Genomic DNA, 129,815 nt, shown 5'->3' on the forward strand with positions numbered 1-129,815 from the left:
ACCTTTTGAGTATTGGTCACATGGCGATGTGAACTATGGGAGTTAATCACATAAAGATGTGAACTATTGGTGTTAAATCACATGGCAATGTGAACTAGATTATTGACTCTAGTGCAAGTGGGAGACTGAAGGAAATATGCCCTAGAGGCAATAATAAAGTTGTTATTTATATTTCCTTATATCATGATAAATGTTTATTATTCATGCTAGAATTGTATTAACCAGAAACTTAGTACATGAGTGAATACATAGACAAACAGAGTGTCACTAGTATGCCTCTACTTGACTAGCTCGTTGAATCAAAGATGGTTAAGTTTCCTAGCCATAGACATGAGTTGTCATTTGATTAACGGGATCACATCATTAGAGAATGATGTGATTGACTTGACTCATTCCGTTAGCTTAGCACTTGATCGTTTAGTATATTGCTATTGCTTTCTTCATGACTTATACATGTTCCTATGACTATGAGATTATGCAACTCCCGAATACCAGAGGAACACTTTGTGTGCTACCAAACGTCACAACATAACTGGGTGATTATAAAGGTGCTCTACAGGTGTCTCCGATGGTACTTGTTGAGTTGGCATAGATCGAGATTAGGATTTGTCACTCCGATTGTCGGAGAGGTATCTCTAGGCCCTCTCGGTAATGCACATCACTATAAGCCTTGCAAGCAATGCAACTAATGAGTTAGTTGCGGGATGATGCATTACGGAACGAGTAAAGAGACTTGCCAGTAATGAGATTGAACTAGGTATCGAGATACCGACGATCGAATCTCGGCAAGTAACATACCGATGACAAAGGGAACAACGTATGTTGTTATGCGGTTTGGCCGATAAAGATCTTCGTAGAAAATGTAGGAACCAATATGAGCATCCAGGTTATGCTATTGGTTATTGACCAGAGATGAGTCTCGGTCATGTCTACATACTTCTCGAACCCGTAGGGTCCGCACCCTTAACGTTCTGTGACGATCGGTATTATGAGTTTATGTGTTTTGATGTACCGAAGGTAGTTCGGAGTCCCGGATATGAACACGGACATGACGAGGAGTCTCGAAATGGTCGAGACATAAAGATCGATATATTGGAAGCCTATATTTGGACATCGGAATAGTTCCGGGTGAAATCGGGATTTTACCGGAGTACCGGGAGGATACTGAAACCCCCCGGTAAGTGTATGGCCTTATTGGGCCATAGTGGAGAGAGAGAGAGAGGAGACCAGGGCAGGCCACGCACCCCCTCTCCCTCTGGTCCAAATTGGACTAGGAGGGGGGCGGCGCGCCCCTTTCCTTCCTCCCTCTCTCCCCTTCCTTCTCTCCTAGTCCAACTAGGGAAGGGGGGGAATCCAACTCCCGGTGGGAGTAAGACTCCTCCAGGGCGCGCCATAGAGGGCCGGCCATCCTCCCTCCTCCACTCCTTTATATACGGGGGAGGAGGGCACCCCATAGACACATAAGTTGATCATTGATCTTTTAGCCGTGTGTGGTGCCCCCCTCCACCATAATCCACCTCGGTCATATCGTAGCGGTGCTTAGGCGAAGCCCTGCGTCGGTAGCTTCATCATCACCGTCATCACGCCGTCGTGCTGACGAAGCTCTCCCTCGAAGCTCTACTGGATCGTGAGTTCGTGGGACGTCGCCGAGCTGAACGTGTGCAGATCGCGGAGGTGCCGTTCGTTCGGTACTAGGACCGGTCGATCGTGAAGACGTACGACTACATCAACCGCGTTGTCATAACGCTTCCGCTTTCGGTCTACGAGGGTACGTGGACAACACTCTCCCCTCTCGTTGCTATGCATTGATAACCCATAAGTATAGGGGATCGCAACCGTTTTTGAGGGTAGAGTATTCAACCCAAATTTATTGATTCGACACAAGGGGAGCCAAAGAATATTCTCAAGTATTCAGTTGAGTTGTCAATTCAACCACACCTGGATAACTTAATATCTGCAGCAAAGTATTTAGTAGCAAAGTAATATGGAAGTAACAGTAATGGTAGCAAAAGTAATATTTTTGGGTTTTGTAGTGATTGTAACAGTAGCAACGGAAAAGTAAATACGCAAAGAGCAATATGTGAAAAGCTCGTAGGCATTGGATCAGTGATGGAGAATTATGCCGGATGCGGTTCATCATGTAACAGTCATAACATAGGGTGGCACAGAACTACCTCCAATTCATCAATGTAATGTAGGCACGTATTCCGAATATATTCATACATGCTTGTAGATTTTATCGTTCTTGACATAGATTGCAATCCTTCATGTCCTATTATTCTTGGTAGACCTTTCCTTAGAACGATTGGTGCAATTATTGATATGAAGGAAGGGAATATTAGATTCCAATTTCCATTAAAGAAAGGCATGGAACACTTCCCTAGGAAGAAAATAAAGTTACCATATGAGTCTATCATGAGAGCCACTTATGGATTGCCTATCAAAGATGGCAATACCTAGATCTATCCTTGCTTTTATGCCTAGCTAGGGGCGTTAAACGATAGCGCTTGTTGGGAGGCGACCCAATTTTATTTTTAGTTTTTTTTTTGCTTTTTCCTTCTGCTTAGGAATAAATATTTGTTCTAGCCTCTGGTTAGATGTGTTTTTATGTTTTAATTAGTGTTTGTGCCAAGTTAAACCTATAGGATCTTCTTGGATGATAGTTATTTGATCTTGCTGTAATTTCCAGAAACTTTCTGTTCACAAAAATAATTGTTAAAAATCACCAGAACGTGATAAAATATTGATTCCAATTGCTGATGACCAATAAACAAATTGTATAGGTCTTCCTACTTTGGCTGATTTTTTGGAGTTCCAGAAGTTTGCGTTAGTTACAGATTACTACAGACTGTTCTGTTTTTGACAGATTCTGTTTTTCATGTGTTGTTTGCTTATTTTGATGAATCTATGGCTAGTAAAAGAGTTTATAAACCATATAGAAGTTGGAATACAGTAGGTTTAACACCAATATAAATAAAGAATGAGTTCATTACAGTACCTTGAAGTGGTCTTTTGTTTTCTTTCGCTAACGGAGCTCACGAGATTTTCTGCTGAGTGTTGTGTTGTGAAGTTTTCAAGTTTTGGGTGAAAGATTTGATGGATTATGGAACAAGGAGTGGCAAGAGCCTAAGCTTGGGGATGCCCATGGCACCCCCAAGATAATCTAAGGACACCTAAAATCCAAAGCTTGGGGATGCCCCGGAAGGCATCCCCTCTTTCGTCTACTTCCATCGGTAACTTTACTTGGAGCTATATTTTTATTCACCACATGATATGTGTTTTGCTTGGAGCGTCTTGTATGATTTGAGTCTTTGCTTTTAGTTTACCACAGTCATCCTTGTTGTACACATCTTTTGAGAGAGACAAACATGATTCGGAAATTATTAGAATACTCTATGTGCTTCACTTATATCTTTTGAGTTATATAGTTTTTGCTCTAGTACTTCACTTATATCTTTTAGAGCACGGTGGTGGATTTGTTTTATAGAAACTATTGATATATCATGCTTCACTTAGATTATTTTTAGATTCTTAAATAGCATGGTAATTTTCTTAAATAATCCTAATATGCTAGGTATTCAAGAATAGTAAAAACCTTCTTATGAGTGTGTTGAATACTAAGAGAAGTTTGATGCTTGATGATTGTTTTGAGACATGGAGGTAGTGCTATCAAAGTTGTGCTAGTTGAGTAGTTGTGAATTTGAGAAATACTTGTGTTGAACTTTGCAAGTCCCGTAGCATGCACGTATGGTAAACGTTGTGTAACAAATTTGAAACATAAAGTGTTCTTTGATTGTCCTCCTTATGAGTGGCGGTCGGGGACGAGCGATGGTCTTTTCCTACCAATCATCCCCCTAGGAGCATGCGCGTAGTGCTTGGTTTTTGATGACTGGTAGATTTTTGCAATAAGTATGTGAGTTCTTTATGACTAATGTTGAGTCCATGGATTATACGCACTCTCACCTTTCCATCATTGCTAGCCTCTTCGGTACTGTGCATTGCCCTTTCTCACAATGAGAGTTGGTGCAAACTTCGCCGGTGCATCCAAACCCCATGATATGATACGCTCTTTCACACATAAACCTCCTTTTATCTTCCTCAAAACAACCACCATACCTACCTATTATGGCATTTCCATAGCCATTCCGAGATATATTGCCATGCAACTTTCCACCATACCGTTTATCATGACACGTTCATCATTGTCATATTGCTTTGCATGATCATGTAGTTGACATAGTATTTGTGGCAAAACCACCGTTCATAATTCTTTCATACATGTCACTCTTGGTTCATTGCATCTCCCGGTACACCGCCGGAGGCATTCATATAGAGTCATACTTTGTTCTAGTATCGAGTTGTAATCATTGAGTTGTAAATAAATAGAAGTGTGATGATTTTCTAGAGCATTGTCCCAAGTGAGTTAAAAAAAGAGAGAAGGCCATAAAAAAAAGAGAAGGCCCAAAAAAATGAGAGAAAAAAGAGAGAAGGGACAATGTTACTACCCTTTTACCACACTTGTGCTTCAAAGTAGCACCATAATCTTCATGATAGAGAGTCTCTTGTTTTGTCACTTTCATATACTAGTGGGAATTTTTCATTATAGAACTTGGCTTGTATATTCCAACTATGGGCCTCCTCAAGTGCCCTAGGTCTTCGTGAGCAAGCAAGTTGGATGCACACCCACTTAGTTTCTTTTGTTGAGCTTTCATATATTTATAGCTCTAGTGCATCCGTTGCATGGCAATCCCTACTCCTTGCATTAACATCAATCGATGGGCATCTGCATAGCTCATTGATTAGCCTCGTTGATGTGAGACTTTCTCCTTTTTTGTCTTCTCCACATAACCCCCATCATCATATTCTATTCCACCATAGTGCTATATCCATGGCTCATGCTCATGTATTGTGTGAAGGTTGAAAAAGTTTGAGATTACTAAAGTATGAAACAATTGCTTGGCTTGTCATCGGGGTTGTGCATGATGAGAGCATTCTTGTGTGACGAAAATGGAGCATGACTAAACTATATGATTTTGTAGGGATGAACTTTCTTTGGCCATGTTATTTTGAGAGGACATAATTGCTTAGTTCGTATGCTTGAAGTATTATTATTTTTATGTCAATATTGAACTTTTATCTTGAATCTTTCGAATCTGAATATTCATACCACAATTAAGAATAATTACATTGAAATTATGCCAAGTAGCATTCCACATCAAAAATTCTGTTTTTATCATTTACCTACTCGAGGACGAGCAGGAATTAAGCTTGGGGATGCTTGATACGTCTCCAACGTATCTATAATTTTTTATTGCTCCATGCTATATTATCTTCTGTTTTGGACATTATTGGGCTTTATTATTCACTTTTATATTATTTTTGGGACTAACCTATTAACCGAAGGCCCAACCCAGAATTGCTGTTTTTTGCCTATTTCAGAGTTCGCAGAAAAAGAATATCAAACGGAGTCCAAACGGAATGAAACCTTCGGGAACGTGATTTTCGGAACGAACATGATCCATAGGACTTGGACCCTACATCAAGAAATCAAGCAGGAAGCCACGAGGTAGGGGGGCGCGCCTACGCCCCAGGTGCGCCCTCCACCCTCGTGGGCCCCATGTTGCTCCACCGACGTACTCCTTCCTCCTATATATACCTACGTACCCCCAAACGATCAGATACGGAGCCAAAAACCTAATTCCACCGCCGGAACCTTCTGTACCCACGAGATCCCATCTTGGGGCCGGTTCCGGAGCTCTGCCGGAGGGGGCATCGATCATGGAGGGCTTCTACATCAACACCATAGCCTCTCCGATGAAGTGTGAGTAGTTTACCTTAGACCTTCGGGTCCATAGTTATTAGCTAGATGGCTTCCTCTCTCTTTTTGGATCTCAATACAATGTTCTCCCCCTCTCTTGTGGAGATCTATTCGATGTAATCTTCTTTGCGGTGTGTTTGTTGAGACCGATGAATTGTGGGTTTATGATCAAGTTTATCAATGAACAATATTTGAATCTTCTAAATTCTTTTATGTATGATTGGTTATCTTTGCAAGTCTCTTCGAATTATCAGTTTGGTTTGGCCTACTAGATTGATCTTTCTTGCAATGGGAGAAGTGCTTAGCTTTGGGTTCAATCTTGCGGTGTCCTTTCCCAGTGATAGTAGGGGTAGCAAGGCACGTATTGTATTGTTGCCATTGAGGATAACAAGATGGGGTTTTTATCATATTGCATGAATTTATCCCTCTACATCATGTCATCTTGCTTAAAGCGTTACTATGTTCTTATGAACTTAATACTCTAGATGCATGCTGGATAGCGGTCGATGTGTTTAGTAATAGTAGTAGATGCAGGCAGGAGTCGGTCTACTTGTCTCGGACGTGATGCCTATTTACATGATCATACCAAGATATTCTCATAACTATGCTCAATTCTGTCAATTGCTCAACAGTAATTTGTTCACCCACCGTAAAATACTTATGCTCTTGAGAGAAGCCACTAGTGAAACCTACTGGATTGATACCTTGGTTCTCAAAAACTAAGGGAAATACTTACGCTACTTTGCTGCATCACCCTTTCCTCTTCAAGGGAAAACCAACGCAGTGCTCAAGAGGTAGCAAGAATGATTTCTGGCGGCGTTGCCGGGGAGGTCTACGCAAAAGTCAACATACCAAGTACCCATCACAAACCCTTATCTCCCGCATTACATTATTTGCCATTTGCCTCTTGTTTTCTTCTCCCCCACTTCACCCTTGTCGTTTTATTCGCCCTCTCTTTTTCGTTCGCCTCTTTTTCGCTTGTTTCTCTTTTGCTCGTGTGTTGGATTGCTTGCTTGTCACGATGGCTCAACCCATCGGGGCTTCTTAGAACATATACCATGAACTTCAGGAGTAAATAACACAAGCTCAAAAGTAGAGCATGGTTGACAAAAGTAGAGGATACAATTTACCAAAGGCATTATGTATCGGGTAAAGAACTCATAAGAATTTTGGTTGTGAAGGACACTGTCGGATAATAACCCGGCAATGGGTATGGCGGTCCACAACGGGGCTGATGTGAGTATCGGTACTCAATCAGAGGAAGAAGGAATGCCAAGGCATCAGATTATAGAAACAACTGACTAATTCAAAGCTTAATGCAAAGAATTTTATGATTTCCAAATTAAGGGATCAGAAGCAATCGTTCTGATCGAAAATGAATAAGCTCAATAGACTTAGAAGCACAACCGATCAAGGCATTGATTGGTCAAGAACCAGCTCATAACCAAATGACGTCTGAGCTGAAAGGATAATCCTAGGATTCGACTAATGATTGTGAACATTCACAACTTATTGAATCAATGGACTAAAAAATGATAGTGACAAAGGATGCCAATAAGATTATTATGCTTATGGGATTAACCATAATGCAAGCAAGCAAGAATTTCAAGAACAACAGGCTGTTGAGGATTCTCGAAAGATCAAATAGTATTTCGAAGGCTTATGTGAAACACGTGAACAACTAAGAAGGAGCGGATACTCGATAAGTGCAAGGAATTATCCGTATGGGTATTCATGTGGTAAAGAACTGCAAGGCAGTGAGCTCAAAGGATTCTCGGGACAACAAAGAGTATTTCGGGACATCTTGTAATAACAAGATCAACGGGGAATGATTGTATGAATGGCAAGTGTGTGCAGTTTTCATAGGGGTTGACGGTGGAAGGAAATCGCAAATGCGATGGCACAAAGACTCGAGAGAACATCGTAGAGTAACTTCGGAATCTTCTAGTGCAGCAGGCGATCATCTAAGTGAGGGGCTCTCCGGGAGAAAGTACTTGCAAGAACCTAAAGTTAGTTTTGTTTTTAGCAAAATCATTTAACCCAAATAGAAGAGAGCTCAGAGTCCCAGAGTAAAGATCGAGGAGTAAAAGATCCTAATACCACCCAATGGTAACGTGGGCCCGTAAGGCACGCAGCCATGTTAGTAAAAGTTTTGCAATGACTAGACTTGACTTCGGCCAAGGAGTGTGGAAGAGGGATTTCTAGAGGTAGTCGGCTCTGATACCAACTTGTGACGCCCCCGATTCAATCGTACACTAATCATACACGCAAACATGTACGATCAAGATCAGGGACTCACGGGAAGATATCACAACACAAATCTAAAAATAAAATAAGTCATACAAGCATCATAATACAAGCCATGGGCCTCGGTGGGCTCGAATACAAGTGCTCGATCATAGACGAGTCAGCGGAAGCAACAATATCTGAGTACAGACATAAGTTAAACAAGCTTGCCTTAAGAAGGCTAGCACAAACTAGGATACAGATCGAAAGAGGCCCAGGCCTCCTGCCTGGGATCCTCCTAAACTACTCCTGGTCGTCGGCGGCGGTCTGCACGTAGTAGTAGGCACCTCCAGTGTAGTAGGAGTCGTCGTCGACGGTGGCGTCTGGCTCCTGGGCTCCGGCATCTGGTTGCGACAACCAGGTAGAAGGGAAAGGGGGAAAAGAGGGAGAAAAGCAACCGTGAGTACTCATCCAAAGTACTCGCACGCAAGGATCTACACTACATATGCATGGGTATATGTGTAAAGAGGCAATATCGATGGACTGAACTGCAGAATGCCAGAATAAGAGGGGGATAGCTAGTGCTGTCGAAGACTACGCTTCTGGCCACCTCCATCTTGCAGCATGTAGAAGAGAGTAGATGGTAATTTCACCAAGTAGCATCGCATACCATAATCCTACCCGGCAATCCCCTCCTCGTTGCCCTGTTAGAGAGCGATCACCGGGTTATATCTGGCACTTGGAAGGGTGTGTTTTATTAAGTATCCAGTTCTAGTTGTCATAAGGTCAAGGTACAACTCCAAGTCGTCCTGTTACCGAAGATCACGGCTATTCGAATAGATAAACTTTCCTGCAGGGGTGCACCACATAACCCAACACGCTCGATCCCATTTGGCCGGACACACTTTCCTGGTTCATGCCCGGCCTCGGAAGATCAACACGTCGCAGCCCCACCTAGGCACAACAGAGAGGTCAGCACGCTGGTCTACATCCTATGGCGTAGGGGTCTGGGCCCATCGCCCATTGCACACCTGCACGTTGCGAACGCGGCCGGAAGCAGACCTAGCCTCCCTTATACAAGAGTAGGCGTTCCATTCCAATCCGGCGCGCGCCGCTTAGTCGCTGACGTCATGAAGGCTTCGGCTAATACCACGACGCCGAGTGCCCATAACTGTTCCCACGTAGTTGGTTAGTGCGTATAGGCCAGTGGCCAGACTCAGATCAAATACCAAGATCTCGTTAAGCGTGTTAATTGAAGTATCCGCGAACGCCGACCAGGGCCAAGCCCACCTCTCTCCTAGGTGGTCTCAACCTGCCCTGTCGCTCCGCCACAAAGTCACAGTCAGGGGCCGTCGGGAACCCATGCTCACCTCTACCGGGATGGAGCAACCTGCCCCTTCAGCCCCCATCTCTGAACAGTATCATAAGTAATGTAACAGTATAAAATATATATGATATGCCCGTGATCACCTCCCGAAGTGATCACGGCCCAGTAGTATAGCATGGCAGACGGACAAGAGTGTAGGGCCACTGATGGAACACTAGCATCCTATACTAAGCAGTAGGATAGCAAGAAAAGGTAACAACTGTAGCAACAATGACAGGCTATGCATTAGAATAGGATTAACCGAAAGCAGTAACATGCTACACTGCTCTAATGCAAGCAGTAGAGAGAAGAATAGGCGATATCTGGTGATCAAGGGGGGGGGCTTGCCTGGTTGCTCTGTCAAGAAGGAGGGGTCATCTTCGATGTAGTCGAACACACGGACATCGGCAGCGGTCTCGGAGTCTACCAGAAATAAGTAACAGAAGGGGAACACAATAAATAACAGAGCAATCAAATGTATCACACAGCAAGATGCGGCAATACGTTGTGCTAGGGTGACGTAACGCAGGGATATGTGATACCAGCGAATGGGGGGAAACATCCGGGAAAGTATCCCCGGTGTTTCGCGTTTTTGAGCAGATGAACCGAAGGGGGAAAGTTGCATGTTCGCTATGCTAGGGATCTGTGGCGAACGAACAGACTGCGTATTTGGATTCGTCTCGTCGTTCTGAGCAACTTCCATGTACAAAGTATTTTCATCCGAGTTACGGATTATTTTATATTAATTTCTAAAGTTTTAATTCATTTTCTAAATTATTTTAATTCAATTTAAGTAGTAAAAAGCTATGTGTACACAGCAGAAGCCAGCCACAGCCTATGACCTGTGGGGCCAGGGGACCCAGTTGACCAAGTCAACGGTTGACTGGCCAATGGTGTGAATAGTGCGTGTGAGACCCACATGTCATTGTCACAATTTAATTAAAATAGGCTTAAACACCTAAGCTAGTTAATTAGGTCAAATTAAGTAAGGTTAATTAATTAAACTAATTATATTAATAATTAATTAATTCACTTTACTATTTCCTTTTATTTTCCATTTTTGTTTTCCTCTACTCTTTTCCTTTTATCTGATTTACAGGGGGAGGGCCCCACCTGTAAGTGGCTCAGGACACCTCCCTCCTGTGCACGAACGCGCACACGGAAGGGGGCAGGGGCGCGGTGGCCGAACCGGGATCCGGCAAGGCCATGGTCGAGGCCGGTAGGACGGAGACGTGGGGCGGCGGGCGCGCGCCGGCAGTGGAGCGGCGCCGGGGGTGCTCGGTCGGGAGCAGCAGAGGGTGCGGCCGGGGACGCGGCAGCTACGGTCGCCGGTGGCAGCGGCACAGGAGGAGAAGCAGGGGCGGGTCCAAGCGAGAGTGCGGGGGGGCGGTCGCGGGAGTAGGGCGCGCGGCCGGCAGCGCATGCGCGCGGGTGCTTGGCCAGAGGAGTGGCGGGCCGCGCGGGGCAAGCTACGGGCGGGCGTGCGGTGCGACGCGGTAGGGCGATGGCGGCGCGAGGCAGCAGCAGTAGCAGCAGCTAGGCGCAGCGCGGGCGAGCGGTTTGTGGTGAGCGCGTGCTCAGGCGCGAGGGAGAGAGGGAGGAAACTCATGGGGGGCTGTAGGGCATGGGGCAACGTTGCGCGGGGAGTGGCTTGGGGAGGAGGACGAGGACGACGGGGCGGAGCGGAGGCAGGCCGACGAGGGGGTCCGGGCGGCGGCGTCGGCGGGTCCCTCGATCCCGATCCAATCGGGGGAGAGGGGGGAGATATTTTGGAGAGGGGGGAAGTGTCGGTGGGGTTCGGGGTACGGGAGGAGTGGGGGGTTATGGAGTGGGGGTGGGCCTTGGCCCAGTTGGGCAGGCCAGCTGGGCCGGAGCCAAGTGGGGGGGGGGTGTGCTTCCTCTTTGTTTTTTTGTTAGTTTAGTTTTTCTCTTTTGTATTTTCTTTTAGTTATTTACTTTTCTGTTTTAAATCATTTTAAATCATTTAGGCATTTTATAAAAATTTGTTTACTACACCATATTTATCTATGTAATATTTAGTACAAACCAAACATTTTAATTTTAATGTTTGAAATTTTTTATTATTTACCAAACTTTGAATTTTAATTTTGGACCGGTTTTGATCTAACGATAGATTAGCAGCAGTAACCATGGTGACATGGCACCATTAGCGTGGGATCACTGTAGCTTAATTATCCGGGCGTCACAATTTGGTGATCTTCACCTTAAAAGATTAGAAGAGATCGAAGGCAATGTCAGGAGTTTTATGGTTTTACAATTTGAGCATAATAATTTCTTCAGAAACGAGCTTAAGGAACAAAAAAGCTTTATGAGTTATATGAATAAAGAGCTAGATGATATGTCTAAAGAATTTGATGGTTTGAGATCCCAAATTGCTCATCTTGAAAAGTTAACAGGTGAAATTTCGGATAAGTAGGCTACCTTAGTTAATAAGATGGCCGCTAAGCCGGAAAATTTTGAAAATAAAGATGAAGATCTAAAAGTTATTGATGTGTCCCCTATTAAATCTTTGTTTTGCAATATGAATCTTGATAATGATGGGACTGAATATGATCCACCTTTACCTAGAAGGCGTTCCAAAAATTTGGAGTTTTTAGATCTTGACGCTAAAACTGACAAAAGTGGGATTGAAGAGAACAAAACCCTAGATATTAATAAACCCACTATTTTGGATTTCAAGGAATTTAATTGTGATAATTTCTCTTTGATAGATTGTATTTCCTTGTTGCAATCCGTGCTAAATTCTCCTCATGCTTATAGTCAAAATAAAGCTTTTGCCAAACATATCATTGATGCCTTGATGCAATCTTATGAAGAAAAGCTTGAGTTGGAAGTTTCTATCCCTAGAAAACTTTATGATGAGTGGGAACCTACTATTAAAATTAAGATTAAATATCATGAATGCTATGCTTTGTGTGATTTGGGTGCTAGTGTTTCCACGATTCCAAAAACTTTGTGCGATTTGCCAGGTTTCCGTGATTTTGATGATTGCTCTTTAAACTTGCACCTTGCGGATTCCACTATTAAGAAACCTAAGGGAAGAATTAATGATGTTCTTATTGTTGCAAATAGGAACTATGTGCCCGTAGATTTTATCGTTCTTGACATAGATTGCAATCCTTCATGTCCTATTATTCTTGGTAGACCTTTCCTTAGAACGATTGGTGCAATTATTGATATGAAGGAAGGGAATATTAGATTCCAATTTCCATTAAAGAAAGGCATGGAACACTTCCCTAGGAAGAAAATAAAGTTACCATATGAGTCTATCATGAGATCCACTTATGGATTGCCTACCAAAGATGGCAATACCTAGATCTATCCTTGCTTTTATGCCTAGCTGGGGGCGTTAAACGATAGCGCTTGTTGGGAGGCAACCCAATTTTATTTTTAGTTTTTTTTGCTTTTTGCTTCTGTTTAGGAATAAATATTTGTTCTAGCCTCTGGTTAGATGTGTTTTTATGTTTTAATTAGTGTTTGTGCCAAGTTAAACCTATAGGTTCTTCTTGGATGATAGTTATTTGATCTTGCTGTAATTTCCAGAAACTTTCTGTTCACGAAAATAATTGGTAAAAATCACCAGAACGTAATAAAATATTGATTCCAATTTATTCTGATCTATAAACAAATTGTCTAGGTCTTCCTATTTTGGCTGATTTTTTGGAGTTCCAGAAGTTTGCGTTAGTTACAGATTACTACAGACTGTTCTGTTTTTGACAGATTCTGTTTTTCGTGTGTTGTTTGCTTATTTTGATGAATCTATGGCTAGTAAAAGAGTTTATAAACCATAGAGAAGTTGTAATACAGTAGGTTTAACACCAATATAAATAAATAATGAGTTCATTACAGTACCTTGAAGTGGTCTTTTGTTTTCTTTCGCTAACGGAGCTCACGAGATTTTCTGTTGAGTGTTGTGTTGTGAAGTTTTCAAGTTTTGGGTGAGAGATTTGATGGATTATGGAACAAGGAGTGGCAAGAGCCTAAGCTTGGGGATGCCCATGGCACCCCCAAGATAATCTAAGGACACCTAAAATCCAAAGCTTGGGGATGCCCCGGAAGGCATCCCCTCTTTCGTCTACTTCCATCGGTAACTTTACTTGGAGCTATATTTTTATTCACCACATGATATGTGTTTTCCTTGGAGCGTCTTGTATGATTTGAGTCTTTGCTTTTAGTTTACCACAGTCATCCTTGTTGTACACATCTTTTGAGAGAGACAAACATGATTCAGAAATTATTAGAATACTCTATGTGCTTCACTTATATCTTTTGAGTTATATAGTTTTTGCTCTAGTACTTCACTTATATCTTTTAGAGCACGGTGGTGGATTTGTTTTATAGAAACTATTGATATATCATGCTTCACTTAGATTATTTTGAGATTCTTAAATAGCATGGTAATTTTCTTAAATAATCCTAATATGCTAGGTATTCAAGAATAGTAAAAACCTTCTTATGAGTGTGTTGAATACTAAGAGAAGTTTGATGCTTGATGATTGTTTTGAGACATGGAGGTAGTGCTATCAAAGTTGTGCTAGTTGAGTAGGTGTGAATTTGAGAAATACTTGTGTTGAACTTTGCAAGTCCCGTAGCATGCACGTATGGTAAACGTTGTGTAACAAATTTGAAACATAAAGTGTTCTTTGATTGTCCTCCTTATGAGTGGCGGTCGGGGACGAGCGATGGTCTTTTCCTACAAATCTATCCCCCTAGGAGCATGCGCGTAGTGCTTGGTTTTTGATGACTAGTAGATTTTTGCAATAAGTATGTGAGTTCTTTATGACTAATGTTGAGTCCATGGATTATATGCACTCTCACCTTTCCATCATTGCTAGCCTCTTCGGTACTGTGCATTGCCCTTTCTCACAATGAGAGTTGGTGCAAACTTCGCCGGTGCATCCAAACCCCGTGATATGATACGCTCTTTCACACATAAACCTCCTTATATCTTCCTCAAAACAGCCACCATACCTACCTATTATGGCATTTCCATAGCCATTCCGAGATATATTTCCATGCAACTTTCCACCATACCGTTTATCATGACACGTTCATCATTGTCATATTGCTTTGCATGATCATGTAGTTGACATAGTATTTGTGGCAAAACCACCGTTCATAATTCTTTCATACATGTCACTCTTGGTTCATTGCATCTCCCGGTACACCGCCGGAGGCATTCATATAGAGTCATACTTTGTTCTAGTATCGAGTTGTAATCATTGAGTTGTAAATAAATAGAAGTGTGATGATCATCATTTTTCTAGAGCATTGTACCAAGTGAGGAAAAAAAAGAGAGAAAGGCCATAAAAAAAAGAGAAGGCCCAAAAAAATGAGAGAAAAAGAGAGAAGGGACAATGTTACTACCCTTTTACCACACTTATGCTTCAAAGTAGCACCATAATCTTCATGATAGAGAGTCTCTTGTTTTGTCACTTTCATATACTAGTGGGAATTTTTCATTATAGAACTTGGCTTGTATATTCCAACTATGGGCCTCCTCAAGTGCCCTAGGTCTTCGTGAGCAAGCAAGTTGGATGCACACCCACTTAGTTTCTTTTGTTGAGCTTTCATATATTTATAGCTCTAGTGCATCCGTTGCATGGAAATCCCTACTCCTTGCATTAACATCAATCGATGGGCATCTCCATAGCTCATTGATTAGCCTCGTTGATGTGAGACTTTCTCCTTTTTTGTCTTCTCCACATAACCCCCATCATCATATTCTATTCCACCCATAGTGCTATATCCATGGCTCACGCTCATGTATTGCGTGAAGGTTGAAAAAGTTTGAGATTACTAAAGTATGAAACAATTGCTTGGCTTGTCATCGGGGTTGTGCATGATGAGAGCATTCTTGTGTGATGAAGATGGAGCATGACTAAACTATATGATTTTGTAGGGATGAACTTTCTTTGGCCATGTTATTTTGAGAGGACATAATTGCTTAGTTAGTATGCTTGAAGTATTATTATTTTTATGTCAATATTGAACTTTTATCTTGAATCTTTCGGATCTGAATATTCATACCACAATTAAGAAGAATTACATTGAAATTATGCCAAGTAGCATTCCACATCAAAAATTCTGTTTTTATCATTTACCTACTTGAGGACGAGCAGGAATTAAGCTTGGGGATGCTTGATACGTCTCCAACGTATCTATAATTTTTGATTGCTCCATGCTATATTATCTTCTGTTTTGGACATTATTGGGCTTTATTATTCACTTTTATATTATTTTTGGGACTAACCTATTAACCGGAGGCCCAGCCCAGAATTGCTGTTTTTTGCCTATTTTAGAGTTTCGCAGAAAAAGAATATCAAACGGAGTCCAAACGGAATGAAACCTTCGGGAACGTGATTTTCGGAACGAACATGATCCAGAGGACTTGGACCCTACGTCAAGAAATCAAGCAGGAAGCCACGAGGTAGGGGGCGCGCCTACCCCCCGAGGCGTGCCCTCCACCCTCGTGGGCCCCACATTGCTCCACCGACGTACTCCTTCCTCCTATATATACCTACGTACCCCCAAACGATCAGATACGGAGCCAAAAACCTAATTCCACCGCCGCAACCTTCTGTACCCACGAGATCCCATCTTGGGGCCTGTTCCGGAGCTCCGCCGGAGGGGGCATCGATCACGGAGGGCTTCTACATCAACACCATAGCCTCTCCGATGAAGTGTGAGTAGTTTACCTCAGACCTTCGGGTCCATAGTTATTAGCTAGATGGCTTCCTCTCTCTTTTTGGATCTCAATACAATGTTCTCCCCCTCTCTTGTGGAGATCTATTCGATGTAATCTTATTTGCGGTGTGTTTGTTGAGACCGATGAATTATGGGTTTATGATCAAGTTTATCTATGAACAATATTTGGATCTTCTGAATTCTTTTATGTATCATTGGTTATCTTTGCAAGTCTCTTCGAATTTTCAGTTTGGTTTGGCCTACTAGATTGATATTTCTTGCAATGGAGAAGTGCTTAGCTTTGGGTTCAATCTTGCGCTGTCCTTTCCCAGTGATAGTAGGGGCAGCAAGGCACGTATTGTATTGTTGCCATCGAGGATAACAAGATGTTTTTTTATCATATTGCATAAATTTATCCCTCTACATCATGTCATCTTGCTTAAAGCGTTACTCTGTTCTTATGAACTTAATACTCTAGATGCATGCTGGATAGCGGTCGATGTGTGGAGTAATAGTAGTAGATGCAGGCAGGAGTCGGTCTACTTGTCTCGGACGTGATGCCTATATACATGATCATACCTAGATATCCTCATAACTATGCACAATTCTGTCAATTGCTCAACAGTAATTTGTTCACCCACCGTAAAATACTTATGCTCTTGAGAGAAGCCACTAGTGAAACCTATGGCCCCCGGGTCTATCTTCCATCATATTAATCTTCCAACACTTAGTTATTTCCGTTGCTTTTATTTTACTTTGCATCTTTATCATAAAAATACCAAAAATATTATCTTATCATATCTATCAGATCTCACTTTCATAAGTGACCGTGTAGGGATTGACAACCCCTTATCGCGTTGGTTGCGAGGATTTATTTGTTTGTGTAGGTGCGAGGGACTCGCGCGTAGCCTCCTACTGGATTGATACCTTGGTTCTCAAAAGCCGAGGGAAATACTTACGCTACTTTGCTGCATCACCCTTTCCTCTTCAAGGGAAAAACAACACAGTGCTCAAGAGGTAGCAGCCTACGATGGAATTACTCACGCACGGCGGTGAGCATCATGAAATTGGTGATGGAGGATGGTTGATGGTGACGACGGCGACGGATTCCCCTCTCCGGAGCCCCGAACGGACTCCAGATCAGCCCGCCCGAGAGAGTTTAGGGCTTGGCGGCGGCTCCGTATCGTAAAACGCGATGAATCCTTCTCTCTGATTTTTTTTCTCCCTGAACACGAATATATGGAGTTGGAGTTGAGGTCGGTGGAGCTCCAGGGGCCCACGAGGCAGGGGGCGCGCCTAGGGGTGGCAGGCGCGCCCCCACCCTCGTGGAAAGGGTGTGGGCCCCCTGGCCTTGATTCTTTCGCCAGTATTTTTTATTATTTCCAAAAATAATCTCCGTGAAGTTTCAGGTCATTCCGAGAACTTTTGTTTCTGCACAAAGATAACACCATGGCAATTCTGCTGAAAACAGCATCAGTCCGGGTTAGTTCCATTCAAATCATGCAAGTTAGAGTCCAAAACAAGGGCAAAAGTGTTTGGAAAAGTAGATACGACAGAGACGTATCAACTCCCCCAAGCTTAAACCTTTGCTTGACCTCAAGCAATTCAGTTCATAAACTGAAAGTGATAAAGAAAAACGTTTACAAACTCTGTTTGCTCTTGTTGTTGTAAATATGTAAAGCCAACATTCAAGTTTTCAGCAAAGATTATGAACTAACCATATCCACAATAACACTTAGGTCTCATGTTTACTCATACCAATGGCATAATCAACTAGCGAGCAATAATAATAAATCTGGGATGACAACACTTTCTCAAAACAATCATAATATGATATAACAAGATGGTATCTCGCTAGCCCTTTCTAAGACTGCAAAACATAAATGTAGAGCACCTTTAAAGATCAAGGACTGACTAAACATTGTAATTCATGGTAAAAGAGATCCAGTCATAGTCATACCCAATATAAATAAACAGTAATGAATGCAAATGACAGCGGTGCTCTCCAGCTGGTGCTTTTTAATAAGAGGGTGATGACTCAACATAAAAGTAAATAGATAAGCCCTTCGCAGAGGGAAGCAGGGATTTGTAGAGGTGCCAGAGCTCGGTTTTGAAATAGAGATAAATAATATTTTGAGCGGTATACTTTCATTGTCAACATAACAACCAAGAGATGGCGGTATCTTCCATGCTACACACATTATAGGCGGTTCCCAAACAGAATGGTAAAGTTTATACTCCCCCTCCACCAACAAGCATCAATCCATGGCTTGCTCGAAACAACGAGTGCCTCCAACTAACAAGAGTCCCGAGGGAGTTTTGTTTGCAATTATTTTGATTTGATTTGCATAAAGCATGGGACTGGGCATCCCGGTGACCAGCCATTTTCTCGTGAGTGAGGAGCGGAGTCCACTCCTCTTGAGAATAACCTGCCTAACATGGAAGATACGGACAACCCTAGTTGATACATGAGATATTCGAGCATACAAAACAGAATTTCATTTGAAGGTTTGGAGTTTGGCACATACAAATTACTAGGAACGGCAGGTAGATACCGCATATAGGAAGGTATAGTGGACTCATATGGAATAACTTTGGGGTTTAAGGGATTGGATGCACAAGCAGTATTCCCGCTTAGTACAAGTGAAGGCTAGCAAAAGACTGGGAAGCAACCAACTACAGAGCGACAACAGTCATGAACATGCATTAAAATTAATGAACATTGAGTGCAAGCATGAGTAGGATATAATCCACCATGAACATAAATATCGTGAAGGCTATGTTGATTTGTTTCAACTACATGTGTGAACATGTGCCAAGTCAAGTCACTTGAATCATTCAAAGGAGGATACCACCCCATCATACCACATCACAACCATTTTAATAGCATGTTGGAACGCAAGGTAAACCATTATAAACTCCTAGCTAATTAAGCATGACATAAGCAACTATAATCTCTAATTGTCATTGCAAACATGTTTATTCATAATAGGCTGAATCAGGAACGATGAACTAATCATATTTACAAAAACAAGAGAGGTCGAGTTCATACCAGCTTCTCTCATCTCAATCAGTCCATCATATATCGTCATAATTTCCTTTCACTTGCACGACCGAACGATGTGAATAATAATAATAGTCCACGTGCATTGGACTAAGTTGGAATCTGCAAGCATTCAATGAACAGGAGAAGACAAGGCAATATGGGCTCTTGGTTAAATCAACAACAATGCATATAAGAGCCACTTCAACAGTTTTATTATGGTCTTCTCCTATCGACCCCCAAAGAAAAGAAACGAAATAAAACTATATACACGGAAAGCTCCCAACAAGCAAAAGAAGAACAGGAAATATTTTTGGGTTTTCTTTTAATTATTGCTACTACAGCAAGAAAGTAAACTAGCTAAAAGCTACTACTAATTTTTTTTGGTTTTCTTAAGGTTTTTCAAACACACAAGAAGAAAGCATAAAAAAGGAAAATAAACTAGCATGGATAATACAATGAAAGAGTATGAGCACCGACAACTAGCAATGAGTGTGTGAACATGAATGTAATGTCGGTGAGAAATACGTACTCCCCCAAGCTTAGGCTTTTGGCCTAAGTTGGTCTATTGCCACGGCTGGACTGGCGGATATCCAAAGTTATAGTTGGGGTCATACTTTGAAGAAGCCTCGGATTGCCACTGGTTGGCAATCACCTCCGGATCCCACTGGTAATCAGACTGTCGTGGAGGATCAAATTGTGGTTCCGGCTCTGGCTCTGTAGCTGATGTAGGGTTCCGGTAGGCGTGGATGGCCGCCAGCGGAACGAGATACTTGCCTGCAGATAAGTCAAACAGGGAAGGAGCAGGCAAGGTAATAGTCTCAGGGTGATTTTTATCAAATAAGGGTTTGTACTTAAGCGCCTTTTCCCTATTCTTAACAATAAAATCATGCGCTACCATACTCTTATAATCTAGATAAACAGGAGGCAACAACTTTTCTTCTTTCTCATAATGCCTAATAGGTATGTTATAGTATGCAGCGAGGCGCGAGGCGAAGATGCCTCCCAAGATAGGGCGCTTAGTACGGTTAAGATTTAACTGCTTTGCAACAATAGCGCCCATACTAAATGTGTCATCACGAAACAAGGCATGAAACAAAATAAAAATGTCAGGGGCACTTAGGTTGCCATAGTTTCCGTGACCAATTAAGCATCTACCAGCAAATATAGCAAAGTAACGTAGAACAGGAAAGTGTATGCTAGTAATTCGTGCGTCGGAAACCTTCCTTGTTTCCCCTACAACAATGGTATCAATAAACCCATCCACATCGTCACGATGTGGTTCCTCTATGATGCCCGAAAAGGGCAACTTGGAAACCTCACAAAATTCACGAAGGGTCATCTCCTTATACTCATCATATAAATAAAAATCCACCGTAGGTGGTGACCTCCTAGAATGGAAATGAAAATTTTGCACAAAGGTATTAGTGAGTAAGAGATACTGTTCGCGTTGGTCGCGGAGGAAGTCGGTGAGGCCTGCATTCTCAGCCAATTCATAAAAATCATCATAAATCCCAGCTGCTCTCAAGAAATCATCACAAGGCCATTCACACGGCCGAACCTCCGTGGTGCGAGGCAGATTATATTTGGGCCTCTCTTCTTCTTCACTTTGCTTATCCTTCGAGCTTCGGCTTGAAGAGCCCCTCAAAAATCTCTTCATCATTTTCTGAAAATTTCTGAGATTTTTAGTAACTTCAAATAAAAGTGAACCAAGCTCAACAAAATTGATAGCAACTACTCCCACAAGTGCTTAGAGACTATATCATGCATTAGAACCACTTGGAACCATATAAATTTGACATGCAAGCTCAAGAACATGGTCACCTAGGCAGCAAAAATTTGCAATGAATAAGGCACTAGAACAAAAACTAATTGGACCATTGTAGGAGTCACATACCAAGGAACAATCCCCCAAAGCAGTTTTGTGAGAGGTGCTTTGAGCAAGGAGATCAAAAATCGCAGTAAAATGAGCTAGAACTCATGCTTGAGCTGGTTGGTAATTTTTTTGGGAGGAAGAAGGAGTGTGTGGGAGCAGGAATAAGTGGAGGGGAGCCACCATGGGCCCACGAGGCAGGGGGCGCGCCCAAGGGGTGGGCGCGCCCTGGACCCTCGTGGCCAGGTGCTTGCCCCCCTGATGTGTTCTCAGTGCCAGATATTCTCAAATATTCTAGAAAAAATCATATTTCATTTTCGGGGCATTTGGAGAACTTTTATTTTCGGGGTATTTTTTTATTGCACGGATAAATCAGAAAACAGACAAAAAAAATACTATTTCAACTAAATAACAGAAAGTAAAAGAAGGGTACAGAAGGTTGTGCTTTCTAACTTCATACATCTCATGCTCATCAAAAGGAATCCACTAACAAGGTTGATCAGGTCTTGTTAACAAACTCATTCCGAATAACATGGAACCGCAGAAATTTCGAATAACACTATGTTACCTCAACGGGGATATGCACGTAACCAATAATAAGGATATCATATTTCTTCTTGAGAGTAGGTAGAGGAAATTCAAAACCTCCAAAAATAATCGATGGAATTTTTCCAATAGAATTTATACTATGAACTTGAGGTTGTTTCCTCGGAAAGTGTACCGTATGCTCATTGCCATTAACATGAAAAGTGACATTGCCTTTGTTGCAATCAATAACAGCCCCTGCAGTATTCAAAAAGGGTCTTCCAAGAATAATAGACATACTATCGTCCTCGGGAATATCAAGAATAACAAAGTTCGTTAAAATAGTAACATTTGCAACCACAACAGGCACATCCTCGCAAATGCCGACAGGTATAGCAGTTGATTTATCAGCCATTTGCAAAGATATTTCAGTAGGTGTCAACTTATTCAAATCAAGTCTACGATATAAAGAGAGAGGCATAACACTAACACCGGCTCCAAGATGACATAAAGCAGTTTTAACATAGTTTCTTTTAATGGAGCATGGTATAGTTGGTACTCCTGGATCTCCCAGTTTCTTAGGTATTCCACCCTTGAAAGTGTAATTAGCAAGCATGGTGGAAATTTCAGCTTCCGCTATCTTCCTTTTATTTGTAACAATTTCTTTCATGTACTTAGCATAAGGATTCATTTTAAGCATATCAGTCAAACGCATACGCAAAAAGATAGGTCTAATCATTTCAGCAAAGCGCTCAAAATCCTCATCATCCTTTTTCGTGGATGGTTTAGGAGGAAAGGGCATGGGTTTCTGAACCCATGGTTCTCTTTCTTTACCGTGCTTCCTAGCAACAAAGTCTCTCTTATCATAACGTTGATTCTTTGATTGTGGGATATCAAGATCAACAACAGGTTCAATTTCTATGTCATTATTATTGCTAGGCTGAGCATCAACATGAACATCATCATTAACATTATCACTAGGTTCATGTTCATCACCAGATTGTGTTTCAGCATCAGAAATAGAAATATCATTGGGATTCTCATGTGTGTCAATAACAGGTTCACTAGAAGCATGCAAAGTCCTACCATTTTTCTTTTTCTTCTTTTTAGAAGGACTAGGGTGACCTTCAGGATACAAAGGTTCCTGAGTCATTTTACCCCCTCTAGTCATAACTCTAACAGCATTATCATTCTTCTTATTATTCAATTCATTGAGCAAATCATTCTGAGCTTTAAGTACTTGTTCTACTTGAGTGGTAACCATAGAAGCATGTTTACTAATGAGTTTAAGTTCACCTTTAACTCTAGACATATAATCACCCAAGTGTTCAATCATATAAGCATTGTGTTTTAATTGTCTACCAACATAAGAATTGAAGTTTTCTTGCTTAACCATAAAGTTATCAAACTCATCCAAACATTGGCTAGCAAACTTAGTAGGAGGGATTTCAGCTTTATCATATCTATATAGAGAATTTACCTTTACTACCTGTGTCGGGTTATCAAGACCATGTGTTTCTTCAATAGGTGATGGATTAAAACCATGTATTTCTTCAACAGGCGGTAAATTAAGACCGTGTATTTCTTCAATAGGAGGTAAATTATTAACATCTTCAGCTTTAATACCCTTTTCTTTCATAGATTTCTTTGCCTCTTGCATATCTTCAGGACTGAGAAATAGAACACCCCTTTTCTTCGGAGTTGGCTTAGGAGTTGGCTCAGGAAGTGTCCAATTATTTTCATTGGTCAACATATTATTCAATAAAATTTCAGCTTCATCTGGTGTTCTTTCCCTGAAAACACAACCAGCACAACTATCCAGGTGGTCTCTGGAAGCATCGGTTAGTCCATTATAAAAGATATCAAGTATTTCATTTTTCTTAAGAGGATGATCAGGCAAAGCATTAAGTAATTGGAGAAGCCTCCCCCAAGCTTGTGGGAGACTCTCTTCTTCAATTTGCACAAAATTATATATTTCCCTTAAAGCAGCTTCTTTCTTACGAGTAGGGAAATATTTAGCAGAGAAGTAATAAATCATATCCTGGGGACTACGCACACAACCAGGATCAAGAGAATTAAACCATATCTTAGCATCACCCTTTAATGAGAACAGAAATATTTTAAGGATATAATAGTAGCGAGTTTTCTCATCATTAGTGAACAGGGTGGCTATATCATTTAATTTAGTAAGATGTGCCACAACAGTTTCAGATCATAGCCATAGAAAGGAGCAGATTCAACCAAAGTACTTATGTCAGGATCAACAGAGAATTCATAATCCTTATCAGTAACAAAGATAGGTGAAGTAGCATAAGCAGGATAATATTTCATTCTAGCATTCAGAGTTTTTTGTTTCAGTTTAGTTAATAATTTCTTAAGGTCACTTCTATCATTGCAAGCAAGAAAGTCTCTAGCAGTTTCTTCATCCATAACATAGCCCTCAGGCACAACAGGCAATTCATATCTAGGGGGAGAATCTTCATCATCACTTTCATCAATATTATCAGTTTTAATAATTTCATTCTCTCTAGCCCTAGCAAGTTGTTCATCAAGAAATTCACCAAGTGGCACAGTAGTATCAAGCATAGAAGTAGTTTCATCATAAGTATGATGCATAGCAGAAGTGGCATCATCAATAACATGCGACATATCAGAATTAATAGCAGAAGCAGGTTTAGGTGTCGCAAGTTTACTCAAAACAGAAGGTGAATCAAGTGCAGAGCTAGATGGCAGTTCCTTACCTCCCCTCGTAGTCGAGTGATAATTTTTGTTTTCGCGTCTTTCAAGTTCTTCATAGTGACCAGCAGATATAAATCCCAAGTGACTCAAAGAATAGAGCTATGCTCCCCGGCAACGGTGCCAGAAAATAGTCTTGATAACCCACAAGTATAGGGGATTGCAACAGTTCTCGAGGGTAGAGTATTCAACCCAAATTTATTGATTCGACACAAGGGGAGCCAAAGAATATTCTCAAGTATTAGCAGTTGAGTTGTCAATTCAACCACACCTGGATAACTTAATATCTGCAGCAAAGTATTTAGTAGCAAAGTAATATGGAAGTAACGGTAACGGTAGCAAAAGTAATATTTTTGGGTTTTGTAGTGATTGTAACAGTAGCAACGGAAAAGTAAATAAGCAAAGAGCAATATGTGAAAAGCTCGTAGGCATTGGATCGGTGATGGAGAATTATGCCGGATGCGGTTCATCATGTAACAGTCATAACATAGGGTGACACAGAACTAGCTCCAATTCATCAATGTAATGTAGGCATGTATTCCGAATATAGTATTACGTGCTTATGGAAAAGAACTTGCATGACATCTTTTGTCCTACCCTCCTGTGGTAGCGGGGTCCTAGCGGAAACGAAGGGATATTAAGGCCTCCTTTTAATAGAGTGCCGGACCAAAGCATTAACACATAGTGAATACATGAACTCCTCAAACTACGGTCATCACCGGGAGTGGTCCCGATTATTGTCACTTCGGGGTTGCCGGATCATAACACATAGTAGGTGACTATAGACTTGCAAGATAGGATCAAGAACTCACATATATTCATGAAAACATAATAGGTTCAGATCTGAAATCATGGCACTCGGGCCCTAGTGACAAGCATTAAGCATAGCAAAGTCATAGCAACATCAATCTCAGAACATAGTGGATACTAGGGATCAAACCCTAACAAAACTAACTCGATTACATGATAAGTCTCATCCAACCCATCACCGCCTAGCAAGCCTACGATGGGATTACTCACGCACGGCGGTGAGCATCATGAAATTGGTGATGGAGGATGGTTGATGATGACGACGGCGACGGATTCCCCTCTCCGGAGCCCCGAACGGACTCCAGATCAGCCCTCCCGAGAGAGTTTAGGGCTTGGCGGCGGCTCCGTATCGTAAAACGCGATGAATCCTTCTCTCTGATTTTTTTCTCCCCGAACACGAATATATGGAGTTGGAGTTGAGGTCGGTGGAGCTCCAGGGGGCCCACGAGACAGGGGGGCGCGCCCAGGGGGGCAGGCGCGCCCCCCACCCTCGTGGAAAGGGTGTGGGCCCCCTGGCCTTGATTCTTTCGCCAATATTTTTTATTATTTCCAAAAATAATCTCCGTGAAGTTTCAGGTCATTCCGAGAACTTTTGTTTCTGCACAAAGATAACACCATGGCAATTCTGCTGAAAACAGCATTAGTCCGGGTTAGTTCCATTCAAATCATGCAAGTTAGAGTCCAAAACAAGGGCAAAAGTGTTTGGAAAAGTAGATACGACGGAGATGTATCATGCATCACCATGATCTTGCGTGTGCGTAGGAATTTTTTTGAAATTACTACGTTCGCCAACAAACAGTTGATGTGTTTAATAGTGCAACTGATATTTAAAATCATGGTCCAAACTTTAGTGATGCAACTAACTTCTAAAATTATTATAGTTAACTCGTCAAAATTACAACTGGGTGCCTCAAAGAGGGCAAGTGCAAAACTGTATATATACAAGAGATAACAACGAGTAAGCACTGGATATGAGAAGTATGAAGCTTCATAAAATATCAGAAAATTAATCAAAGAAACTATAATTAACCTGATGGTGAGATAAAAATCTACTCCCTCCGTTCCATAATGTAAGACGTTTTTTGACACTATACTAGTGTCAAAAAATGTCTTACATTATGGGACGGAGGGAGTATAATATTGATCTTATATTGATTCTAACCAATAGCCATTGTTGTATAATAACATGTTGCATGGGCAGGAAGCCTCATTCTTAGGTATAGATATTCCCACACCAGCCAATAGATGGACATATACATTGAATATCACAAATTGGCATGTGAAAGTACCAAATTAAGGAGGTGTGATGAGGTGATTTACCAAAAATTTAGCGAATCTGCAATAAACAGAAGGAATGTTAGGCTTCTAGGCTACATGTGTGCAAAATATTCTCGAATACACTTTGAGAAAATAATGGAAACATGAATAAGGGGATGGAACGCACGAAGAGGCACCAACATAGTCGAGACCTTAGGCGTGATAGAGGGTGTGAAGCGGCATGCCCCTGCAATTTGTCAGAGAGTTTAGATGCACATAGAAAAAGAGAGAGGAAGGGAAGAGGACGTGGATACCAGAGAAGAGAGATGCCGGGTCGAGCTTGGTTGGCCAAGGAGCGTGAGGGGTCTTGGACGGGTGCAACCATCAGCCAGAGCAACATCATGAAGATACGAAGAATCAACAGCAAGAATCATGGAGAAGTGATTTAAGGATTAAGAAGTTGTACCATGGACATATTCAAACAGACCCAGGCGCACGTCGAGGAGAAGTGCGGAAGCCGAGGTGCGACATTGACAGTGCGCGCCGCAGGACGACACATCATCATCGGGAGAGATGGAGAGACAGGAAAGCACGGTACGGGCCAAAAGTATCCTCTTTCTGGGCTTGCCTAAACCTAAAAAAACAAGAGAAGTGCCTAGGTGGAGTAGTGGCCCCGCGAGCCGAGCGGGCCATGCGTCAGATGTAGTGAAAATTGGCAGACGCGAACCGTGACACAATGAAGAGATATGGAGCGTCGGATAGAATGATCGGATGACCGAGAACGCCAAATTGTTGTGGACTGTCGCAGGTAGTTCAACATCATTGTGTTGTGGTAGAAATGGCCCTCAACTTCAAAACAGGCAAAGCTTAGTCCCTTAGCTTCTTAAACTGGATTGCTTCAGTACCTGTACACATCAAAAATGATTTTCGTCTTGACTTGGCATGGTTTTGACCCGTCGTCGCCCAGGTGACAATCGTCTTCTTCCTTCTCATTTACAGAAAAAGGCTTTTGCCCCGCTTTATATTATAAAGCATACAACCCAAGCCAAGCATCCAACAAGGTTCAACAAAGCACACACACACGCACACGGAGGTCCACAAGAACACAGAGAAGACATAAGGGTCAATGCTGAGGGCACAGCACAACAAGCCCTAAACACAAAAACACACACTCCACATAGCCACTAGACGGCCTAGTCCGGCTCTGGGGGAGGGGGCGGCAGCGGGGGTGCCTTGCGGAGCACCATCGAGCGGAGGTTGGTGAGGAGGGTGGTGATGACGTCCCTATCCTGAGGGCGGCTAAGCGGCCGCCAAAGCTGCAAGTAACCACACATTTTGAAGATTGCGTCAGTCGCACGTCGGAGAGGCACCTTCTGGATAGCAAGCTTATTGCGAATGTTCCAAAGCGTCCAGGCGAGAACCCCAACGCACAACCATCTAATATGGCGGTAGCGGGTAGGGGAAGCGTTGAGCTCCGCAAGTAAGTCAGGGAAGTTGGTATTGCACCACCGTCCACCGACCGTTTCGCGGAAGCAAGCCCACAGGAACTAGGCAGTAGAGCACGAGAAGAAGATGTGGTTAGCATCCTCGATCGTGCCACAGATGGGACACATCCCATCACCCGGGCCGTTACGCTTGAGGACTTCAACCCCAGAGGGGAGGCGTCCACGGATCCATTGCCACAGGAAAATCCTGATCTTCAGAGGTAGGCGGATGTCCTAGCTCAGGCTAAAGGGCTCCGGGGCCGCCGAGGGCGCAATGGTGGCGTACAAGGACTTCGTGGAGAAGCGGCCAGATGGCTCAAGGCGCCAGGAAAGGGCATCCAGGTCCTCCTCGACGTTCATCAGCATAAAGGCGATGTCTTGGAGGAGGGAGTCCCAAGCAGCCACCTCGAGGGGGCCGAAGGGGCGCCGGAAAGCGGGACGCCCTAAGTCAATAAGGGCCATCTCGACAGAGACCCGAGGGTCGGCCGCAATTGCAAAGAGTTCTGGGAATCACGCAGCCAGGGGGAGTCCCCTAACCAACGGTCGAACCAGAACAGGGTCGAGGACCCAGATCCAATTGAGATGGACGTGCTGATGCGAAGGACGGGCAGAAGCTGGATCACGGACTGCCAGAACTGGGATCCACCCATACGCTGGCAAAAGGCAAGAGGCTGGCCCCGAAGATACTTATTACGGATGATGGTAAGCCAGAGGCCTCCCTCCCCATTGGCGATACGCCACAGCCAACGGGTCAGGTGTCGGTTCAATATCTGGCATATCTCGTAGTAGGGGTCCTAAGCTAGGCGTCTTGGAGCAATGGTAACATGGACACGGGGTTTTTACCCAGCTTCGGGCTCTCTCGAAGAGATAATACCCTACATGCTGCTTTTGATTGTATTCATGTGGGTGTAGTACAGAGTACATGTATCTAACACGAGATTGTAGTAATGAATATGAGATTGCCTATTGACTAGCCTGGCCTCGGTTTATATAACACACCGGAGGCCTAGGGTTTTAGGAGAGTCCTTGGCTTGGGCGCCAAGTCTTGTGGAATCCTTCTTGTATGCGGCATGGGCAGTCCGAACTGGCCCAATAGTGAACCGCCATGGGGGTCCTTGGCCCGATCCAGCTGGTCGGGGGACGACGTGGTGAGTACCCCCTAGTCCAGGACACCGTCAGTAGCCCCCTGAACCGGTCTTCAAGTTGGGGATGCTCCTCGATTCTTCCGAATTGTTCTTCATCTTCGGTCGTCGGTCTTGAAAACTGGTTCAACAAATCTTCCCATCTTTGTTCTTGAGGATCGCCGAGCTAAATCCGAAGAGTTCACACATCGGGCATCCGATGAGACCTTCAAGTTTTCGGCCTTTATCAATGCCTTGTAATTTTTTACGCCACACCTTGGGTTTGAAGTTGTTCCCGTGCGGCCGTGTCCTCTTGCATCCAAGCTCCAACGCCGGACTGCCTTTGAGGTATCTTTTGCAGCCGAGCACCAACGCTGGACTATACCCGAGGTGTCATAGATCACCTTAGTTTGAAAAAGTGTGAAGGAGGTTAAACCAAGCTTAATGCCGAAGATGCCCTCTATGGAGCCAGCCACTTGCAACCGAGCTTTATGCCGGAATGCTTCCAAGCTATCATTTGCAGCCGAGCACCAACGCCGAACTGTATCTGAGCATCACCTCGGCTATGGGCTGATTTTTATGAATTTAATTCTGATTTGTGCAATGTATTCTCTGCCGAGATGTATAGCCAATAGCCCTCAAGGTGCGTGTTGGCCTAATATCTGGGATGCAGCTGAAGGATAAAATCAAACCGCTTTTCCCAGTAGCCCCTGAGACTCTAGTCGGTTCGTGAAATCGGCGTGAGGATCAATTCCCAGCTCGGCAGCATACTTAGGAATAGAAACGCGGTGTAATATATTAGAGGAAATAGTGATCGGCGAACGGGCCCTTGGGAGAGGGTCTTGAGAAGTTGATGTAATACCTTAGCTTGATGCCGGATAGGTCTGAAGATGCGTTTGCTTGTAGTTGAGTCAAGCCGAACACTCAGCACTTTGAATTTTCTGCATTGAATAGGCAATGCCGTAGCCCCCGAGCCACTGGTCGGGTGGCAACACCAGATCAGGGGATCGATGTGCCCCTTTAATATTTATAAATAATGAGCCCGAAGCCCAGTAGCCCCCGAGCCTTAATGCGGGCACGGGTGGCCGAATTAAGGATCGATATCCATAGTAAAATCACAAATTACGTGTAATGACTCTATGTATCCAAGTACTTTACATCATTAATGCTCGGATCTGTATTGTACAAAACTTTGTTGACCAGTAGCCGAGGAGTGTTTTCCTACTTTATAAAACCGTTATAAGGGCAAAGATTTATGGAAAACAAGGCAATCCGGCCATATGGTTTTATAAACAAAGGTACACGGAGAGATATGTTATCTTACGTTTTAACGTAAGAAACATCTTCCAAACAAAATAGTCCCGCTATCAGTTCCTTTCTTTGGGTCGTCATGCTTATCATGATCATGAAACCTCACCTTCGATCAATGTGGGAGGAAAATATTGAGGATTTAGTTCGGGGAAAGTTCCCGAACTCTATGGTATTAATGAACCAAAATTTTCACTTCTGTCATTGCCGACCAATGTGATCCTTTAAGATTGATAGCTTTCGGCTTCACCCAGTCTGAGTTACTTACTCGGATGACCCGGTAGTAACAATCACAGAGGTGCTCCCTTTACCACCTAGCCGAACAAGCGGGAACGTAGGGGTAAGCACAGGAGCCAGGCAACCCAGCTTGGCCAAAATCTTAAGTCAAATTGATGCATATTTATGGCTTTATAACGATGATTACGGAAGGCAGCCATCGTATATTAAATACAAACGCTGATGATATGTTTATTTTGACTCTGTTGCGACCGTTTATCAGTTGAAAGTGGCCCATCGTCGGTTTCCACCCCTTTGTAGATGCTACGTCGGGTGTTTCCGCAATAACAAAACAACCCTTAGCCGACGTCTCGGTGCCCGAAGGCGGTTGTGTTAGCGGAAACAAGGCAATCAGATATGCGGGCTTTATAACTTTCACTTAGTCATAGGAGCTTAAAGCTGGGGAAGCTAGCTATGAGCCCCCGGTTAGTGTTCGGCGACAGCCGAGGTCAAGCCGTAAACACTTCGGCCAAAGTTATGAACGGCCCGTCATTTAACACGGGGTGACCTCTATCGATCTTATAGTTTAACACAGTCATTGGATCGCTGACCAGTTTGCACTTATTGTGACAGTCAGTTTTCGGCTTTCTCCACTGAGGTGCTTTAACCATGCTAGCTGGAAGCACAATCGCAGTGGTTCTCCCTTTGCACACCTAACCGAACAAAGCGGAACGTAGGAGGCAAGCACAGGAGCCGGGCAACCCAACTATTGACCGAAGACACAATTCGAAACCGATGCATATTAGCAATATCCGAGAATGTTTTGGCCGAATCTCTAAAGGTGTCCGGCGTTGCATTGCAAGACTTATGCTGGAAACACACAAATAGTTTAAAAGTGCCATAGGCTTGGAAGACCAAAAAAACTTCAGTAAAAACTTGACGTCCGAACTAGATCAAGTGTTCGGTGCCAATCCGAAAATTGTTCTTAGAAAGAAAAAAAAAGAAAAGAAAAAAATGTGTGCATCTGTCGTGCTTTAACACAACACATCATATCTCAAGACTTAAAGCGGGCCAGCCTATGGCTTCAACCTCCTATCCCGAAGGCGGAGTACTTCTCGTTAGGCCAGTTTAGCAAACTAAACTCTAGCGGCTTTGAGAGAGAAATTAGGCTCCCCGGCTATTAACCACACACTCGCGTCGAAAAAAGGAATGATAGAAAAAGACTTTGCAATGACTAAGAAGAGGAACACTTGTTATAAAGCAGCTCACATAAATTTAAGAGCACCCAAGTGACTTGGGTAAAAGAATTTTACGTATAATGATTGTATGTACCGAAGTACTTATATCATATTTGTGTTCACCCGAACTTTAAACGCGTCTTAACCGACCGTCGGCTTCTCCCTCTTCGGTCAAGGGCCGAAAAGTGTTATGTACTCCACCTGTCGAGAATATCAACGATGTTTCTGATAACTAGGCAATCAGGCCACAAGGCTGTAACAGACAAAGCGCGCTCAGGGAACTTATGCTATATTACTGACAAAGTGTAAGAAGCATCTTCGAAGAAAATAGTACCCCCACCGATGCCTTTCTTCGGTTGCTCATTGTTACTATGAGACTTGTGCAATAGATTTTTTGTATTCATGAGTTCCGTTGTGTGCCGACCATGATTGAAAACAATAAGAGCGCTAGCTTTCGGCTTCACCCAGTCTGAGGTCCGAGCTCGGATGACCCGATCGTGACAATCGCAGAGGTGCTCCCTTTACTCCCTAGCCGAACAACCGGGAATGTAGGGGTAAATACAGGAGCAAGGCAACCCAGCTTGCAGAACACTTAAGTCAACATGGTGCATATTGTGGTGTAATACATGAACAAGGAATGAAGCCATACAAGTATAATCATATGCAAGAGGAAAGACTTCATAAAAGAAGCCCCAAGTAAACGGGGTATTTGAATTTGTGTGTCACAAACAAAATTTTGACAAGGAAGTTTGTCACAAATAACTTTTTGCCAAGAAAGTATAATGCTTGGTCGAATCCGAACAAAATTTAAAACTGAAAGTTTTTGAGCATGAAAGCGACTTAGCTGGTTAATGTGCTCCGTGTTGATGACGCGATCCGGGCTTGTGGCGGGACGAGGATGCCCAGCGAACCTTGACAGATTCAACTGATGTGTAGTCCTCAACTTGACCGAGGTCCCAGCCCCAATCCAATCCCGAGGTGGCCGAGCGCAGAGCTCGGCACTCCAAAGTGGCGACACAACACGACCGCTGTGGAGAGGTGAAGCTCCCAGTTTAGCCAAGGTGACGGAGCAGGCCGGCGGGTGACGCCGTAGCCTCCACGTCAGCCGACGTATCGAAACAGGTCGGCGTCGGTTTACCTGTGCACATGAAATAGTGTGAACCGAGAGTAATAAAAAATAGAGATAATAATATATGTTTTTTAAATCTACTTAATTAACTTAAGCGTAGTAAGTAATTAAAAATATGGCCTGAGCGCCGAGGTCGGCTCGATGGCGTTGTGGCGCGGCGATGTCGACATAGGTCGGCCGGCCTCGGTGACGGCGAGACGCCGGCTAGACCGACGTCGTGCACAAGTATCGACAAAATATCCGTGCAAAAATAATGCGGTGCAAAAGAGCAGAAAATATTCTGTGTGCAATAATTTTAGGGGCTAACCGAATAGTTAGGAAAAATAAAACGTGTTCGATGGCGATGACCAGAACTAGTCTTTACAGAACTAGTACCAATGAGCATCAAGAATTAGGTCGCTTTTATCTTTATGCGAAGTGGTACTTGAATTACTAGAATTCGCTGACCAAATCGAGGTATCATACTGCAAAACTAGTATAATCAATTGGGTTATAGATTTATGCAATTTTCAGCAAAAAGTAGCAAAAGACCGGCCACCAACTAGGAGCTGAAAAAAAATCTCCCTGATGTGTGTTTGGAGGTCCTCATCTCCATGTGGTTGCTCAGGATGTGCGGCCGCCGCTCCATGTATGCATTGCTGCGTGTGCGCCCCTGAGAAGCCGATCAAGCCAGAGCTAACGCCCATCACGTGGTGGCAACACTGACCAAAAATGGACTATTGAATTAGTAATCCAAGATGGATTAGTACATCCAAGTAAAAAGAGGATATCTATCAATTAAATATGGAAAACGTGATCAATTTAGCACAAGTAGTACATCCCTTGCTAGTATATTCATGATTACGCTTTTACTTTGCTAGCTGGGTTATGGGATTTGTGCGGGGATCATCTCTTCATGTGACTTTATATTTGGATGGGGCCGCCACGTCAACGGACCGAATTTTAAACTGGTCGCTAAAGGTTTTGCCGGCCATTAGAGTTCGGAACCGTAGATGTGTTCCGCCTGGACCTACGTCGGCTGCCACCGATCTCTATAATTAGATCGGATTGTCCTTGGCATCATCTAATGCTGCGCACAAACGCTTTTATCCGAATTCTCCTTGAATCTGTGCACATAAAAGAGTGCAAACCAGTAATAATAATTGAAAAAAGAATTGCATAATTAATTCATGTGAATTAAGTAATTGAAGAGAGATGGCCTGGCTTCGAGATCATCTTGGCCGAGCGAATATGTCAACGCAGGTCACTGTTCGTGGAACGATTGTGTCGACGAGACGTATATCTCGGATCGCCTCGGAACGGCAGCAACAAGTAGAAAAGCTGCACGCACAAAACAATGCAAGCCAACAGAAAAATACCAGGGAGGAAATACTAGTTATTTAGTAGAACCAGTTAATGGAACAGCCGCACCTGATGGTTTGCTCGGTAGTAGTTATAGCAACCAAAGAAAACACAATTTCCAGTAGTACTAGTGCTTGGTGGCCACGTGAAGTCAAAACCGATCCGACCTTTGTACAGTTTCTACGGAAGCATACGGCTGGGAAAACGTCTTTACGTCGAGATGGTTAACCGAGGTTTGATCCCATCGGAACTTGGGGTGTGTGAGGCTATCCTTTGCACGCACCCACCTAGAGCAGCGGCCGGACTGGTGCGTGAGCCGGGCCTAGCCGATCTGCAAGAAGCGTACAAGCTGATCGCCCAATATGATGCGGCTGCCGCCGACGAACATCGTGACAATTTGTCCGTGATCTCAATCATGCCTGCATTCAAAAATTTACACAGACTCATAGCAACAACCCTAAAGGAAGCTAAAGTAAAGGCACAGATTTAGCTGAAAATATAACACCTGATTTAGCGTTCGTTGAAGATCCCATCGCCCCATGACGATCACCTAGCAGGCTCTCAATGAAAGCACCAATGACGGTTCAATATCCGACGTATCTCGTAGTAGGGGTCCTAAGCTAGGCGTCTTGGAGCCATGGTAACATGGACACGGGGTTTTTACCCAGCTTCGGGCTCTCTCGAAGAGATAATACCCTACATGTTGTTTTTGATTGTATTCATGTGGGTGTAGTACAGAGTACATGTATCTACCACGAGATTGTAGTAATGAATATGAGATTGCCTATTGACTAGCCTGTCCTCGGTTTATATAACACACCGGAGGCCTAGGGTTTTAAGAGAGTCCTTGGCTTGGGCGCCAAGTCTTGTGGAATCCTTCTTGTATGCGGCATGGGCAGTCCGAACTGGCCCAATAGTGAACCGCCATGGGGGTCCTCGGCCCGATCCAGCTGGTCGGGGGACGATGTGGTGAGTACCCCCTAGTCCAGGACACCGTCATCAGGAAAGCAATGTTCATGCGTCGAGATGACAAGATCCCAAGGCCACCCTGGTCTTTGGGTTTGCAAATGTCGGGCCAGCTCACCATATGGTACTTCTGCTTGTCGCCCTCACCAGCCCAAAAAAACCTCGACTGGTATTTGGCAACCTCCTGATGGAGGGTCTCATGGAGGCCGTAGAAGCTCATGAGAAACCAGAGAAGGCTAGCAAGCGAAGAGTTGATTAGGATTACCCTGGCTGCTTTCGACAGCCACCTCCCCCTCCGGGGTTCAACCCGGTGCTGCATCCTAGTCACCGTCGGGCGGAGATCAGCAACGGTGAGCCTAGAATCACTAAAGGGTATCCCCAAGTAAGTCGTGGGGAAGGAACCCAGGCGGCAGTTCAGCCGGTCCGCAGTGGATAAAGCCTCCTCCGGAGGATAGCCAAGGACCATCACTTTGCTCTTATCGAAGTTGATGGTGAGCCCAGACATCTGTTGGAAACACAGGAGGAGGAACTTCAGGTTGGCGATGTCGGACGCGGAGCCCTCCACCATAACTATGGTGTCGTCCGCATATTGGAGGAGGGAGACCCCTCCCCCACCCACTAGGTGGGGGACTACGCCGCGGATATGGCTCCAAGCTTTGGCCTTATCAAGGATGACCGCGAGGGCATCGACAACCATGTTGAACAGAAACGGGGAGAACGGGTCACCCTGGCGGACCCCACATAAGGTGGGGAAGTAAGTCCCGATCTCACCGTTGATGTTGACCGCCGTCCGACCGTAGGTGACCAGTTGCATAATGCGGGTCACCCAGCGGTCGTCGAAGCCCTTTCGAAGCAAAACTTCCCGAAGGAAGGGCCAATGGACAGTGTCGTAGGCTTTGTGAAAGTCGAGCTTTAGGAAGACCGCGCGGTGGTTCTTGGCTCGGACTTCCTGGAGGACTTCGTGAAAGACCAGCACCCCATCCAAAATAAACCGGCCTTGGATGAAGGCGGATTGGTTGGGGTGGGTGACAGACTCCGCTAGAAGGGTCGCCCTATTGGCGTACCCTTTAGCCAAGATCCTGAAGATCACGTTGATCACCGTGATCGGGCAGAATTGGCGAATGTCTGAGGCCCCCAAAACCTTGGGGATGAGGGTAATGATCCCGTAGTTTAGGTGCCCAAGGTCCATGGTCCCAGAGAAGAACTCGTCGAAGAGGGTCATGACTTCCGGTTTGATGGTTTGCCAGAATGCTTTTAAAAACGAGACTGGCAATCCATCCGGGCTCGGAGCCGAGGAGGGGTTCATTCCTTTGATCGCCGCTAGGACCTCCTCCTCCGAGAAAGGTGCCACCAGGGCGGCATTGGCCTCGTCGGAAACTAGCTGGGCACCCAACCAGGTGTCGGGGGCCAGCGCAGCCCCACCCCGAGGGGTAGGGGAGAAAAGGGCTTTATAGAAGCCGTCTACGTGGGCTCGGATGTCCGAGGGGCGAACAAGTTGAGTATCGTCGTCCCACAAGGAGTGAATGGAGTTCCGTCGACGCGGGCCATTGGCGATCGCCTGGAAGTAAGCCGTGTTAGCGTCACCACGGAGCACCCACCGTTGGGTGCCGCGCAGCCGCCAGTATGCCTCCTCATCCGAGTAGATGACCGAGAGCTGGTCCTCGAGATCATATCTCAGCATCCACTCGTCCGGGGAGATCCCATAAGTGTCAGCGCGGGCGTCCAGGACTTGGATGGCACTCAGAAGGGCCTTCTTGCGGTCACGAAGATCACAGCCGAGGTTCACGCCCCAACCCTTCATAAATTGGCGTGCAAGCTTGGCGCAGAACTGCCAGGAGTCGATGGCGGACATGGCGTGGTGAGGAGAATCGCGCGCGGCGGTCCACTTAGCCGCAACGGCCTCGCGGAATCCGGCCTGGTTGAGCCAGAAGAGCTCAAACCGGAACCGAGGAGGGATGGGTGGGCGTTCATCTGTGGAGGAGAGGAGGAGGGGGACATGATCGGAACCGATCCGGGTGATAGCCTGCAGCGAGGCCAGGGGACATCTGAGTTCCCACTCTGGAGAGACTAGGACGCGGTCCAGAACGGACTGCGTTGGGTTCGCCTGGCGGTTAGTCCAGATTAACCAGGCCCCCGTTCGCTCAAGCTCACGGAGGCCAAGCTCCGCGATGCACTCGTTGAACATCTGCATCCGGGGGGGAGGTTAACCCGGTCATTGTTCTTCTCATCCGGGAGCGGATGAGGTTAAAGTCCCCTCCCACGACCATTGGGAGGGAGGAAGCGGAGACCTTCCGTTGCAGCTCAGCGAGGAAGGTCGGGGAGCGGCGGTGGTCCGCCGGTCCGTATACAATGATGACCTCCCACTTAAAGTTTAGCTCCCGCTCGAAGATCTCCATACTAACGAAGAACTCGCCCCGGTCCATACCGCCCACCTCAAAGGTGGCATCCTTCACACCTAACAGGATGCCACCCGAGTGGCCATTGTTCCCACTAGAAGGGAGCCAATGCCAGGCAAACAGGTGGGAGCTAAGGCCGTCAAGTTCGGGGAGACAGAACTCCGTGCGCATGGTTTCTTGAATGGCAATGATGTCGATGTGTTCGTCGCGGATGTACTAAACTAGCTGGCGGCGGCGGTCGTCATGGCCGAAGCCGCGGATGTTCTAGAAGAGGGCGCGCATCTAAACCGCCATTGAGGGGCTGCTTGACCCCAGGACGGTGGAAGCGCTGTGGGCTCTGAGAGCGGCAGTGCGGGAGCGGGTGCGGCCACGGATTTCCTCGACTGGCATCCCTGCGGGAGGCTGGGGCGCCGGTGTGCGGAGGATACGGGCCCGGGTCTCGGCGAGTTTCCCGTCAAGGATCTCGCGAGCCTGGATAGCCGCAATCTGCTCTAAGGGGGGACCAACTTCCCCCCTGAAAACTACAGCCGAGTCTAGGGCCACCTTGGCAAGGCAGTCGAGCGGGATCGCTTCAAGCGCAGAGAACGAACAGCTGGAAGAACTGGAGGGGATGTCGGTCGCACCTGTCTCGAGGTTCCGGGCCGCAGCCCGGATCTCAACCCGCTCGGAGATGGACGGCGCCGGGAAGCCGACCGGGCGGTCCGCGTCGAGACGGGCACTGCAGCGGGAGGCAGTCACCGGAGTCGACGAAGCCCGAGCCCGACGGGCGTACGACACCGACCGAGGCGGGTGGGGGCGACGGGGGTGACCACCGTGTCGGTGGCCACGAGGAGCAGACGAGTCGGGGACGCAGGCACCGGACGTTCCAGCAGGGCACCAGACACCGCCCGGGCAGGAGAGGGCGGGTCTGGGGCCGGCGCGTCGTCCTCCAGGACGGCAGCAGGAGTCGGGGGAGAGGCGGGGATGGCGGCGCGGCCTCCCCAGGGGGGTCTGCCGGGGGAGACCCGAAGGGGGGAGGCTCCGACGTCGGCGAGGCCGTCAGTAGCGGAGACGGCACCGCCGGGGACGGAGGTGGCGGGACGGCCGCGGAGAAGGAGCAGGGCGAACGCGGCGAAGAGGCCGGGAGGACGAGGAGGCTGACGCTGGAGATGTCGCTGAGCTCGGCCGAAGAGGAGGGAGAGGATACAGGCAGCGCGGCGGGGGGCGACCTCGGCGGAGGAGGCCAACCCACGCGACCGACCTGCATCTGCACCCCCGCGCCCCGGAGGGGGGTCGGATGGGTCTCGCGAGGGGGAGCGGCTGCGGCCAGAGCGCTCATCGTCGTCCTTCGGGTCCTCGTGACGGGAGGGGCGCGGACGGCGGTAGTGGGAGTCGTCGCGATTGTCCGCGCCGCCCCCATCAAAGTGGCCATCAGCGAGGTGTCAAGGGCGGCCGATGTGGTTGGGAGGCTCGAGGTAGATCTTGAGGTCAAATCCCTGGTCGTTGAAGAAAACCCGGACGGTGGCACGGAGAGTGGAGGAGTCTAGGCACTTGACCTTGACACGGACCTCCTCCTCTTTACGGAGGGAGAGCTCATCCACCACCACCACCTTGCCCAGGATCTTGGACATACTGCAGATCACCTTCTCAGGGCGGGCGATGTCGGGGAGGCCAGCTATGAGGATCCATGCAGTGTCCAGCACGGCAACTGCCTTAGGGTCCATCAGGGGCTCAGAGATGTTGACGACGAGTTTGTTGAGGGCGAGGGTGATGTCGTCGCTACGGGTGCAGAGGCCCAGGCTTAGGGCGTCGGGGAAGACCACGGTGAAGGAGCTGTCCGAGGTCGGGGTCACCTGCCAATCCCAGACGCGACGGCAAAGGTGGTTGAGTTCCGCCTCGATCATCTCCGACGAAGCGACCCCGGCCCCCACAATGATCACGACCGCAAGGAGCGACGGAGACGGAGGGGGGACGTCCTCCACCTCGATGTGGAAGAAGCCGAGACCCTCAATGCCGTGGTCGTACATCATGAGGTCCTCCGTCACCGGGCGGTCCGGGCATAGAGCCGCGGGGTGGCCCGACTCCTTGCAGAGATAGCACATCGGCGGGTTGGGGCACTCGACCTGGTAGTGGCCGGCAAGTCCACAATTGAAGCACGGAGGCGGATCGCGGGGAACACCGGAGTTGGGCGCGGTCGAGACGCGGGGGTCTGAGCCGCGGCAGAGAGGGGTCGGGCGGGACGCCTCTTCTTCTTCTTCTTGGCGCCCGCGAGCCCCGGAGCCACCATTTCCCGGAGGCATGCTCGGTTGGTTTTTGGGGGGCTGGTACCGGCGAGTGGTGGCGGCGTCGTTGGGAAGGGGCTGAGAGGGCGACGGAGAGCGACCGCGGCGACGCGCGGGGGAGGGGGAGCGGGGGCGGTCACGGCGGCTCTCCCGAGCGGGGGAGCGCTGGCCATCAGCCCGCACCGGAGAGAGGCGGCCATCCGCGCGGGCCGGCGAGCGCCGCGAGTCCCGCGGAGGGGAGCGTCGGGAGTCGCGGGGAGGGGAGCGGCGGGAGTCGCGGGAGGGGGAGCGGCGAGCCTCACGAGCAGGAGAGCGGCGGGCGTCGCGGGAGGCCACCTGGCGGCGGAGGTCGGCCTCGCGGCGCTGGCCCTCAGGCGAGGCGCGCCCAGCCTGCCGGGGCTCATCCAAGGGCCGCTCGGGGCGCCCGGCACCATCGCCCCAGTCGCGGGCCATGGGGAGGGGCGGTGGCGTCGCAGGGGGAGAGGGTGGTGCCGGCGGCGACGGGGTTGGGAGGAGGGGAGCGAGGGAGCGGGCGACCGGGACGGGGGCGGGGTGGATTGCGGCTGGAGGGGAAACTCTCGTGAAGGCCAAATCCGCCCCCGAGCGGGAGGGGAGCTGGGCCGAGGCCGAGACGCCGCGGCCAGGGGGCTGGGCCGGCCCACACACCATAGGCCGCCCAGATGGGCCGGCCACCTGGGGGTGGGAAGCAGGCCCAGAAGTCACCCCGGGCCCGATACGGGCAGGCCCGGCCCAAAGGCGGAAACCCCGCGCCCGGCTAGGGTTCCTCTGGCCGCCGCCGACGAGGAGAGCGCGGCGGACGACCGGCTCGGAGGGCATGGCGCGTCGAGACGGCGGGGAGAGGGTGTGTAGCAGAGTCGGGACGAACCGAAAATGCAATGAAGGGGCGGAAAGGGGAGCCCTGGGAGAGCAACGGGGCACCGGCGACCCTCGACAGCGGCGGGGCAACCGGACGAGCCGGGGCGAGCCTACCGGAGGGCCTCCAGGACGCTTGGGCAGGGCCGAGCTCCGCCCGGCCGGCCACACCCCAACCGTAGGAGCGCTGGCGGCAACGGCCAACCCCCGCGCCGAAGGCGTCGCCTTTCCCCGCGGCCACCGGAGGGGAACGCGGCAACCGGCGGAGGGGCCAAGCCCGCACCCGGGCAGCCGAACTCCCACCCCCGGGAGTAAGGCCGCTAGCGGAGCGGGGCAACGGCGGGCGAGTCGGGGCGGGCGGGGGGGCGCGGTCGCGGCACTCCACCGGCCGGCCCGCGGCGTGGTCATCATCTTCCGCCAGGTCCGCCCAGACCACCCGACCAGGGGGTCCAGGGGACGGGGGGGAAGGAGCAGACGTGGGGGGCGGGGGGGCGGCGGGGTCGCCGGAGGCCTCGGCGAGGAGGGCGGACGGCGGCGAGGCAGGCGCACCGGGCGAGTCGCCATGCGGGGCGTCGCAGTCGCCCGAGTCGCCCATCCTTCGGTGCTGCGGCTTTTGCTATCGAGGAGAGAATTTATGAAAGGTTCCGTAAATCCTTCCTTCTCATTTTACCTCAGCTGGGCATTCCATCGAGCAGTTGGCGTGCGCTGCGCAACAGGAGACGGAGGCAGATGTGGAGCTTGAGTGGCTCGCGGCACCAGGAACATGCGCATACAAAACTAGCACATACGGAACCGTGCCATTTTCATACTCACTCACGCAGCTTTGCTAGAGCGAATGTTCTCGGCTTCCGTGTTTTGGGGCTTTTGGTCGATCGGCGCGGCTCTCACGCACAGCATCATCGAGTCGAGTGGGTGCGAGGTTGGTCTTGGCGTTTGCTTCAAGACGGCACTGCACCTGCACCGGTGAGGGCACCATCGAGGCGGAGTAGTGCTGGCCGCTTCGACCGGTGGACGCATGATCTGACGCCGCCGCGGCAACTGAAAACCCACATACATACGCGCGTGGTCAAGGCGGCCGGTTTATCTCAACGGCGACGTTCCACCCCAAAAGCGTAGCATACATACCGGTTTTGGTTGGTACCCCGGGTCAAGAAACCTTGTGGATCAAACAACAAGCTGTGGTGGTAGCTGTAGCTGTGGTCGATGCTCTGTTTGGTCGTACTAACGATGCGCTTTCAGTCCTTCATTGTCCTATACACGGATACGCTAAACTCCCATGTTTAGCATGACTGGAATAAGCGAACCAATATGTGGTTGGATGGTTAGAGCGATTGTGGTATCCTCAACCCATCAGGGTACAAATCCTGATGCTCGCATTTATTCCTGAATTTATTTTAAAATTTCCGACGATGCGCATTCAGTGGGAGCTGGCTCAGTCTTTCGGTGGTGCTCATAGGGGTAAGATGTGCGTGTGTACATTCATAGAGGTGAGTGTATGCGCGTGTATGTATGTTAAAAAAAGCATGACTGGAATAAAAAAACTTGGTCAATTTCCAGTACACTGTCGAGCTCGAATATTTCTTACTTAGCCTTGAACCCAAAGGATTATGAACTCCCTAGCTACGGACTCCGGTGCAATCGAGAGCCTCCTCTCCTTTTTACGTTGCGGGGCGCTTGTCATGCGCGTCCACGTCCCTCAGCTGAAAACCCATTCGCCGGCCACGGCGACGAGATCCCCCCATTTATACGCACAGCTCGCTCGCTCCTCGCCGGAGATCACATACACAAGCATCCATCGCCGATCGCATGAGCGTTGCACAAGCAACTCGACCAGATAGATCGATCCCTTGCAAGAGCTGGAGCGATGCCTTGCTTGGCGCACGAGTACCACCCCAGGCTCCCGGCCACTAACCACTGCAAGTCCCTCTCCTGCCTCATCCGGGAGACCTACGCGCACTGCCATGTCCCCTGCCTCGGGACCCCCGGCGCCCGGTGGAGCTCCGACGACGACAGCGACGACGATGACATGCTCGACACGAAACAGGTAACGGCGAGCATGCTATGGTCATGTTCTTGCTCAATTCACTTGAGGTCAGAAGTAACAGCAGAGTAAGATGCCTTGCGTTGATGCTGTAGGTGATACTCAACGAGATGAGGAGGCGGCAGCTGAAGAAGGAGTCGAGGTGCAGCGTGGGCTCGCCGACTCTGTCCAGCGCCTTCGTGTGGTCCTTCACCCCGCTCATTCTGGAGAAGGTGTCCAGCCCTGAGAAGTTCGTCGTGGTGGAAGGGGAGCAGAAGGAAGAGGCCGAGGCGGGAAGCGACGACGGCGACATCGAGAGCGAGGCGTTCTTCTCGGTGAAGAGCTTCTTCACGCGCAGCACGAGCCGGGCGGCGACCGTGGCGTCGTTGACGGACATGGGCCCGCCGGCGACGTGGGAGGGCTTCCGGGACTGCGAGGGCTGGCCGTTCGGGCTGTGCCGCCGCCCCGCCGTGCCGCCGCTGCCCAGCACGCCGGCCGACTCCTGGCAGTGGCGCAAGCAGAGCAGCGGCCGCAACCTCGCCGTGAGCCCGCGCCCTGCGTATGGTCACAAGATCACAGCGACTTAAGCGGCGCCGCCGTTGACAAACAAGAACCTTAATACCCTGTTTGGATTTGGGTATGAATTCTGCGTGCTCTCTGGTATTCAGTTCAAATTTGAACTGAATACTGGGCGCACACAGAAATCACAGTCACGTTGAGACGTTTCAGAGTGTTGCAGTGGTCTCGTTGTTTCTTCTCCTTGGAAGAATTTGCAGTTTATCTCCAAGTGTTCGACTGATCGTAATCTCAATAACTCACATGCATGTACTTTCAGTGCACTGGTTTCCTTGGTGAATTTGCTTTCCGGCTCCGTCTGCTGTACCTTCTGAAAACGGATTTCTATCCATGCAGTTCGTTGTTCCACTTGTACGGTAAACTGTAGAGGCACAAACTAAAGCGAAGCAGGAGCGCACTTGCGCACGCACGGTTGGCTAACTTCACTCGACGACTTGTCAGAGGAGATGACACGACCAAAAGGGAAAGAGAACAGGATGCCAAAGCAGTGGCATCCGGGGAGGGACCGGCCGGGCACTCGGGCGCTCCACTGCGCTCGACATTGTCGACAATGCTGCAGCCTACGGCCATCAGGCGATGATATCTGAATCCTGATCCGGCGAGACCAAATCTGGGCAAATCGATACAGTACTGTACTGTACTGCGGAGTGTGTCAGAATGCAGAGAGCCGGGTAGTGTGTGGGTCTGTGCACGAGTCAGAGAGCTGACGGCCACAGCTTGGATCGTGGGGCGAGGACTGAAGATCAAGTAGCTCTGGTCACGGTGATCCGAATACTGGACTAGGACTACTAGCCCTCGAAGTCGCACCCTCGCATGTACTAGGTCGTGATTGGCTTCCAAAGAGATAGCAAATGACAGCAATATGCGATGCTTAATTTCAAATCAAAACAAAATCTTGACTTTTTTTTTGCGGGTGAACAAAATCTTGACTTGAACGAGGGAAAGACACCAAAATCTTAATTTCAGTGTTGGGACGTGTCCGTTTTAAGCCCTTATTTGTTTGTCCATGCAGGGAATGTATCCGGTGCATCCACACTTGTGATGCTACCGGTGCACCGGATGCCATAGAATGTTTTAAAAAATCTGAAAAAATCTAGCACGTTAACGCAACATCAATGTATGATGCCACAAAATTTGGTATAAAAATTTGAAACATTTTTTTAGAATAAAAAATGCCATATTTGACATCAGTGTGATAATGGGCCAAATCTAAAGCCCAAGTTATGTTATGTACTATTTAGTGTTGAATTTTTCATATATTTTTTTTGAATTATGTTTCGAATTTTGACTTGAAATTTTGTGACAACCTACATTGATGTTGTGTGAGTGTGTTAATTTTTTCAGAATTTTTTTAACATTTTAAAAGCATAATATGAGTTCGATGCACCGGTAGCACCACGAGCTCCGGTGCACTAGATATTTTCCCTGACCATGCAACCATAATTCTCATTTTCTTCTTATATGTCCGGTCACTTGTATATGATTGATGAAGACAGAGAGAGAGAAACAACAAAGAATAAAGAAAAGAGTTAAATACACTCGAGGTCCTAAAAGCTTTTGGATAGTGTCGGTTTAGTCCTACTTCTTTCAAAGTGCACCTTTAGGTCCTAATTCTATAGTTAGTGGTTCACCCGAGGTCTTTTTTTGCATGGTCGCTCGCTGACCTGCTAGCGTGGCGTGTTGACCCACACCACGTCGACTTAGGGGCCACCAGCAAAGGAGGAACATTGCAAAAGCCCCCTCCCCATCTATTCCCCTCTCATTAGCGGCCCTTCTTCTCTTTCACACTATTCTGGAGATTGATTTAGTTCGATTTGCACTGTCTCATTAAGTTCTCGAACCGCTTGCTCTGATTTGAGTGTTTTTCTTGAACCTTAAACCGTAGAACAAGTGTTCTATGATATTTTCATTAATAAAATATTTGCATACAAGCAAAACAGAAAAAAGACAATCATCCAACACCAGTTCTTGGGAAATCCTTGACAACCAATTATCTAAATCAACTAGACTTGACTGAATCCAATGCTTGAAAGTCTCCATGTGCTTGCTTTTAGTTCTTAAAAGTACCAACTGTAGAGGCACTCCTAACCTCCTTTATTTTTTGGTTGGCACACCTTGTCCCAGGCAATAAGAGCAGTTCCCCTATCCTCCATCCCATATTTTCTCTAAAAGAAATGTCTGAGGTATTTCTTAATTTGGTCCATCACTCCCACTGGTAGAGGCAAGGTATAAATGTGGATATTGGTCCATTACTTTCTGCAGCAGCTAGGATTTGATATGGACAAATGTAATGTTTACTAGCTGCTCCCTAGTATAAATTTGGATACTGGCCTAAGAATCGTTGACATGGACATAGACACTCTAAGCATGTCAGCTGTCGTTCCTAAGTTCCAACATTTTCAGCTATATGTTTATCACAAAGAGTTGACTGGTAACATAGGATTTGATGATGTGTGCATCACTGGATCAACAAAGTCGGTCCAATCTAAACGGAAAAATGGGACAGAATGGACAAAATTGAGAAAACTTGACAATGTCAAACTTTTAATTCTTACGCGATGATTGGTGCACTTATAGAACACCCATCCAGGGTTTGCACTTGATTTTGACTAAAGCCTAATGGCGATACAGATCCAGCAGCAAGGACACACCACCATTGGCAATATACCCGGTGAAGGAGGAATGTGCAAAGGAGGCGGCGCCGACGATGATGCTGCGACACTCCTCTTCCTCACATGTTTCCCCACCAAGGAGCTTGTTGTCCTGGCCATGGCGACGGTGTGGGCATGAGAGAGAGAGAGAGGATTTTGGTAGGGACTGGGAATGTGAAGATGGGGTTTTACAAGGGGGTTTCTGTAAAAAAAATGTAGCGCCCCCTAAGTCGACATGGTGTGAGTAAACGCGCCACACGAGCAGGTCAGCAAGCGCTTGTGCAAAAAAGGACATCAGGTGAACCATTTACTTTAGAATTAGGACCTAAAGGTGCATTTTAAAAGAAGTAGGACTAAAGTGACACTACCCAGAAAACTTTAGGACCTCCCGTGTATTTAACTCTAAAGAAAAAAGGAAAGATGGGTTGTGTCCTACATGGCGAACGCTCATATCCTCCCTACATTTGGTCTTAATATGAGGGTTTGCAGACAGCCCCGGCGTATATGGATGATATGAGGGGTCCGGTTGGGTCACTTTTTTCCTTCTCTCTCCTTTTCAGTCACTTCTCGGGCGCGTCCACAGACGTTTGAGCAGGATTTGAGAAGGTCAGCTGCAGATGCTGGTAGCTATCTATTGGTCACATGTTTTTTTCTCAAACCTTTGCTCTCTTGGCCACGCGAGTGGCAATCGTGCGAGGATCTTCTATTGGCTTCTTGTCGCGGATCTCAAGGTATTCGCCTCCTTCCCTCCGAGTCTCTTCTTCCCAATGGGGTCCGGTAGTAGGTCGTTGTCGTCGGTACTGGAGCAAGTGGGGTGTTGATGGTGTTGGGTCGGCTTTGGGGGAAACCCTTGGTCGGCTTTATCTGCCATGGCAATACCCAAGGGTGCCACTTTCCTACCTGGAGGTGCTGTCGAGGTCCTCTCCTTCCACCCAATTCCCCACTCTCTGTTGATTGCTTTCCCAATTTTTGCCTCGGATTGGGAGGCGGTGGCGCCATCGTGTGCGTTGTACCCACCTTGGAGGTGCCGCCTAGGGACCATTGGGATCACAAGCGAGGGATGACGTGATTGGTGGTCGTGTGACGGCCGAGCGGGACAAGATGTGGTTCGCCGAGCCTAGTTTGGTGATCACTTCTTGTAGTGTGAGCGGCGTCCTTACAATGGGCCGGCACCCTCGACCCTAGGCCAAAGGGGACTGTTGGGGAACGTAGTAATTTCAAAAAAATTCCTACGCACACACAGGATCATGGTGATGCATAGCAACGAGAGGGGAGAGTGTTGTCTACGTACCCTCGTAGACTGAAAGCGGAAGCGTTAGCACAACGCGGTTGATGTAGTCGTACGTCTTCACGATCCGACCGATCCAAGTACCGAACGTACGGCACCTCCGAGTTCAGCACACGTTCAGCTCGATGACGTCCCGCGAACTCCGATCCAGCAGAGTTTCACGTGAGAGTTTCGTCAGCACGACGGCGTGATGACAGTGATGATGTTGCTACCGATGCAGGGATTCGCCTAAGCACCGCTACGATATGATCGAGGTGGAATATGGTGGAGGGGGGCACCGCACACGGCTAAGAGATCAAGAGATCAATTGTTGTGTCTATGGGGTGCCCCCTCCCCGTATATAAAGGAGTGGAGGAGGGGGAGGGCCGGCCCTCTCTATGGCGCGCCCTAGGGGAGTCATACTCCCACCGGGAGTAGGATTCCCCTTTTCCTAGTAGAACTAGGAGCCCTTCCAAGTAGTAGGAGTAGGAGAGAAGGAAAGGGAAAAGAGAAGAGAAGGAAGGAGGGGGCGCCGCCCCTTCCCCTAGTCCAATTTGGACTAAGCCTCGGGGGGGGGGGGGGGGGGCGCAGCTTCCCCTCTCTCTTTCTCCTAAAGCCCAATAAGGCCCATATACTCCCCGGCGAATTCCGTAACTCTCCGGTACTCCGAAAAATACCCGAATCACTCGGAACCTTTTCGATGTCCAAATATAGTCGTCCAATATATCGATCTTTACGTCTCGACCATTTCGAGACTTCTCGTCATGTTCCCAATCTCATCCGGGACTCCGAACTACCTTCGGTACATCAAAACACATAAACTCATATTACCGATCGTCACCGAACGTTAAGCGTGCGGACCCTACGGGTTCGAGAACTATGTAGACATGACCGAGACTCATCTCCGGTCAATAACCAATAGCGGAATCTGGATGCTCATATTGGCTCCTACATATTCTACGAAGATCTTTATTGGTCAAACCGCATAACAACATACGTTGTTCCCTTTGTCATCGGTATGTTACTTGCCCGAGATTTGATCGTCGGTATCTCAATACCTAGTTCAATCTCGTTGCCGGCAAGTCTCTTTACTCGTTCCGTAATACATCATCCCGCAACTAACTCATTAGTCACAATGCTTGCAAGGCTTATAGTGATGTGCATTACCGAGTGGGCCCAGAGATACCTCTCCGACAATTGGAGTGACAAATCCTAATCTCGAAATACGCCAACCCAACAAGTATCTTTGGAGACACCTGTAGAGTACCTTTATAATCATCCATTTACGTTGTGACGTTTGGTAGCACACAAAGTGTTCCTCCGGTAAACGGGAGTTGCATAATCTCGTAGTCATAGGAACATGTATAAGTCATGAAGAAAGCAATAGCAACATACTAAACGATCAAAAGCTAAGCTAACGGAATGGGTCAAGTCAATCACATCATTCTCTAATGATGTGATCCCATTAATCAAATGACAACACATGTCTATGGCTAGGAAACTTAACCATCTTTGATTCAACGAGCTAGTCAAGTAGAGGCATACTAGTGACACTCTTTTTTGTCTATGTATTCGCACATGTATCAAGTTTCCGGTTAATACAATTCTAGGATGAATAATAAACATTTATCATGTAATAAGGAAATAAATAATAACTTTATTATTGCCTCTAGGGCATATTTCCTTCAGTCTCCCACTTGCACTAGAGTCAATAATCTAGTTCACATCGCCATGTGATTTAACACCAATAGTTCACATCACCATGTGATTAACACCCATAGTTCACATCGTCATGTGACCAACACCCAAAGGGTTTACTAGAGTCAATAATCTAGTTCACATCGCTATGTGATTAACACCCAAAGAATACTAAGGTGTGATCAAGTTTTGCTTGTGAGAGAAGTTTAGTCAACGGGTCTGCCACTTTCAGATCCATATGTATTTTGCAAATATTCTATGTCTTCAATACTCTGCATGGAGCTATTCTAGCTAATAGCTCCCACTTTCAATATGTATCTAGATCGAGACTTAGAGTCATCCATATCGGTGTCAAGGCTTGCATCGACGTAACACTTTACGACGAACCTTTTGTCACCTCCATAATCGAGAAACATATCCTTATTCCGCTAAGGATAATTTTGACCAATATCCAGTGATCTACTCCTAGATCACTATTGTACTCCCTTGCCAAACTCAGGGCAGGGTATACAATAGGTCTGGTACACAGCATGGCATACTTTATAGAACCTATAGCTGAGGCATAGGGAATGACTTTCGTTCTCTCTCTATCTTCTGCCGTGGTCGGGTTTTGAGTCTTACTCAACTTCACACCTTGCAACACAGGTAAGAACTCTTTCTTTGACTGTTCCATTTTGAACTACTTCAAAAACTTGTCAAGGTATGTACTCACTGAAAAATTTTATCAAGCGTCTTGATCTATCTCTATAGATCTTGATGCTCAATATGTAAGCAGCTTCATCGAGGTCTTTCTTTGAAAAAAAACTCCTTTCAAACACTCCTTTATGCTTTACAGAAAATTCTACACCATTTCTGATCGACAATATGTCATTCACATATACTTATCAGAAAGGCTGTAGTTCTCCCACTCACTTTCTTGTAAATACAAGCTTCACCACAAGTCTGTATAAAACTATATGCTTTGATCAACTCATCAAAGCGTATATTGCAACTCCGAGATGCTTGCACCAGTCCATAGATGGATCGTTGGAGCTTGCACATTTTGTTAGCACCTTTAGGATCGACAAAACCTTCTGGTTGCATCATATACAACTCTTCTTTAAGAAATCCATTAAGGAATGTAGTTTTGACATCTATTTGCCTGATTTCATAAAATGTGGCAATTTGCTAACATGATTCGGACAGACTTAAGCATCGCTACGAGTGAGAAAATCTCATCATAGTCAACACCTTAAACTTTGTCAAAACCTTTTTCGACAAGTCTAGCTTTATGGATAATAACACTACTATCAGCGTCTGTCTTCCTCTTGAAGATCCATTTATTTTCTATGGCTTGCCAATCATCGGGCAAGTCAACCAAAGTCCACACTTTGTTCTCATACATGGATCCCATCTCAGATTTCATGGCCTCAAACCATTTCGCGGAATCTGGGCTCATCATCGCTTCCTCATAGTTCGTAGGTTCGTCATGGTCAAGTAACATGACCTCTAGAACAGGATTACCGTACCACTCTGGTGCGGATCTCACTCTGGTTGACCTACGAGGTTCGGTAGTAACTTGATCTGAAGTTACATGATCATCATCATTAGCTTCCTCACTAATTGGTGTAGGAGTCACAGGAACATATTTTTGTGATGAACTACTTTCCAATAAGGGAGCAGGTACAGTTACCTCATCAAGTTCTACTTTCCTCCCACTCACTTCTTTCGAGAGAAACTCCTTCTCTAGAAAGGATCCATTCTTAGCAACGAATGTCTTGCCTTCGGATCTGTGATAGAAGGTGTACCCAACTGTCTCCTTTGGGTATCCTATGAAGACACATTTCTCTGATTTGGGTTTGAGCTTATCAGGATGAAACTTTTTCACATAAGCATCGCAACCCCAAACTTTAAGAAACGACAACTTTGGTTTCTTGCCAAACCACATTTCATACGGTGTCGTCTCAACAGATTTAGATGGTGCCCTTTTTAACTTGAATGCAGTTGTCTCTAATGCATAACCCCAAAATGATAGTGGTAAATCGGTAAGAAACATCATAGATTGCACTATATCCAATAAAGTACGGTTATGACGTTCGGACACAACATTATGCTGTGGTGTTCCAGGTGGCATGAGTTTGTGAAACTATTCCACATTGTTTTAATTGAAGGCCAAACTCGTAACTCAAATATTTGTCTCTACGATCAGATCGTAGAAACTTTATTTTCTTGTTACGATGATTCTCTACTTCACTCTGAAATTCTTTGAACTTTTCAAATGTTCCAGACTTATGTTTCATCAAGTAGATATACCCATATCTGCTCAAATCATCTATGAAGGTTAGAAAACAATGATACCCGCTGTGAGCCTCAACACTCATTGGACCGCTTACATCGGTATTTATTATTTCCAACAAGTTAGTGGCTCGCTCCATTGTTCTGGAGAACGGAGTTTTAGTCATCTTGCCCATGAGGCATGGTTCGCAAGCATCAAGTGATTCATAATCAAGTGGTTCCAAAAGCCCATCAGCATGGAGTTTCTTCATGTGCTTTACACCAATATGACCTAAACGGCAATGCCACAAATAAGTTGCACTATCATTATTAACTTTGCGTCTTTTGACTTCAATATTATGAATATGTGTATCACTACAATCGAGATCCAACAAACCATTTTCATTGGGTGTATGACCATAGAAGGTTTTATTCATGTAAACAGAACAACAATTATTCTCTAATTTAAATGAATAACTGCATTGCAATAAACATGATCAAATCATATTCATGCTCAACGCAAACACCAAATAACATTTATTTAGGTTCAACACTAATCCCGAAAGTATAGGGAGTGTGCGATGATGATCATATCAATCTTGGAACTGCTTCCAACACACATCGTCACTTCACCCTAACTAGTTTATGTTCATTCTACAACTCCCGTTTTGAGTTACTACTCTTAGCAACTGAACTAGTATCAAATACCGTGGGGTTGCTATAAACACTAGTAAAGTACACATCAATAATATGTATATCAAATATACCTTTGTTCACTTTGCCATCCTTTTTATCCGCCAAATACTTGGGGCAGTTCCGCTTCCAGTGACTAGTCCCTTTGCAGTAGAAGCACTTAGTCTCAGGCTTAGGTCCAGACTTAGGTTTCTTCACTTGAGCAGCAACTTGCTTGCCGTTCTTCTTGAAGTTCCCCTTCTTCCCTTTGCCCTTTTCTTGAAACTAGTGGTCTTGTCAACCATCAACACTTGATGCTTTTCTTGATTTCTACCTTCGTCGATTTCAGTGTCACGAAGAGCTTGGGAATCGTTTCCGTTATCCCTTGCATATTATAGTTCATCACGAAGTTCTAGTAACTTGGTGATAGTGACTAGAGAACTCTGTCAATCACTATCTTATCTGGAAGATTAACTCCCACTTGATTCAAGTGATTGTAGTACTCCGACATTCTGAGCACATGCTCACTAGCTGAGCAATTCTCCTCCATCTTGTAGGCAAAGTGCTTGTCAAAGGTCTCATACCTTTCGACATGGGCATGAGTCTGAAATACTAATTTCAACTCTTGGAACATCTCATATGCTTCGTGGCGTTCAAAACGTCTTTGAAGCCCCGATTCTAAGTCGTAAAGTATGGTGCACTAAACTATCAAGTAGTCATCATATCGAGCTTGCCAAACATTCATAACGTCTGCATCTGCTCCTGCAATCGGTCTGTCACCTAGCGGTGCATCAAGGACTTAATTCTTCTGTGTAGCAATGAGGATAATCCTCAGATCACGGATCCAATCCGCATCATTGCTACTAACATCTTTCAACTTAGTTTTCTCTAGGAACATATCAAAAATAAAACAGGGGAGCTAAACGCGAGCTATTGATCTACAACATAGATATGCTAATACTACCAGGACTAAGTTCATGATAAATTAAAGTTCAGTTAATCAAATTATTAAAGAACTCCCACTTAGATAGATATCCCTCTAATCCTCTAAGTGATCACGTGATCCATATCAACTAAACCATGTCCGATCATCACGTGAGATGGAGCAGTTTCAATAGTTAACATCACTATGTTGATCATATCTACTATATGATTCACGCTCGACCTTTCGGTCTCAGTGTTCCGAGGCTATATCTGCATATGCTAGACTCGTCAAGTTTAACCTGAGTATTCCGCGTGTTCAACTGTTTTGCACCCCTTGTATTTGAACGTAGAGCTTATCACACCCGATTATCACGTGGTGTCTCAGCACGAAGAACTTTCGCAACGGTGCATACTCAGGGAGAACACTTATACCTTGAAATTTAGTGACAGATCATCTTATAACGCTACCGTCGTTCTAAGCAAAATAAGATGCATAAAATATAAACATCACATGCAATCAATATAAGTGATATGATATGGCCATCATCATCTTGTGCTTGTGATCTCCATCGCCGAAGCACCGTCATGATCACCATCGTCACCGGCGCAACACCTTGATCTCCATCGTAGCATCGTTGTCGTCTCGTCAACTATTGCTTCTACGACTATCGCTACCGTTTGGTGATAAAGTAAAGCAATTATAGGGCGATTGCATTGCATACAATAAAGCGACAACCATATGGCTCCTGCCAGTTGCCGATAACTCGGTTACAAAACATGATCATCTCATACAATAAATATAGCATCATGCCTTGACCATATCACATCACAACATGCCCTGCAAAAACAAGTTAGACGTCCTCTACTTTGTTGTTGCAAGTTTTACGTGGCTGCTACAGGCTGAGCAAGAACCGTTCTTACCTACGCATCAAAACCACAACGATAGTTCGTCAAGTTAGTGTTGTTTTAACCTTCTCAAGGACCGGGCGTAGCCACACTCGGTTCAACTAAAGTTGGAGAAACTGACACCCGCCAGCCACCTATGTGCAAAGCACGTCGGTAGAACCAGTCTCGCGTAAGCGTACGCGTAATGTCGGTCCGGGCCGCTTCATCCAACAATACCGCCGAACCAAGTATGACATGCTGGTAAGCAGTATGACTTGTATCGCCCACAACTCACTTGTGTTCTACTCGTGCATATAACATCTATGCATAAAACCTGGCTCGGATGCCACTGTTGGGGATCGTAGTAATTTCAAAAAAATTCCTACGCACACACAGGATCATGGTGATGCATAGCAACAAGAGGGGAGAGTGTTGTCTACGTACCCTCGTAGACCGAAAGCGGAAGCGTTAGCACAACGCGGTTGATGTAGTCGTACGTCTTCACGATCCGACTGATCCAAGTACCGAACGTACAACACCTCCGAGTTCAGCACACGTTCATCTCGATAACGTCCCGCGAACTCCGATCCAGCAGAGTTTCACAGGAGAGTTCCGTCAGCACGACGGCGTGATGACGGTGATGATGTTGCTACCGACGTAGGGCTTCGGCTAAGCACCGCTACGATATGATATAGGTGGAATATGGTGGAGGGGGGCACGCACATGGCTAAGAGATTAGAGTCATTTGTTGTGTCTATGGGGTGCCCCCTCCCTGTATATAAAGGAGTGGAGGAGGGGGAGGGCCGGCCCTCTCTATGGCGCGCCCTAGGGGAGTCCTACTCCCACCGGGAGTAGGATTCCCCTTTTCCTAGTAGAACTAGGATCCCTTCCAAGTAGTAGGAGTAGGAGAGAAGGAAAGGGAAAAGAGAAGAGAAGGAAGGAGGGGGCGCCGCCCCTCCCCCTAGTCCAATTCGGACTAAGCCATGGGGGGCGCGCAGCCTCCCCTCTCTCTTTCCCCTAAAGCCCAATAAGGCCCATATACTCCCCGCGAATTCCCGTAACTCTCCGGTTCTCCGAAAAATACCCGAATCACTCGGAATCTTTCCGATGTCCGAATATAGTCGTCCAATATATCGATCTTTACGTCTCGACCATTTTGAGACTCCTCGTCATGTTTCCAATCTCATCCGGGACTCCGAACTACCTTCGGTACATCAAAACACATAAACTCATATTACCGATCGTCACCGAACGTTAAGCGTGCGGACCCTACGGGTTCGAGAACTATGTAGACATGACCGAGACTCGTCTCCGGTCAATAACCAATAGCGGAACCTGGATGCTCATATTGGCTCCTACATATTCTACGAAGATCTTTATCGGTCAAACCGCATAACAACATACGTTGTTCCCTTTGTCATCGGTATGTTACTTGCCCGAGATTTGATCGTCGGTATCTCAATACATAGTTCAATCTCGTTGCCGGCAAGTCTCTTTACTTGTTCCGTAATACACCATCCCGTAACTAACTCATTAGTTACAATGCTTGCAAGGCTTATAGTGATGTGTATTACCGAGTGGGCCCAGAGATACATCTCCGACAATCGGAGTGACAAATCCTAATCTCGAAATACGCCAACTCAACAAGTACCTTCGGAGACACCTGTAGAGCACCTTTGTAATCACCCAGTTACGTTGTGACGTTTGGTAGCACACAAAGTGTTCCTCCGGTAAACGGGAGTTGCATAATCTCATAGTCATAGGAACATGTATAAGTCATGAAGAAAGCAATAGCAACATACTAAACGATCAAGTGCTAAGCTAACGGAATGGGTCAAGTCAATCACATCATTCTCTAATGATGTGATCCCGTTAATCAAATGACAACTCATGTATATGGCTAGGAAACTTAACCATCTTTGATTCAACGAGCTAGTCAAGTAGAGGCATACTAGTGACACTCCTTTTTGTCTATGTATTCACACATGTATCAAGTTTCCGGTTATAACAATTATAGCATGAATAATAAACATTTATCATGTAATAAGGAAATAAATAATAACTTTATTATTGCCTCTAGGGCATATTTCCTTCAGGGACATCGTTCCCTTTCGCGGTGTGGTAGAGGCGATGTGTGCCTGAGCTTGTCGGTTGTGCCCTTGCTCTCACTGTCCTATCAATTTGTCTTGGTCTCTCAACAGTTTTAATCTTCAAGTGATTGCTTTCAACGGTTTTCCTTTTCACTCGACTATCTAAGGGCTGTCGTGTTGATGTTGAGATCCACTCCAACCTAGCTCTCAAGTGAGAGCCTCTATAGTAAAAAAGGCTCTTAAAGAAACTTAAAAAGGAGTTTGGAGGCCCTTTTTCCTAGAGCTCCTTGAATGTCAATTCACCATGAAAATTTTGGAATTTTTAGAAATTGTTTTTTTAATGTACTGTTCATTGGAAGTTTCTTCTATGGGATTATCTAAGAACGTTCCTTGATATCTTGGATGCCCTGTTCAAGAATTCGGTCAATTAACCAGTTAACCTGTAGATGTATGGTCATCGAGTAGCCGGTAAACTCATAAATCGGCCGATTGGCCTATTAATCTTCTACTCGCCAGCCAACCGAGCAGCTACCAGTTAACGGTTTTCTCAACAATGCAGATGATAGCACCAAAGCGTCCAAATGAGCCCTTCCTGATATTAGGGAAAAAAGTCAATTTTACTACCTTGAACAAAGTCTATGGTTCACATAACCCCGCCAACCATTCTTTTTTCTCTCTTAACCCCTTGATCTATCAAATACTGCTCATAAACCATCTAAGGTGGGTTTGCTAACTTGGATGAGGTCAAAGCAGTATTTGAACAATGGGGCCCTCTCATCAGCCACAACCCCTCTCTCCTCATGTACGCCAAGAGCGCAGTTGGTGCTCAGTTCATGCCGAACAAGTGTGCAGGGCTTGGCTCGCTCGATGTTGTGTTGCAGAGGGCTCCCCAGGACAGATGTTCATCTTAGTAAGGTGGAGCCAAATGGCAGGGTGGCTTCGACTGGGGTGCTACTCGGCTGCGAGGACTTCGCTGTTGAAGGTTGGCGTTATAGTGGCAACTCGCGGCGAGGGCATCTGGATGCTCGTGGAAGGTTGCATGACTTTAGGAGCACGAAGGAGAGGAGGAAGACAAGGAGGGGCAGGGGACACATTGAAAAGGAAATCAATGGCATGACGAAGCTCGATTGGAAATGGGGAAGAATGTGGTCATGTTGTCTCTAGCTCGATTGTTGGGTGTTGAAACGAAAAGTGACGTAAACGACGGCATGAACGGACGCTCTGGTCATCACCGCTAGCCATTCTTCGAGCACCGCTGGGGACAAAGTTGCATTCTATCGAGCTAGAGACATCACCCCGATCCTCCCTGAGCCCTTGCCGACCCTATCGAGCTGGGAGACGCGGTGGCCATGGCGCGGGCGATGACGCTCTCCAATGTTTGAGCTTGGTTTGGTGGAGGAGATTCATGGCGGCTGTAGCGGCGACCCCGCACTCGCAAGGTTGAGTGGCCCCGAGGGCGAGCTTGGGTATGGGAGCACCGGCAAGGAGAGTGCTGGTGGGAGCGGCGCACCTATAAGGTGATGGATGGGTCACGTGACAAGAGAGCCCAATTGGTCAAATACCGCTTTGACCTCGTCCAGGTCAGCAAATCACGTGCGCAAACCCAACTAAGCTGTATTTGATAGATCGGGTGGTTAAGAGAGCAAAAAATAAATAAATAATCAGGTGGTTATATGAACCATTCAATTTGTTCAGAGTAGTAATTAGTAAAATGAACTTTTTTTAACATTATCTGTCATTGTCTCACAATCCGGAGCAACAAGGAAGCGTTGGATATAGGGTCGTTTGATAGTGCTAGAGCTTCTCCGCACGCAAGCGCCCATACACACATAGTATTGAATGTAATCCATGTAATCGATCCATAAATCACAAAAATATGGACCCGACTAGCTGGCGCCCGTTCGCTCCAGCGAGCGCCATGCTATATTAGGAAAGAAAGGACGGCGCCGAGAGGAACACGAGAAAAAAGGAAAAAGCACGCACGGACCCGACTAGCTGGCGCCCCACGCTCCTGTCGTCGGTCCCCACCCCGTCCGCGCACCCCCGCCCACGCTCCCTTGCTCACGCGACTCACGCGGCCTCACGCGCCTCACGCGACCCCCTCCTACCTTTTCCTTGAAGCACAAGCCGACACAAGGGTCCCCTTCTTCCTCCTTGCTCCTTCTTTCTTCCTCTAAACCAGATCTGCCCAATCAATGGCGTCTTGAAGAACAGAGCCGACGCAAGAACGCCTCCTTCCTCCTCCTTGCTCCAAAAATCAGATCTGGAGACAAAAAGGAGACCTACCTCCTCCCAAAAAGGTAAGCACCACCTCACCCCGACTCCTCTTTCTTCCCTACTCAACCACCCCAGTCCTTTCCTGCTTGAACATCAACTAGTTTTTAGTTTGTTCTTTTGCTCTGATGAAAAAATAAGAGCAACTTATAGATTGTTTTGAGCCAACCCTATGTATGGCATGCATCTTGAGCAACTGTTATGAGACAAAAAAGCAACACAAGTACAAAAAAAGGGCAACTCTAGTGCTCATAAAAATGCAGGACCATTGCACAGTTTTGCAGGTGCATTGCAGCAACCCTATGTATGGCATGCATCTTGAGCAACTATTGTGATACAAAAAGCAACACCAGTACAAAAAATAGGGCAACTCTAGTGTGAAACAAAATGCAGGACCATTTGCACAGTTTTGCAGGTGTTTTGCAGGTGCAACTCTATATTGTATGCATTGAAGTCTACTAGGCTTTCTTTCCTATCCTAGTATAAGGTGTTTGGGGTTCATGAGCGACCCTGGTCAGGAAACAAACTTGACAACTCGAACAGTTAACTGAAGCAACTATGTTCATTTTGAAGCAACTCTGATAAAAAAAGAGCTGTGCAAACGTAGCTGTTTCAAAAAATCTAGAGTTGCCTCTACCAGATGTAAGAACATGGCAACTCTAGTACTAAAACACATGCAACTCCCTGTGCATTAAAGCATGTACTGCCAAGAACATAAAACTCATGGAAACAAACTCATCCTAGAAGCAGGGGTAGAAGGTAGTAACTTGCATGTGTTAACACACAACTTTTGCCATATCAGTATGGTTCTCACTGAAAAGACACAAACGACAAACGCACAAAACGATGGACACGTGATAAACAGATTTGAACAATCCCACACTAAGATACTTTGCTAGCGTGCATATGGTCTCACTAAAAAAAGACATAAACTACACCAATGATATGCCTTCTGCTCCTGGTAAGCTCTCCGTCAGATGTACACATTGTTTCCCATCATCAAAAGTTGTAATCTGTTGCTGAAAAAAGGCACAAATGATAGCGCATGTCATGTAAAACAAATATTTTCTGCTATATATGTGCGTCATACTGGTAGAAACATAAAACATATAAGAAAAAAGAAGAAACAAGAAACTTTTGAGAAAAAAGAAGATAGAAATTGCCTCTGTTTAACTTTATAGTTGCCCAAACAAGTGTTTATAGTTGCTCCTTTTATTCTACAACTAGTTTGTTCGAAAAGGTCATGCATGCTTTTGTGGTGGGCTAACACACAGTTTGTTGCAGGTTGATTGTTCATGATGATTGATCTGAATGAACCACCGCTTGATGTAGAGTCCATCAACATTTCAATCGAGTTGGGTGCACCCTTCTTGCATGCAGGGGATGCGCAGGACCATCAACATTTGGATGAGGAGGTTGGTGAGTCTCCTGACCCCAACGTTGGCTCTAACACTACTCATGTCCCGGACAATCATGTTGCTGCTCCCCCACCTATGGTTGCTCCTGCTAATGCTTTAGTTCATGAGGCACATGAGTTGAAAGACGAAGAAGCTGGCTCACAGCCACAACAACCTTATGTTGGCATGCACTTCGACACATTAGAGGATGCGGGGGAACACTACAATCGCTATGCTTTGATGGAAGGCTTTTCAATCAAGTCGAATACGTCTTACAGGTCGGCCTACACAGGCGTGCTGGAAAAACATCAATTCTGCTATAACAAGTTCCGCAAACCAGTTGAGAGGGTTGGGATCCCAGAAGTTGCCTCGTCAAGCAAAAACACTACATGCCCGAGTTCACCTGAACAAGATGTTGAAGAGGATGTCGAGGAACACACTTTCAAGAAGAAGAGGAAGCGAGAAACTGTGAAGCAAACAAAATGCCGTGCTAACATGGTGGTGAAGCTTAAAGATGACAAATGGGAGGTTATCACTTTTATTGCAGATCACAACCACCCACTGATTGACAAGCCATCGCTTTCGAAATACCTTCGTTCTCACCAAGGCATCCCGCCGGAAGAGAAAAAATTTATGACTCACCTAAACGACTGCAACTTGACAACAGGTACAACTCACATTGGATTAAATCTTGTTACTACAGAACTGTTACTTATTCCTGCATCAAGTAGTTTGACCTGAGCCAACTATGTTCATTTTTTATGCAACTATGTTCATTTTTTATGCAACTCTGAATAAAAAGCATGACCCAACAGAAAACCTTGGTGTTGCCTATTCCTACCTCAACTACTTGGCTTTCTTTCCTATCCTAGTATAAGGTGCTTAGGGTTCATGGACCCTGATCAGGAAAAAACCCAGACAACTTGAACAGTAAACTGAGGCAACTATGTTCATTTTCGGTGCAACTCTGACAAAATAAAAAAGGCATCACCCAGCAGAAAAAACACTTGGTGGGAAAACAGACTTGGTCTTGTTCTACTTATGCATAATTGTCGCTTTATGTTCTCTATAAAAACAAGTTGCTCGCTGCATTGTGGTTAGTTTGTCCTGAAAACACATGTTTCTGTTTTTGTATGCCAGGGAAGATGATGATGATAATGTCATCATACTACGGCTCGGAGTTAATTGTTCCGTACACAAAGTCATCCATAACCACTGTTCGAAGGTCAATGCCCCAACTAAGGACATTGACATTGAAGAAAAACTAAACTACTTTTGCAAGGTGATGGAAAACAACCCAGGATTCTTCTTTAAATGCAATACAGATGCGTAAGGCAGGACAGAAAACTTGTTTTGGGTGGATGGTGTGGCACGGAAAGCATACGCGGAGGCTTATCATGATTGCATATCATTTGATGCAACTTATCTCACAAACATGTACAGTATGCTGTTTGCCCCCTTCATTGGCATCAACAGACATGGGCAGTCAATTATGCTTGGATGTGGATTTGTCCGACAGGAACTAGCCTCAAGTTATGACTGGTTGTTTGATGCTTTCCTAGAAGCAATGGATGGTTTGTCTCCGGACAACATCATCATGGACCAAGATGTTGCTACGGCACAATCTATCAAGAGGAAGTTCCCGGCAACGATTCACTGTTGTTGTCGTTGGCATATAATGAAGAAAGCACAAGAGAAGCTTGGCCCTGTGTTGGCTAGGAACCCGGATTTGGTAAAAGACTTCAATGAATGCATTGACTTCAGTTTCACCCCGGCTGAATTTGAAAGGAAATGGGATGCACTTCAATTGAAATATGAAGGTCTTATGCAGGGTCACTTTGAGGAACTCTATGAATACCGGGCTACATGGGTGCCGTGTTACTTCAAATTCAGGTTCTTCCCTTTCTTTCAGTCAACACAACGCAGCGAAGGGTTCAATGCTGTGTTGAAGCGCTATGTGAACCCACACAAATCAATTCTCAACTTCGTCAAGCAATATGAGAAGATTCGGGTACACATACTCGTGAGGGAGGGCGGGAACAACTACCGGACAGAGCATCTAGACACACAAAGATGGTCGCGTTTCCCCATTGAGAGGCATGCCTACAAGGCATACACTAGGGACATCTATGTGAAATTTAGAACTGAGTTTCAGATGATTGGTGTCCCCTTGGAATCAACTTCTATTACCTTGAGCCCAATACAGAAGAAGTTCTAGGGTATGGCTCAAGGAAGTACCTAGTCACAGTGAGACCAGAGCCAGCTATCTATGATTGTGAATGTTGCAAGTGGCATAGGGACGGCATACTTTGTTGCCATGTCTTGAAAATCTTCACACACCTTGGCGTTAATGAGATACATGCACACTACATCAAGCGTCGCTGGACGCAAGATGCAGTGCCAAGTGCACCACTGCCAACTAACGAGGGCCCTCCACTGGACTTGCCCGCTGAGTCAGAGAACCAAGTTCGGCAAGTGACTCTGACAATGGATTTTGCAAAGCTAGCCAAGAAGGCAATGACTAGTGATGAGGCAGCCGCTGCAGTTAGGAGGCACATGAAAGCAGCATATATTGAGGTTACTAAGCTGAATAAACTAAGGAAGAAGAGGCTAAAGGCAACCCGAGAAGCGGCTCGGGCTAGGGAAGCATCAAACCCTAATGCCCCAAGTGGTTCAAACCAACCTCCTGCCCCCCTGCCCCCTGCTCCTATGGATCCACCTCGTTCAGTCACAAAAGGGCGCAGCCATAGCAGGCGCTTCAAATCAGCCCTGGAGCTACACCCTAAGAAAAAGAACAAGTGTAACATTTGTGAATCAATCGATCACACTGTTGCGACATGCCTAGGGAAGTTGTTGTGATCGTTACCACATGAAGACAATGACCCCTGGGCTTGCAAAACTAGTTGAAGTAAAAAAAGCAACAGTGTCCTGGTAGATGAAGCAATTGTGGTCTGGTTTCTGAGCAGATGTAGAAGGGAAATCAAGCAACTGCCAGTTTCAAAAAAGCAACTATGTAATGATTTGCAAGGACTTGTTTTAATTTATGTGCTTTCCTAGCTTTAAATTCACAAATTGGAGAATGTGTGGAGTTGGATGCTTGACATTTGTGCTTATATTCCTTACTCATAAACTTGCAAAACCTATGGACGCTTATGATTTATGCAAACTTGTTATAGGTGGTTTTGGGACAAACTTTTGTGAGCTTTCTAATGGAACACATTAGCATTCGCATTGGTGTTCTCTAATGGCACACATTGATCAGGAAAAATAAAAAAGTACCTAGTTATTCGTTCACTTGTTGGCCGGTTTGAGGATCTCCTGCCATAGAATCTTGTTCAGGTCACACTTCAGCATGGAGATGGTCATTTTCTTCCTGATGTTTGGTATGTCGCTTTGTCCGTAGTTCGGCAGCCACGTCCCATTCCACAATAACGCGTTCATCAATGCGAATATGCTACAGTCACCACTGCAAAAAAAACAAATGTCAAGAAAGCGGTTGGAAAAAAAAGGCAAAACTACGTCTTATAACAACGAGAAGTATGTAGGTGGGTTAGTCCTTACGATACAGTCTGCTTTGGTGCATCGATATCCACAAGCGGGAACTTGTCCATTGTCTTTGCTTGTTTTGGATAGTATTTGTCCCACAACACACGAACTGCTGCTACAATAGCCCTTGCTACATCATCCAGCCTCTTGCTTTTCTTTAACATCCTCCATGAGTCAAACACTTCGAACCTTTTGTCCCTCAGATTGATGTTGAGTAGCCAGTAGTGGTGTGCACCATCGACATTCTCTGGATCTAAATTTTCAAGCACAGGAATCAAAAACATGTCGGCATAACAAGGACATCAACTGCTGATATGATTTTGGGCAACTCTATATGTTTTTAGGAGCAACATCTGATATGATTTTTAGGCAACTCTCTAGAATTTGGCAACTTCTGATATAGCTCTCAAAACACTAAAAAAACATCAAAAAACTTCTCACATGTGTATGAAGCTTCTGGAATGGCTTATCAGGCAACTCTGTGGTTTTTATGAGCAACTTATAATGTGATTTCAAGCAACTCCTATTGATTTCCTGATATCAGCTTCTGAAAAAAATGACCTTAGAAAAAACAGAAAAAACACCAACTTTCTGATGTGATTTTAGGCAACCCTGAGTTGGTAGGAGCAACTTTACTTGAGTCGGTGCGACGGATATGTAAAAATCAAAAAATAAAGAAAAAATCTGACTTCTGAACAACAAAGCACAGGCAATGCTTTTGGGTTTCAACCTGTGCAGAAAAAAATGTCACTATAACCATGCACTTTTTAGGCAACAATGCAATCTATAACAGGCAACTTATATGTAAAAAAAGCCAACTGACAAATACTGCTCACTCATATCTTGAGGGGGCTATTATAGTAGGTACATAGCAGGGGTGGTTTGTACATGCACATCAGGGGGTTGTACATGCACCTAAAGCCATCCCTAATTGTGTGTCACAGGTCATAGAAATTTATACAACAAACACACACACGATTGTAGACAACTGAAAAATGTTTTTAAAAGGGGAACAACTAGTAAACACATGGAGCATACCATGTCTTGCTCATCCAAACGGTTCGATTCTTTGAACCTGTCATGCAGCTCCTTCATACCGAAATCAAGTTTTTGAAGCCAAGTCTGTGAAGAAAGGTAGAATGAGATGATAAAGAAACAACTTCAGTGCCAAACAAAAGGAAAAAATTGTGGGTTTTATTTCTCTTACCGAAAACCTAACAGGCATGATTATTTTCTTGGACCCCTCCTGTCTATTGTACATGATTGCTTCAATCCTATGTGTCTTCATCCATCCCGCCTTACTCATTGATTGAGTAAGCTCCTTTATTGTGCAAAAGTAACCACAATAGTTTATGATATGCGGCCTGTAGAACAAAAGAAAGGCTCTATTGAGAAAAATAACAATAGGAAAGATCATTGCATGCAAAAAAAAAAGCAGGAAAAAAAGTGGCTACTCGAAGAAACACACACGTTGTATCATCACCCTGCGACGTCCTCCTCGTCCCTCCTCCTCCAAGCAACAGAACCAGTGCGTACACTCTGTTTGTTTCTGCATTGCATGTGAAATCCTTCCTCATCTCCACATTCACATATGGTGACCTCTGTGATGGTGGAGCTTTTAGTATCCTCCTCTCGCGCTTCTCAAGAACGGGCTCTTCCGAGCTGCTTGCTGCACCTTTGCCTGATTCCCCCTCAGCAGTAATTTTTGCAACTTTGGTTGGTGTACTGCAACCGGTAGGTGACATGTGCCCCGCACTCTGTCCTACAGCTTTTTTCACTGCCCCCTCGACAACTTCATCGAAATCCATCTTGCCCGAGTCAATTCCCCACTCAATGTCGCCGGTGGAAGGTGCGTTTGCCACACCCTTATCCTCTGCTGCCTTGCCCTCCTCACCTGTTATTCCTGCTGGCTCATCTATCCCAAGATCGAAAGGTGGAGCTGGACAGTAATCATCCCACACAACACTCCCAGACTTTGATCTTTGCAGCAATCGTGCTTCTTCACCTGAATTGCATGCTCCTTTGTTTGCTGGTAGATTGATGGCAGCTGATGTCCGTATTGCAGGTATGGTGCCAGCAGATTTACTCCTCGCGAGCGGTGGCGTCGAACTTGGGCTCACACACTTCTTGATCAACTCGTTGATGCCCCTAATATCATGGAATGATATTTCTTTCCCCTTTGCAGAGCACGCTTGCTTGTTGGGGAGTACCGGAGGCTTGTCTGTTGATCCCTCGGTTGTTGCTTTAACAGTTGCTTGCTCCTGCTCAGGGGTTGCTTCCTCCAGCAAAGCAGTTGCTTCCGTACTTTGCGTGGGAGGGGCTGCTGCCTGCATGCTCACTCTGGTTGCCTGAGTTTTTTGCTGAGTTGCTTCAAAGGTAGCACCAGTTGCTCTATTTTCAGTCTTTGCTGATTCAGTAGTTGCTTGTTTTTTCTGTTCACTTGCTTGGAGAATATGATCAGTTGCTCTGTTTTGCTTCTTTGCTGCTCTTTTCTTGTAAACCTTGCTTTTTGCTGGTGATGTGGCTTTCTGACTTGCTGCTTCATCTGTCGGCCTCTGAGCTGTCGGAGCTTGCTGGCTGGTTGTTGTAGTTACAACACTTTGACCAGCCGCATCCTCACTTCCTTTCGGAGACATAACAGAAGCCTTAACTGTCTTATGGCTCACTTTCTTGACCTTCCTCACGACAGCCGCTCCATCTCCTCCTGCAAGCTTTGTTTCCTTCACTTTTTGGCCAAAACTTGGTAGTTCCAACTCATCTACCATCGTCTCAAGGCACAAATCCACCCTGGAGAACTTTTCCTCAGTTGGCATCACGGGCATCGGGAAAAGAGGGATATCATGGGTCTCGGGGATGACTTGTTTCTGTCTGTACTGGGTATCTCCAATCCTCACCACATCTGCAGCTGAAATGACAGGCCCACTCTGAACCTCAAACGACTCCTTCCGCACGTCCATCTTAACGAAGCTGCTCTGGAAAAAACTGCCGGCGCTTTGGATGCTTCCTTGTGTGCTCTCGACGGACATCGTTTCCTCTAGCTCACTTTTTTCCTTGCCAATACGCTTGAGTTTCTCCACAATCTTACTTAGCGGCACCTCATCGTCTCAATTGCCCCCACGCCACCCCAGATTTCGTGCACCTCCCTCATCATCACCACCTCCCCCGCTGGGTTGGTCGGTGCTAGCGTTGCCGCCAGTGCCGCCATCATCCTTATCTTCATCCCCATTCTTCCCATCCCCGCCATCTTGCTCCGCCTCATCATCTTCATCCTCTCTGTCTTCCTCCTCCTTTTCCTCCTCGTCATTCTTTTCAGCATCCTGTTTCTCCTCCGATTTCCCCTCTTTCTTTTCTGGTTCATCCTCTTTCTCATTGCCCTATTTCCCATTTCTCTCCTTCTCTTTGTTCTTTTCATCGTCCCGTTCCTCTTCATCATCCTCCTCCTTGTCCTCCTCTTCCTCTTCAAGATCATCCTCGTCGTCCTCTTCCTCATCTTCACCATCGTCTTCACCAGCAAAAGACGGCTGTGAGTTGTCAACGTCCATGTGTTGTGAATCATCATCACCAGTTTTTGTGGCTACTGGCTGGCTGCTGTAGGATAGAAAATCATCATCATAGTCATCATCGTCGTCATCGTCATCATTGTTGTCCTCGTCATGATCCGAACTCTCCTCTTCAGGACTGTCCTCATCTTTCCCTTCCTCCTCCTCTTCTTCTTCTGAAAATTAAATTCTTCCGTGTCAGATTCCTCCTCCTCGTCATCGAACGCCAAAAGTGTCTCCTTGCACTGACTGCTACTGCCCCTTGTATTCTTTTTCTTTGCAACCTTCTGCTGTTTCGGACTTGCCGCTGCCCTTATCTGCCGTGCTGATTGACGTACGCTTGCGACCCTTGAAATGCTTGAAGGAAATATGCCCTAGAGGCAATAATAAAGTTATTATTTATTTCCTCATATCATGATAAATGTTTATTATTCATGCTAGAATTGTATTAACCGGAAACATAATACATGTGCGAATACATAGACAAACATAGTGTCACTAGTATGCCTCTACTTGACTAGCTCGTTGATCAAAGATGGTTGAGTTTCCTAGCCATAGACATGAGTTGTCATTTGATTAACGGGATCACATCATTAGGAGAATGATGTGATTGCCTTGACCCATTCCGTTAGCTTAGCACTTGATCGTTTAGTTTACTCCTATTGTTTTCTTCATGACTTACACATGTACCTGTGACTATGAGATTATGCAACTCCCGATTACCGGAGGAACACTTTGTGTGCTACCAAACGTCACAACGTAATTGGGTGATTATAAAGGTGCTCTACAGGTGTCTCCGATGGTACTTGTTGAGTTGGCATAGATCGAGATTAGGATTTGTCACTCCGATTGTCGGAGAGGTATCTCTGGGCCCTCTCGGTAATGCACATCACAATAAGCCTTGCAAGCAATGTGACTAATGAGTTAGTTGCGGGATGATGCATTACAGAACGAGTAAAGAGACTTGCCGGTAACGAGATTGAGCTAGGTATTGAGATACCGACGATCGAATCTCGGGCAAGTAACATACCGATGACAAAGGGAACAACGTATGTTGTTATGCGGTTTGACCGATAAAGATCTTCGTAGAATATGTAGGGACCAATATGAGCATCCAGGTTCCGCTGTTGGGTATTGACCGGTAACATGTCTCGGTCATGTCTACATAGTTCTCGAACTCGTAGGGTCCGCACGCTTAAAGTTCTGTGACGATCGGTATTATGAGTTTATATGTTTTGATGTACCGAAGGTAGTTCGGAGTCCCGGATATGATCACGGACATGACGAGGAGTCTCGAAATGGTCGAGACATAAAGATTGATATATTGGAAGCCTACATTTGGACATCGGAAGAGTTCCGGGTGAAATCGGGATTTTACCGGAGTGCCGGAGGGGTTACCGGAACCCCCCAGGGGTTAATGGGTCTTGTTGGGCCCTAGTGGAGCGAGAGGGGCCGGCCAGGGTAGGGGCCGCCCCCTCTGGTCCGAATTGGACTAGGAAGGGGGGGCGCCGCCCCCCTTTCCTTCTCCTTCTCCCCCTTCCTTTCCCCCTCCTAGTAGGAGTAGGAAAGAGGGGAGTCCTACTCCTACTAGGAGGAGGACTCCTCCTCCTTGCGCGCCCTACAGGGCCGGCCGGCCTCCCCCCTTGCTCCTTTATATACGGGGGCAGGGGCCACCCTAGAATACACAAGTTGATCATTGATCTCTCCCAGCCGTGTGCGGTGCCCCCTCCACCATAATCCACCTCGGTAATATCGTAGCGGTGCTTAGGCGAAGCCCTGCATCGGTAGCATCATCACCACCGTCACCACACCGTCGTGCTGATGAATCTCTTCCCGGAAGCTCTACTGGATCGTGACTTCGCGGGACGTCACCGAGCTGAACGTGTGCTGAACGCGGAGGTGCCGTACGTTCGGTGCTGAGGATCGGTCGATAGTGAAGACGTACGACTACATCAACCACGTTGTTATAACGCTTCCGTTTACGGTCTACGAGGGTACGTAGATGACACTCTCCCCTCTCGTTGCTATGCATCACCATGATCTTGCGTGTTCGTAGGATTTTTTTTGAAATTACTACGTTCCCCAACAGTGGCATCCAAGCCAGGTTATTGCGTGGATGTTATATGCACGAGTAGAACACAAGTGAGTTGTGGGCAATACAAGTCATACTGCTTACCAGCATGTCATACTTTGGTTCGGCGGTATTGTTGAATGAAGCGGCCCTGACCGACATTACGCGTACGCTTACGCGAGACTGGTTCTACCGACGTGCTTTGCACACAGGTGGCTGGCGGGTGTCAGTTTCTCCAACTTTAGTTGAACCGAGTGTGACTACGCCCGGTCCTTGAGAAGGTTAAAACGACACTAACTTGATAAACTATCGTTGTGGTTTTGATGCGTAGGTAAGAACGGTTCTTGCTCAGCCCGTAGCAGCCACGTAAAACTTGCAACAACAAAGTAGAGGACGTCTAACTTGTTTTTGCAGGGCATGTTGTGATGTGATATGGTCAAGACATGATGCTATATTTATTGTATGAGATGATCATGTTTTGTAACGGAGTTATCGGCAACTGGCAGGAGCCATATGGTTGTCGCTTTATTGTATGCAATGCAATCGCCCTGTAATTGCTTTACTTTATCACTAAGCGGTAGCGATAGTCGTAGAAGCAATAGTTGGCGAGACGACAACGATGCTACGATGGAGATCAAGGTGTCGCGCCGGTGACGATGGTGATCATGACGGTGCTTTGGAGATGGAGATCAAAGGCACAAGATGATGATGGCCATATCATATCACTTATATTGATTGCATGTGATGTTTATCCTTTATGCATCTTATTCTGCTTTGTTTGACGGTAGCATTATAAGATGATCTCTCACTAAATTTCAAGATAAAAGTGTTCTCCCTGAGTATGCACCGCTGCCAAAGTTCGTCGTGCCGAGACACCACGTGATGACCGGGTGTGATAAGCTCAACGTTCATCTACAACGGGTGTAAGACAGTTTTGCACACGCAGAATACTCGGGTTAAACTTGACGAGCCTAGCATATGCAGATATGGCCTCGGAACACTGAGACCGAAAGGTCGAGCGTGAATCATATAGTAGATATGATCAACATAGTGATGTTCAACATTGAAAACTACTCCATCTCACGTGATGATCGGTTATGGTTTAGTTGATATGGATCACGTGATCACTTAGATGATTAGAGGGATGTCTATCTAAGTGGGAGTTCTTAAGTAATATGATTAATTGAACTTAAATTTATTATGAACTTAGTACCTGATAGTATTTTGCTTGTCTATGTTGTTGTAGATAGATGGCCCGTGTTGTTGTTCCGTTGAATTTTAATGCGTTCCTTGAGAAAGCAAAGTTGAAAGATGATGGTAGCAATTACACGGACTGGGTCCGTAACATGAGGATTATCCTCATTGCTGCACAGAAGAATTATGTCCTGGAAGCACCGCTGGGTGCCAGGCCTGCTGCAGATGCAACTGACGACGTTAAGAACGTTTGGCAGAGCAAAGCTGATGACTGCTCGATAGTTCAGCGTGCCATGCTTTACGGCTTAGAACCGGGACTTCAACGATGTTTTGAACGTCATGGAGCATATGAGATGTTCCAGGAGTTGAAGTTAATATTTCAAGCAAATGCCCGGATTGAGAGATATGAAGTCTCCAATAAGTTCTACAGCTGCAAGATGGAGGAGAATAGTCCTGTCAGTGAACATATACTCAAAATGTCTGGGTATAACAATCACTTGATTCAACTGGGAGTTAATCTTCCGGATGATAGTGTCATTGACAGAATTCTTCAATCACTGCCACCAAGCTACAAGAGCTTCGTGATGAACTATAATATGCAAGGGATGGATAAGACAATTCCCGAGCTCTTCGCAATGCTAAAGGTTGCGGAGGTAGAAATCAAGAAGGAGCATCAAGTGTTGATGGTCAACAAGACCACCAGTTTCAAGAAAAAGGGTAAAGGGAAGAAGAAGGGGAACTTCAAGAAGAACGGCAAACAAGTTGCTGCTCAAGAGAAGAAACCCAAGTCTGGACCTAAGCCTGAGACTGAGTGCTTCTACTGCAAACAGACTGGTCACTGGAAGCGGAACTGCCCCAAGTATTTGGCGGATAAGAAGGATGGCAAGGTGAACAAAGGTATATGTGATAGACATGTTATTGATGTGTAACTTACTAGAGCTCGCAGTAGCACCTGGGTATTTGATACTGGTTCTGTTGCTAATATTTGCAACTCGAAACAGGGACTACGGATTAAGCGAAGACTAGCTAAGGACGAGGTGATGATGCGCGTGGGAAATGGTTCCAAAAGTCGATGTGATTGCCGTCGGCACGCTACCTCTACATCTACCTTCGGGATTAGTTTTAGACCTGAATAATTGTTATTTGGTGCCAGCGTTAAGCATGAACATTATATCTGTATCTTGTTTGATGCGAGACGGTTATTCATTTAAATCTGAGAATAATGGTTGTTCTATTTATATGAGTAATATCTTTTATGGTCATGCACCCTTGAAGAGTGGTCTATTTGTGTTGAATCTCGATAGTAGTGATACACATATTCATAATGTTGAAGCCAAAAGATGCAGAGTTGATAATGATAGTGCAACTTATTTGTGGCACTGCCGTTTGGGTCATATTGGTGTAAAGCGCATGAAGAAACTCCATACTGATGGACTTCTGGAATCACTTGATTATGAATCACTTGATTATGAATCACTTGGTACTTGCGAACCATGCCTCATGGGCAAGATGACTAAAACGCCGTTCTCCGGAACAATGGAGTGAGCAACGGATTTGTTGGAAATCATAGATACTGATGTATGTGGTCCGATGAATATTGAGGCTCGTGGCGGGTATCGTTATTTTCTCACCTTCACAGATGATTTGAGCAGATATGGGTATATCTACTTAATGAAACATAAGTCTGAAACATTTGAAAAGTTCAAAGAATTTCAGAGTGAAGTAGAAAATCATCGTAACAAGAAAATAAAGTTTCTATGATCTGATCGTGAAGGAGAATATTTGAGTTATGAGTTTGGTCTACATTTGAAACAATGCGGAATAGTTTCGCAACTCACGCCACCCGGAACACCACAGCGTAATGGTGTGTCCGAACGTCGTAATCGTACTTTACTAGATATGGTGCGATCTATGATGTCTCTTACTGATTTACCGCTATCGTTTTGGGGTTATGCTTTAGAGACGGCTGCATTCACATTAAATAGGGCACCATCGAAATCCGTTGAGATGACGCCTTATGAACTGTGGTTTGGCAAGAAACCAAAGTTGTCGTTCCTGAAAGTTTGGGGCTGCGATGCTTATGTGAAAAAGCTTCAACCTGATAAGCTCGAACCCAAATCGGAGAAATATGTCTTCATAGGATACCCAAAGGAAACTATTGGGTACACCTTCTATCACAGATCCGAAGGAAAGACATTCGTTGCTAAGAATGGATCCTTTCTAGAGAAGGAGTTTCTCTCGAAAGAAGTGAGTGGGAGGAAAGTAGAACTTGATGAGGTAACTGTACCTGCTCCCTTATTGGAAAGTAATTCATCACAGAAACCGGTTCCTGTGACACCTACACCAATTAGTGAGGAAGCTAATGATGTTGATCATGAAACTTCAGATCAAGTTACTACCGTAGGTCAACCAGAGTAAGATCCGCACCAGAGTGGTACGGTAATCCTATTCTGGAGGTCATGTTACTTGACCAAGGCAAACCTACGAACTATGAAGAAGCGATGGTGAGCCCAGATTCCACAAAATGGCTTGAAGCCATGAAATCTAAGATGGGATCCATGTATGAGAACAAAGTGTGGACTTTGGTTGACTTGCCAGATGATCGGCAAGCCGACTGACGCTGACGGTAATGTTACTGTCTACAAAGCTCGACTTGTTGCGAAAGTTTTTCTACAAGTTCAAGGAGTTGACTACAATGAGACTTTCTCACCCGTAGCGATGCTTAAGTCTGTCCGAATCATGTTAGCAATTGCCGCATTTTATGATTATGAAATTTGGCAAATGGATGTCAAAACTGCATTCCTGAATGGATTTCTGGAAGAAGAGTTGTATATGATGCAACCGGAAGGTTTTGTCGATCCAAAGGGAGCTAACAAAGTGTGCAAGCTCCAGTGATCCATTTATGGATTGGTGCAAGCCTCTCGGAGTTGGAATAGACGTTTTGATAGTGTGATCAAAGCATATGGATTTATACAGACTTTTGGAGAAGCCTGTATTTACAAGAAAGTGAGTGGGAGCTTTGTAGCATTTCTAATATTATATGTGGATGACATATTGCTGATTGGAAATGATATAGAATTTTTGGATAGCATAAAAGGATACTTGAATAAGAGTTTTTCAATGAAAGACCTCGGTGAAGCTGCTTATATATTGGGCATCAAGATCTATAGAGATAGATCAAGACGCTTAATTGGACTTTCACGAAGTACATACCTTGATAAAGTTTTGAAGAAGTTCAAAATGGATCAAGCAAAGAACGGGTTCTTGCCTGTGTTACAAGGTGTGAAGTTGAGTCAGACTCAATGCCCGACCACTGCAGAAGATAGAGAGAAAATGAAAAGTGTTCCCTATGCTTCGGCCATAGGCTCAATCATGTATGCAATGCTGTGTACCAGACCTGATGTGTGCCTTGCTATTAGCTTAGCAGGGAGGTACCAAAGTAATCCAAGAGTGGATCACTGGACAACGGTCAAGAACATCCTGAAATACCTGAGAAGGACTAAGGATATGTTTCTCGTTTATGGAGGTGACAAAGAGCTCGTCGTAAATGGTTATGTCGATGCAAGCTTTGACACTGATCCGGATGATTCTAAATTGCAAACCGGATACGTGTTTACATTGAACGGTGGAGCTGTCAGTTGGTGTAGTTCTAAACAAAGCGTCGTGGTGGGATCTACGTGTGAAGCAGAGTACATAGCTGCTTCGGAAGCAGGAAATGAAGGAGTCTGGATGAAGGAGTTCATATCCGATCTAGGTGTCATACCTAGTGCATCGGGTCCAATAAAAATCTTTTGTGACAATACTGGTGCAATTGCCTTGGCAAAGGAATCCAGATTTCACAAGAGGACCAAACACATCAAAAGACGCTTTAATTCCATCCGGGATCAAGTCCAGGTGGGAGACATAGAGATTTGCAAGATACATACGGATCTGAATGTTGCAGACCCGTTGACTAAGCCTCTTCCACGAGCAAAACATGATCAGCACCAAGACTCCATGGGTGTTAGAATCATTACTGTGTAATCTAGATTATTGACTCTAGTGCAGGTGGGAGACTGAAGGAAATATGCCCTAGAGGCAATAATAAAGTTATTATTTATTTCCTCATATCATGATAAATGTTTATTATTCATGCTAGAATTGTATTAACCGGAAACATAATACATGTGTGAATACATAGACAAACATAGTGTCACTAGTATGCCTCTACTTGACTAGCTCGTTGATCAAAGATGGTTGAGTTTCCTAGCCATAGACATGAGTTGTCATTTGATTAACGGGATCACATCATTAGGAGAATGATGTGATTGCCTTGACCCATTCCGTTAGCTTAGCACTTGATCGTTTAGTTTACTGCTATTGCTTTCTTCATGACTTATACATGTTCCTGTGACTATGAGATTATGCAACTCCCGATTACCGGAGGAACACTTTGTGTGCTACCAAACGCCACAACATAACTGGGTGATTATAAAGGTGCTCTACAGGTGTCTCCGATGGTACTTGTTGAGTTGGCATAGATCGAGATTAGGATTTGTCACTCCGATTGTCGGAGAGGTATCTCTGGGCCCTCTCGGTAATGCACATCACAATAAGCCTTGCAAGCAATGTGACTAATGAGTTAGTTGCGGGATGATGCATTACAGAACGAGTAAAGAGACTTGCCGGTAACGAGATTGAGCTAGGTATTGAGATACCGACGATCGAATCTCGGGCAAGTAACATACCGATGACAAAGGGAACAATGTATGTTGTTATGCGGTTTGACCGATAAAGATCTTCGTAGAATATGTATGAACCAATATGAGCATCCAGGTTCCGCTGTTGGTTATTGACCGATAACGTGTCTCGGTCATGTCTACATAGTTCTCGAACCCATAGGGTCCGCACGCTTAAAGTTCTGTGACGATCGGTATTATGAGTTTATATGTTTTGATGTACCGAAGGTAGTTCGGAGTCCCAGATATGATCACGAACATGACGAGGAGTCTCAAAATGGTCGAGACATAAATATTGATATATTGGAAGCCTACATTTGGACATCCGAAGAGTTCCGGGTGAAATCGGGATTTTATTGGAGTGCCGGAGGGGTTACCGGAACCCCTCGGGGGTTAATGGGCCTTGTTGGGCCCTAGTGGAGAGAGAGAGGGGCCGGCCAGGGCAGGCCGCGCGCCCCTCCCCCTCTGGTCCAAATTGGACTAGGAAGGGGGGCGGGCGGCGCCCCCCTTTCCTTCTCCTTCTCCCCCTTCCTTTCCCCCTCCTAGTAGGAGTAGGAAAGAGGGGAGTCCTACTCCTACTAAGAGGAGGACTCCTCCTCCTAGCGCGCCCTACAGGGCCGGCCGGCCTCCCCCCTTGCTCCTTTATATACGGGGGCAGGGGGCACCCTAGAACACACAATTTGATCATTGATCTCTCTCAGCCGTGTGCAGTGCCCCCCTCCACCATAATCCACCTCGGTAATATCGTAGCGGTGCTTAGGCGAAGCCCTGCGTCGGTAGCATCATCATCACCGTCACCACACCGTCGTGCTGACGAAGCTCTTCCCGGAAGCTCTACTGGATCGTGAGTTCGCGGGATGTCACCGAGCTGAACGTGTGCTGAACGCGGAGGTGTCGTACGTTCCGTGCTGAGGATCGGTCGATAGTGAAGACGTACGACTACATCAACCGCGTTGTTATAACGCTTCCGTTTAAGAGCACATATCATGGACCAGCATTGACAACCTCCTTTGTTTATGCAAAACACAAAAATGCAAAACTCAAGATGAACAGTCTATATAACAACAATGATGAACAAAAAAAAAGCAGTCCGTTTATTATGAAATGAACAAAACCATGGTAGCAAAAAATACATTGGTGTTGTAGTTTTGAGGAAGCCTCGCAACGACAAACTTCTGGATGTGATCCATGCTCCCAAAAATACTATCTTCTGCGCACCTCGAGAACTCGGCTTTGAGCTGTTTTTTGTAAAAAAATGTACATGATAAACTCAGTTAGCAAAAAGATCAAAAAAGTTCAAAATAGATGATGGATGAGCAACTGCCTCCCTAACTTAGGGCAACACCAGCACTATTGATGGCAACTGCAGTTATGGACATCACAAAAAAACTACAGCACCTACAGCAACCACGATAAATTGAGCAACTACAAAAATCTAAAAATTATTGGCAACTGTTGCTTAAAAAAACTCATGTAATTGGACATGTATGACTACTGTGAGACAAAATGAGGAAGATCACCATACAAATTTCCCTGCAAAAAAAACTGTCATGAAACTAGCTCAAAGCAACTAGCTCCTAAAATTAGGCAACACAATCCCTATAGTTGGGCAACTGTTGCTTAAAAAAACTCATGTAATTGGACATGTATGACTACTTGGAGACAAAATGAGGAAGATTACCATACAAATTTCCATGCAAAAAAAACTGTCATGAAACTAGCTCAAAGCAACTAGCTCCCTAAAATTAGGCAACACAATCCCTATGGATGGGCAACTGCATGAAAAAAATCATGCAACTACAAAAATTCTGTTCAGAAAGTAAAGTAACACTTACTCGCAACTTTCCATAAACACCCTTCCTAATCCTGTCCTTCTTAATTACTGCTTTGATCAGACCGTCATTCCATGCTTTGACCCTTGGAAGAACAGTTGTCGTCCTCTCGTCCACATAATCCTTATGGACTGTCCTGTAGTCCACATCAAGCGAGTCAAGGTAGAGGAGTTGTTTCAAAAAATAGACAACACATGTGAGTTGCGAAAAGACCTATCAACTTCAGCATGAAACATATAACGCAAAATGAACCGAAAAAAGAGGGGTGGAGGTCTAGATCATTTTACCACTAGGTGAAAAAGGCAGCAGCATATAGTATTCTTCTTGTCTCCAAAACCCATGAAAGCAAGCCTAAGTTGGTCGACGAAAAACTGGCAAACATTTGAATTCACAACCTCACGTGGATTCTGCGCAACTGAGTATGCGCGCGGGGACACCTTCAAGCTGGTGGTCGGTGCAAGAAAACAGCTATAAACAACAATTAGCCAGGCACTTAAGAACTTGTCGTCCGCAACAACTCCCATATCATTTATCATTTTGCACCACTCGGTCACTGTTGGCACGGGCCTTGTCGGGATGTTGAACGTCTCATTGAACAACCTAACTACGTCTGGCTCCACTTCATATGCAACCTTCCTCTGTCCCCTTGGCAAACCCCAGATTCTTTCTATGCTTGCTGCATCAACTGGAATCTTCCCCCTATCTGGGATAACAAGCTGCGACAACTCTGGATCATAACACTTCATGAGAAACTTCACAAGATCTCCTTTCATTGTTCTTGTGCCAATATCAAGCACGCCCCCAAAGCTTATATCACCGATGGCATCCTTTTGTATATCATCAAGGCCACTGTTTAGGACAAAAAGTCTTGAAGGTGATGCCCTGTTCCACAGTGGTGGCCCACTGCTACCAATATGCGTAAAAAATATAAGGGAAAACTCATATTAAAAAAAGCAGCGGCAATTATATTAAATCGAGCAACCCGCTATATTAAACTGAGCAACTCACTGTACTAAACTAAGCAAACCACACCGTAATTAAAAAAAGCAACCTGTGTTTGCTAAAAAACTAAGCAATTAGATCTATATTGAACTGCAACTGCTATGTAACACCCCGCATGTAACTTGCCATATTTGTAACTCCGACTCTTGCCATTTCCGGCTATGTGTTATGATATTCCCTCCGTGGTCGGGTTTTGTCTTTCGTTTTGTTTTTTGTCATGTCTTGCATTTTCATATCATGTCATCATGTGCATTGCATTTGCATACGTGTTCGTCTCGTGCATCCGAGCATTTTCCCCGTTGTCCGTTTTGCAATCCGGCGCTCCTATCTTCCCCGGCGCACCCCTCTTGTTTTCTTTCGTGTGCGGGTGTCAAACTTTCTCGGAATGGACCGAGGCTTGTCAAGTGGCCTTAATATACCACCCGGAGACCACCGGTCAAGTTTCGTTCCATTTGGAGGTCGTTTGGTACTCCAACGGTTATCCGGGCATCCACAAAGTTCATTTGAGTGTCCAGCAAAAACCCCTCTAAAACCAGCCCAAAACCCACCAAACTCTCTTTCATGATCTAGGTCGTTCGATCACGATCGTGTGGGCGAAAACCGCACCTTATTTGGACTCTCCTAGCTTCCTCTAGCTATAAAAGAGCATCCCCTCCCGAAACGAAATCGCAGTCTAAACCCTAGCGTCTTCCACCTCGCGCCGCCGGACAAAGTCCACCCGCGCCGGACACGTCCGCCCGCGCCGACCGACGAATCGCGCGCCGCCACCTGTCGCCGCCGGATCTCCGCCGCGCCGGCCCACCGCGGGCCCGCCGGCCCGAACCGTTGCCGCCCCGCGCCCGCGCTCCTCCGCCTTGCCGCGCCGCCGCCTGCTCGTCGCACCGCCGCCACCTCGCCCGTCGCTGGCGTCGCCGAGCGCCGCCGCCCTCCGGTCACCTCCTCCTCGCCGCGGCTCCCCGCCGGCCGGCGCCGCCCCGCCGCCGGACGTCGCCTCCCGCCGCCGCAACCGTGCCCCGCCGGCGCCCCTCTCCCTCCTACTCCGGTGAGCAACCGCCGGCCTCGCTCGAGCTCGACCTCGGGAGCCCGAGCCCCGATTGGATCTGGTACTGTAGCTCGCGTTGACTTTCTCGCCCCCCTAATTTTTCTCTAAGTCATGATTTTCCTACAGCATATGCCTCTGTTCACAGCTCCATAACTCCTTGCATGTAGCTCCGATTCGCACGTGTAATATGTCAAAATGTTCGTCTCGTGATGCTCTACATTTCGTTCAATTGCACCATGTTCATTAGAGGTCATCTTGATGCCCAAATCTCTGTTGGAAGAGGGCTAGTTGCTGTTATCTGCTGGTTCTTAGCAGAACTTGGAGATTTGTCATTTTTGTATCTTTAAATATGTGCATCTTATGGGCATGAGCTCTACATGTGTTTTGAAGTATGCCATGCCATATTTCCAGTGGTGTATGCCATGTATTTTTGTGATCTCTTTGGTGACAAGCACAAGCATGCAAAGTAGGCTCCGTAATGTTTCTGATTTCAGGGACTTAGTGATTTCTCTAAGTCTTTGTCTGCTGTTATTTTGTTGCCATGTAAACTTGATGCTACAGAGAGATCCATGCATATTTTGGAGATGTTCAGTAAGGATGTTTTGTAGCTATAGTTGTAATTGATCCATTCCTGCCCTTGTTTGCAATTATGGAGTGCCATAGCATGACTCAATCTTGCTCTACTTTTGCTATAAAATATTTCTGGCAGATTCTTAACATGATATTCATTTTTGCCAAGCTAATTGTAGTTGATCTATACATGCTATGCTTTTGTTCTTTCCATGGTTAGCTTCATAAACATGCCATATTACTGTATATATGCTTGGTTTTTCATGCATTGCTCTTTAGTGAGTGCATCAAGCTCACAAAGAGGCCTACATATTATTATTTCTGCCATGCTCTGTTTTCTGCTAAGTCTGAAACCTGATAACGAAACTTGCTATGTTTACATGCTTGCCATCATATCTTCTGGTCCTTTTTGGCTTATGGTCAGTAAGGAAATTTTGTTATATGCATTTAGTAGAACACTGCCATGCCTTGTTTTGCTATGTTAAGTTCCTGTAGCATGTTGATTTCGTGCTCTGTACATTGCTACCTGATGCTGTTTTCTGCCATGTCCGGTTTTCCACCAAGTCTGTGATCCTGTTATCTTTTGCACTTTTGCGATGCTTGTTTGAGCTTGATATGTTGTGAACTAGCCGTAGCTCAGTGTTCATCTTTTGTCAAGCATCTCCTGTAGATTACTTTCATATGCTTTGTTGCTATGTTGGAGTGCTGTAGCATTGTTGCTTGTTGCATTTTAAGTGCTATCTTGCTGTTAATCGCAGATTCGTGTCATTCTTGTTTTGCTTGCCATTTGCAAACCGTGCATCCGTTTCCGGTGATCTTTATATCGATTTCGACCGAAATCATCTCATCTTTCCAGTGGCATGCTTGGTTTGCCAAGTTACTGCCATGTTCATCATTTTTCTTCCGGAGCACGCATATGCTTCGCATATCATATCTTGCATATCATACATGTTTTGCATCATGTTGCTTGTGCATTTCTCGTTGTTGATTGTGGTTCCGTTTGTTTGTGTTCTTGTCTTGGGTAGAGCCGGGAGACGAGTTCGTGAACGAGGAACCTGTTGAGTATGCTTACGAGGATCAAGCTTTCGACAACTCTGAGAACCTTGCAGGCAAGATGACCACCCCTCGAAATCACTTCTATCTTTGCTTTGCTAGTTGTTCGCTCTATTGCCATGCTCCGCTACCTATCACTTGCTATATCATGTCTCCCATTTTGCCATGTCAGCCTCTAACCATCCTTTCCTAGCAAACCGTTGATTGGCTAAGTTACCGCTTTTGCTCAGCCCCTCTTATAGCGTTGCTAGTTGCAGGTGAAGTTGAAGTTTGTTCCATGTCGGAACATGGATATGTTGGGATATCACAATATTTCTTATTTAATTAATGCATCTATATATTTTGGTAAAGGATGGAAGGCTCGGCCTTATGCCTGGTGTTTTGTTCCACTCTTGCCGCCCTAGTTACTGATATACCGGGATTATGTTCCTTGAGTTTGCGTTCCTTACGCGGTCGGGTGATTTATGGGACCCCCCTGACAGTTCGCCTTGAATAAAACTCCTCCAGCAAGGCCCAACCTTGGTTTTACCATTTGCCACCTAAGCCTTTTTCCCCCGGGTTTTCTAGAGCTCGAGGGTCATCTTTATTTTAAACCCCGGGCCAGTGTTCCTCTGAGTGCTGGTCCAAACTAGAGCCCTTTGCAGCGCCACCTTGGGGAAACTCGAGGATTGGTTTTAGTTGTACGGACTGCTCATCCGGTGTGCCCTGAGAACGAGATATGTGTAGCTCCTATCGGGATTTGTCGGCACATTCGGGCGGCTTTGCTGGTCTTGTTTTACCATTGTCGAAATGTCTTGTAAACCGGGATTCCGAGACTGATCGGGTCTTTCCGGGAGAAGGTTTATCCTTCGTTGACCGTGAGAGCTTATGATGGGCTAAGTTGGGACACCCCTGCAGGGTATTATCTTTCAAAAGCCGTGCCCGCGGTTATGAGGCAGATGGGAATTTGTTAATGTCCGGTTGTAGAAAACTTGTCACTTGACCCAATTAAAATACATCAACTGCGTGTGTTGCCGTGATGGTCTCTTCTCGGCGGAGTCCGGGAAGTGAACACGGTCTGAGTTATGTATGACGTAAGTAGGTGTTCAGGATCACTTCTTGGTCATTGCTAGATGACGACCGTTCCGTTGCTTCTCTTCTCGCTCTCTCTTGCATATGTTAGCCACCATATATGCTTATTGCCGCTGCAGCTCCACCTCAGTACACCATCCTTTCCTATAAGCTTAAATAGTCTTGATCTCGCGGGTGTGAGATTGCTGAGTCCCCGTGACTCACAGATTCTACCAAAACAGTTGCAGGTGCCGACGATGCCAGTGCAGTTGATGGGATTGATCTCAAGTGGGAGTTCGACGAGGAACGTGGTCGTTACTATGTGTCTTTTCCTGATGATCAGTAGTGGAGCCCAGTTGGGACGATCGGGGATCTAGCATTTGGGGTTGTCTTATTTTCATCTGGATTTTGACCGTAGTCGGTCTATATGATTGTATTTTGGATGATGTATGAGATATATTTATGTATTGTGTGAAGTGGCGATTGTAAGCCAACTCTTTATCCCATTCTTGTTCATTACATGGGATTGTGTGAAGATGACCCTTCTTGCGACAAAACCACTATGCGGTTATGCCTCTAAGTCGTGCCTCGACACGTGGGAGATATAGCCGCATCGTGGGCGTTACATGCTAGTACTAAACTAGGCAACTGCTACACTGCTATTCTGCTGCTTATCAAAGATAGGAGTGCATATACCAAGAAAATGGCATGCTGATTGAGCATTACATATTTCAAAAAAAAAGATGCCTCCCTTCTTTCAAGTTTTTCATGAAAAAAATACCTCGTCCACGACTTTCTTCGCACGTTTCGGACTTCTCCCTCCTTCATCACGAGGGGCGGAATCGGTGGCCCGTTTCCCCGCCCGACCACCCTGGGCAGAATGGTGGCCCGTTTCCCTACCTGACCACCACGTACAGGATCCTGATTCGTCCGCCCGTGCTTGTGTCCAACATTACTCCTTGCTGATTGAGCTACCACTTCTTCTGCCTCATTTTCACCATCAGTTCTTGCCGCAGTCCTCTGCTTTTCGGAGCCATTCTGTAAAAGAAACGCACCAAAAAAATGCCATGTTGATGAAAAAAGATACAAAGCCCTATAACTCAACTGCTCAATGATACTACTTGCATTTGGAGGTAACGTCGTTGTCATTTGGAGATGAACGATCTCCATTTAGTCCTACCCAGAGATAACTCAACTACTGAATGCTAGTGCTTGCAGAAGCAGTTTGGTGTTGAAAACTATGCAACTACTCATTATTTTGTGGCAACTAAAAAAATGACATAAAACAAACACATAAAAAACTCCTCATCACAAAAAAGGTCACATATTCATCTTCATCACATTAGCTAAAACATCAAAAACACTCATAAAAAGTTGCCACTTATTCGTGAGAGATATCTCATCTCCTATTCATAGTTGTGATAAAAACCGCAACTCGATGGTGAATATAGGCAAAGTCATGTTTCATATAGTAATTTTAAAGAACACTAAAAAAAATGATAACAACTTGGTGCTGCAAATCTAGGCAATTGGACAATAATGAGATGGCAATAACTAAAAATCAACCAACCAAAAAAACCATCTCCCCCAAAAAGAACAGTGTGCTGCTTTAATGTTGAACACAAGGCGACTACTGCCCCTAATTAGTGCAACTGTGGATACTATGAACTTCGATCGCCCCTCCATCACAAAAAAAATGCGGGGGGAAACTAAGCAACTACAATCAAATCTCTATACAACTCAATCAGGAATTCAAGCAACATCAGAAAAAAAAACCAATCCTGTGCCCCTGTAAAATGCATCCCCTTACCCTAACCCTCCCCTCACAAAAAAAACTAAGCAACTACCATCAAAATTCTATACAACTGCCCAAGTCAGATGCATCCCCTGACCCTGCCCCCCCCCATCTCGCAAATTTGCAGGAAAAATCTAAGCAACTAGCATCAAATTTATGAACAACTGCCCAAGTCAAATGCATCCCCTTACCCTGCCCCTCCATCTCGCAAACTACAGGGAAAATCTAAGCAACTGCCATCAAATTTATGAGCAACTGCGACCTCAGAAGCAAGCAACATAAAAAACGAATCCTATGCCCAAGTCACCAGGATTCGGTCACGTGTATCCCCTTACACCTGCCTTACAGCGACTCAATTCCGCCTCCCCCCAGCACCACCCCACCCCCCTCGCCATAGCAACGCCGCGCCCTTCCCCGACATTGACGATGCGGAGCCCGAGGACGCCATGGACAACCTCGTGCCCGCCCCGTCACCGAAACCCTAAACGCCATGGACGTCATGGACCGCAACCGGGAAGCAGAGCGAGAATAGGGGGGAATACGTGCCGGGTTTACCTCCACTTGTAGCCGGCGACTCACGGCGCTTGCGGACGGCCTCCCGCACCGGCGACTCCGCGCGGGATCCACCACCGCAGCACCTCGCCTCGTCGCGTCGTTGCTAGAGGAGAGGAAGGGAGACGGGGAGGAATTCGAATGAAATCGCTGTAGGAGTGCGGGCAGACGGTTTCGAACAAGAGGAGCGGGGGTGCCTGCGGTTTCGCCTGGAATAAAGGTGCCGGGCCCATCACGCGCCGCACGCCTCGCGTAATCCCGTAAAGCCACCTGGTCAGAAGCGGATCGCGCGCGTGGGATCGCTCCACCGCATCGAACGGTTGACGTGCCTGCGCTCGACGCGACGAACGAGCGCAGCTGCGCGTTTAAGATTTCAGGCAAAAATATAGCGAGCCCGATCGGTATTGGGCTTTGGCGTGTGGTTGCCATGCTAAAAGACCTTGAGTAGTCATTCCCTTTCTTAGAAAGTATCGGTGTCTTGAGAAAGCAATTGATGAGGTCAATGAGAGGAGCGTTATCTGTACCTAAGAGCTTAGACAAATGTTCAAGTAGTAACCATGGTCTATGCTATCGAAACACTTGACCACGTCCACCTGAACCATATAATCCATAGACGGCCATTGAGTTAATGCACGGAAGAAGGGCTGAGAACCTTGCGGAAGCCATGCGCAGATGGGGAAATTCGTGGATCTAATGAGTCATTGAGTAGCTCTGCCAATGCGGTTAGTATAAGTCGATCTGCTGCCGCCGGTCGAGTGATGGGCCTACCTAAATGCTCCCGGCCTTTTCTTTGGTCTAAAGGACCTAAACTACTCACTTGCCAAACTGCCTATTCATATGCCCTTTCCTAAACCACTTTGCTAGTTCTATACACCTGCCAGGACGCTTCTATTGCTTGTTACGTATTTGATACTGCTCACTATAATGGAATAGCTTTGTACTCAGTACATGATTGGTTTATAGCACTTGTAGCTTATGCAAACAAATTCCCTAAGTGGCAGCTTTTCCATGTCTAGCTAATCCACTGCATCTTATAAATTGTATAGTTATTCAGGACCTCTTTCTTCGAGCTCCTATGGAAGACCTTGGCCGCACTCCCACGTAGAAAACCAAGAGCAGTGAGTTACAAAACCAAGAACAGTTAGAATCGCGTAGCTGCGTGCCTCTTTTTTTTGACTAGCTTCTTGTGAAAAAACCCAGAGAAGACCGGTTTTGGTTCCCGGACGGTCCGGTATACTCCGGCTCAGACATGAAGAGTGAAACCGACTCTCGCCGTTGTCGGAAAAGTTGGGGCGGCATAAATTTGCCAGCGCCGAGACAGCCGGTGTCCAGAACAACAACCAGACGACACAGGACAGGCCACGCAGGCAGGCCTCGTACGAGCCGTCCGATCCGGCCTCGCCTCCGACGCGCCCATCCGAGCCCTTCGTCCCCGAACATCGGCCCCACAAGACCTCAGTCCGGCGCCACCTCACCCCTCTCCTCCTGTCGCCTGAGTGCAGAGTCCCCTCCTGAATCCGGATCGCATCGCGCGCTCCACCGTGCCGCCTCGATCGCCTCCTCCTCCGACGCGGGCGCGGCTGGCCGGCACCAGGAGGCGACCTGCCCTCCAGTTTCTCGCTGCGCGGCAGTGTTCGCGAGTGATCCGCCGGTAAGCGCCGCCTCTGCTTGCAGCTCCTGCCTTTCCTTTTCCTGAAGGCGAGGCCGTTCTTGGAGATCTAGGGACTAGCGTTCTCCGTGTTCAGCTGCGAGAATTTTAGGTTGTGTCTGGTGGGCGGGGGCGGGAAGCAATTGCGATCTCGAATATTTTGTGGTGGTTTTGTCACACTAGAAGAACAAATCGAAATCAACCCTGGCCACTAAGATAGTTTGTGAGAATTCTGGGCTACCTGGGTGCAATTTCGTACTGCGTGTCACCACACTCGGTTATTTGTTTGACACGAATGCAAAAAGGTTCATGTGATCGTTTCGTGCGGCTATCTGGAGTTGAGTTTTTTAAGTTATGTATGTATGTAAGCTGGAGAGTTATCAGGAGTGATCGATGCTGCGATCTGCTCGAAGGGTTGGGGTATTCATGTTCGAAGTTGTATGATCAGGCTGAATCATTGGTTAAACGAGCTCACTGTCTACTGCCGGCAACTTGGTTTCGGTGAAATAGGATTGCTAGGAATGTACAACATTATAATTTTGATGTACAAGAACTATTGTAGTATCAGATATAGTATTTGAGCAGATTGGATTGACCTGTCTTTCTGTGGTAGTCTTCATTCTATTTTCGCTTGCTTATGCTCACCGACTTCTCACTTGCTATTGATCTGAAATTTGCAGGTTGGGTACCATTTCACTTGCGGAGGCCGCCTGACACTGTTAGCACATAAGACTGCTGTATACAAAATGTCTGAATTCCTTGAGCTTGAGGCTCTGGATGGGATAAGGATGCCATGGAATGTTATTCCAGGCACAAGGGAGGATGCTGTGAGCTGTGTCGTCCCTGTTTCTGCCATCTATACTCCTCTCAAGTCAATTCCTGATATGCCAGTAGTGCCATATGCTCCCCTTCGCTGCCGCATGTGTCGTTCCATCCTCAATCCCTTCTCCAGAGTCGACTATAATGCTAAGATCTGGCTCTGTACATTCTGCTTTCAGCGCAATCAGTTCCCTCAACACTATTCCTCGATCTCAGAAAACAATCTCCCTCCAGAACTCTTTCCTCAGTATACCACAATTGAGTACATATCCACTGCAGAAACAGGTCCTGTAATGCCTCCTGTTTTCATCTTTGTTGTGGATACTTGCATTATCGAGGAAGAAATTGGTTATTTGAAGTCTGCTCTGGCACAGGCTACTGAGCTATTGCCAGATAATTCCCTTATTGGATTCATTACTTTTGGGACATATGTACAGGTATAGTTCTGTGTTTACTCATAATGCTCTGTCCTTAAATGTTTTGTTCTGTATCCAATGCTTTATTTAGCAATATATTTTCAATATTGGTGCATGTAGGTGCATGAATTGGGTTTTGGTTTGTTGCCGAAGTCATATGTGTTCAAGGGAACAAAGGAGGTCAGCAAGGAACAAATATTGGAGCAAATGTGCTTCTTTGCAGGCAAACAAAAGCCCACCACAGGGGTTATAGCTGGAACTAGGGATGGTCTTTCATCAGAGAGCATCTCTAGGTTCCTTGTGCCTGCTTCAGAGTGCGAGTTTGTACTGAACTCAGTTAAGAATCGATATCATTCAGTAGAAAATCATATTGTCTATATAACAGTTCTTATCCCAAATTTTTAATGTGGCAAGTCCGTGATACGATGATTTCACTGTATGTATAGGTTATTGAAGAGCTGCAAAAGGACCCTTGGCATATTCCAGCTGATCAACGTGCATCAAGATGCACTGGAGCTGCATTAAGTGTGGCGGCCAGTCTCTTGGGGGTTTGTGTCCCTGGATCAGGTGCTAGGATCATGGCATTTGTTGGGGGTCCATCTACAGAGGGACCTGGTTCTGTAAGTCCAATTAATATTGAATGATTGCCATCTTTTGAGCTATTTGGTTGTCTATCATACTATCACAATTTTGGGTTCACGTGTTTAGATGTGAAACTGGAAAGGTTCTTACTCTTGGAGCACCATCCTTTCCTCATGTTCTAAGAAACAGTACTATTTTATATTTGAACATTAAGTCATTTTTGCATGTTCTAGCATGCACCTTTGCTTTGTGACAAAATACTATTGTTTCTTTTCTTGAAAAGGTAAACTCATGTTTATCTCACTGTTTTCATTGGTTTTAGAGCAAATCTCTGCACCAAAAGCTCCCCTATTGAAGGACAGCAATATGCACTGTTTTCTGCCAAATTGCTCTGAGTACATATATTGATTATGCTTGGAACTTATGTTATCTATGATTTTCGTATATCACAATAATTGTATAATGCATACGTATTCTTTTATATGATTCTTGTGTAGTGTGATGACCGTTGTGCAAAATTTCCAGATTGTATCCAAATCCTTAACAGAGCCAATTCGCTCACACAAAGACCTCGATAAAGACTCGGCTCCACTTTTTGATAAAGCTGTTAAGTTCTATGATCAGATTGCCAAGCAGCTTGTGCACCAAGGACATGTGCTGGATTTGTTTGCTTGTGCTGTCGATCAGGTCTGTTGCTTATTTTATTTATACTCCTTACTTCTTGTATAGATGTCGTCTTAGTGCAGTTAAACCTGTAAACTGTTTCCTAGCATATACAGCTATTTAGATTTGTCAAAATTATATTGAGTAGAATTGGCATCATAAGTACTTCTGTATCATTGCATTTATAGTTAGAAAAGGTATGATCAAAGTTGTGTACTGGAGACAACATCTATATTATTAAGTTTCATGCACCAACCAGTAGAACCAAAAGTCTGAACTAATGGAGAAAGTTTGCACAATCCACATATACTTCAACAGATGTCTATAATGACAAGCAAAAGAGAATGGAGAGGGTACTACTAAGTATGAGGCACACATACCCTTGTATGGATAGAAATCAGCTTGTCGAATGCATTCTCTAACGCTTTCACCCTTTTCTCCTTGATTTTGCAGCTATTACTATTAGAGGTGTGTAGCTAGAACCGTTGATTATTGCTTACGTGTCTAGAATTTGTAGTTATTTAGCTGTTGCTTGTGCTGAAAGTCCATATCAATATCACATATCCATGTTAGTACGTCAGATATCAGCCATATGCACAATTCTAAGACATGAACTAGATTCCTGACCAACGGCAGTATCACCATAATGCAAATTAGCAACCTTTTTTTTAGCCAAATGGGTCCATTTTATGTAAAGCAATAGCTCAGCTATTACTGTGTATTTGTGTGAGTTGTATGCTAGTGAGGGACCTCAACACAGGTACTATATCCAATGTTTGCAAGTAATAAAATGTAAGAAACACTTAGTTGCTTCCAGTGGCTGTGTAATAGGACCACAGAGTTGATAGACAGTCAGTTATGAAGGGTATGTCCACGGTCATTGTGTGGTACTGCACGTGGCATTTAGTTATTTATATCAGTAGTTGCTTATTCTAGTAAGATGTTGCTGTTGTGGATAAAAAATGCTCTCAACTAACTGCTATATCCAAAACTGATTGAAAACACGTGCTTTTGAAAAGCTACTACACTGCCTAATGAAGCCATGGAAACTCACCTTTGTGTCCACTATTTGATGCGTGACTTAGATGCATGGTTATTTTGTCTGAAGTAATATTTTCTTTATGCTTGAGTTTTCAGGTTGGTGTTGCTGAAATGAAGGTTGCAATTGAGAAGACTGGGGGAATTGTTGTGCTTGCTGAAAGTTTTGGTCACTCTGTTTTCAAAGACTCGCTTCTTCGCATCTTTCAGTCAGCAGACAACGGCCTTGGATTATCATTCAAGTAAACAATTATTTTCTCTTGCTCTTATTTTTATTTTGTTGGCAAACTGCTGCCTACCTCTTTTTCACCATAGTGTGAGGGTTCCTCATTTAAAATTTCCATACTATCCTATAAAGTCGTACATGTGCCAGTGAAGCTTTCAAGGTAGCTCAACTGCTCTGCTGCATATCAAGGCCACCTGGATCGACCCTTGTTCCGAAGATACCATAAATGAATCTAAAATTTATCAATCAATCAATATAATACACCCAATGTTTGTGTGAAGGTGACATCTTTATTTGAATTTTACATTAATATTTTTGAATTGCCTCAACAGTGGTATTCTCGAGATTAACTGCTCAAAAGATGTAAAGATTCAAGGCATTATTGGGCCTTGTTCTTCCCTGGAGAAGGTACAACCATGTTGTTAACTTTTTAGCTGTAAAGCGTATACAATGACAAGACTGCAATTGTGTGCTGTTCTAATGTTGCAGTTATCGTATGCAGAAAAGTCCTCTGTCTGCAGACACTGTTATTGGTCAGGGAAACACCAGCGCCTGGAAGATGTGTGGTCTTGACAAGAAAACATCGCTTTGCTTTGTATATGACATCTCAAGAAAAGTTGGCCCAGATACAGTCGCTCAGCAGACAGGCAAACAGCTCTACCTTCAATTTGTAACCTAGTAAGGAACATTTTTTTTTCCTTTTCAATTTTCCAAACAATCTGATTCTGCTTTAGATGTACTTACCTGGCTGACTTGAGGGTGTCACATTCAGTTATCAGCATCATGAGGGCCAGATGAGATTGCGAACTACTACGATCTCCAGACAATGGGCTTCTGGTGCTGCTACTGTGCAGGCTAGTTTCTCTTATCTTTGATCACTTTGCTAATCATGAATTATTGATGACACTTCTTCTAGTGAGCATAATTCTTTTTTCGCATTGAAATATTTGGTGTTCCTTATTAGAAGGACTCTGTACAAGGCGCAAAAGTACAATCCACAAACGGTGGCCAACGACTAAACCGAATAAAACCATAAAAAGTACAAAAACACAACAACAAAACTGAATGGAAAGCTTAACTTAGCTACCTACAATAAAATTGCAAAGGCTAAAAGAAAGAAAGAAGAGGAGGCAAGAGACATGTGCGAAGAGGTGTGTCGTTCCATCTAGTGAGCATATTAGTTGATTTTGCTGATATGAACAAGCAATCTATGTTCAGAAAACAGCCATATTGTTGCTCATGCCAGTTCCTTTCGAATCCGACGGGTTTTCTGGTGTTTGCTTGTTATTCTTTTGAACAAAATACTTATTTGTTTATTAATAAACTTTTTCCGTGTTTCAGGAGCTGATAGATGGCTTTGATCAAGAAGCCGCAGCCGCAGTTGTGGCACGCTTGGTCTCATTTAAGATGGAAACTGAGGTACATCCATGTGTTTCATAATTAAATTAAATAGTTCACAATATTACTCCATTTTTAGAATTTACAAATTGAATGCATTTCTTACTTCTGCTGATATGGATAATTTTTTTAGCAGTATTGTTCAGCACTTGAGCCTTAGGCAGTGACTTGGCTGTTGATGTCACATAGATTATCTGAAATAATTCAGGCCTTAAACGATTATAAATTCAAGTTATAGTTCCATATTTATGTAACACCACCTTATCTGGATGTTTTCAGGCTGATTTTGATCCAATAAGATGGCTTGACCGTGCTTTGATACGTTTATGTACCAAATTTGGAGATTATCAGAAGGAAACACCCTCATCTTTCAGTTTGTCTCCACGTCTATCAATATTCCCCCAGTTTATGTTTAACTTGAGGCGTTCTCAGTTTGTCCAGGTTGAGGGTTCTGGCCTTTCTTCGTTAAACAATGCTACAAAGATGGAAATTTCCATGTTTATACATACTGAATTGCTTACCTTAATGCAGGTTTTCAATAATAGCCCCGATGAAACCGCATATTTTAGGATGATGTTGGAGAGGGAAAATGTGGGCAATGCAGTTGCAATGATTCAACCTTCACTTATATCCTACTCCTTTCAATCAGGGCCAATGCCTGTTCTCTTGGATGCAACTGCAATTGCTCCTGACAAGATCCTTTTGTTGGATTCTTATTTTTCTGTCGTCATCTTCCATGGGATAACCATTGCACAATGGCGAAAGGCTGGTTACCAAGATCAAGAAGGCCACGAGGTAATTGTTTGTCAGCTATACTGCAGAATAATGTTGGTTTACTGAGATGCACACGAGTCTAGTTCATCGATCATGAAGGACTTCATCCAGTGTGCCTTCCAGTGCTTAATCTTGCGTCTTGCATGATTTTCAGGCGTTTGCCCAGTTGTTAAAAGCTCCACATGACGAATCTGATGCCATAATCAAAGAGCGGTTTCCTGTGCCCCGTTTGGTTGTTTGTGATCAATATGGATCTCAGGTAATTCTTCTGCACTTGTGATTTTATTAGAGTATTGAAGAAATAGATAATATCATTTTCGTCTGAACCTGCAGGCTCGGTTTTTACTGGCAAAGCTAAATCCATCCGTGACATATAACTCTGATAACCCTGCTCCCGGAGGAGACGTGATATTCACAGATGACGTGAGCTTCGAGGTGTTCATGGACCATCTCCAGCGGTTAGCGGTCCAATAGGGGATATATGACTGTGCAGAGAGCAATTTTGTGTAGCACCAACGCAGTCATCTCCTGTGGTGTACAGTAAAGAGGCATTGTTCGGTCGTGTTTGTCATGTCTTGTTACTTTGTATTGTGTTAGATGGGTTTATGCGCTTCGGTTATCAAAAAGTGTAAAAAGGCGCCAAGTAAACTGTCATTTCTGTTGACCAAGTAAACTGGTCTGTTTCATGCTACCTTGTCAACCATGATGTGCCATGTCAGTTTGGTATGTGTCGTAAACTTGTCCGTTTCACACACGCGCCGGCATTTTCGTTTCCTTGTGTCATGATTAACTGAAAATAGATTTTAAAACATGGCCGGCGTATCTGAACCCACGCCGAGCAAAACGTGGCATCGCTGGTGGTTGCGCGCGGCCAGCGGGCTGTTCAACCGGGGACCAGGGAAAATCGCGCGGACAGCACAGTTGCGCGGTACGGACAGACGGAGATCTTCACGTACATATGTCTCCCTCGGCGTACGCGATCTTTTGACGTAACGTTCCCGACGTGTCCTTTTTAGAACGTGACCATTAGGTTATGTTTTTTTTTGCGGGACTACACCGTTAGGTTATGTTTGTCCTGAGCACATGCGGTCGGTCAGGTCCATGCACGTACTTTTCCTGGCATGCTGCATGATGATGATCCTGGGCGGCCGGACCTTTGCCACCACACAAAATCTTATCTGTTAGCACTGTTACTGCATCCAAGCCGGCCTAAGCATTAAGCAACACCTGGCTCTTATCTGTTAGCCTGTTACTACACCAAGGCCGTCTGAGCAAACACTCGGACAAAAAAGAACACTCGGCCTCCATGGCCACCACCATCAGGAGCGGAGTCACCATCACCATCTGCACTGCTTGGGCTGCCATCCGACCTTGCCGGCGGCTACCACTTGATCGGACAAGAAGGTTACTCCAACTCCAACCACCATACTTGTCCACCGCATTCTCGCCTCAAGTAAGATGTCAAGGCGTGTGGCGATCGAGAGTCCGTTGCACCTCAGACACGAGTGGGGCTCCTCCGGTGACTGCCCCGGGGACATCTGATGCCGCCGCCGCCGACGAGGTGCTGCTGGAGACCCCGGGGAGCTTCCGCATCTACAGGAGCGGGAAGATAGACCGCCTCAACGACCCCACCATCCTGCCCGCCGGCGTCGACGAGGCCACCGGCGTCGCCTCCAAGGACGTCGTCCTCGACGCGGGCACGGGCCTCTCCGTGCGCCTCTACCTTCCCAACAAGCTCCAGGACGCCTCCGCGAAGCTCCCGGTCGTCGTCTACTTCCACGGCGGCGCCTTCCTCATCGGGTCGGCCCGCGACCCCACGTACCACAAGTACCTCAACGCCCTCGCCTCCGCGGCGGGCGTCCTCGCGGTGTCCGTCGACTACCGCCTCGCCCCGGAGCACCCGCTCCCCGCCGCGTACGACGACTCCTGGGCCGCGCTACGGTGGGTGGCGTCGGCGCAGGACGAATGGATCGCCGACCACGGCAACGCCTCCCGGCTGTTCGTCGCGGGCGACAGCGCCGGCGCCAACATCGCACACGAGATGCTCGTGAGGGACGGCGGGCCGAGGATCGAGGGCGCGGTACTGCTGCACCCGTGGTTCAGCGGGAACGCGGCGATCGAGGGGGAGCCCCCGGCCGCGGCCAGGGTCACCGGGCTCCTCTGGTCCTACGCGTGCCGGGGGTCGGCGGCAGGCGGCGCGGACGACCCGAGGATGAACCCGCTGGCGTCGCCGGCGCTGGAGAGGCTCGCGTGCGCGAGGATGCTGGTGACCACGGGGCTCGAGGACGGGCTGGCCGCGCGCAACCGCGCGTACTACGACGCCGTGGCCGCGAGCGGGTGGCGCGGGAGGGCGGCGTGGCTGGAGCTGGAGGGGGAGGGCCACGTGTTCTTCCTTGGGAAGCTCGAGTGCGACAACGCCAAGCGGCTCATGGACCGCGTCGCCGCGTTCATAGCCGACGCATGAGCTGCTTGTTGTATTGCCCGCCAAATGTGGTTCTGAGGCCCATGTCTCCAGCAGAAAAAAGCATGGATCCCACCTATCACGCCTATAAAAAACACGCTGACCATTCCCAACTGTGATCTTTCTTAACCATGGAAAAATATAGACTTGGTCAGCACCGCGACCCAAGTTGCCACCTGCCCAGGGAACTCCATGTCCAACAGCCACGGCAACGGCGAGATTGCATTATCCTCTTGAGCTCATAATCCAACAATAAAAGAGGATCCTCTCTCCATCTGTTAATGATCTTGACTTCTATAAACTGGTAAAGGGTAGACAACAGGTTTTTCAGTTTCGTTGCTATTATGAAATCCAGAAATTACAGTTCAAGCATGTTTTCTCCGAACCCGCAAGAAGCTCTTGTGTGTGGTTGTAGTATTAGAGAAGAAGAAGACAGAGATGATGGGCGGAGAATAGATGCCCCAAAAATGAAACCTGCCACGTCAATTTCGTCAGCTAAAATCAAAACTGGTGTCGTCTTCTTCTGATCAGTGTTTGTAGCAAGCCATCTTGCTTCTCGCGGGTAAAATCCTGCCTAATTCTGAATTCTGAGGCGCTTTAGCAGTCAACGTTACATCTTCGAGACAGTGTCCAGTGTTTAATAGCCTGTAGATGCCTTCATAATTTTGAGCCTGCATCTCAGATAAAACCTGTTCCGGCTTCGGAGGAATGGCTTTGGATCACGACCGCCCCCCTCCGAAGATATTCCAGCGAGATTTGCCGTTCTTCCTGCTTGCACTCGCAGTGACCTTTTTGCCTGATTCCTGGTGCTCCGCTGCTTCTAGTTCCTCGTCTTCCTGAACACCTTCTAGGATAGAGACCACCGAGTCCATGGCCGGCCTCTTCTTGGGGTCCGTGCACAGGCACTCGAGGGCAAGGGCAGCGAGTTTCTGGACCGCACTGAACGAGTACAGACCGCCTAGACTGGTATCTATGACACAACGTATCTTGTGCTTATGCCTGAGATATGGTCTGGCCCAGTCCACAAGATTCTGCTCCATCCCTGGTCGGTTCTCGTCAAGGGCACGGCGACCTGACAACAACTCCAGAAGCAGTACTCCAAAGCCATAGATGTCACACTTCTGTGTAAGTAGGCCTGCCAGTGTAGAATTGTTATATATAAGCTTATTACACCTTGAATATGAGCTCTGGATGAAGAACAAACCACAAAGTGTGAACAATATTTGTCAACCAATGGATTAACAAAAATAAACTCGTTCAAAATAATAAACAAGGCCATTCACACCTATCAAGTAAAGACCATCTACAACTTTTCGAGCCCATAGTAAGTACAGTAATCCCTCCGATCCATAATAAGTGTTGCGGTTTTGAACTAAGGTTAGTTCAACCTTAGTTCAAAACTGCGACGCTTATTTTGGATCGGAGGGAGTAATGCTTTTAAAGCAATGGAAGGCAAGTGGCAGGCAGCTGTTATCCAGCCCCAACGTGGTCAGCTCCTGACCAATTCTTTTTCGTTTTTAGTAGCCTTTGTGTTTTTGGCACTTTCCTCTTTTGTAACTTCCCATTTTTCATGAAGTTTCGGAAATACATGTCGGTAACTTTCAGGATTCTGGACTTCGGGAGGAACTTTTGACGCTGTGTAGATATTTAGTTGTTAATGAAGGACTCGAGTTTGTCGATTCCTTACATGTTATTATAAGGACGGAATTAGTCTTGGATTGAAGATTGTACATATATGATCAGAACTCTATCAGAGGTCAGCACCTGTCGTAGCGAAGGCCGGTAGGCCGGGTGTGCAGAGAGCGAAGCACCCGCGGTATGGATTACTCATTTGTTCCTATTAGTGGATTAGCTTTCTACTTCCAACTGAACTCACTTGTACACAACCTTATATTTACCTCTTGTGTGCCGGACCAGATGACCTCATTGTTAAATTTCTGCATGTGCAAACACTTTTGATATAGTGAAGATCACTGTTGACCCATCGGACGGAATGTTTGTGATGGTAAAACTTCGTTTGAAATGTTGTGGTAGAAAGCAACGTGCAAATTGACCCGTTATGCGCCAACGTTTTAAAAGGTTTTCCAAAAACATATTTGCATAATGTCTGAAGTTGTATTTTGAAGATTACCTGTTGCAATGTATTCCGGAGCTGCATAACCACGTGTCCCCTTAACCGCTGTGGATAAATGACTCTCCTGATCAACAGGACCATTAACTGCCACTCCAAAATCAGAGAGCTTCGCGGTATAGTCCTGTACAATAGTATGATGCATTCGTTTCAGTAGACATCACATGCTCATATAGGTGAAGTACGATGTTCTGAGGATTCACTTACTCTGTCAAGGAGAATATTGGAATTCTTAACATCTCTAACAATGACATTTATCTCTGCACAGTGAAGGTAAGCTAGTGCTTTTGCAACTCCAAGTGCAACTTTCATTCTCAGGTTCCATGACAGAGGTTGACATGAGTCTCCTACATCAATGATTTATGTAGTAATTCATAAATATGACATACTATGGCATTATTCTATGCAGTACGAAGAACAGTGGACAACAGTGGAGCACAAAGTCCTACTTCAACTTACTCTTAAAAAGATGATTGTCCAAGCTCCCATGTGGTATGAATTCGTACACTAGTAGCCGGTGCTCATCCTCTAAGCAGTACCCAAATAACTTCACAAGGTTGGGGTGGGAAAGGTGAGCTAGGTTAATTTCTGCCTATAAATGGAAACTTAACAGAGTTAAAACCATACAATATTTCATCAGCACTTCTGAAGCTGTAACTGATAAATTCGAAGTTATCATTTCAAGATAGGATTTCGAAACTGCACTTAAACCAGACATGAATCTACATAGCTTCGAGGACAACAACACAAAATAGAATAACAGTTATGCTCACCAACCACTCTTTGTGCCCTTGCGAACTCTCCTGCCCTAATCTTTTCACTGCAACAGGTATACCAGTGCCAGGTTCGCAAGGTGACAATGTGTTCTCATCAATCCATCCTTTATATACACATCCAAATCCTCCTTCACCGAGCACACAGTTAGAATGGAACTTCCTTGTGGCTAACCTGAGATTATCATAACTGAAGATTTTAACACTGGTTGATGACAAGATAGGGCATTTAATATTTGCTCTTAGAAGCACCGAATCTGAAGAGGCTCGAATGGCTTGACTGCTGCAGGAACTAATCATACTCCCATCTTTACCACCATCTTTTGAGAACATTCCTGCATATCATGTCTTCAGTACTTTTTAAGGAACAAAACATACACAAAAATACCAAATTAGCTTAATATTTTAAAAGAAAATGTTCTCTGGTGGATACGCTTTTGCATTGATCTACCTCAGGTCCATAGTTATCATATTCTGCAAGATTCAAGTGTTTGATTCTATTTTTTTTTAGGGAAACTTTGCACAGAAATTAGGAACCGGCTGAAGCAAGCTATGCTCACTTCACTCACTTGGCCATCATCTAAAAATGGTACCAGCGAAGAGAAGCATAGTAACAGATGGAAAGGTCCAGGAGGGAGTCCAGTATGTTACTTAGTTGGAGTCAGGTCTTAAGTACTAAATGCATACCTGAGTTCACACATGGGGTGAAGGCCTGATTGCATTGTAAGTTGGTGACCTACAACAACGAACTTTAGAGCTTCAGTTCTTGTTTACATGAGTCTCTCTTAGACTGAACATATAGTAGTATTTTCCCACAAAAAAATATAGCAGTATTTCTGTAGACGTATTTAAAAGTTATTAGTCCTATTCTGTAGATGCACTTAAACCGCATTACAGTGGTTGGTTGAAACATGAAAGAGCTGGCAATCTACTTTCAGTTTGTCAGGTGGGAAGACACAGCCAAATAATTTTGAACTTATTGTACATGTCACGAAGTTAATGTATTCCTATGGATAATTTATGCATTACAGTGGTTGGTTGAAATATGAAAGAGCTGCCGATCTACTTTCAGTTTAACTGGTTATTTTATGTATCAGAACATCCCGATGTATTTTTAGAGAACATCCCGATATAAAATAGGCGAATGTGTAAGATGAGGGTCCCTCCATAGATAAAGATCTTTTTTGGTTCTCAAGCGTATATTTAAATAAAGGTAACTTAGAAAAATGGAATTGGTAGGGTGTAGTAAGAAATGTGCTTTTTGCGAACATGATGAATCTGTCCAGCACTTGTTCTTTGACTATTAGTTCACGCATTTTGCGTGGTGTATGGTCAGATCTGGCATTCCTCCACCACAGAGCACTACTGATATGTTTGGCAATTAGCTCTTATGAGGACCTAAAAGATTTAAGGAAAATTTATTAGTTGGAGCGGCACATGTTGTCCAGTCTAGCTGTGCAGCCCTGATGCGAACCTGGGTGCTACTACTGTGGCAAGATGACAGGGGAATGACGCTCTCAGTGCATACAAGGTTGGGCATAGCGGCAGTGGCGGAGCTCCTTGGACAAGTCTGTGAAGGAATGTTAAGTGGAGGGCTTAGCTGGAAGAAAAATTAGTTATTTGCCCCCTCAAATGTTCTCACATTTGTGGAGGGAGTAAATATTAAGTCCAATCAGCACATACAACATAATTTACTTTTAACTCTAGCAAGTTATAGTGTTATAGAAAGATCTCGTTTCCATTTCTTCTGGATTGCATAATTATATGAAAAATTATATAAAAAAGGTTAAGTTAATAATAGTATAGGTAATGAAGGGAAAATCATAATTAAAGGGCAGAAGTGTATGAGTGGTAAATTAGTGGCTATTTAGAGAATACGGCTAGGAGTTTAATTTAACTCTTCTGTATATGTCCACATAGCAAGAGGAAAGACAAATCCTGTGGACAGAAGCAAAAAAAGGCAAGTCAAAGATGAAGATATCACCAGTTCCAGCAGTGTGAGAATATACCTGCTCTATTGGTGAACTTCTGTCTGTATCAATCTTATTTAGTTCATCGATAATGGTAGTATCAATCTTACTCAATTCATCCACAACCTCGGCTATAGTAGGCCTTTTCACTCGGTCAGCCTCCACGCATCTTAATGCTATTTCAATGCATTTCTTAACTCCATGTGATGTATGCGCCAACACAGTTGTCTGCAACGCCTTTTCCCAGTTTTCATGTACCTACAGAATTGAGACATAATATACTGGAAGATGACATGCATGCACACTGGTAAGTCTAGAACATAATATTTGGGGGGAAATATTGGTCAACACATAAGATATTTTCTTACAAGTTGAATAAATTCTTGGGAAGACATATCCGCAAATTTGGAGTAGCCCTCTTGTCCTGACATTATTTTTATGATTGTAACGCCCAAACTGAATACGTCAAACTTTGGTGTGATGTGGAATCTATTGATGTATTCTGGTGGCATGTATCCACTGCATGTATCAAATACACTTACTTTAATAACAAGTTATAACCAAAGAAGTCGATTACTTTTCATCGGTTATGAGCTTACGGTGTTCCTATAATTCCTTTTGTGGAACAGGTTTCTGTTGAATCGAAGAGTCTGGACAAACCAAAATCTCCTATCTTTGGCATCATATTCCTATCCAGCAATATATTGGCTGGTTTCAAGTCCAGATGGAAAATCGATTCTTTTGATCCATTATGAAGGTAATTTAATCCCTCACAAATTCCTTTAATGATTTTGTAACGCGTGTGCCAACCAAATCCACAGGATTCGTCTGCAGAGATAAACAAAAATATGCTACCAAGCCTTAATTGGGGGATTGTTTTTGCGTTCATGCAAAAAAGGAATACTGTCTAAGTAGAGCATATCATACCCGTGAGATGTTTGTCAAGGCTTCCACCCTCCAAGTATTCGAAGCAGAGAGCTCTATCTTCCACCATAGCAAAAACATATCTCCCATTGTGCTCTACGCATATATGACGAATTTCATGGCAGTAGCCAACTAACCTTACTATATTTTGATGATGGACCCTCATAAGGTTAGTACACTCATTCTGAAATTGCTTGTCGCTGTCAAGTCCTGGATGCTTGTAATAAAGCTTCTTCACAGCAATCACTTCACCATTGTCGAGTGTTCCCTGTTAAATTATCGTGTTAATATGGTACATGGGTTCTCGTAGTTTGTGATAGTATCATTTGAAAAGAAAAATGGTATATAGCAATCATACCTTGTAGACTACTCCGTACCCGCCAACACCAATTCTGTTGTCCTCAGAAAAATCATTTGTAATTTGCTTTAACAATTGGAATGTAAAATCCCTTGGCGTCGCACTTGCGAGCTGCGACTCGTTCTCCATGGTATACTCTATTTCCTAGTAGGACAACTTCTACATACCATCGACCTAATAATACTACAAAAATTCTTTCAGAGAAGATATGGGCATGTATATGTATTATTTTAGGAACGTATATGCACTACATGGATGTCGCCGGCGACGTGTGTGAAGCAAATCTTATGAGACATCACAAAACCAGAGAAAGGGGGAGGAAGAACCGAAGAACAGATCTGGGCCCTTACCTCTGTACCTGCGGTGGCATGGCACATACGGCGCAGGGAGTCGCCGTCAACGGCCGACAGTAGCTACTGTAGAGACGGAGAAACTGCTAGGTAGGTCGCTGCTGGTGGGTGCGCCCCCCTCCCCCTCCCCCTCCCCCCTCCCCTCGCACCGCCGGCGAGCAGGACGGCCGCAGGCCCGCAGGCAGGAAGTTGGGGAGGACCGCCGGAGGGCTGCGAGGTTGGAAAGTGGAAGTGGGAGCGGGCAGAACTTGACCCATTGACGAAAGTGGTAAACTATGGAGGCGGCGAAGCTTCTGCGCGTCTCCGCGGAAGCGATTACGGCGAGCGGCGGTCAATCCCGCGTTCGTAGCCCCTGTCGTTGTCCTTGGAGTTGGGCTCGCGCCTTTTTTCCCCTTCTTTTTGGCGAGCAGTGATCCGCGGGATACAAGAGAGGCTTCGGAGTGGAAAGTGAACCCATTTTGAAAACATATTTATAAATGCTAAAAAAAATCTGAAAAAGTTGCATGGTATGTTTTCATGTTTCATATGCGTGCATAAAGTTTCACGGAAAAATAATTTTTTTGTAACATGTGCAAAAAAGACAAAAATTTGCGTCACGCTATTTAGAAGCACTGACATTTGTCTTTTTTGTGGAGGCAAACCAAAAAGATATTTCTTCACAAAACTTTGTGCTGCGCACACACATTTGCGAACATGTATGCATGAAATTTTCTTTTATATTTTTGACATTTTAAAACATGCTTAAAATGCATTTTGTCAAAAATGGGTGCAGATGCCCCTGGGTTCAGGACGTGCCCACTCGGCTTGGAGTACTCCTCGTTTATCGCCGGTTTGGGCCGAAATAACAGCCGGCGAACTCGAGCCGAACCCAAGCCCCGGGGGCAAAGCGAAAAGGCACGTGTGCCCGCTCTGTCGGCGACAGACAGGCCTATTCCCGCCGTTTTTTTCCCTCTTTCCCTCCATTTCCCCGTCACTTCCCCCCTTTGCCCTGTCGCTCCCGCCATTCTCCTCCCCTCCGCTCCCGTCATCCGGCCGCCATGCCGCCGAAGAAGTACTCGGCCCCTCGCCCCGCTGCCGCTGTCGATTTCACCCAGCCGAAGCAGAGGAAGCCGAGGGCGCCGATGGCAAGACCACCGGGCGTGTCAAACGTTGTGTGGAGGGCGGAGGTTCAGCGCCGGGAGGCTGTCACCACCGACCGACGGAACAGGCTCATCGCCAAGAAGGCTAGGGACGCGACAGCTTTGGCAGCGGCGGAGCAAGCAGAGGCGTCTCACGAGGGGATGATGAATCCGCCCGGCCACTACCCACAAGCTACGTGGGGGAGCCAACAGAGCGTCGTGTCGTCGCCGGCCAACTTCTTGCCGCCGCCGACGAACTGGGGGTGCACGCCCTCGCCTGGCTACTCCGACGGCGACGCATGGCGGTTTCAACCCCAACATTACCTTCCCGCATGGCGCGCCGACGCGTGCCTCCCCCTCCGGCCTGAACCCCGACCAACGCACTCCGTCCCCCGCGTTCAACGCCGGGTTCCACACCCAGTACATCTACTCGCCGCCGGTGTACTCAGCCTCGCCGACGCCGCCTCTGCGCCGGGGCGCCCTATCCTTCGCACAGGCCACCGACACCGCCATGGACGAGATCATCACGAACAGCTCGACCGCCACCTTCTCATGCCTCGGGTTCCACGCGCAAGACGAATCGATGGACACCGCCGTCGACATGGACGAGGAGCTCGACGACGCCGAGGAGGGGGAGAAGGAAGAGCAGGCGGAGGAGGAGATGGAGCCGGCGCCAGCGACAAAAGGGGGAAAGAAGAAGCGGGCGACCAGTGCTAGGCCGGGTGAGCCACGCGTCAAGTGGACGTCCAAGGAAGACGAGTGCCTCGCCGAAGCATGGAAGACCGTCAGTATCGACCCGATCACCGGCGCGAATCAGAACGCCGACACGTACTAGCTAGAGGCGGATCAAGACGACATTCGATGAGCGCAAGCTAGTTGACCCCTACTTCACCAGCATCCACATGGAGCGCGGTGACAAGGCTATGGCGAACCATTGGGCGATCATCCAGGTGGCCTGCAACAAGTGGCATGGGATCGTCGAGGAGACCGCGGCTCGCCGGAAAGCGGTGCCAACATTGAGGGTCAGGTATGTCTAGCCGCCGGCTCGCCTCTTTCGCCGTGTACGTCGCCGACATTTGTTCTTCGGCTGTGCAGATGGTTCAGATGTTCAACATGTATCGCCAGGACAGCAGCGACCAAGAGTTCAAGTTCCTTCACGTGTTCTCCCGGATCAAGTTGTGCGAGAAGTGGAGGGATGTCCGGCTCACCCTCGCCAAGGCCAAGGAGACGTACAAGCCGAGTGTGCCTGCCCCGGGGGCAGCGAATGGACGCCCTAATGGCAACAAAAGAGCCAAGACGGTGAGGGATGCGGTGCCCGCTGCCGAACGGCTGCAGTCATCGATCGAGCAGTGCATCTCTAACGCCAAGAACAATGCCGCAAAGAGGGAGAAGAAAACCGACGTGTGGTGGTCGGCGTTGATGATGAAGCAGGACGTGAAGCTGGACCTTCTCAGGACCAACATCATCGCGAAGAAGAGGAACACCAACATGGCGTTCTTGGTGGCGGCAGACATGTCGACGATGGACGAGCAGGTCAAGGCGTGGTATCTGTCAGAGCGTGGCCTCATCTTGAACCAGATGCCCGGGCCAGCGCCAACCATCGCCCCAATGTCCACGCCGACAGCAACGCCGACGCCCAGCCCGAGCGATGAAGCCACGCCGACGCCGAGCACGCCTACACCGACCGCTAGCCCGAGCACATAAGTGACGCCGATGCTGAGCACTGTGTCCATGCCGACCACGGCCAGTCCCACGCCGGAGGAGCCAGGCGTTTGATGCGCCTCGTGTCTATGTTTCCTCCCTTTTGACCGTCGAACTTTCAGGCATGTCTGATCGCCGAACTGTGGCACGATGATTGCCGACTTGTGGCATGGTGATCGCCGAACTTGACGTTTTTTTGGCAGGGGGAAAGACAAGTTTGTTTTTTTGGGCGTCTTGGGGCCGAAACCTAGGGGCGCGGCTGGGAACTCGATCGCCCCGAGGGCGAAAAAACCACGGCACAAAAGCGAAAACGCATTCGCCGGTTGCGCTGGGGGGCGAAACGAGTGGAGATGCTCTAACAGTCACTCTGAATGTCACTGCTCCACAGGAACAACTGAGGCCTCCAACAGACCTGTGAATCAGATTATATTAGAGCAACTCCGCCGCGCCGATCCTGACCCAAACGGACGGCGATTTTGTCCACTTGTTTGTATGTTTGGATCGGCCGCCCACTCGGTGTCCGCCCAGTTTATCATTTGAATCGGCAGAGTGTCCAACGCCCGCGACCCATATTTGCCGGCGTGGCCGGCTGGCCGTCATTTTTTTTACACTATGCACACATTTTGCATAGTTTCACAACCAAATAAAGCATAGTTCCACAACCAAATTTTTTAGCATAGTTTTACAAATCAAATAAAAATTAATTTGTCTCAAATACATGTAAAAAAAGATACATATATTGGTTGCTAACATGAGCCCACATATGCTCAACCAAATCATTTTGCACCTACATGTGAGTTTCCCAATCACGCACTTCATGATAAAATTGGGCGAACTGTTCAAATGTTGCGGCTCCTCCATGCTCAGGCACAACATTCTAACCCTAAAACTAAAACTCTTGATTGTAGATACATTTCGGGCGCTTATCATCTACAATCATATTGTGCATGATCACACAAGCTGAAAGATCGTGGATGTCGCCTAGAGGAGGGTGAATAGGCGCTTTAAAATAATTACGGTTTATGCTTGAACAAATGCAGAATAAAACTAGCATTTAATTTGTCAAGCACAAAACCTAAAACAACTAGGCTCACCTATGTGCACCAACGACTTATGCAAAGCAAGATAAACAACTAAGTGATAGCAAGATATATATCATGAAACACTATGGCTATCACAAAGTCACTACAGGAATCAGGTACTTTGCTGTCTGCCATGGCAGACGGCAAAGGACAGGTTCACAGACGGCAAAAGCCTTTGCCGTCTGCCACGGTCCCATGTCTAGCACAGAAAACATCGGTAAAGAACTGCTTTGTTGTTTGCATAAATAAAGCGGACGACAAAGATCTTTGTCGTCTGCCATATAGTCAAAACAGACGACAAAGCTAGTGGACGACAAGCTCCTTTGATGTCTGCCAGGTGACGTCAGCTGACCTCAGGTGGGGGCTGGCAGACTTTGTCGTCCGCCACCAATGGCAAAGTCACACTAGCCTTTGCTGTCGGCCACCGACGGCAAAGTAACCAAATGGCTCAGACCTAGTGCTCCCAGGTTGCACGGGTTGCTGCCACGTGTCACCTTTGCCGTCGGTGGCATACGACAAAGTGCCTATATTGCCCCTTTTTATTCTGTTTTTTGTTATATCCAAGCATTTTCACAGCAAATATATGATATATATATATATATATATATATATATATATATATTTCACAGGGCAAACAATATGAACAAGTCTCATAGCAAATATATGATATCCAACACATAAGTTTCATCCATACATACATAGTTTCATCCATATTACAATAATTTCATCCATAGGTAGCAAGTTCCACATTGTTCATCGATACAAAATCAAAACAGAAAGTAAACACAAACAATCCATCAATGCAAGCTTCCGTGAAGTGAATCAAATCTGCAAAATGGGAAATAAGAAAGTTAGAAGAAGAAGACTAGAAGAAGAAGAAGTAGAAGAAGAAGAGGTATATGGCATTTATGAGGTTACCAAGGTTATGATGCCATTTTTGACCTAAGTAAGCTAATTATGCCATTTTTGACATAAGTAAGCTAAGTATAGGTCATTATTGAGATAACCTAGGTAATTAACTAAGCATATTAGAGCTAACTTAGGTCATTTTGGAGGAAACAAAACTAAGTATAGGTCATTTTAAAGCTAACTTAGGTAAAATGGATCATTTTGGAGCTAAGTAAGCTCATTATGTCATTTTGGACAAAATAAGCAAGTATATGACATTTATGAGGTTACCAAGGTTATGATGCCATTTTTGACCTAAGTAAGCTAATTATGCCTTTTTGACATAAGTAAGCTAAGTATAGGTCATTATTGAGATAACCTAGGTAATTAACTAAGCATATTAGAGCTAACTTAGGTCATTTTGGTGGAAACAAAGCTAAGTATAGGTCATTTTAGAGCCAACTTAGGTAAAATGGATCATTTTGGAGCTAAGTAAGCTTATTATGTCATTTTGGAGGAAAACAAGCTAAGTATATGACATTCATGAGGTTACCAAGGTTATTATGCAATTTTTGACCTAAGTAAGCTAATTATGACATTTTTGACATAAGTAAGCTAAGTATAGGTCATTATTGAGCTAAACTAGGTAACTAAGTACATTAGAGCTACCTTAGCATATTAGATCTAACTTAGGTCATTTTGGAGGAAATAAAGCTAAGTATAGGTCATTTAGAGCTAACTTAGGTAAAATAAGCTAAGTATATGACATTTATGAGCTAACCAAGGTTATTATGCAATTTTTGACCTAAGTAAGCTAATTATGTCATAAATGAACTAAATAAGCTAAGTATAGGTCATTATGCATTTGTTAAGCAAAACACTAGAGAAAACTTATGGTCATCATGGAGGTGAAGCACCGGGTTGCTTGATGACCCACGAGTATAGGGGATCAATTGTAGCTCTTTTCGATAAGTAAGAGTGTCGAACCCAGCGAGGAGCGGAAGGAAATGACAAGTGGTTTCAGCAAGGTAATGTCTGCAAGTGCTGAAATTGTAAGTAACATAGTAGTTTGATAGCAAGATATTTTGTAACGAGCAAGTAATGATAATAATAACAAAAGTGCAGCAAGGTAGCCAAATCCTTTTGAGGCAAAGGACATGCCAAAATGGTCTCTTATAATAGGCAAAGCATTCTTGAGGGTACACGGGAATTTCATCTAGTCACTTTCATCATGTTGATTCGATTCGTGTTCGCTACTTTGATAATTTGATATGTGGGTGTGATAACCCACAAGTATAGGGGATCGCAACAATTTTCGAGGGTAGAGTTTTCAACCCAAATTTATTGATTCGACACAAGGGGAGCCAAAGAATATTCTCAAGTATTAGCAGCTGAGTTGTCAATTCAACCACACCTGGAAGACTTAATATCTGCAGCAAAGTATTTAGTAGCAAAGTAGTATGGAAGTAACAGTAACGGTGGCAAAAGTAACAGTAGCAGTTTTGTAGTAATTGTAACAGTGGCAACGGAAAAGTCCAATAATAATCGTTGAAGTAGGAAGAGGAAATTCAAAACCTCCAATAATAATCGTTGAAGTTTTTCCAATAGAATTGATACTGTGGACTTGAGGTTGTTTCCTCGGAAAGTGTACCGTATGCTCATTACCATTAACATGAAAAGTGACATTGCCTTTGTTGCAATCAATAACAGCCCCTGCAGTATTCAAAATGGGTCTACCAAGAATAATAGACATACTATCGTCCTCAGGAATATCAAGAATAACAAAGTCCGTTAAAATAGTAACATTTGCAACCACAACAGGCACATCCTCACAAATACCGACAGGTATAGCAGTTGATTTATCGGCCATTTGTAAAGATATTTCAGTAGGTGTCAACTTATTCAAATCAAGTCTACGATAAAAAGAGAGAGGCATAACACTAACACCGACTCCAAGATCACATAAAGCAGTTTTAACATAGTTTCTTTTAATGGAGCATGGTATGGTTGGTACTCCTGGATCCCCTAGTTTCTTAGGTATTCCACCTTTAAAAGTATAATTAGCAAGCATGGTGGAACTTTCAACTTCCGGTATCTTTCTTTTATTAGTAACAGTATCCTTCATATACTTAGCATAAGGATTCATTTTAAGCATATCAGTCAAATGCATACGCAAAAAGATAGGTCTAATCATTTTAGCAAAGCGCTCAAAATCCTCAGCATCCATTTTCTTGGATGGTTTAAGAGGAAAAGGCATTGGTTTCTGAACCCATGGTTCTCTTTCTTTACCGTGCTTCCTAGCAACGAAATCTCTCTTATCATAAAGTTGATTCCTTGATTGTGGGTTATCAAGATCAACAACAGGTTCAATCTCTACATCATTTTTATTACTAGGTTGAGCATCAACATGAACATCATCATTAACATTATCACTAGGTTCATGTTCATTACCAGATTGTGTTTCAGCATCAGAGATAGAAATATCAGTGGGATTATCAGGTGTGTCAACAACAGGTTCACTAGAAGCATGCAAAGTCCTATCATTTTTCTTTTTCTTCTTCTTAGAAGGACTAGGTGCACCAACATTAGTTCTCTGAGAATGTTGCTCAATTCTCTTAGGGTGGCCCTCAGGATACAAAGGTTCCTGGGTCATTCTACCCCCTCTAGTCACAACTCTAATAGCATTATCATTTTTCTTATTATTTATTTCATTGAGCAAATCATTCTGAGCTTTAAGCACTTGCTCTACTTGAGTGGTAACCATAGAAGCATGTTTACTAATAAGTTTAAGTTCACCTTTAAGTCTAGACATATAATCACTCAAGTGTTCAATCATATAAGCATTACGTTTCAATTGTCTACCAACATAAGCATTGAAGTTTTCTTGTTTAACAATAAAATTATCAAACTCATCCAAGCATTGGCTAGCAGACTTATTACGAGGAATATCACATTCATCAAATCTATGGAGAGAATTTACCTTTACTACCTGTGTCGGGTTATCAAGACCATGTATTTCTTCAATAGGTGGTAAATTCTTAACATCTTCAGCTTTAATACCCTTTTCTTTCATAGATTTCTTTGCCTCTTGCATATCTTCTGGACTGAGAAATAGAATACCCCTTTTCTTCGGAGTTGGCTTAGGAGTTGGTTTAGGAAGCGTCCAATTATTATCATTATTCAACATATTATTCAATAGCAATTCAGCTTGATCAACAGTTCTTTCCCTGAAAACACAACCAGCACAACTATCCAGGTGGTCTCTGGAAGCATCGGTTAGTCCATTATAAAAGATATCAAGTATTTCATTTTTCTTGAGAGGATGATCCGGCAAAGCATTAAGTAATCGGAGAAGCCTCCCCCAAGCTTGTGGGAGACTCTCTTCTTCAATTTTCACAAAATTATATATTTCCCTTAAGGTAGCTTGTTTCTTATGAGCGGGAAAATATTTAGCAGAGAAGTAATAAATCATATCTTGGGGACTACACACACAACCAGGAGTAAGAGAATTAAACCATGTTTTATCATCACCCTTTAACGAGAACGGAAATAGCTTAAGGATATAGTAGTAATGAATTTTTTTCCTCATGAGTGAATAGGGTGGCTATATCATTTAATTTAGTAAGATGTGCCATAATAGTTTCAGATTCATAACCATAGAAAGGATCAGATTCAACCAAAGTAATTAACTCAGGATCGACAGAAAAATCATAATCCTTATTAGAAATACAGATATGTGAAGTAGCAAAAGCAGGGTAATATTTCATTCTAGCATTCAAGGACTTTTCTTTTAGCTTAACTAACAGTTTCTTAAGATCATATCTATCTTTGCAAGCAAAAAAGTCTCTAGTAGTTTCTTCATCCATAACATAACCCTCAGGCACATCAGGCAATTCATATCTAGGGGGAGAATCTTCATCATCACTTTCGTCAATATTATCAGTTTCAATAATTTCATTCTCTCTAACCCTAGCAAGTTGTTCATCAAGAAATTCACCTAATGGCACATTATTATCAAGCACAGAAGTAGTTTCATCATAAGCATCATGCATAGCAGAAGTGGCATCATCAATAACATGCGACATACCAGAATCAATAGCAGGAGTAGGTGTCGCAAATTTACTCATAACAAAAGGTGAATCAAGTGCAGAGCTAGATGGTAGTTCCTTACCTCCCCTCGTAGTTGAGGGATAAATCTTGGTTTTTTTGTCTTTCAAGTTCCTCATAGTGATCAGCAGATATAAATCCCAAGTGACTCAAGGAATAGAGCTATGCTCCCCGGCAACGGCGCCAGAAAATAGTCTTGATAACCCACAAGTATAGGGGATCGCAACCGTTTTCAAGGGTAGAGCATTCAACCCAAATTTATTGATTCGACACAAGGGGAGCCAAAGAATATTCTCAAGTATTAGCAGCTGAGTTGTCAATTCAACCACACCTGGAAGACTTAATATCTGCAGCAAAGTATTTAGTAGCAAAGTAGTATGGAAGTAACAGTAACGGTGGCAAAATTAACAGTAGCAGTTTTGTAGTAATTGTAACAGTGGCAACGGAAAAGTAAGTAAGCGAAAATCAATATGTGAAAATCTCGTAGGCAATGGATCAGTGATGGATAATTATGTCGGGTGCGATTCCTCATGCAACAGTTATAACATAGGGTGACACAGAACTAGCTCCAGTTCATAAATGTAATGTAGGCATGTATTCCGAATATAGTCATACATGCTTATGGAAAAGAACTTGCATGACATCTTTTGTCCCACCCTCCCGTGGTAGCGGGGTCCTATTGGAAACTAAGGGATATTAAGGCCTCTTTTTAATAGAGTACCGGACCAAAGCATTAACACTTAGTGAATACATGAACTCCTCAAACTACGGTCATCATCGGGAGTGGTCCCGATTATTGTCACTTCGGGGTTACCGGATCATAACACATAGTAGGTGACTATTGACTTGCAAGATAGGATCAAGAACTCACATATATTCATGAAAACATAATAGGTCTAGATCTGAAATCATGGCACTCGGGCCCTAGTGACAAGCATTAAGCATAGCAAAGTCATAGCAACATCAATCTCAGAACATAATGGATACTAGGGATCAAACCCTAATAAAACTAACCCGATTACATGATAAATCTCATCCAACCCATCACCGTCCAGCAAGCCTACGATGGAATTACTCACGCACGGCGGTGAGCATCATGAAATTGGTGATGGAGGAAGGTTGATGATGATGACGACGACGGATTCCCCTCTTCGGAGCCCCGAACGGACTCCAGATCAGCCCTCCCGAGAGAGATTAAGGCTTGGCGGCGGCTCCATATCGTAAAACGCGATGAATCCTTCTCTCCGATTTTTTTCTCCCCGAACGTGAATATATAGAGTCGGAGTTGAGGTCGGTGAGCCTCAGGGGGCCCACGAGGCAGGGGGTGCGCCCCAGGGGGTGGGCGCGCCCTCCACCCTCGTGGACAGGGTGTGGGCCCCCTGGTGTTGATTCTTTCGCCAGTATTTTTTATTAATTCCAAAAATACTCTCCGTGAAGTTTCAGGTCATTCCGAGAACTTTTATTTCTGCACAAAAATAACACCATGGCAATTCTACTGAAAACAACGTCAGTCCGGGTTAGTTCCATTCAAATCATGCAAGTTAGAGTCCAAAACAAGGGCAAAAGTGTTTGGAAAAGTAGATACGATGGAGACGTATTAGGGTGGACCGGTGCTTAGGTGTTGTTCTTACTTGAACAAACCTCCTACTTATGATTAACCCCCTCGCAAGCATCCGCAAGTACGAGAAAAGTATTAAGGATAAATCCTAACCATAGCATCAAACTTTTGGATCCAATCGGTCCCTTACGGAATAGCGCATAAACTAGGGTTTAAGCTTCTATCACTCTCGCAACCCATCATCTAATAACTACTCCACAATGCATTCCTACCCAAATATGGTGAAGTGTCATGTAGTCGATGTTCACATGACACCACTAAGGGAATCACAACATACATTATATCAAAATATCGAACACATATCAAGTTCACATGATTACTTGCAACATGATTTCTCCCGCGACCTCAAGAACAAAAGTAACTACTCACAAGTGATAAACATGCTCAAGATCAGAGGGGTATTAAATAGCATAATGGATCTGAACATATAATTTTCCACCAAATAAACCATATAGTAATCAACTACAAGATGTAATCAACACTACTAGTCAACCACAAGCACCAATCTATAGTTCCGGTACAAAGATTGAACACAAGAGATGAACTAGGGTTTGAGAGGAGATGGTGCTGTTGAAGATGTTGATGGAGATTGCCCTCCCCAAGGTGGGAGAGTTGTTGGTGATGATGATGATGATGATTTCCCCCTCCGAGAGGGAAGTTCCCCCGGCAGAATCGCTCCGCCGGAGGGAAAAAGTGCTCCTGCCCAAGTTCCGCCTCGAGACGGCGGTGCTCCATCCCGAAAGTCCTCTCCTGATTTTTTTCTAGGTCAAAATGACTTATATACCAGAAGATGGGCACCGGAGGTGGGCCAAGGGGAGCACAACCCACCAGGGCGCGCCTGGGCTCCCTAGCGCGCCCATGTGCCCATCTGGTGGGCCCCCTCTGGTACTTATTGGCTCCAATATTCCTCATATATTCCATAAAAAATCTGTGTAAAGTTTCAGCTCATTTGGAGTTGTGCAGAATAGGTAGCCTGACATAGGTTTTTCAGGTCCAGATTTCTAGCTGCCGGAATTCTCCCTCTTTGTGTGTGCCTTGCATATTATGAGAGAAAGGCATTAGAATTACTCTGAAAAGCATTATTATGCATAAAAACATCATAAATAACAGTAATAAAACATGATGCAAAATGGACGTATCAACTCCCCCAAGCTTAGACCTCGCTTGTCCTCAAGCGAAAACCGAAACCGAAAAACATGTCCACATGCTTAGAGAGAGAGGTGTCGAAAAAACAAAATACGGGCATAGAAGCATCATGTGAATTATTATAACAGCAATAAACTTTAACATAAAACTTTTATCATAGACTTCTCATGAATAAGTAACAATTCATCACACTATCGAAGTATAACGCATAAACTCTATTAGAAATCAACAAACTATATTCTCAGTCAACTTTGCAACTACAATTCATCATCTTTTCAGGAAGGGTCATGTATCGGAGCCTTTAGGCCTCCATCTGTTTTAGATGTCGAGTATGCATATTTGAGGCCCTCCAACCATGGTGTATGCAAACAACTATCATCTCACCTTCGACAAACATAAATGGAGGCACAACCACATCCGGGAGCTTATGTTGAAGAGCATAATAGTAACATATATAGTTAGCAATGAAGTTTACTTCAGAAGAATGTATGAAAAAGATGGACTAACTAGTGACACAATAGTAAAAATCTTACCATGATACTAGCATGAATGTTAGCATCGCACAACTCGTGGACTAGTGGCATGTATTTACCATAATTTTTCCCAACTCCATATATGATCTTAAATTGCAGAACATCTTTAACAAAGGAGATAAGATAATTCTTCTCCTCCCAAGTTAGCTCTGCGCCATGACTGTAGTAGGTGTCGTCTATTATCTTTTGTATTTCTTGGGAAGAGAGAAAATAAGCTGTCAATTATAAAAAACAAGTTGAGCAGGTATAAATAACAAGTATTTTTAGATAAGGAATATAGATCATTTAACAAATGTGTTTAACAAACTCACACGGAGGCAGAATCGGAATCATGTTAGGATCCAGCCAAATGTTTTCATCTTCCGGATTGCCAAGACCGAATGTTATTTTCATATCCTCCTCGAAGCCATAGGCCTTGCATAATCCTTCCCAATTTGAACATCCAAAATGAGTGTGGCCTACTTCATTTATGATCTTAACCTCAAAATCGAAACCATGTTTCGTTTTAAGGTGAGCTATCTTCGTGTGCACCTTGGACATCTCTTTGAAAGATAGCTTCTCAAGGACATATGGTCTTGCATAGCAGGGTATGCACTAGTCAAATTATAAAAAAATAGAAATTACACGTTAAAGCAAAAATCGTAAGCCATGCTTAATCCAGAAGAAACACGTGCCACTGAAGTTACATGTCGTAAAACCTTCGAAGCCCTCCTTAAGCGTGAGGGACAAGCATGTACCGTTATCTAGGTGCGGTCTGTCACACATACCCCCCTCGTCGGTGCAGTCATCGCACTCGGGGATCTTATTATCGTCAGACATTTCCTATATATGTTCATAATTGAAAGCTTAAAAATTACGGCATTGACCTTTGCTAAAATAGGACATATCGAGCGCCTAAAATTTGTCGGAATGGAACTGAATCAACAATCCTCCTAAGAGGTATAGCATTCTTTGATGACAAAGTGATAATGACATAAAAATTTATATTGTAAACCTATATTCAAAAATCCTATACGATTACTAGTTTACTATTCTATTCAAAAGACCATTCTACCTATGACATAAAAAACCTATATGCAAATTAATCCACACTAAAAGGTATAGCATGCTTGATTGTTAATACATGGTCAACTTTTTTCTATGCAACTTTTTCCTATAAGTATAAAAAAGTAAAAAAGTAAAAATCTATGCGAATTCCACCGTTCATCTACATATACATATATACATACATACATTGTATAAAAACACTAGTGAAAAAAACTAAAACATACATACATATAGTGAAAAAAATAATCATCTAAAACATCTAAACTAATTAATTTCTATACATACATATATGCTAATATACTAATTAATTCCTCAAATGTCAAAATTCCTCAACTTTTTTTATACATACTAATATACCAACATGTATAGTGAAAAATTTTCTGCAGATACATATATACTAAATAATCATCTAAAACAACTAAAACATCTAAATGCAGACTAAGGCATAGCCTAGTGACGGGGAGGGGTTGATGCCTTCCCACCCACCCAGGTTCAAGGCATGGTACTTAATTTGGATTTGTTGTACCAATTATACTTTAGGGGGTTCCCTTACAGTCTTTCTATCAAAAAAAAACTAAAACATCTAAATAAAACATCAAACATTCACGCATACATGTATAAAAAATTAGTGAAAAAATAGTCAAAATTCCTCAAAATTTATATACATACATTATACTAATTAATTCTGGTTTGGAAAAGATACATGTGGTCAAATGTTTTCTATGCAAATTGTATTTACATACATATATTGTATACATATATACATCATACATTGTGTTCATACATATATACATCATACACAACATCTAGTAAAAAAAATCAATCTATGAATGAAAAAAAAGATGAACAATTTGTGTGTGTGTGTGTGTGCGCGCGCGTGTGTGCACCTGCGGCCGCGCGGCGGCTTTGATTGGAGGGAGGAGAGGGGCTCACAGCGCGAGCGAGGTCGAGGCGACGGCGAGGCGCGGATGAGGTCGAGGTCGAGGAGGAGATCGAGGGGGGCGGCGTCGGATGGTAGAGGAGGCACGACGGCGTTGGCGACGACGAGGACAGGCTCGGGGGCAGCCTGGTGACGTCGATCGGCGCGGGCGGAGGCGGTAGCCTGGCGGCGTATGTTCGGCGTCGATGAAGAATGGGGAGCGAAAATTTCGTAAGTGCTGCTTATATAGGAGACACCTTTAGTCCCGGTTGGAGCCACCAACCGGGACTAAAGGGTGAATTTTGGCCAGGCCAAGCGGCGGGAAGCCAGGCTTTTAGTCGCAGTTGGTGGCTCCAACCGCGACTAAAGGGAGGCCTTTAGTCGCGGTCCACTACTAAAGGTTGGTGCTCACGCAGGCATGGTGCAGGAAGTTTAGTCCCACCTCGCCTAGCGAAGGGCAGCCGCACAGGTTTATAAGCCCTGTCGCGGCTGCTCCTTCGAGCTCCTCTCTAAAGTAGGCCTTCTGGGCCTACCGCACCCTCACTGCCCTGTGGGGCCTACTGGGCCTTGCGGGCTGCATCCTGGCCCAACTAGAGGTTGGGTTTCTAGTCGTATGTAGGCTGTGGTGGCCCAGTAGGCGGGTTTTTTTTAATTTATTTATTTTCTGCTTTATTTTTTCTTTTGTTTCTGAGTTGTTTTTTTGCTTTATTTAGAGTTTCTTTGTGAATCTTTTTGCTTTAGGTAAAACAAATTATAAACTTTCTGTTAGTGCCAGTAGTTTTCAAACTTGAATAGTTTAAATTTGAATTATTTGAAATTTGTGTGAATCACTAGTTTGTGAATAACTTTACTTTAAAAATAGATTTTTCGGTGATTCTTTTTTCTGCTGTTTAATATCAGTGTTTTTATCATTATATTAAATTTGGTAATCCTTAGGTTATTTTAAAAAATGAAATGCCTTTGTAACAAATGAGTTTTCGTCCAAAACCCTGATACTTCGAAAGAGATTATTAATTTTGTACACGAAGTGCATCCAGTTTTTGCCGTAACCCTATCAACTTTTTAGCACATGCTATGTGGGTGAAATGATGATACCATGCCAACTTTCAACATTTTCAGAGTTCATTTGTAGTGCTTTTCAATTTCAGAGTCATTTAGCTAAAAAAATCATTAAATGCATGAAAAATAGCAAATGAAGTCAGAAATGGTTAAAAATTGATGACGTGGCTTTGAATGGTGCATACTGAATGCACAAAAATTCTGGAGTTGAAATAAGTTTTAAAAAATGAAATGCCTTTGTAACAAATGAGTTTTCGTCCAAAACCCTGATACTTCAAAAAAGATTGTCCATTTTGTACATAAAGTGCATCTAGTTTTTGACGTAACCCTCTCAAATTTTTAGCACGTGGTACGTGGGTGAAATAATGATACCATGCCAACTTTGAACCTTTTCAGAGTTCATTTTGTAGTGCTTTTCAATTTCAGGGTCATTTAGCTTAAAAAATTCAGTAAATGCACGAAAAATACAAATGAAGTCAGAAAGGGTTGAAAATTGATGACGTGGTTTTGAATGGTGCATACTGAATGCGCAAAAATTCTGGAGTTGAAATAAGTTAAAAAAATGAAATGCCTTTGTAACAGATGAGTTTTCGTGTGAAACCCTGATACTTCGAAAGAGATTGTCCATTTTGTACATGAAGTGCATCCAGTTTTTGCCGTAACCCTCTCAACTGTTTAGCACATGCTATGTGGGTGAAATGATGATACCATGCCAATTTTCAACATTTTTCAGAGTTCATTTGTAGTGCTTTTCAATTTCAGGGTCATTTAGCTAAAAAATCAGTAAATGCATGAAAAATAGCAAATGAAGTCAGAAATGGTTGAATATTGATGACGTGGCTTTGAATGGTGCATACTGAATGCACAAAAATTCTGGAGTTGAAATAAGTTTAAAAAAATGTAATGCCTTTGTAACAAATGAGTTTTCGTCCAAAACCCTGATACTTCAAAAGAGATTGTCCATTTTGTACATGGAGTGCATCCAGTTTTTGACGTAACCCTCTCAACTTTTTAGAACGTGGTACATGGGTGAAATAATGATACCATGCCAACTTTTAACCTTTTCAGAGTTCATTTTTTAGTGCTTTTCAATTTTAGGCTCATTTAGCTCAAAAAAAATCAGTAAATGCATGAAAAATAGCAAATGAAGTCAGAAAGGGTTAAAAATTGATGACATGGTTTTGAATGGTGCATACTGAATGCACAAAAATTCTGGAGTTGAAATAAGTTTAAAAAAATGAAATGCCTTTGTAACAGATGAGTTTTCGTCCGAAACCCTGATACTTCGAAAGAGATTGTCCATTTTGTACATGAAGTGCATCTAGTTTCGGCGTAACCCTCTCAACTTTTTAGCACATGCTATGTGGGTGAAATGATGATACCATGCCAACTTTCAACCTTTTCAGAGTTCATTTGTAGTGCTTTTCAATTTCAAAGTCATTTTGCTCAAAAAAAATCAGTAATTGCATGAAAAATAGCAAATGAAGTTAGAAATGGTTGAAAATTGATGACGTGGCTTTGAATGGTGCATATTGAATGCACAAAAGTCTGGAGTTGAAATAAGTTTAAAAAAATGAAATGCCTCCGTAACAGATGAGTTTTCGTCCAAAACCCTGATACTTCAAAAGAGATTGTCCATTTTGTACACGAAGTGCATCCATTTTTGCATAATATTTGTTGGTACATAATATTTCTTCGCGTTTGAAATGCCAAAACACATAAGTACCCTAACTATTACAAAGATTCCCTCTGGTTTGTCCGAAGTGGGACTTTCCAGATATATAAGTCCGGAAACTCACTAGAGAAGAAAGTGATGACAGTGAAGCCGGTCACATCCCAGAGTGGTATCTTTGGGTGTAAAACTTTTCTTCGCATGTGTCCCTTTGCGCCGTAACCATGGACAATCTTCATCATTTAACTGGATGCTCGGGTCAATATTCACTGTGAAGGGACCAATTTCATGGAACTTTTCATAATCTTCTGACATGTCTGTCTTGTCTTCCACTCCCACGATGTTTCTTTTCCCTGAAAGAACTATGTGGCGCTTTGGCTCATCGTATGATGTATTCGCTTCCTTATCTTTTCTATTTCTCGGCTTGGTAGACATGTCCTTCACATAGAAAACCTGCGCCACATCATTGGCTAGGACGAATGGTTCGTCTGCATACGCAAGATTGTTGAGATCCACTGTTGTCATTCCGTATTGCGGGTCTTCCGTTACCTCGCCTCCTGTCAGATTGACCCATTTGCACTGAAACAAAGGGACCTTCAAACCACGTCCATAGTCAAGTTCCCATATCTCCTCTATGTAACCATAATATGTGTCCTTTGGCCTATTGGTGTTTGCTGCATGAAAGCGGACACCACTGTTTTGGTTGGTGCCCTTTTTATCTTGGGAGATCGTGTAAAATGTATTCTCATTTATATCGTACCCTTTGAAAGTCAATATATTCGAGGATGGTAACTTGGACAACAAGTACATGTCATCTTCAATAGCGTCGTCATGCATGAGACGTGTCTGCAACCAACCGGCGAAAGTCCCCGTTTGTTCATGTGTAATCTGATGACCCACAAGTATAGGGGATCTATCGTAGTCCTTTCGATAAGTAAGAGTGTCGAACCCAACGAGGAGCAGAAGGAAATGACGAGTGGTTTTCAGCAAGGTATTCTCTGCAAGCACTGAAATTATCGGTAACAGATAGTTTTGTGATAAGATAAATTGGCAACAAGCAAATAAAGTAAACAAGGTGCATCAAGGTGGCCCAATCCTTTTTGTAGCAAAGGACAAGTCTGGACAAACTCTTATATAAAGAAAAGTGCTCCCAAGGACACATGGGAATTGTTGTCAAGTTAGTTTTCATCATGCTCATATGATTCACGTTCATTACTTTGATAATTTGATATGTGGGTGGACCGGTGCTTGGGTGCTGCCCTTCCTTGGACAAGCCTCCCACTTATGATTAACTCCCCTCGCAAGCATCCGCAACTACGAAAGAAGAATTAAGGTAAACCTAACCATAGCATGAAACATATGGATCCAAATCAGCCCCTTACGAAGCAACACATAAACTAGGGTTTAAGCTTCTGTCACTCTAGCAACCAATCATCTACTTATTACTTCCCAATTCCTTCCCCTAGGCCCAAATAATGGTGAAGTGTCATGTAGTCAATGTTCACATAACACCACTAGAGGAGAGAAAACATACATCTCATCAAAATATCGAACGAATACCAAATTCACATGATTACTTATAACAAGACTTCTCCCATGTCCTCAGGAACAAACGTAACTACTCACAAAGCATATTCATAATCATAATCAGAGGAGTATTAATTATCATTAAGGATCTGAACATATGATCTGCCAGTGAATAAACCAACTAGCATCAACTACAAGGAGTAATCAACACTACTAGCAACCCACAAGTACCAATATGAGGTTTTGAGACCAAGATCGAATACAAGAGATGAACTAGGGATTGAGAGGAGATGGTGCTGGTGAAGATGTTGATGGAGATTGACCCTCCCTCGATGAGAGGATCAATGGTGTTGATGATGACGACGATTTCCCCCTCCCGGAGGGATATTTCCCCGGCAGAACAGCTCCGCCGGAGCCCTAGATTGGTTCTGCCCAAGTTCCGCCTCGAGGCGGCGACGCTTCGTCCCGAAAGCTTCTTCCTGATTTTTTCCAGGGTAAAAGACACCATATAGCCACAGATGGGCACCGGAGGCCTGCCAGGGGCCCACAAGGTCGGGGGGCGCGCCTAGGGGGATAGGAGGCGCCCTCCACCCTTGTGGCTGGCTGGTGGCCCCCCTTTGGTTCTTTCTTCGCCCAATATTTTTTATATATTCCAAAAATAATCCCTATGAAGTTTCAGGACTTTTGGAGTTATGCAGAATAGGTCTCTAATATTTGCTCCTTTTCCAGTCCAGAATTCCAGCTGCCGGCATTCTCCCTCTTCATGTAAACCTTGTAAAATAAGGGAGAATAGGCATAAGTATTGTGATATAATGTGTAATAACAGCCCATAATGCAATAAATATCAATATGAAAGCATGATGCAAAATGGACGTATCAACTCCCCCAAGCTTAGACCTCGCTTGTCCTCAAGCGAAAGCCGATATCGATAAATATGTCCACATGTTTAGAGATAGAGGTGTCGATAAAATAAAATACAGACATGAGGGCAGCATGATCATCTTTAGAACAACAACATATATTGCCATATAATTTCTTATGCTAAAGTAACTATTCGTTTACAAGGTAAAGTATGAATCAGAAAAAGCATTGAAAACTAACAAACTATGAACTCAGTCATTGGAGCAATTGCAATTTATCATAACATCGGAAAGAGTCAATATAAGAGCCTTTGAGCAAGTCCACATACTCAACTATCATATAGTTTTCACAATTGCTAACACTCACGCGATACTTATGGGTACAAAGCTTCAATCAGAAACAAAGAAAGATAGGGGCTTATAGTTTTGCCTCCCAACCTTTTACCTCAAGGGTAATGTCAACAATAATAGTTTATGAAAACCTACATCCGAGTGGATATATATATGCGGATCTCTCCAACACATAGAGCTTGCCAAAAGAAAAAGTGTAAAAAGGAAGGGTGATTATCACCATGACTCTTGTATAAGGGTAGAAGATAAAAGTAAAAGATAGGACCTTCGCAGAGGGAAGCAGAGGTTGCCATGCGCTTTTATGGTTGGATGCACAAAATCTTAGTGCAATAGAACGTCACTTTATATTGCCGCTTGTGATAAGGACCTTTATTATGCAGTCCATTGCTTTTATTTCTTCCATATCACAAGTTCGTATAAAGCTTATTTTCTTCACACTAATAGATCATACATATTTAGAGAGAGCAATTTTTATTGCTTGCACCGATGACAACTTACTTGAAGGATCTTGCTCAATCCATAGGTAGGTATGGTGGACTCTCATGGCAAAACTGGGTTTAGGGATATTCGGAAGCACGAGTAGTATCTCTACTTGGTGCAAAGAATTTGGCTAGCATGAGGGGGAAAGGCAAGCTCAATCATGTTGGATGATCCAAAACAATATAACTTCTATTCGGATATAAGAAAACATAACTCATCATGTTGTCTTCCTTGTCCAACATCAACCTTTTAGCATGTCATATTTTAATGAGTGCTCACAATTACAAAAGATGTCCAAGATAGTATATTTATATGTAAAGCCTCTCTTTCTTGATTACTTCCTATTAATTGCAAGAATGACCAAAACTATGTTTGTCAACTCTCGATAACTTTTATTCATCATACTCTTTATATGTGAAGTCATTACTCTCCATAAGATCAATCTATGATCTTTTTATTTCTTTCTTTTTATTCTTTTTATTTAATTCCCTCAAGAACATAGCAAGAAAGCAAAGCCCTTCAATCATAACTACTCTTTATTATATATCTCACGGACTCGATTACATAGAGGGAACATAAGGCAAACTCAAAGCTAGATCATACTAAAAAAACTTTATTCTACTAGATCAAGATATAACCAAAAGGATCGAACTAAGAAAAGAGATAAAGATAAAGATGTGATGCTGATACGATACCGGGGCACTCCCCCAAGCTTGGCAGTTGCCAAGGGGAGTGCCCATACCCATGCCATTAGATCTCTTTCTTTGGAGGTGGTGATGAAGGAGTTGTTGATGAAGCAGGCTTGTCATCCATCTTCCAAGGCATAGGCTCACCATCATAGAAAGATGAGCGGGTCTCCGGAATCCTCGAATCTGCAGTCAAACTCATCCTCTTGAATATATATTCATACTCACGGTTTTGGTTTTGCAAGTCATGATCTGGGCTTGGAGATGCTCGATTTTCTCATGAAGCCTGAAGATGGCCTCGTCAATGCTCTTGGGGTCCAGCTTGTGCTTGTTGGTGAACTCCACGATCATCATGTGGTTGGCGTTGAGTCCGCGTTCCACCATCCCTTGGCACTTGAAAACTTGCTGCTCCATTGCTTTGAGTCTTGCCTCCACGCTTCCAGTCTTCTTCGGTCCCTCAACATCACGGATGTGCAGCACCCCCTCACGCATCTCAATGGCTTGAGGGTGTTGCAGCACCTCCACAAGGTAGGGGCTGATGACCTTTTCGAAAAACCTGTTCTTGGGGGCGCTTGGAGACGTCATGGTGATCTAGATCTATCAAGAAATAGCTCGAAACAAAAACAGGAGATATTTGCGTGGTACGCTGGTCAAAACCCTCTGGAGATTATATAATGAATTGTTACCGACCAAAAGAAGTATCCTGCAAGAAAACAGAGTCCGTAGGGCTCACGAGGTAGCCACAAGGTCGGGGGGCGCGCCCAGGGGGTAGGGCGTGCCCTCCACCCTTGTGGTGGCCTCGTGTCTCTTTCAGACTACTTTTAATTTTCCTAATTTTTTAAATATTCCAAAACAGAGAAAATTTATCATTGGAAACGCTCTGGAGTCGGTTTACTTACCGTACCACATACCCATTCCTTTTCGGAGTCTGAAATGTTCTGGAAAGTGTCCCTTATGTACTCCTTCGGGGTTATGGTATCAATTATATTGGTCTCAACATTTATGGGAGTACCTGAGATATAATGTTTGAGTCTTTGACCGTTTACCACCTTCGGATTTTTACCTTCGGTGTTGTTGATTTTTATGGCACTAGAACGATAGACCTCGATAATGTAAGGGCCTTCCCATTTAGAGAGAAGCTTCCCTGCAAAAAAACTTAAACGAGAGTTGTATAGCAAAACATGATCACCTACATTAAACTCATGCTTTTGTATCCTTTTATCATGCCATCTTTAACTTTTTGTTTAAACAACTTGGCATTCTCACAGGCTTGGGTTCTCCATTCATCAAGTGAGCTAATGTCAAATAACCTCTTCTCACCGGCAAGTTTGAAATCATAATTGAGCTCTTTAATAGCCCAATAAGCTTTATGTTCTAGTTCAAGAGGTAAGTGACATGCTTTTCCATAAACCATTTTATATGGAGACATACCCATAGGATTCTTATAAGCAGCTCTATAAGCCCACAATGCATCATCAAGTTTCTTAGACCAATTCTTTCTAGATCTATTAACAGTCTTTTGCAAAATTAATCTAATCTCTCTATTGCTCAATTCTACTTGACCACTAGACTGAGGATGATATGGGATGCAATTCTATGAGTAACATCATAATTAGCAAGCATTTTATGAAAAGCACCGTGAATAAAATGTGAACCAACATCAGTCATTAAATATCTAGGGACTCCAAACCTCGGAAAATAACTTCTTTAAGCATCTTAATAGAAGTGTTATAATCAACACTACTAATTGGAATAGCTTCTACCCATTTAGTAATGTAATCAACAACAACTAAAACATGTGTATACCCATTAGAGGAAGGAAAAGGTCTCATATAATCAAAGCCCCAAACATCAAATGATTCAATAACAAGTGAATAGTTCATAGGCATTTCCTGTCGTCTACTAATATTACCAATTCTTTGACATTGGTCACAAGATAAGACAAACTTACGGGCATGTTTAAAGAGAGTGGGCCAGTAGAAACCGGATTGCAATACCTTATGTGTTGTTCTATCTCCAGCATGGTGTCTGATAACCCACAAGTATATGGGATCGCAACCGTTTTCGAGGGGAGAGTATTCAACCCAAATTTATAGATTCGACACAAGGGGAGCCAAAGAATATTTGAAGGTATTAGTAGCTGAGTTGTCAATTCAACCACACCTGGAGATGAATTATCTGCAGCAAAGTGATCAGTAGCAAAGTAGTATGATAGTTTTAATAATTGTAGCAGCAGTAACGGTAACGGTAATAGTGATAGCAGTAATTTGTAGCAAGTGTAACAGTGATGATAGTAGTAGTAACTTAGCAAGAACAATATAAGATAAATTCGTAGGCATTGGATCGGTGACTTGTTGGATGATACTCATCATGAGACAGTTATAACCTAGGGCGATACGGCACTAGCTCCAGTTCATCAATATAATGTAGGCATGTATTCCGTAAATAGTCATACGTGCTTATGGAAAGAACTTGCATGACATCTTTTGTCCTACCCTCCCGTGGCAGCGGGGTCCTATTGGAAACTAAGGAATATTAAGGCCTCCTTTTAATAGAGAACCATAACAAAGCATTAGCACATAGTGAATACATGAACTCCTCAAACTACGGTCATCACCGGGAGTGGTCCCGACTATTGTCACTCCGGGGTTGCCGGATCATAACACGTAGTAGGTGACTATAACCTGCAAGATCGGATCTAGAACATGGATATAATTATGATAACATAAACGGTTCAGATCTGAAATCATGGCACCCGGGCCCAAAGTGACAAGCATTAAGCATGGCAAAGTCATAGCAACATCAATCTTAGAACATAGTGGATACTAGGGATCAAGCCCTAACAAAACTAACTCGATTACATGATGAATCTCATCCAACTCCTCACCGACCAGCGAGCCTACGAAGGAATTACTCACTCCCGGTGGGGAGCATCATGGAATTGGCGATGGAGAAGGGTTGGTGATGACGAAGAACGAAGATCCCCCTCTCCGGAGCCCCAAACGGACTCCAGAGCTGGCCTCCCGATGAAGAACAGGAGGTGACGGCGGCTCCGTCTCGTGGATCGCGACAATTCTTTCTCACTGATTTTTTCTAGAAAAATAGGATTTTATAGTGTCAGTTTTAGGGTCTGCGGGGCCACCAGGTGGGGACAACCCACCTGGGCGCGCCAGGAGAGGGGGCGCGCCCTGGTGGGTTGTGCCCACCCAGGTGACCCTCTCCGGTAGGTCTTGGCTCCAGAATTTCTCTTTATTTCTATAAAAGTTCCTCGCAAAGTTTCATTTCATTCCGAGAACTTTTATTTCTGCACAAAAACAACACCATGGTAGTTCTGCTGAAAACAGCGTCATTCCGGGGTTAGTTTCATTCAAATCATGCAAATTAGAGTCCAAAACAAGAGGAAAAGCGTTAGGAACAGTAGATACGTTGGAGACGTATCAACTCCCCCAAGCTTAAACCTCTGCTAGTCCTCAAGCAATTCAGTTGATAAACTGAAAGTGAAAAAGAAAACTTTTACGAACTCTTTTGCTCTTGTTTTGCATAAATAAGCTTAAACAGCACCCAGGTTTTCAGCCAACATTATAACTAACCATGCCGACAATAACTCTTAAAGATCATATTAACTCATATCAATGTCATAATCAGCTATCGAGCAATAATAAGATATCTCAAACGGCAACACGTTATCAAAACAACCATGATATAATATAACAATAGTGGTATCTCGCTAGCTAGCCCTTTCCGAGACCGCAAAACATAAATGCTGAGCACCTCCAAAATTCAAGCAACGACTAAACATTGTAATTCATGGTAGAAAAGATCTAGTCATGATGCACCCACCATTAGCTACACACACTGGTGCGCGTCAGTCCTAAACAAACGGTTTAAAACCCCTTTCCGCGACGGCATCTGGAACCGTCTTCAAGTGAGTGTGGGCGATAGGGGGATCCTTCCCACATGACCCAGAAACCGTCGGGGATATGCCCTCCTGGCACACACATTCGGGAAAATGAGGTCGTCTGCGACCGGCGAGCACTCAAATACGGAAACACGTATAGTATAGATTAAAAAAAATACAATTATATGGCGAAATTGTTTCCGGTCGCAAGTACATCCCACATAGTCAGTCCCCGCTAAACGTTTCCGTTCGCATGCACATCCCACACAGTCGCTCCAAGGAAAACGTTTCCGTTCACAGGTACATCACACACAATTTTTCCCGTTAAATCGTTTGTGATAGCGTTGCCATTGCACACGATATTAATAATTTTATCGTTTGCGTTATTGAATGCATCACACACGGTGTATAGAAAGAAACTGTGTGGCAAAGGCTGTCCATCACACACACTTTTTGTGTGATAAACGTTTGCGCAAGGTGGCCTAACGCAAACAGTTTTCAAGAGAAAGTCGTGTGTGAAGTGGAGATTGATCGCACACGTAGTGGATCGTAGAAACGTTTCTGATCTCCACGTATATCGCAGACGTTTCACTTTCGAAAACCGTGTTAAGTGTAATCCCTATTTAATCCATAATTAATCCAATTAATCCCTAATTTAAAAATCACATGTTATGAATTTGAAAGTAGGCAATCACTTATTTCATATCCAACCATGTTTATTACAAATATAGGTTCAACCACGAATCCATAATTCAATGCACAGGTACATATACCGAAGAACTACAGAAGCACCATGTAAAGAATGATGAACCACAGTTGTACTAAAGACTGTACAGAGAGAGGCGAAAGACATTCTGGTTGCTGGAGAAGGTGAAGCGGAATGCCCATATTGTGCCCTCCTCCATGCGTAAGGCGCGCACGACTCTAGGCCAACCCCTTGTGATGGCTGCCCGTCCATCCTTCACTGTCTTCATTAGGACTTCTCGATGCTCATTGTGGTCTGGATGAAATACTTTAACCTTCATTGCGTGTCCACCAATCATGTACTTTGCGAGGTAATCTTGAGTGAACTGCTTCGGGAACCACTGGGAACGAAAAAAGATTCAGACATTGTTGTCTAACAACTCATTATGGGCAGTAAAAAGAGAAGCTGCAGAGTTTGTAGTTACCATCCTACAACTCACTGTTGTGTTGGATAGAGCATAAAAAACTAATTTGCTTGCCACCATTCGTATCTTTTTGCTATAATCCTTATCAGTTTCCTCACTTGATGCTTGTTCATCAATATCTCATTGCCCCATACGCAAAAAGGGTCGATGCGTGGATCCTTGCCAAGGGCATATGTACCTATAAGCAACAAGTCAATATTAGAAGCTAACTAGTGTCCAGGCCTGGATCTATATGCACTACATTATGGAACGACGGGGGGAGTACAAGCCGAGGGATGAAGCTAACCTCGGCGGAAAATGGTGGCCACTCCCGTTGTTGTCCTGCATAAGTAGTGGAAAGACATGATAAGTATAGCAATGTTAACATCAAACAAATATAGAAAAGGTAAACAACATCATCTCCAAATGATAGCTTGAATGTGTTGGTCTCAGCATGCTATTAAAGCAGATATAAAATGGAAGGCAATGTTACCGACAGCAGGCTTAACAACCATCAAATATTGCAATTCAAACTGGTATTGTTGAAAATGAATAGAACGTAGGTAATGCTTAAACATCACACTGGATAAATGTGTAAAACTGAAATAAAGGGCATGTGTTAACTACACCAGGAATAACTAGAACCAAATATAGCCGTTCAAACTCGTATTGATGTAGTCGAGCGGCACAGTTCCGACTTGCACATAATGAACCACACATTGTGAATGACTGAAATAAACAAGGCATAAATGACCAGTATAACAACCAAATATAGCCATTGAAAATTGGACAGAGTCTCACTGCAACCAACCTAACAAGCAAATACAGATAAACAGGGCATATGCTTGAAAACTGGACAAATGCTCACTGCAACCAACCTAACAAGCAGATAAAGATAAACAAGGCATCTGCTTGATAACTAGAGAAATGCTAAAAAGCAACCTAACAACCAAATACAGAACAAGGCATCTGCTTGATAACTGGACAAATGCTAAAAAAGCAACCTAACAACCAAATACAGATAAACAAGGCATCTGCTTGATAACTGGACAAATACTCACTGCAACCAAACTAAGAACCAAATACACATAAACAAGGCATCTGCTCGATAATTGAAAAAATGTTCACTCCAACCAACCTAACAACCAAATACAGATAAACAAGGCATCTACTCACTATAAACAACCAAATATAGCCATTCGTGAAACTAAAGTGGACAATTCATACTTAAACATCACATAGACCTATTGAACAATACATTTTTGCATAACTGAAATAATTAAACACGACACAGTTAAAGCACCGCATGACAAATGCTACTACAACAAAGGGTACGGGTTAGCAAGCTAGAAAAGGTAATATTTTCTGATAGAATGTTGCCTCACATTTCATGGACGGGATCCTTCCAGTTGGAAGAGCACAAACCCATGGTGCACTCTCTAATGTCACAGATGGGCTGTTTCACCTTGGAAGAACCTTCGTGGGTGCCCTCCTCCTGGTCGTGGTCAATGAGATCTGACTTGGCAATTGAGGATCCCAAGCCGCCGCCGTAGAACGTGTCCTTCAGAAGTGACAAAATGGGATCGATGGCGTATAAAGCTCGCAAATCCTTGACCGCTTGGCGGAGGGGATCAGCGGCAGGGCCGTCGAAGAGATCGATGACGGTTGAACCAGAGGTGTTGGGGATGGACCACTTAACCTGTGACATGGCCCACGTGAAGCCGTCGGTGTGGACGAGCTTGATGTCGTAGCCAGCTTTCCCGAGGTACAGTAATACGCTAGCCCGCTGACATGAAGCCTTCGGCATGGCAACGTAGTGAATGTTTTCACCGGCTTCCGCGGCGACGTGTTGCTCCGGGATCGACAGGTCGGGGCGAACGACGGCCACCTCACCAACGGCCGCCGGAGAGGCCATGATAAACCTCTTCTTGGCCGAACGCTCGTCAGGCTCCCCAGGATACGTGGCGAGCTTAGGCTGCAACATTCTGGAGCAGGGGATGCGGATCTGGCAGGGAGGGACACTGCAGGCCTCATCTAAAAACTCAGGGGAGTGGGGCGACGGTATGGGAATCGCTGGATAACCTGAATTTATTATCTAAGCTAGGAGGAACGGGCAGACCGGCAGGGTTGGCGGCGGCGCCGGCGGCAGCCGCGAGCTAGGGTTCGAAGGGGGGAGGGGGCGGGTGGGGGACTGTTGAGGGGGGGGGTGTTTGAGGATACGCCGTGGCTACTGAAAATTTTAGTAATGGTGGGTGGAGATGGTGGTGGGCGAGGGAGGGCGACAGTTCAAATGCCTCGGCTACTGCAATTTTACTATAAGGTCGGTGCTGGAGGAGTGTGGGCGACGGTTGAAGTACGGCGACTACTAAAATTTGGGTAAAGGAATTGATGCGGGGCGGCAGTGCCCAAGATCGCGCACAGTCCAATAGAAATATGCGTGTATGATAATAAGGAGAAGTGGCGCGGATCCTCTGATTTTTGCAACGCTCAAGGCGGGTAGTTTGTTTTTTATATTTCTAGCTAGCTGGTCTAACGCACACGGTTCGTCCTAATTTCCAAATAAACTTACCCACCTTTAGCTTCCACAGGTGGTGGTTTTACAACGCACTTGCATCGCACACGGTTAAGCCAGTACCTCCACCCTTTGCTCGCGCTTGCGCGGTCGTGGTGATTTCAGCGCACTTGCATCACACACGGTTGAGCCAGTACCTCCACCCTTTGCTCGCACTTGCACGGTCGTGGTGATTTCAGCGCACTTGCATCGCACACGGTTGAGCCAGTACCTCCACCCTTTGCTCGCGCTTGCATGGTCGTGGTGATTTCAGCGCACTTGCATCGCACATGGTTGAGCCATTACCTCCACCTTAATTTGCTCACGCTTGCGCGGTCGTGGCGATTCAGATCGCACTTGTATCACACACGGTTAAGATATTATACCCCGTGTCCGTTGAGGATCATCAGAGTCTTTGCAGCAAAAAATAACGTTAGGGAGGGTCAAAAGACAGCCACACCAGCATGTGGCCCAAATATATATGAGTGAAAAGGGTGGTATGTGATGTTCAAAACTCCAATGCACAACTTTGACCCCGCGGGCCCATGTTTGGGTGCGTCATTGAAGATCCATGAGAGGGGCCAGAAGTCAAGAACCACCTGGAAGTGGCCAAATATATGTACGAATATTGAGGATGTTTAAATCTTTAAATACACAATGCATAACTTTGGTGGCACCTGCCTCGCAAACCCGAAAGCACCCTAACAACCACCTAGCTAGGATATATATAATGACATAATGTCGTACCTAGCTAGGATGCTTGGCCCACCACCTCCCACTTCGTGTCAGCGGGGCGGATGCACGTAATGATCGATACTTTGGTCATACATGCATGTCGCCATGACCTACCATAAGACGGACCAATGAATCTTTCGTTTGGTCAAATGACAGTTGTTGTTGTCGATAAACCGCTTGGACCAATAGATTGAACCATCATAAACATCGCACGAGAGGGACCACAAAACTAGCACCTCTTGCATGCGGCCCAAAATGATGTACGTTGGGAAGGGGTGATGTGTGTTTTCAATATAGAATAATGTACAATTTAGATGTGGTGCCTACCTCTCGATACAGACAACAACCATGAAGGCAAGGTAGTTAAGGACGAGATACGTACGCAGGGTTTGATGTAGGTCGAACCCAGCAATCCGAGGATCTAGGAGGGAATCCTGACAACGCATGAGCTTGAGCTTTGGTTGACCGACATTTGACGGTGACCGACCCTAACATGAACTAGGAGGAATCCATTCATGGCCAACACATACCCCTCATTATCGTTCAAAGGGATGATATATATACACTCGGGGAGCCCACAGATATCAGTGTCGTCACAAAAAACCGCACAAGGGAGACGTGGTCGATCAGAAGACCCCGTATACACTGCATGCGGCCCGAAAATATGTATGGGTACGATGGTGTATGATGTGTTTAAATACCAAATGCACAACTTCTATGGGCCATGCCAAGTGCATTACAAGCTGAACACCGTACCCGATTCCAAGCCTGGTTCAATACCTATGATGTCAG

The 129,815-nt window shown here is 44.9% G+C and overlaps 4 protein-coding genes across 9 annotated transcripts; 3 read left to right on the forward strand and 1 right to left on the reverse strand.

Annotated features, from left to right (window-relative positions):
- Positions 1-42,343: 42,343 nt before the first annotated feature.
- Positions 42,344-43,549, forward strand: LOC123124909 (uncharacterized). The gene is made up of 2 exons (XM_044545460.1): positions 42,344-42,739; positions 42,832-43,549. The coding sequence occupies exons 1-2, from the start codon at positions 42,560-42,562 to the stop codon at positions 43,300-43,302; spliced, it is 651 nt and encodes a 216-aa protein (XP_044401395.1). The 5' UTR covers positions 42,344-42,559; the 3' UTR covers positions 43,303-43,549.
- Positions 43,550-84,615: 41,066 nt separating this feature from the next.
- On the forward strand, positions 84,616-91,648 carry LOC123121745 (protein transport protein SEC23). Of its 2 annotated transcripts, XM_044541772.1 has the most exons (14): positions 84,616-85,017; positions 85,695-86,270; positions 86,370-86,585; positions 86,696-86,869; positions 87,357-87,518; positions 88,632-88,774; positions 89,091-89,166; positions 89,261-89,436; positions 89,531-89,612; positions 90,100-90,177; positions 90,436-90,597; positions 90,688-90,951; positions 91,085-91,189; positions 91,264-91,648. In XM_044541772.1, exons 1-14 carry the CDS (start codon positions 84,616-84,618, stop codon positions 91,402-91,404), a joined length of 2,757 nt encoding a protein of 918 aa, XP_044397707.1. In that variant the 3' UTR covers positions 91,405-91,648. The 2 variants fall into 2 exon arrangements, with proteins under 2 accessions (XP_044397707.1, XP_044397706.1); XM_044541771.1 differs by having other exon boundaries at positions 90,436-90,951.
- A 437-nt stretch (positions 91,649-92,085) lies between these two features.
- Positions 92,086-93,505, forward strand: LOC123121747 (probable carboxylesterase 2). Its single transcript, XM_044541778.1, has one exon. The coding sequence runs from the start codon at positions 92,237-92,239 to the stop codon at positions 93,392-93,394; it is 1,158 nt and encodes a 385-aa protein (XP_044397713.1). The 5' UTR covers positions 92,086-92,236; the 3' UTR covers positions 93,395-93,505.
- A 209-nt stretch (positions 93,506-93,714) lies between these two features.
- LOC123121746 (receptor-like cytoplasmic kinase 176) lies at positions 93,715-100,293 on the reverse strand. 5 transcript variants are annotated; one of them, XM_044541775.1, is made up of 13 exons: positions 99,898-100,293; positions 99,548-99,721; positions 99,193-99,457; positions 98,865-99,093; positions 98,634-98,784; positions 98,305-98,523; positions 97,770-97,865; positions 96,983-97,031; positions 96,296-96,630; positions 95,982-96,114; positions 95,730-95,869; positions 95,523-95,646; positions 93,715-94,526 (listed from the first exon to the last, which is right to left on the reverse strand). In XM_044541775.1, exons 2-13 carry the CDS (start codon positions 99,674-99,676, stop codon positions 94,111-94,113), a joined length of 2,286 nt encoding a protein of 761 aa, XP_044397710.1. In that variant the 5' UTR covers positions 99,677-99,721; positions 99,898-100,293; the 3' UTR covers positions 93,715-94,110. The 5 variants fall into 5 exon arrangements, with proteins under 5 accessions (XP_044397710.1, XP_044397709.1, XP_044397708.1 ...); XM_044541774.1 differs by having other exon boundaries at positions 99,548-99,730; XM_044541773.1 differs by having other exon boundaries at positions 99,548-100,027.
- Between the last annotated feature and the right edge of the window lie 29,522 nt (positions 100,294-129,815).

Source organism: Triticum aestivum, chromosome 5D, assembly GCF_018294505.1.
Source record: "Triticum aestivum cultivar Chinese Spring chromosome 5D, IWGSC CS RefSeq v2.1, whole genome shotgun sequence".
Taxonomy (NCBI): domain Eukaryota; kingdom Viridiplantae; phylum Streptophyta; class Magnoliopsida; order Poales; family Poaceae; genus Triticum; species Triticum aestivum.

Bases quoted from the DNA above. Each gene is read 5' to 3' on its own strand.
- LOC123124909 (XM_044545460.1), top strand. From the start codon at position 42,560: ATGCCTTGCTTGGCGCACGAGTACCACCCCAGGCTCCCGGCCACTAAC. The intron at 42,740-42,831 runs GTAACGGCGAGC...TTGATGCTGTAG, and splicing joins ACATGCTCGACACGAAACAG to GTGATACTCAACGAGATGAG.
- LOC123121745 (XM_044541771.1), top strand. From the start codon at position 84,616: ATGAAGAGTGAAACCGACTCTCGCCGTTGTCGGAAAAGTTGGGGCGGC. The intron at 89,167-89,260 runs GTACAACCATGT...TATCGTATGCAG, and splicing joins CTTGTTCTTCCCTGGAGAAG to AAAAGTCCTCTGTCTGCAGA. The intron at 91,190-91,263 runs GTAATTCTTCTG...CTGAACCTGCAG, and splicing joins GTGATCAATATGGATCTCAG to GCTCGGTTTTTACTGGCAAA.
- LOC123121747 (XM_044541778.1), top strand. From the start codon at position 92,237: ATGGCCACCACCATCAGGAGCGGAGTCACCATCACCATCTGCACTGCT.
- LOC123121746 (XM_044541775.1), bottom strand. From the start codon at position 99,676: ATGGAGAACGAGTCGCAGCTCGCAAGTGCGACGCCAAGGGATTTTACA. The intron at 97,032-97,769 runs GTTCGCATCAGG...TCGTTGTTGTAG, and splicing joins GCCACAGTAGTAGCACCCAG to GTCACCAACTTACAATGCAA. The intron at 94,527-95,522 runs GTAATCTTCAAA...CTACACTGGCAG, and splicing joins TCCGGAATACATTGCAACAG to GCCTACTTACACAGAAGTGT.